The sequence below is a fragment of the Fukomys damarensis genome, unplaced genomic scaffold (genome assembly GCF_012274545.1).
Source record: "Fukomys damarensis isolate Sample0158 unplaced genomic scaffold, DMR_v1.0_HiC HiC_scaffold_30, whole genome shotgun sequence".
NCBI lineage: Eukaryota > Metazoa > Chordata > Mammalia > Rodentia > Bathyergidae > Fukomys > Fukomys damarensis.
Window position 1 is genome coordinate 37962806 of NW_022900942.1, and position 114848 is coordinate 38077653.

The window sequence follows — 114848 nt, forward strand, 5'->3', positions numbered from 1 at the left end:
GAAGGCTGGGGATTTAGCTCAGCAGTTCCGCCACTTACCTTGCAAGCACAAGAACCTGAGTTCAATCCTTGGTACCAATAAATAAATAAATAAATAAACAAACAAACAAACAAATAAATAAAATAAATAAAGTGAGTTGGGAAGTGTTACTTAGTCTATTTCAGCAAGAATTTGAGAAGAATTGGTATTATTTTTTCTTTTAGTGTGTGATGGAATTCAGAATTGAACACATCTGTGCACAGAATTTTCTTTGTGGGTAGTTTTTGAATTACTGATTCAGTCTTTTCATTTGTTATTGGTCTACTCAGATTGTCCTTTTTTTTCCCCCTTGAGCAAGTTTTGGTAGCTATCCTTTAACTTTCCACCTACTTATGTTTTTAAGTCTAAAGTGTGTCTCTTATTGATAGAAGAGTTAGATCTATTATCCATTCTGCCAATCTCTGTATAATAAAAAGTCTGATTTCTTTTTTGATGTTTGTCTACTGACACCTTTCAAACTACATCATTCGTCTCTTATTTTCTGCCTTTTTTCTAGGCAAGCTGATGAGAAGCTGGATCCCCTGTCCCTTCGAGGTGGTGGAAAGTTCAAATCACACAAGCCCTTACCTATTCATTTCAATCTTACCACCTAATTATAATAAAATCTAGACCTCTCTACTGCTTCAAGCTATATTTGGTCCTTCATGAGGGCCTGTCAAGCTCTCTCAAGAACTGCACATTATGTGAATAATACATGTTATGTTTTCCTTTGGTTGCTGGTGTCTGGCTTTATCAGCCTTGTTGTCTGAGCAGATTTGGGGAGGGGAAGATCTGTGTCATCTCTGTGGGACCAGTATGCATAACTGTGTGCACAGGGGAATTTGAAGGTGCCCTAACTGATGCCAGCATCTATCTCTGCCTTTATGGTGACTCTGGGGACACAGGGCAGTGGCTGCAGGAACAATACTGACCTGTTTGAAAAGAACAGTGTAAGTTATCACAGTATGCTACCCCCAGAATGCCCTTTCCTTGATCTGAAAAGTAGTGCTAAAGACTGGTATTGGAACCTGGTGTTGAATAACCTCTTTCTGGATAAGAAAAGTATGGGTCTGTCTTTTGATTGAAGTATGAAGCCCATTTATTTTTACTGCTACATTTTAATATAATTACCTATATGTTAGAACTTACAACTGCATCTTGCTGTTTTCTATATGTCTTACATCTTTTTTTGTCTCTTAATTCCCATAATACTGCTGTTAGTATTAAATAGATATTTTATAGAATACTATTTTTCTTTTTGTGGTTTCTTCTATTATGCATTCTTTGAGTTGTTTTTTTAGTGGTTGCCCAGGAAATTACAGAGAACATTTTAAGTCCCAACAATGAAGTTTAGATTAATATCAACTTAATTTCAGTAGCATACACAAACTGCTCCATTATTGGTTTGTTCTTTTTCTGCTTTGTACTATTGTCATATAAATTATATCTGTACACATTATAAACTTACCAGTGCAGTTTTATATTTATTATTTTATGCAGTTGTCTTTTGTGTAAAATATGAGAAGAAAGCAGTTACAAACAAAAAAATAAATATAAATTCTGTTTAATCATATTATATTTTCTGCTGATCTTTATTCCTATAGGTGGATTCTAATTACTATCTAATATCTAAAGTAAAGATCTCCTAGTAATATTTCCTGGAAGGCTGATAATTTGTCATGAATTCTTGAAGTGTTTGTTTGTCTGGGACTGTCCTAACTTATTCTCTATTCTTAAAGGTAATTTTCATGGATTATAAATCTTGATTAACGGTTTTTCTCTCAGAACATTGAATATAACATCCCACTGCCCTCTGGCTTCCATAGTTTCCAGTGATAAGTCAGCTATTACTTTTATTGGGGATCCCTTGTATGTGACGAACATGTTAAACTTTTCTGTTGCTCCTTAAGAATTTTTCTTTGTTTTTCACTCTCAATAGTTTGACTCTTATGTGTTTAAGTATAGATCTTTTCAAACTTATTCTGCTTGGAGTTCAGTGAGCATATTGGATGTGCATATTAACGTTTTATATCAGATCTGGGGAATTTTTGACCATTTTCTTCAAATAATCTTTCAGTTCTTTTCTACCTCTTCACTATAGCAAATCTCACTTGATTTCATGCTTTAAATACATTCCCTATACCTATGATAACTAAAGTCTTATCACCAGGACCTTGCAGACCATGCTGTCAGCTTGATCTCTGTTTGTGAAAATCTGATAGGAATCTCTAACTTGTAATAAGTGGAACAGAGCCATTGATTTCCAAGTCTTTATTCCCTATACCTATGATAACTAAAGTCTTATCACCAGGACCTTGCAGACCATGCTGTCAGCTTGATCTCTGTGAAAATCTGATAGGAATCTCTAACTTGTAATAAGTGGAACAGAGGAGCCATTGATTTCCAAGTCTTTTTTTTTCAGAGATATATTTACTATTTATTTTAACTTAACTTTTTAACTCTTAGAATTTAAAAGAAGCATACCTATGATAACTAAAGTCTTATCACCAGGACCTTGCAGACCATGCTGTCAGCTTGATCTCTGTGAAAATCTGATAGGAATCTCTAACTTGTAATAAGTGGAACAGAGGAGCCATTGATTTCCAAGTCTTTTTTTTTCAGAGATATATTTACTATTTATTTTAACTTAACTTTTTAACTCTTAGAATTTAAAAGAAGCATAACAAAACTGCAGCTGTGATAATTTAGGGTTGTGCTCCTCTTCTCCTAGTGTAGCCTGTGGTCACCTGTGTTCAAATCCTCTCTGGAGTATTCTTGAAAATATTTTGCAGTGTGATTTGGTAGTCATGAATTTCTTAATTGCTGTTTTTGATGGAAACAACTTTCCTCCATCAATTTTGAAAGACGATTTTGCGGGATATATTAGTCTAGGCTGAAAGTTATTTCCTCTCAGAGTGTGAAACACTTCACTCTTTGATTTCCTGGCTTTTAAGGCTTGTGTTGAGAAGCCCACTGTAATTTTAATGAGTTTATCTTTGTGAGTGATTTGTTGCTTTTTTTTCTAACAACTTTTAAGATCTTGTCTTTTTGTTAGACTTCTGGTATTTTAATTATGTTGTAGAGAAGTTCTTTTTTCTGATCATAACTGTTTGGAGTTCTCTGTGCCTCACTAAGCTCTATGTTAAATTTTTTCCCTATATTTGGAAAATTTTCTGCTATTATCTCTGCAAATGGGGTTTTCATGCCACTTGTGCTCTCATCTTATTTTTCTCTAATTCTAGTTACTCTTAGGTTAGTCTTCTTTGAGTCATCAAGCAGCTGTTGAATACATTTTTATGTTTTCTTATTTTTAAGGTATCACTTGAATGAACCCTATCTTCTAGTTCTGACACTCTATCTTTACATTAGTCTCTTCTTCTGGCCATACTTTCAATAGCTGTTTTTTTTTTTTTCCTCATTGGTACTTTTTGGTGGACATTAATTCTTTACTAAATGGTCATTCATGTTTTATATTGTCTTGTTTAGCTCAGCTAGCTGCATGTTACTGTCATTTCTAAGTGTGTTAGCTGCTTTCCTCTTGTTGCTGAGACAAAATACCCGGCATCAAGGGTTAGAGGGGAAGAGGTTCACTTGGCTTTCAGTTTGTAGAGGTTTCAGTCCATAATCTACCAGCTCTGAGGCTGGGATGAGAAACAGGCATGGCAGAACAGAAACAACATGATGCACATTGATTTCCATTTCAAACACATCTTTTCCCCCACCTCCGGCTCCCCTACTCCTACAGGTAATTCTATGCACCTATTACCAATGCTTAAGATTAGGAGTTTATTTAATCTCTGTCTTTCCCTCAATTGCCCATCTAAGATCATTACCAGGAACTGCCTCCAAAACATATTGCTATTAAATTTTCTCCATCATCACTGCACCTGCAGTCCTAAGCAACATCTTTTCTTTTCTAGGTTATTGTATTTACTCTGTTTACTGACTTCTCTGATTCCACTCCTTCTTCCTTTATAGTCAATTCTCCATATAGAAGTTAGAGTTCTCCTTACAATTTATTTATTTATATTTTTAATTTTTTTTTTTGCAGTACTGGGGATTGAACTCAGGACCTTGCCCTTGCGAGGCAGGCACAGTGTCATTGAGCTAAATACCAGGCCCTGCTCCTTACAGTTTAAAAGATAACTCAGAGCATATTGCTTCCTATTTAAGGCTTTCTAATGGCTTCCTGCCTTACAAAAAGAAGTCACACTTCTTACCTTGATCTGTCACACCTCATGTGCCTGTTCTCTGTCTGTTGTCAGGTAGTTCCTTTTTAAAAGGGCTCACCAATTAAAAGTATTCCAGATCCTTCTGGCCTCAAACAAAGAGTTGGATGAGACAACCCAAAAACAGTGCCAAAAGTTTATTTGAAAACAGAGGGATGAAGGCATAAGAGAAAAATTAGCTCTGTAGAGCAAACTTGGGCCAAACAAAAGAAAAGATAAAAGCAAAACTAAAAGTGTCCTCTGTGTGGCTCCTCATAGTGTCTGGTCTCCTTTATGCTGTCCACATTTTGTGGCTCCCTGAGAGAAGTTCTACATTTGGAGTCCTGAGAATCATCTGGCACTGCCCTGGGATTTTGTGGTAGACAAGTCCTGCCCATTTCCCCAGCCAGCCTTGCCACGCCCTACCCCTTTCATCAAGTCCACCTTGGGCCTTATCTCAAACTCCACCCCCTGCCCCCCCAGCCATATTAGTGTTCTCTGCTCTGGGGACATATACTGGTCATCCTTACAATGAGATCTTCACACATACCAAAACCATCTCTCAGGACTTCCCCTGTGGGTGGCTCCTATCATTAACTTTGTAGCTCAAGCATTTTCAACTTGCAGCCATCTGTTTGGCACATCTAACTTACCTTCATCTCTTTGCTTCATTCCTCTCCAATCTGAGACATTACTCCATTATATTATCTTTTTGTACAGATATAACTTGGAAATTTTTCTGGTTATGATTTGGTTATAATTGTTAGACTTGCAAAATTTATAATTGTATAATTATTTATAATTGCATACATTATAATTGTATAATTTATTTGTAACTTTACTGTTACCTGTTCATTTACTCTCAACCCTAACATAATCTCTGTGGAAGCAAGGGCATGTCTTGGTCACTGCTGAATTCCTACATCTGTAATGTGCACAACACCCCCTTAGCCTTCTTGAGCAGATGTGGGGCAAAATAAGGAGTGAGCGATTAAATAAATAAATTTTACTTTCCAGATAATTTTAGTTAAGGAAGGCTGTGGTTTATGAGATGCAGTTTTATCCCCATGACACATTTTCAACACAGAAAGAAGCCATTGTCTTTTCCACAGTGGCTACAAAAGTATCTCTCTCAAGTTCACAAATAATTCAGTTGTGTGTATGGTGGGGGTGGCATTTTGTATCTGGAAATTGAGAGTTGGGAAGTTTGAAGTTTAAAGGTTTCCCAGGAGATTTTGATGATTCACTAGGACGGGGAACCCCTGATTTGCCTAGGCCAGAGATGATGAACATTTTAGTGACCGAGGGCCCAAACTGCAACCCCAAACCCACTTATTTATCACAAAGTACCAACACTGCAATTAAACCTGAATATATGTTGCTTGGCTGCTGGGGCCATGCTGGGATGACCTGGCTCGTGCCCACTGCAGCATGCCCAGGGCCAAAGGTTCACCATCACAGGCTTAGGTCCAGCCTCTTAGACATGAACCATCTCTTGAATGGCTCATTGCAGTGAGACTTGGATAGCTGGGGGTTAGGAAACAAAGTAAGCCGAGGTAAGAGGTTGGAGAGAGGAGGAGATGGGGTTTAGAAATGAGACCAGTGGATTGTCAGCCAATGGGATTTCTTTCACCTGCCAGTGGCCAGGTACCGAGTGACTGTGTGCACAGGGGAACATGAAGGTGCGGAAACTGATGCCAACGTCTATCTCTGCCTTTATGGTGATGTGGGGGACACAGGGGAGCGGCTGCTCTACAACTGCAGGAATAACACTGACCTGTTTGAGAAGGGCAATGTAAGTTGCAACAATGTGCGACTCCCCAAACTCCCCTTCCTTGGTTTTTTCTTTTCCTTGCTCTTACGAAGTATAGCTGATGGCTGGTAACGGAGCCTTAGTCAGGGAATAACCTCTTTCTGAGTGAGGGGAGTAAGGGTTTGGGGCAGGAACTACTGGAAGGGCTTGTTTATTTGGTCTCTGAGCATTTCATCCACTCTGGCAAACCAATATGCGTAGTACCTACCACAGCTCCTAGAACCATGCAGCTAAGAGTGGGAGCCATCCTAAGGGGTCACAGTCCCCTCCCAACTCCAAGTTTTGAGAAGAGGGGAAGCTTACGGCAGGTGGAGGGAGAAGATTGCTGGCATTTTAAATACACACAGGAGCACTAGGGCTGGAAGAAAGCTGGGCACCTGCGACCGTCATGGAAACCCTGTGTTCTCTGCTAGACATGACCACTCGGTGCCTCTTGTTGCTGTCCTTTTTGAGAGCGAAAATAAGAAAGACATTAAACCCAGAGGTGGGAGGACAAAGTTCTGTTGCTACCCTCACGGCACATACGTGTTCCCTTCTCTTACCCCAACTATAAATGGATTTCCTGAGGAGAACCTGTGGAAGAATGGCCAGGCTCTGGGGCAAACCAGTCTTGGGACAATCACTCCATTCCCTTGTGCCTAGTTTTCCTCATGTCTAAAATGGAGGAAAGGACACCTGCCGATAGCTGGCCAGTGTGGGAATTCGAGGTGGCTGATGTACAGCTCAGAGTACACAGTAGAAGGTCACTGTGCCTGTGGGTAAAACTCAAGGGAGCTCCCAGATGAGAGAGATTTGCAGATGTCTTTGCTCTGTCTCTTTCCTCTACCACCCATTCCTTGGTGAGGGCAGGTTTGATCCCAGAATGTCAATAGAGGCCTCTCTCTGAGGCCAGTCTAAGCTGCCCTGGTTCTTAGATCATGGGCATTTGAAAGTTGTAGGGTAAAGATCATCCGAGTAGGATGCTGTTGTAGGGGCCAGTGCATGTGGGGAGAGGAGGTGAGGCTGCCTTTACCCCACATGTCTTTGTATATTTCTTCTCCTTCCTTCCCACCCACGTGCCCATCCACCTTTGTATCCACCCTTTCCCACTCTTCCTGCTATATCCTCCGATATCTCTGCCCATCATTCCCACCTCTAGTGCTCCCACTCATGGAAGCTGCCAATCACACTCATGTGGACTTGAAATTCTCCAGCCCCTACTGCATTTTTGCTATCTCAATGGTAGGCAAAACTGAAGATTTAGCAAGACCTCCAGGTTCCCCCAACCAATTCTAATGGTTCCTCTCTTCAGAAGGGGACCAGTGTTCCTCTATATAGCAAGGCAGTAGAGAAGTTAGCCAAGAAGTTATTTCATGTAAGTAGTTAGTGACAACAGTTTGACATGTTCTTACTCCCACGAGAAGCTGCCTTTTAAACAGGTCATAGATAATGGCAGCATTTAACCAAAACATACAAATAGCAATTGTTGGGAACCCAATATCGAATGACATTCCAGCAGGAGAAATTGGGAACAGATTAAGATCTGTTCCCTATTGGTGGCCCTGTCCCACCTGTGAAAGACCAGTAGCTCAGACCTTTCTGTTTTCCTAGTGTATGTCTTCCCTTGGTCTTGGGTTCTGGGGTAGCTGCCACCAGCTGGCCTTGTTGTCTTTCCTTCCCTAAAGGCAGATGAGTTCACCATTGAGTGTGTCACCTTGCGGAAGGTGCGACGGGTGAGGATCAGACACGATGGCAAAGGCTCAGGCAGTGGCTGGTACCTGGACCGGGTGCTAGTGAGAGAGGAGGGACAGCCAGAGAGTGACAACGTGGAGTTCCCGTGTCTCAGGTACATGAGTTCCACTTACTTTCACTTCCTCCAGCTTAGATCCTAGTCCCCAAGTTTGAGGAAAATCCATTCATTCCTACTTGCAGGACCAGTGAGCAAAATAGTGGCTTAAGGCTGTACTTGGTGCAAGAAAAAGTTGTCTTTGCTGGCGGCACCCAGACCTGAGCCACAAATTCCCTCTCGGTCCCCTAGGTGTATTTGTAGTTTCCTCTATTTAAGTACTAAAATGTTGACATTTCCTCAGATAAAATTTGATAATTTCAAAAACAAGAGCCATCTCAGAGGATGATACATGCTGAATTAAACTTTGGATTAAAGGTGTTTTATTTTAGTGACGTTCTAATACATCTTTTTGAAGTATCTTACTTTGTTTGCATTTCTCTTCCCCAGCTTGTGGGTGAGGTAAAGTTTCTTTTCTATGAGGCATTTAGATTTGTTACTCAGCCAGCCTGGCCTTCCACTGACTTCTAGAAGTCCCTGACAGAGGCATTTTAAGACCAGGAGGATTTTCAGTGTCTTTGGGCCGTCAAAGTGGCTCTTACCCTTACCTTGGCAGTGCCCAGGAAATGGACACAATGACTGACTGGGATCTGAGTTGTTACTTAACTCCCCTATGGACAAAGCAGACTTTCTCTGCCAGGATCAGAAAGCATTTCGGCTATGGCAGGTTGTGTGTGTGTGTGTGTGTGTGTGTGTGTGTATGTGTGTGTACACTCTTGTTCACCCAGGGAAAGAGTAATGAAGTCACCAGCAGACTGACTTATCCATTTAGCAACATCTCACTGTGAAACCAGGCTAGAGCATTTGAAGCTTTTTTTGGGCAATATCTATTAATACCCTGCAAGTATTTAGGTGGAAATGAACTGACAAGACATGGTTTCCTCTTACTGCTGGATAGGGGCTGGGGCTGGGTGAGTGGAGAGAAAAGAAGGGAAAGCAGGATTTCTGGTGGCTGAGGGCCTGCAGCCCTTCAATTCTCCACCCCCAATTCATGGCTGTGGCTACATCCCAGTCTCCTCCTCCACAGGCTCTGTGACTTGGAGGTGCCAAGGTGACCTCAGCAGGGTGGCTTTCAGGGACTCTAGCTAGCAGTCTTCTGTTCCCAAATCCCCTGTCATGGATGCTCAGGATTCCACCATGTGTCTTCATGTCTCAGAGTCTCAACATTTCTCTGGTGTTTTGGGTTCATAGCACCAAAACCCACAGAAGGGCCACAGATGAGTGGTTGGCTAGCATGTTAATGTTAGCTAATAGCCACTGACAGCAAGGTCTATGGGAATGTAAGACCATGGGGCGAGGTGGGCCATGATGCCTCCTTGGGCCCTGGGAAAGAAGAGTATGTGAGCCCAGAGGCCTGAGCTGCAAGTCAGGAGGGTCAGGGAGAAAGTAGCACTTTGGATTCCTTCATGGCTGGGTGACCTGGGGGATTGCCTCCCTCCTAGCAATATAGTATGGATGGCTGCAAAGGCAAGCACTAAGACATCAAGCAGAGAGATTCTCTGATCGACAGGTAAATGTCTTTATTTCTGCCACACCTGGAGAACACTGAAACTGTTTGCTGTGCTGCCATTTGTCCCAATCATAAGCCAGCCCGAGTATGGGGCTTAGATATGTGTGCTGGCATGATGGTCTCATTTCTCAGACTGGGCCCTTACACTCAGTGGAAAAGGCGCTTTTCAGGTTGTGAGTACACTGTTTTTCCCCTGGGAAAGACCAGCAGAGAGCCAAGCTGCAGCTCACAGCAACATATCGATATGTCACAGCTAACAAACCCAGCTGTGCAGGATACAAAGCCAGCTTATTCAAGATGAATCTTACTCGTCTTTGAGGACTTAGGTCCAGGCCTCTTCACTGAGAGCCCTTCTTCTTTTCCTAAGTCTCTTGAGCACTTACTCTGGTCCAGCCCTATCCCTGTCTTGGTCTTCAGTGCATCACTCAGACTATCCTGTCTTCTTAGCTAGACTGTAGGCTCCAGGTGTCCTGGGCTGTGTCTTATTTGTCTCAGTATCTTCTCTGCCTTCCCCTGGCCAGAGCCCTTGGCTGCCACCATGCACAGGGAAGCTTTTTGGAAAAGAAGTTAGTGGTTTCTGATAATACTGTGGCTTTTTACTGTGATCACAAAGGCCCTACATCCTGTGGCCTGTACCCATCGCAGCCTTATCTACCAATACCTTGCCCCTCCCTCATTGCATTCAACCTCGCTCCTGGATTTCTTCCCTCTGGAATGCTCCTCCCCTCTCTCTTGGTGATTCCTTGTCATCCTTCCAGCCTCAGCCACCTCTCATCTGCTCCAGGAAGTCCTTCCCCAAGCTGGGCTGGAGTGCTTTGCTTGCAGCTCTCATAGTCCTATTTTCCTTTGCTGAAGTCAAAACTGTGGGCACCCGCCAACTCTTATTAATGGTGTGAGAGTTTGGAGTGTGCTGCCCCACTCAGACACTTAACATCCTCCTGTTTGCTCACCAGGTGGCTGGACAAGGATAAGGATGATGGGCAGCTGGTCCGAGAGCTTCTGCCCAGTGACAGCAATGCTACACTGAAGAGTGAGTCATCCTGACAACCGGGTGGTGGGACACCTTGGTGGGACGGGTGCCTTCCTTTCCCTAAATTGAAGCAAGCCCTTTGAGAGAACATGTGCTCTTCACTTCGTTTCATGAAGAGGACACTGGGAGGTACAGATGGGAGGCCCTCAGGGAGGGTCTGGATATTTCTTTTGTATCCTGCGTGGCCAAGGGTGAGACCCTGAATGCATATGGTCAACAGCCTAACAAAAACGATAGCTTCAGCTAATGGTACCAAGCATAGGTGGGACCTACATTCCCTTGTGAGAAGAAACACATTTTGCAGGGACTGTAAAATGAGAAAACTTTAAAAATTTCCAATAGTATTCCAGAGGCCTTATAGTTTTACTCTACTAGTAATATTTCTTCAAGTCCATTGACCATTATTGAGCTTTAGACAAAATTTAATAGAAATTTGTCTCCAGAATCCCAACAACATCAACACCTCATGTTTACAATTTCTATCTCAGTTAAGCCCTGTAATAGGCTAGAAGTGAGCCAAACTAACATTGTACATTCATCTGATGGGGACACTGAGGTCTGGAGGAGCTAGATATTTTCATCTGACCTTTCTGAAGGTCAGATCCCAGAGTCACACTTGTGTTCAGTGTCTGGGCTCAGAATGAGCAAAGTCAAGAGCTGGGAAGGGCCTCAGGAAAGGAAGTGACCCATGCCTATGGTCAGGGACACCCCACCTATGCACCTCATTCCTGCAGTGCTGGAACCATGACCCAGGATGTCTCTGTATTATGTCACTGCTCTTCACACGCTGCCCACGCCTGACTTGCCAAGTGAACGGAGCTTCGAGGCCTTCCTTCGCCAGACAGAGCTTTTGAAAGGATTGAGATGGAAGCTGGTATAAGAAAGAGGTTTCTAGTTCCTGCTCCATCTTTTAGCAATGAGGACAGAGCCGTTTTCACAAGTGCCCTCAGATATCCCTGGTGGAGCTGATCTGACACAGGTGTGGGTTGTTTGCAGGGCTGGCCCCAGGAAAAGTGTACTCAGCTCACTTTCTCCAAATTTTCCGCAGACAGAAGACCCTAAAGTAGCAGTGAGTGGCAGGCCTTGAAATTAGCATCATTTGCCCCTCAATGCTTCCTCTTTTTTCCCCAAGACATGCCCTGGAACAAATATGGAGGACTTTGCATCTTGGCTTATGTTATCTCTGGCTTGCCTTTTCCTTGGGTGTTTTTATCTTGGCATACAGGTAATGCAGATTTTCTGAAGTAATAAAATAGAGTGGCATCCACATAGTGGCCAGTTAAGAGCAGAGGGCTTTAGACCCATGTCAGGGTTTCACTTCTGACTGGTGACTCCTTAACTGTCACCATATTGTGCCAAACATACCACCTTCTGAGTCTCAAATTCCTTTCTTGTAAGATCAAAATCTTTGGCAGTAACACTCTACATGGTGTGCTAAACACAGCCTGTACAGACTGATGAGCCCTTTTCCTTAGTTTCCTTATCCATCAGAGGAAAACCTGGATGGGTAATTGCTACAGGCCCTTTCTTTCTTTTTTTTTTTTTTCTCATTGAGTTCATTGGTACATTCTAGGTATACAGTACAGTTACATTCATCACTAGGATCTTGTACCGCTACATCACAGGTTTTGGTTCTCATTTTTCCCCTTGTCCCTGCCCTCCCTTCACCCCCTCCTCCCCTCCCCATTTACAAAGACTTTATTTCAATTTTTTCATTTTCTCATGTTTTTTTTTTCTTTATGCAGCAGGTCCTTTCAGTCTCTGAAATATTGGCATTCTTGCCTGTAGCTTGCGATTTGCTTTCCCATTCCAGGCACGTTCTCTACATACATCTATATATGTGACCCGGAGCAGGCAGGGCACCTGTTAGAATTCTGGCTTGAGTGAGAGGACCTCAGAAAGTTAAGGGGATACCCTCCCCCAAGTCATGGGACCTGGGTTCCTGACTTCAGCCTCTGTCTCCCCGGGCTGCAGACTGCCCTCCTGCTCCAGGCACCTGCTCCTTGCCTCTAGCCCTGCACTAACTCCTTCCTCTCCTTCTGCCTTGGACTGTTCAGATTTCCGCTATCACATCAGTGTGAAGACCGGGGATGTTTCTGGGGCCAGCACGGATTCTCGGGTCTACATTAAGCTCTATGGGGATAAATCTGACACCATCAAGCAAATTCTTCTCGTCTCTGACAACAACCTCAAGGACTATTTTGAACGTGGCCGGGTGGATGAGTTCACCCTTGAGACCTTGAACATTGGAACTGTGAGTGTCCTTCCCATAGTCATCTGAAATGATCTTATGCATTCATCTACATGCATCCACATATGTGTCCACATACATATCGACATGCACACATTCAAGTAGTCATGGGTGAGCCCCTTTTGAAGGGAAAAAATGCCTACTTGGGGGCCATTAGTGGAGATAACATGAACAGTGCTAAGCTCCCAGAACCACTTTGAGGATGGGACGTATATAAGGCAGGCCACCGAACCACTGAGCTAAATCCCTGGCCCTGGGATGTATATTTTTTAATAGCTTTATCCCCAAATTTGTACTTACATGACCAGTGTACCTGGGTCATAGACACTGAAGAAAGGGGTAACAGGTACAAGAAAGACTAAAAAGTGGGACTAGAAATACTCCCCTACTCCATACCTGAGTGTGTATCAGAATTATGTTCTGTACACATACGGGGCATCCTCCAACAATGCTGCTTTAGGGTATGGGACCCAGGTGTCTGTGTCTTCCAAAGCCCCAGGTGGCCCTGCTGTAAATGGTCCGCGCACTTCTTCACAGATAAAGCTGGCTATCAGAGTGGTGAGACCGACTTTGATCAATAGTATATTTCTGTGACAGGGAAAAGAGGCCCCCACAAACTGAACTCAACTTTGACTTACACAGATTTCCATGTATGTCAAAGGGAGAATAAGGGGCAGGATCAGGGTAAAATAGGGCCTCAGTAGATCCAGGAAAGTAGGAAAGTCACAGGAAATGGTAAGGGGTAGTCAGGGCCCTGGGAAACCTATCTGGTTTGCTAACTTGTACTTCTCAGTTAGGTTCCTTCTCTTCCAGAGCCTGGAGACAGGGGCCATGCTCTGGTGTTGGCTGGAACCAATACTGTATTATTTTGACACCCTGGAATTTTCTCATACAGGCACTGAGAGGAGGTTAGGATCATCTTAGGGGTGTGGCCTTGAGCTGTTAGAATTATGCTGGTTCTTTGTTTAAGTCTTTATGACCAAGGCTGAAGCTTAGTCAAGCAAGCTGTCCAGAGCCTGGCTAGGGCTTGGTCAAGGTGAGACTCTTGACTTCAACGGGGAAGCATAGGTATAAACCCAGGACTTGAGCTCTGAGACATCTTCAGAAATGTCTGTTCTGGGATGAGGGTGTTCCATGGTGGGAACTGAGGAGGTCGGAATCCCCTGTCTACAACCTCGCCTCCCCTCTCTGGAGCCCCATTCTATTTCAGGTGCTTTGTGCCCTGGAATTCTCTCCTCCCACCAAAACGGGCAACAGTCTTGTGTTAGTCACTTATCCCTTGGGGCTAATGAACTTCAATCCAGATTTTCCTTGATGAAATGTGTTTACATTTTAAGCTGAATCAATAATTGCAGAGTAAAAATGCTGTTCCCTTTGCTGAAGAATTGAAGACATCTGAGGGGAGGCTTTGGCAGTGGGAGAGAGGATAGGTTGGACTTGTACTGCGAAAATCCCCTCAACCGGCAGCATGGGAAACAGATCACACTGGGAACACTGACTGACAACTGCCTGCTCTGGGGTACAACACTGCCATTTACTTGTCAGACACATTATTTACTCTTATTTGTGTCAGACAATAGGGGATCCTAGTGGGATTAATAACATTGATTATGTTAATAAAACTTGCAAGCATGTAGTAAGTGCTCAGTCTACACTACTGAACAGTTCTTCTAATTTAGGTGGCATGTGTCGTGGAGCCAAATGACAGTCCCTGCCTTAGGGAACTTCCAGTCATATCAGACGGAGATGCTTGCCCTGTCTTTACTGTTTCAGCCTATCTCTCTTTGAGACTTTCATAGTCTCAGCACCACAGAAAAACGAGGAAACTCTCTTATGTCTCTTGGCATGCATGCAAAGGGCTCTTAGTTTCCATCCAAAGCTTTTGGGGGATAGCGCTCTATGCACTTGTCTGTGATGATCCCTCGGCTGGCTGATGATCGGGCCTGGAACTCAGCCTTTCCTGTGAGTCTTCCTCTTCTGAAGAACTGGAAGCCCTAGTTTCAGGGAGCTATTTGCTCCAGTGCTTAGAGAGGTGGGGGATGAGGTTTGGAAGTTTCTGAGCACTGCTTCTTGGGCACTTTCATTGGAATTCCCTTCCAGATCAACCGGCTGGTGATCGGGCATGACAGCACGGGCCTGCATGCAAGCTGGTTCCTGGGCAGTGTCCAGATTCGAGTGCCCCGCCAGGGCAAACAGTACACCTTCCCCGCAAACCGCTGGCTGGACAAGAACCAGGCTGATGGGCGCCTGGAGGTGGAGCTGTACCCCAGCAAAGTCGTGGAGATCCAGAAATGTATGGAGGAGGCTGGGTAGAAAAGTGTACAAATGGAGCTGGGGGTGATGGAGTAGGGGTGGGGACTACGGGGCAAATGGGCCTTTCTCCAAGTGGTCTGGGGAGGGGGGCCTGTGGGCCTTCAAGTGCTTCTTGTACCATAGTTCTAGGAGGCAATTAGAGCTCATTTTACAGATGGGAAGACTGTCTGGAACTTTTTTTCTGGAATAAAGGCAGAAAATGATATTATTAGGAAATGCATAATTTGAACCTGTGGAGAAGATTTTGAGGTATAGTCCCTGTCTTGGGATGGAAAGACTGTGGAAAGATATAAATGGGCCTTTCTCCAAGTGGTCTGGGGAGGGGGGCCTGTGGGCCTTCAAGTGCTTCTTGTACCATAGTTCTAGGAGGCAATTAGAGCTCATTTTACAGATGGGAAGACTGTCTGGAACTTTTTTTCTGGAATAAAGGCAGAAAATGATATTATTAGGAAATGCATAATTTGAACCTGTGGAGAAGATTTTGAGGTATAGTCCCTGTCTTGGGATGGAAAGACTGGCTGGAAAGATAAAACTTTTCATTCATTTATTCAATAAACATCTATGTTGATGTCCCTGTGCCCTGTGCTCTGGGCTATGTGAGCAAGAGAGACAAAACCCTTCTGTGGTTGCAGCGAGAAGTCTGATGCCAGTCTGCTATCTGACTCTGATTTTTCACCTCTCTAAGTCCACTCTAATCTCATCTTTATTTCAGACACTCTGAAATTGTCAGTGTCTTTTGTGATTTTACTTCTATCCATTGTTCTGGAAACTCACAGAATCCTCAGTCTTGAAATATTTTTGCTTTTTTAGTTTTCATGCTGTGTGTCCAACAATTTCCAACTCTATTTCTTCTGTTGTTTGTAGTACTGAACTCTTGTTTGGATATTAAATTTTCTCTGACTTTTTACTTTTCTTCTGTCATTTGTCTTTTTTGTCCTTGAGGAATTTCCTTTCTGCTTTTAGAAAATGTCCTTGACTTTATCCTTGCTGTTGAAAATTTTATTTCAGGCTGCCATATTTTGATTCCCAGCAACTTAGTATCATTTGCTAAATGCTCATGAATCTCCTTCCTCATTTTGTATGATGGTGATAGTCTGTGGTGTTAAGAACTGAGGGAGGAAACCAAGTCAGAGCTCCTCACAGTGAGGATTGTCCACTCACTCTCCCAGCTGCTTTTAGCGGAATCTAGTATCTCTAGTTCAGCCTCTTCAGGCTCTCAGCCAGTCCTCTTCAGCTCCCAAGTCTTCCATTGCCATGGTAAGAAAGATAATCTTATTGAAAATAACACTCTTTACTTGACAAGAAATCATGATGTTGTCAAATAACATTATTGAGAGGGCCAGTCCTATCACAGTCATATTGACAGGCAAGTGTCTCCTGGGAGACACATTGCAGTCCATTAGGATATGCCCTCTACTGGTGTGTGTCTATAACTCACTTCTACCCTCCAACACCTTGATAAGTAGTATTAGTTCAAACAGGCGAGAGGATGAGAAAGAGGGAGCCAAACTCACCCTTTTATAATTGCACCAATCCCACTCTCATGACCTAATCAAATCTTAAACGCTCCAGCTTCTACAACAGCAGTTAAATTTCAAAATGAGTTTTGGAGGGGACAAATATTTAAACCACAGCAGATAGATAGAAAACAGGGAATGTCAGGTGTTATACTGAGTCCTCCTTATTCCTAGCTAAGGACACGTGGATGGCCAGATTGATGGTGCAGGTTTGCCATATCCATTACCTGAACAGTTCCTCTAAGTTTCCCTTGTCTATCTGTAAGGTGTTGGGGAGAAGATTATATAAAAGGATGATCAAGAAGCACCAGGCATGTGGAAGAGGCTCTGACAATGTTTGTTTCATTACTGTCATTGTTGTTACTATTACTAAATGTTCTATTTCTCCCACATGTGCCCACCCAGTGGTCCACTATGAGGTTGAGATTTGGACAGGGGATGTGGGTGGTGCAGGCACCACTGCCAGAGTCTACGTGCAGATCTATGGTGAGGAAGGCAAGACTGAAGTGCTCTTCCTCTCCAGCCGCTCAAAAGTGTTTGATCGGGCATCCAAGGATGTGTTCCAGGTGTGTGGGCGTAAGACAGCAGGGTGGCAGCAGAGGGCCCAGAGGACACCGAGATAGTTCCCTGGGTGTTATTTACTCACCATGGGAGAATGGACTGCCCCTCGAGCCAAATGAGGACTAGCTGGACAAGGATTCTCTTGGCTTCCCAAGGGTTCCTGGGCACAGCTAGCCTGGATGTAGAGCTTTTAACTGGGATTGAACACCAGGTTTTATTGGCCAATTTCTACCTTGTAAACTTGGAGAGTAATACCCTCTCACTGTACCTGAGTTTTGGCTTGAAATGAGGGGATTGGGCTACATCGGGGATTCTCAATCTTGACCTCATGTTCAAGCCATCTGCAAACTTTAAGAAAAGGTACAGCTTAGCTCACACCTAGACCAGTTAAATCAGAGTCTCTGGAGGTGGGACACACTTTCTGGCATATCTTTCATTTAAAGTTTACCAATGATACTAACATGTTGCCAATTCTGAGATTTCTGGAGTAGGTGATTTTCATTTAACCCATGATTTCATAAGAGCTGAGGTCCCTTCACCTGCTCCCCAGTTTGTGACTCCAAAGCCAGGGTCATACTTTACAGGCAGAACCTGGGAGATGGTGGAGTTTCATGCTGTGTTCTGAGTATCCCAGGCCTCTTCCTTTACTCTTGTAAAACTCTTTATCAAAGGAAAAAAGATGTGCATGTGAGTGTGTTGTTGGCATTATAGACAATGTAAAGGGAGTGGCCTTTGAATAACACTTGAATATTTTATGTTGGACCTATAGCACGTGTGTGTGTAAGCACATGTGTGTGTGACTGCAGAAATGTGTGTGCAAGGAGCATGTTCATGCTGGGTGCTCTATGTTTAGAAGGCACATTGGCCTTCAGCAAACAGTCCTCATCCCATTGCCAGAAGAGATGGTCTTGGTTTACCTGGGACCAGGCCAGGCTCACAGGTGTCTGAATGTGGAGGTGCCTCATTGAGTCCCTCATACACTGCTGAGAAGGCTAAGGCCTGTGTATTTGACTTTCTGAGCTTCAGTTAAAAACCTAACTTTGTAATACGTGCACAGCTGGCTTCACCATCCCTATAATGATCAAAAGAGCCAATGTCAGGGAATGTTATGGAGATGTGACCCAGCAGTGCACCTTTCACAGGTCAGCTCACTGGGTGTGGTGGATGCAGGCTCAGCTAGGCAAACAGATGCAAAGATGCTGCATGACAAGTAAGCCTCTTTGAGGAAGGTTGTCATGACCCAGGAGTACCATGACCCAGGAAACATGAAGAGGGGAGCTAATGTGCTGAAGAATTGACTTACCAAGCCCAGTGCCCATACCTGAAGTAGCTGAAGATACATTCTTCTTTTTCTGGGCTCAGGGCTCTATCTTGACTGGGAATTGTCTCACAAAAGTGGTTGATCACACTGTGGATTCATTGGGGTCAGGAGACCTGTATTCTCATCTAGGTCTGGATCTGAATTATGGGACACTGAGCAACTATGGAACAGTCTTAGGCTCCAGTTTCCCTGGAACTCAGTGGGGATAACTGGTGAGACCAGGTTTTAAGAAGGGTTAAATACATGAACAGCAGCTCATCAGCATCAGGGAGCTTAAGAGGAGTTCCACTAGCAAGGACCTCATGAGAGCCTGACCCCGGAGGTTTGCAAGGACCAGATCTCATCTGAGTGCAGGTACTTCCTGACACTGTGGCATTCAGGACAGCCCAACAATGCAATCTGAGGCTGACGACCCATCCACACTGCCCTCTGGCCAGTAGAGAGAGACACACACAAAATGGGGTTTGTCTTAAGAAACTCACAGCTCAGGAGGACAAAGAGGACATCCAGGCTAGACCAGGACCAGAGGCAAATTCTGGGACCCTACTGAACAGTTAGGGAGGAGACAAGCAGACAAACAGGCTAAGTGCTTTGGAAGGGCCTGGGGCTTCTAAGGTCATAGGTAAGATTTTTTTTTTTAAGAGCACTTTTTTTTTGGCTTGTTACAAAGGTCACATATGTTTAACACTGAAAAAATTTGGAGAACACAGAAAAGTACAAAGTTTTAAAATAAAAGTTAATAATAAAGTAGAGGACTGAATGAATAGCTTTGTTGAGAGGTAAGGTGGGAAAAAAGACATGGAACTAGGAATCCTAGGAATGAGTGCTCTGTGTAGGAGGGCCTGTGTGTGTCTGTGTGTGTGTGTGTGTGTGTGTGTGTGTGTGTGTCTGTGTGTCTGTGTGTCTGTTTGCACGCACGCACACCTGCATGCACATAGGCTCATGCACACATGATCAAAAGGAAGACCAAAATAGGGAGACCAGCGTGACCACCACAGCAGTTAGAAGGAAATAAGTTTGGGGTCCAGGCCAGGCTGAGGAGCAAGGCTGAGTGTGGTTGGAGAGAGGGGGGTTGTTTCTAAGGGCAAAGGCTTCAGTCTGTCTGGGCTGCAGCCAAGCACCAGGCCCTGGGCCTGGCTCTGCTAGGGAGGCAGGGAGGACACCAGGGGCAATCTCAACCACTTCCCTGCTTTGCTCAGCTGGAGGCAGCGGATGTAGGTGAAATCTACAAGATCCGTCTGGGGCACACAGGTGAGGGCTTTGGGCCCAGCTGGTTTGTGGACATGGTGTGGCTGCGGCACTTGGTGTGGCGGGAAGAGGACCTGACACCAGAGGAAGAGGCTCGGAGGAAGAAGGAAAAGGACAAGCTTCGGCAGCTGCTTAAGAAGGAGCGGCTGAAGGCCAAGCTGCAAAGGAAGAAGAAGAAGAAGAAGAAGGGCAGCGATGAGGAGGATGCCAGTGAGGAAGAAGAGTCCTCTTCAGAGGAGTCCTCGTCTGAAGAGGAGGAAGAGGAAGAGACTGAGGAGGAGCAGGAAGAGGAGGAGTCTGGGCCAGGGATGCAGGAGGTGATTGAGCAATACAAGTTTGAAGTCCATCGCTGGCTGGCCAGAGGCAAGGAGGACAGTGAGCTTGTCGTGGAGCTGGTGCCAGCAGGCCGGCCTGGTCCTGAGTGTAAGCCTTAGGGGCCACATGTCCGCTAAAGGACCAGGGAGGGGGTTAGGGTAACTCCATTTCCTTCACATGAAGGCTACGTAGGTGGGCACCATGGTGCTTCCCAAATAGCTCTCCTGATTGGCATCTGAAAAGCCACCACGGACAGTCCTGTTTGGGGTTAAGCATTGCCCTCATCCCAGGGATCTCAGGAGGAATCAGAGACAATGAGAGGAGCTCTGATACACTGGATATAACAAAATGGAGTTGGGGGGGCATAAGGTTGGAGGGTTGCTGAGGCCAAATGTTGCTGTTGGTCTCATGGTCAAGGGAAGTCTTGGGTTGACAAGTTCAGGCCAGTTTAGTGGTGTAGATATATGGTAGATCCTTCCTACTCTGAGGATCTGCATGAATCTGTGAGGCTGGGCTTCAGCCCAACTCATAGTCCTGTGTTCTCAATTCTGCATCTTTCTTTGCCTCTAGCCAATACATATGAGGTCCAGGTGATCACAGGGAACGTGCCCAAGGCTGGCACTGATGCCAACGTCTATCTAACGATCTACGGTGAGGAGTATGGAGACACAGGAGAGCGGCCCCTGAAGAAGTCGGACAAGTCCAACAAGTTTGAGCAGGGGCAGGTAGAGTGAGGGCTCTCTGGACTCTGGGTCTGGAGGGTGGATTCAGATATGGAGCATGGTGCCCCCTGATGACAGCTCCACCTAGTATGGTGTCTGCTGTCTTTCTAGAAGGGTGTTTCCTTCAGTCCAACTAGGTTTGATGGCAGTGCCTCTTCTGTAAGTACTAATGCTTTGGGGCAGGGCAAGAAAAGCATTGACAGGGTTCCAGTGCTTGGAGCCCATAGGCTAGCTGATCCTTGCGAACAACTAGAGAGTAGTATCCAGCATCAGGTTCTCAGGTGCTGAGCAGGCTCACTGTTTAACATGGTGCCATGGGGAAGACTAGATGGGCAATGCATGATGACAGTAAAGGATATTTGCAGAAGATGGGACTGCAGAAGCAAAGATATGGAGGTGAAAATGTGGAGGACCATTTTCAGGACAACCCTGAGCAGTGGCTGGTGCCTCACAGTGGATAAATTTGGATAAGACCAATATTGCATGGATGTGGTACAAGCTGAGAAGCCTGAACTACATCCTGAGGCAATATGAAATAAACACATGTACCTCACTCCACAGGCATAGGGAAGAGCATGAGAAATAAAGCTGCCACCTTTCTCCTTTAAGATTTTGCATATACTGAAGCCAGGTTCTCTTTTCAGCCTAGGGGAGGAAAAGCAATAAACCAAATCCATTAAAATACTTTAGGGAGATTACTTGTTTTGTTCTCCCCACTCAAATTTTCTTTCAGCACTCTTTGTCATGACTTGAGGATCTGGGTTTATGTTTGCATTTCGTTTCTCTCCATGAAAAACAAGAGCCACTTTATTCCTGGGTTGGGACAATATTGTTGTAAAGGGCAAAACTGCTACACTTGGTGAAATTTAAATATGGACTGTATATAGGTAATAGTAGTCACATGCTGCATAACAACAATTCAGACAACAAATGGCATATATTGTAGTAATCCCATAAGATTATGCCATCTAGTGACATTGTAGCCATCTTGGTTTGTAACTAGACTGTATGATGTTTGTATAATGACAGACATCACCTAGCAACATATTTCTCAGAACATATCTCTGTCATTATGTGATAAATGCCTGTGTTGTGTTGACGTTGACTGTGCTGTGTTGGAGTTCAGGATGTTAACTTTCCTGACTTTGATCATTGCTTTGTGAGTAGATGAGTGTCCTTGTTCTTTGCAATTCAGTGCTGAAATATTTAGGGGTGAAACATCATGGTAACTGCACTAATTTTCAGTTGATTTGGAAAAAATGAAGGGAGAGGGGAGGGGAGTAGAAAAGTGAGGAGAGGGAGGAGAGAAAAGAAAGCAGCATAGCAAATATTGAGCATAAGTGCAAAAATGTATGAAGGTATGGAAACTTTGTATTATTTGTACACACTATTTCTGCAAGTTTCCTGAAGATCTGAATTTTTTTCTAAGTAAAAAGTCAAAAAATGTATAGCCAAGAAAACTCCATTAATTTCTGGGGTCCCAGTGTAGTCCGCTTCCTCCAGTGCAAATGGCAGCTCACATGCATGTGTGTGGTTCACACCCACCTTCCTACCTACATGGGCAGCAAGTCCAAGTCTTCTGTTTTTATCAATCACTTTGAATTTGCACAGGACTGCCTCATAGTAAGTGCTTAATAAAACCTTGTGGTAGAAGGAGTTGATGTACAAGTCCACATACAAGCCCAAGGTCTCAGTGCACCCTATACCCAACATACACACACACACACACACACGCACACACACAAAACACAATGGCAGACCATCTTCTGCCTCTCTCTCCCTCTACCTTCCTCAAACCAGTGAGGGTGAGAAGATCCCTTGGCAGGGATAGGTTGAAAAAAACAATAGCACAGAACAAACATCAGACCAATGAACTACATTGTCCATATTCCCTTCCACTCCTGGTTCTTTTGGTTCTTATTGTCCACCTCCGGGTGCTCAAGCCCTTGGAAGATGAAGCTGATGGCAGGGGAAGGAAGGGTTGGTCTTCGCGCTCTGAGTGCTGCTCTCCTCCTTCCTAGACAGACACCTTCACCATCTACGCCATTAACCTGGGGGCTCTGACCAAGATACGGATTCGCCATGACAACACAGGCAACAGACCAGGCTGGTTCCTGGACAGAATAGACATCACTGATGTGAACAATGAGACCACGTGAGTGAGGCTGGGTGGGGAAAGAAGGTGCTTGCTTACCTGCCACTAAGATTTTCCTAGAGAGAGAACCGAGTGTGGGTGAAGCAAGGCCCGAAGGCAAAGGGTAGGTTGGCTGTGACAGGATGGGTTTGGTTCATGTGGTAGGCTGAGTGGGTTTCTGTTTTGTTTTGTAGTGTTTGTTTGTTTGCTTGTTTTTGGTACCAGAGATCAAATTCAGGACCTTGCACTTGCCAGGCAGGGGTGGTGCTGCTGAGCAACATCCCTGGCCCCATGTAGTTTTCAATGTAGAAGTCTTTTACTTTCTTCATTAGATTAATTCTTAGGTATTTCATTTGGTGAGGATGCTATTGTGAAGGGTGCCGTTTCCCTAATTTCCTCTCAGTGAGTTTGTTATTTGGGTACAGAAAAGCTATTGATTTTTTTTGTTGACTTTGTATCTAGCTTCACTACTAAATTTGGTTATTAAATCTAGAAGTCTTTTAGTTTGAGCAACATCCCTGGCCCCATGTAGTTTTCAATGTAGAAGTCTTTTACTTTCTTCATTAGATTGATTCTTAGGTATATCATTTGGTGAGGATGCTATTGTGAAAGGTGCGGTTTCCCTAATTTCCTCTCAGTGAGTTTGTTATTTGGGTACAGAAAAGCTATTGATTTTTTTGTTGACTTTGTATCTAGCTGCACTACTAAATTTGGTTATTAAATCTAGAAGTCTTTTAGCGAAATGTTTGGTGTCTTCTCTGTAGAGTGTCATGTCATCACAAATAATTATCTTCTGGATATCTATGGGAGCGGTTGTGATTTCACCTTTTTTCATTCCTAATTCTATGGATTTGAATCTTTTCTTTTTTTTTTGTCATGTCATCACAAATAATTATCTTCTGGATATCTATGGGAGCGGTTGTGATTTCACCTTTCTTCATTCCTAATTCTATGGATTTGAATCTTTTCTTTTTTTTTAAATAAAATTGGCTAAAGTTTTGTCAATTTCATTTAATCTTTCAAAGAACCATTCCCTAGTGGTATAGTGGTTAGGATTCAGTGCTCTCAGAAAGAATCAACTCTTTGATTCATTGATTCTTTGTAATTTTTTTCAGTCTCCAAATTAATTTCTGCTCTGATTTTTACAATTTTCTCCCTCATATGAGCCTTGGGGTTGACTTGGTCTTCTTTTTCTAGAAGTTTGAGGTTCAACGTTAGGTTGTTTATTTGAGCCCACTCTATTTTCTAGATATGGGTTTCATCCCTACAAATTTCCCTGGTAGGATGGCTTTTGTTATGTCCCATAAATTCTAGCTTGTTGTTTTCTACAATTCATTTAATTGTAGAAACTATCTGATTTCTTCTTTAATTTAATCTTTAGCCTATTGTTTATTCAGGAGGGTGTTATTTAATTTCCGTGTGTTTATGAAATTATTATGGTATCTTTTGCCATTGATATCCGATATCATTTCACTGTAGTCTGATAATATTCATGGGATAATTTCAATTCCTTTGCATTTACTTAAAGCATGTTCTATGAGCTGCATGTGGTCTATTTTGGAGAATGTCCCATGTACAGCTGAGAAAAATGTTGTGGGGTGGAACACTCTGTAGACATCTACTAAGTCCATTTGTTCAAAAGTTTGGTTCAGTTCTAATATTTCATTGTTGATTTTTTTGTCTAGTTGATCTGTCTATTTGTAACTGCAATATTGAGGTCCCCCATTAAAACTGTATTAATGCTCATTTGATTTTTCATATCCATTAGTATTTGTTTTATATAGTTGGGGCGCTGCTATTTGGTGTGTGTATCCTTTACAAGGAAGCAGTGACCTTCTTTGTCTCTCTTCATCAGTCTGGGCTTGAAATACAGTTTGTCTGTAAATAGAATAACTGAGCTTTTTTCCAAGTACCCATCACATGAGATATTGTTTTTTATCCTTTAACGTTCAGTCTATGAATTTCTTTTTTAATTAAATGTTTTTCTTGTATGCAGCATATTGTTGGATCTCGCTTCCTGATTCATTCTGCTGGTCTGTTTCTTTCTTTCTTTCTTTGCTTTTTGCTTTTTTTTTTTTTGGACCTCGGCTCCTTGTGCTTTCGAGGCAGGTGGCAGAACCACTGAGCTAAATCCCAGGCCCTTGCTCTGTTTCTTTTGATTGTTGAATTGAGACCATTAACATTGATGGTTATAACTGATATATATTGATTTATCCCTGTCATGTTATTTTCCTGTTGTTGGCTGCCTTCTTTCCTCTTCTGTTTAATTTCTTGCCTTGCCTGGTGGATTCATTCTGTTCGGGTTCATGGAATTGTAATCCTTGTTATTTCTTTCTAGAATATCCTTCAGAACACTTTGGAGGCTGGTTTGGTGGTCATGAATTTCTTCAGGTATTCTTTTTCATGGAAGTATCTTATTTCTCCATAAATTTGATACTTTTGTGGGGTACCTCAGTTTGGGTTGGAGGTTGTTTTCCTTTAGGGCATGAAATATTTCATTCCTCGCTCCCCTTGACTTGAGGGTTTGTAAGTCTTCTGTGATTCCGATGGGATTTCCTTTATAAGTGATTAACTTCTTTTCTCTAACAGCTCCATCATTTTCCTGAGCTCCTCTATTTTTTATCTGTGTCTGCTCTAGAGTCACTAAGCACGTCTTTCATTCTGGTAGCCATCTCTGTAATTATCTGAGAAATTATTTCTGCTTTGATTTTTTTCTAGAGCTTCATTAATTTGCTTTGTTACTTCCTCTGTTATCATTTCAGAGAATCCAGGTGGGTGGCTTCTGGATTGTTTCACTTCATTGCCCCCTGGGTTTGCCTTTGGTGAGCTGAAAGTTGGGGGGATACATCTTATAAAAGTTGGGGGGTACATCTTTGTAAATTGCTTATGGTGAGTAGCTATATTGCCAGTATTCAAAACCCTTAGGAAATGACTACTTCTCAGAGGTATCTTCCAGGTGCAGCTGACTTTTAGGTTTTGAGTTTGCTGCAAGATCCAATCTCTTCAATTTATTGGGGGTAAGAAGTTTCTTCCTACTTTGCTTAGCTACTGGGGTTTTTGGCACTGAGTTATAGTTTTTTTTTTCTAAGACCCTGAGGCAATCACAGTCTTGGCATACCAAGAAGAACAACTGATTAGAACAATTATGTCACCTTAGCTAATGTAGTACAACCAGCAATAACAATAGCTTCAAACACAGCCTAGAAAATGACAAATTGTGGTAACTATTAATTTGCCTTTAACCATATGCACTATATTTGTGGTTATGTAAGAAAATCCAAAATGAACCAGAAAATTGTATGCAATAAGTAAACCCTTAACACCATGATTTTACTCTTAGGGGAGAAGATTTAAAAGGGGTCAGGCAGGAAAAAAAGAAATAGAAGAAGAGGAAGAAATTAGAAGAAGGCTGAGGGTCAGAGGAAGATCGTACAAATTTTGTAAAACTGGTGAAGAAGATAGGAAAGAGAAAGAAAGAAATAAAAAACAAGAACAGAGAGCAGGGGGTGTAGCTCAGTTGTGCCATGCCTGCTTGGCAAGCACAAGGTCCTGAGTCTGATTCCTTGTACAAAAACAAACAAACAGCAACAACAACAAAAACAAGAACAGAACAGAACAACAACAAAAAACTAGAAACCATGTTCAAACAATCAAGAAAACAAAACAAAACAAGAACAAAAATCAGAAAATAGGAAAAAATAAAGAAAAAAGCAAAGGAAAAAGAAAAAAGAAGTCCAATTCAAGGTGCGTCTCTGCTGTCATTGGTAGACAACATGGGCAGATAGAGTCTGGAGCCAAACTGATTAACCCCAGCATATCAGCTGTAGCTTTACAGTGGGTAGTGGATAATCTCAGCCAGCCTATACCTTTAGTTCCACTGAAGTTCTGGCTGGTTTCTGGCTCTGAGGCTTGAACTAGATTTGTTGATGCTGCAACAGTTCCTGTGCCTCCTGCTTGCTTGAACTCTGCTCTCTGACCTCCTGCTGACATGAACTTGGCACACTCACCAAAATACCAGGAGTCATTAGATGGAGTCAGCCTATAAACCATTCTGAGTTCTGAGCTCAGTTGGCCCCTCTCCAAGATGGCTACCAACCAATCAGTTTCTCCTGGGTGACATTTGAACCCCAATACCTCATCAGCCATTTCAGTCTGCTGTATCCACTGCTCCATTACACTGGTACATTTCTCCATGGAGGCCTCTGGGATCACCAGTGGTCACCATGCGTCTGGCATTCCCATGCAGTGAGTCCGGGCTCTGGGAGAAAGTGCCACTTGCTATCTCTCTCCTCTTCACTGAAGTCTCTCTCTTTGCTCTCCCCATGGACTTCAGTTCTCACTTTAGATCCTTTCTAAAGTTCTCACTTTAGATCCGCAGGACCCACTTTTTTTCTTCTTCCCTTCCTCATGCCACTATATTCTAGGGTCAGAACACCAGATCTTGGAAAGTCTCTTCTTCTACTGCTCAACACTCCAGCGTCTTCCTGGAAGTCTCAAAATTTTAATGGCTGCCTGCAGATTCAGGTATGGAAGAATGCAAAAAAGCTATTTGCACGCTGGCGATCTGGACAATCCAGTCAAAGGTAAAAGACCTGGAGTTCCCTGAAAACTTCTATTGGAAGCCAAAGGAGTGATGTTGGAAGGCTGAAAAATCTAAGCTAAGAGGCTGAAGAGTCTATGTTGAAAGACTAAAGGATATGTGCTAGAAGTCTAGGTCAGATGTCCCAAGGCAATGGCAAAGCCTGGAGCTGCTCCAAAGAAACTGAAGTCAAGTATTTCCAGCTTTGCTGACCATTTGGTCTTGACAGCAATCTTTCTGCTAACTGAGAACAAAAGCAGCACAGATGATATCTAAGTGGGTGGGTGCGGCTGTGTCTCAATAGAACTTGATGCTGAAATTTGAATTTCTTATAATTTTCACATTGTAAAATATTAGCCTTTTTTAGCCTTTTCCCCTCTAACCATAAAGTTGAAACCCATGCTCAGATTGGGGGATGTACATGAGTAAATAGTGGACCAAACTTGGCCCTGCTAGAGACATAGCCACCACCTGAGCTAGGAAACAGGTGTTAGGTCCTTCCTAGGTAAAGGAGTCCTGCCCCAGGGAGGTAAAGCCCCAACCTCAGAGCTAGTGGACCTGAACTGCAGACTATCAGTGTGGCTTTGCTGTGTTTCCTGCCATTAAGCTACACTGCCTCTTGGGTGAGGGGGATCCAGGTACAACGAGGTAAAAGAAGGCCCCTCCATATGTAATGGTGCTGGGGGACAGCAGAAGAAAGTATATAAGCTCCTGAGTGCATGTTGGGACTTCTGGGAGCCTGCCAGTACCTGAAATTTAGTGGATATTTAGTCAATAAATAAATATTTGTTAAGTAAAATCACTTCTTGCCCTGAAGGCTGCTGTCCCTTGGAGCACACAGGCTCCTTCCTTTCTGTGTAGGACAGGGATGGTGGGACTCACCCCACCTCCCACCTCATCTTGTCCCACCATCCCAAGGGGACACAATTCCAGCTCACAGATGACCCAGTATCATGACCATGATGTCATGGTAGTGGCATGTAAGAGCCACAGAATAACCCCATAGCTGGGAACTGGATCCTTAACCTAGGGTCTCTTCTCTGCCAGAAACTTCTAGGTCACCAGGGACAAGTAGCTTCATAATTATGACTGTCATTTCCTCTTCTGTTAATTGGGCTCAGTGATGCTGGCCCAGCTTACTTTTTCAAGATATTCTGGCTAGGTACCTGTAATCCTAGCACTCTGGAAGGGTGAGGAAGGAGGATTACAAATTCAAGCCCAGCCAAGCCAATTTAGCAACTTATTGAGATCCTATCTCAAAATTAAAAAATAGAAAGAACTGGGGATGTAGTTCAGTGAGAAGGCTCTAAGTTAAATCCCCAGTAACATACATACACATATGCACACATGCACATGCACAGGCACCCATACAGAGTTTTGAAAATCTAATGTGTTTAAACTTGGAAAAGATAAAGTGCTGCTAAACCATAGTCTTGAAACAAACTGTGAACATCCTGGCTTCCCCTAATGGTTCTGAAAGGGTTATTCTGTTCATTGATTTGACATTTCTGCTCCAGCTCAACAATTTAAAAATTATTATAGCTTTGTAATCTAGTTTAATATCTGTCAGTATTTGTCTTCTTTCATTATTCGTTAACAATTTTACCCTTTTCAAATCAAATCTGGCTGGAAGTTTGATTGCTCTACCACTAAATATGTGAGTGGAGAATGACATATTTAGAATATTAAGTGCCACCTCCATGTACATTTTCCCACTTATCCAACTGTTCTTTTATGACTCTCAGTAATGCTTTACATTTTCTGTGCACAGTTGCTACACTTTCTTGTTAAGTTTATGCCCAGATATAATTATTTTCACTCCTGTGAATGAAATCTTTCTTTGGGCCATGTCTTTTCCTCCTTCCTTCCTGCCTCTGCCTTCTACCCCTTCTCTCTCCACCTTTACTCTCTCCTACCTTCTACTCTCCCTTCTGCATCTCCTCCTCTTCTTTCCAATTCTTTCCTGTGTCACTAGTTTACACATCTCTAACAAGAAGGCCTCTCCAATGAAGGACTCATGATGAGTCAGCTTCAACAACCTTCACCCCAAGATTAAGTCGGAGCACAGCCCACTTTGGGAGATGGATATGAAATTACAGACATTCCAAAGAAACAGAATCACAGTAGTGAGTCTTTCTCTCAGGGAGACACCGCCTTTCCTGAAAGTACCCAAGGCCTCTCCAGGCTGTCCCAGCCTTTGTAGCTCAGGAAATTTAGCAACACTGCCCTGGACCAAGTCACCAGCCTGCATGTACCCTGCACATCCTTGATCCCTCCCTGCACCTCACAGTCCTCCCCCAACCTATCGCAGAGCAGGTTGGTTCTTGCCTCAGGAGAACATGAACTGAACCACATCTCCACCCTCCATCTTCCTTCCAAATCCTCCTGAATGCTCCCTCTGCTTCCCTCAGACTCTCCTGTTGTCTACAGCAGCACAATGACCAGGATCATGTCACATCTCTGGTCCAACTCCTGAAGAGGCTCCCAGTCACCCCCAGGAAGAGCCAGTGCCTTTCCAATGGCCTCTCTGACCTGGAATCATCCTCTCTTGTCTCTTCTTCCTGGTCCCTGCCCATTCACCTTCTTTATCTCCTGCTGTTCCTTGAACCCAACAGACATGGTCCCACTAGTAGGCCTTAGCATTTGCTGTCCCTTCTCCCTGGCACTCTTTTCTCCAGGGACTCACTTTTGTGCTTTTTCAGATGGATCTCTGCACATGTCACCTTCTCAGTGAGGCCTACCATGCTTCCCTCTACTTTTTATCACTTTTCATCTGACCTACAGTAAACTGGTGCACTGAGTCCTTACTCCCCTCCCTACAATAGAATGTATAAGCAGCGACTTCCTCTCTATCGTCACTGCTGTGTCCTCCTTGGGGCCTAGGAGAAAACCTGGCAGAGTAGATGCAGACCCAAAGTGTTTGAGTTCCAGATGCTTATTCTTGGCATTGCCAACATCATCAGCTCATTTATACTATATCGTCCTGCCTTTAGCTTATACACAAAGGTGAGAAATTGTATTATGAAACTATTTACATTTCACAACACCCAGCTTTGTAACCTCATTCAACTCTCACTTAAAAATGAGATTTTTTTTAAATGGTCTCCAGCTTTGGTTTTGACATCTGATTGAAAGCTTTTGCTTCTCAGGTCCCTGTTCTTTCATTATCTGCAACACAGTGGGACTCTAGTCCAAAACACCTGAACATATCTCTTTTTCTTTGTTCCTTAGCTCTCCTACCTGCTCCCTCCCTGGACCCAGAGAACTGTCTGAGGGGACTTACTCCTGTGGAAGGGTGGGACAGGAAAAGATCAGTGGGCCCAGACTCCTCCTGCCTCCAAGTGTGCTGGTTGGCCCTGGGGGAAGGAGACTAAACATCCAGCTCCCAGCCCTGGCCCAGCTGTGGCTCAGTCTAGGGAGCAAGTCCAGGATGAAATCTGCTGGCTTGGGCTGCAGCTGTGAGTGTGCTATGGGCCTTCAATGCCCTGCTGCGGATGTCTAGGAGATTACAAGGCTCAGGCCCCTCGGAAGCCAGGCTTGGCTTCTCTGTATACATTCATGCATGGAGCATGTGAGAGGCCATTCTGTCTTTCTGACTTTGTTCTCTCTCTCCCTGGGTAACCTGTGGGTTTCTTTCTTTGTGTATCCCTCTCCCTCTATCCTTGTTCTTACTGACTTCCTACTCTCATTGTCTCTGCCTTTGCTGTAATCCTTTCTCTCCTGTTAAGAGTTTGTGGTTTAGAACCATAGCCTATTATTTCTAAGTTATTGTATTGAGTTGAATAAAATGTTAACTTTCCCATTCATATATTTAAAGACTGAGAAGTGGAACAGTATGCATTTTAACATTTTATATAAAAACACTGCTTTAATTGCCATTTAACTTGTATCACCCCAGTTTGAGATCCTCCTGTCCTTCAAATCATTGTCTATCAGCATACAATTACCCCTTCCCTACCATCCAAGCTCAAGAACTGACTCTGCTCCTCTGAAATGGTGACATTTGGAGGTGCTGAGGCCCACAGGAGAACAATGGGGTCCAGGAAGAGGCAAGGCCCTCGGAATCCAAGCACCCCCACACTTGGACTAGTCCCTGAATAGACCTTATACATCAGTGCAAAGGGAGGAAAAGGGCACAAGCAGGGTGCAGTGGCCCCATCTTAGACATGGGCCTGCATTCTCAGGTGCTCTGAGCTGTTCTGGAGGCAAAGCTGAGAGGAAAGAAAAGAAAGAAAAATAATGACAATAGCATTAGCAAATTCTTACTGACAACCTGCCTTTGGGACACAAGTATGCCCCCAAACTAAGTAGGATGTATACAAAAACATGATTCATTGCATATCTAAAACCCAAAGATAACTGGTAGTCCTGTCATGTCACGGGCTAATTCTGGTAACCCTGGCATAAAGAGAGGGTAAAGGGATTTGTTCAAAGTCACACAACAATTAATTGAAGAGCAGAATTTAGACTAAGACAGCCCGACTGAAGGGCCAAATTCTTTGTTGTCCCCTCGATTGCATCTCTTGTCCTGGCCCCATCTTCCTTCTGTCCAGACCTTCCATCACACTGGCCATGCCTCTCCACGGAGATGTCAAACTGGACCTCCCTTCCCTAGATGGCCCAAATGTCCCCGGATCAGCTCCTTAGCCATGCTCTTTGTGCCTTTCAAAAGCACAATTGATTCTCTCCATCAAAATCCACTAACTCAGCACAAATGTCTGGGGCACCTGCTACATACAACTCTGCTAAAGTAGCTGTGGCTTATAGATTGGTTCCAGAAAGTGGGAATAATTACCATGACTTCCTCTCCTTCTAGATCCTCTCACCAAAATGACCCTGACTGAGGGTCTACTATTCTTTAGGAATGTACACAGCCACCTCCAATGAGGCATCTGGAAACAATGTCTCTATGTTTATTCTCTACCCCTGGCAAGCAACTGATTGAGTAATCCCTAGGCTGGTAAGAAAGGAGGATGATGCAGTGGAGTGCTGTTTGGGTTCTGTGAAGTGCCCCTCGTTTCTGTCCTGTGATGGCTCCTGCATTTCCAAAACTCTCCTTCTCTACCTCACAGGTATTACTTCCCATGCCAACGCTGGCTGGCAGTAGAAGAGGATGATGGCCAGCTGTCCAGGGAGCTGTTGCCAGTGGACGAGTCCTATATATTTCCCAGTGAGGATGAAGAGGGTGGGGGACATGGTGACAGTAACCCTCTTGACAAGCTGGCCCTGGAGCAAAAAGGTGTCTATAACTAAAGCATATTTTCTCCCCAGCAGTCCTCCCCTCCACTCTACGTCTCCATCTTCCTTTTTTCCCTCTGGACTCGGGTATCTCCTCTTATAGTCTCTCTCCTCCATGGCAAGAATGTGCAAGTCATTCTTCTACATGGCAGCATGTTCCCGTGTGTCTAGAATAAGGCTTAGGGAGCTACGGCAGCCAGTTCTGAACACCTTTTGTCTCTAGACTCCTGATTCAAGAGTCCTATGATGCTTATGCGCATTCTCTGCAAGTTGCACCCCTAAAGCTCCTATCCTAAGGAGTCAGAGCAGGGCTTCTGACTGTGAGCCTCTGACTCTCACAGTCACCCCACTTACTCTCTCACTGTTTTATCACCTCTACTGATGGACAGCTTCCTATGTGAGCCAGGGTCAAAGGACACCATATACACTCTCTGGAAGTTTCCAGATTAAAGAAACTGCAGAAAAATCTATGCTTCCAGTAAAGCAATCCATGCAAATGGCCAATGTGAACACAGAAATGTACGTATTACTGACCACAGAGATTCCAGTGTAGAAAGAGCAGAGGAAGAACAGAAGAGATAGATCCAGAGTGAGTGAACAGAGGAAACCCTTCCAGAAGATGTTCCCTCCCCGTTCCTCCCCTCATGGGATTCTGGAGCAATCTACAGCTCCCTTCTCCATCTCCTCCTGGCAGATAAATTGACCACGTTCTCAGTGACCATAAAGACTGGGGACAAGAAGAATGCAGGCACGGATGCCAATGTCTTCATCACACTCTTTGGAGCACAAGATGACACTGGTAAGAAAGTGATGCACGGCCAAGGTTCACCTACTTTCCTCCTAAGGGAACAGGCACGTTGAGGCGAAGTGTTTAAAGATATCTTGATCAAGCTTCCATCACCTGGAAGACTGCAGACACTTAGCCACACCAGAGAAAAGCAGCTTCTTTTGTTCTGAAAGTTCCTCTCACCTCTGTACCCACTTTCTCCTCCTGTCCTGATGAAAGAGCTAGCCCTTGCCCTAACTTCATCCCCATAACAACCTGGTAAAGGATGGCTTCTCAAATCACCAATGACATTCAGCGCATGGGCCCCCATGATCCTCCAGGAGGAGATGTTCAGGAACTCTTAGGATTGTTCTTGAGCCTCTGCATAGGAACTCAGAGAAGGTGGCATTTAGTGATGGGGTCACACCCACTGATGTCCCATCCAGGCATTCTATCTGAGTGTAAAGGAGTCAGTCCTTCAAGTAGGCAGCACACATTAGCTCAAAACCCTGCAGGTCCAGAGCCCTGCACAACTGAAGAATGAATGGACCTAACGATCCCTGGCCTGGAGTGGTTACATTCTAATACTATGGTGTGCTAGTAGAGAGTACAGCTCCAGAGCTTGACTGGTTCACATTTCCACTCCACCATTTCTTGTGTGACCTTGGGCAACTTGCTTAACCTTTCTGTGCTTTAGTTTTCCTCATTTGTAAAGTAGATATAAAACTCTTATGTGCCTCACAGATTTAGAGCTTTAACTAAATTGAACATGTAAAATATAATATTTGGTCAAAGAGCACTCAATAAACATTAATCATTATTTATAGTTTATATAAAGTAAAGGCTATATAATGAAATAATTAGGCTATAACACCTAAATAGAACTGTATTATGATGGTTCCTGAACCATAGTCAGATGAGATCAGGTGTATTCACGGTAATATGGCCATGGATCCTGAACATAGTCTGTGTTTGTCTCCGGCTTTCTATGTGTTGGACACATTCTCAAGCACTCAACAATCAACTTTGTAAGTTTTCTCAACAGCTCTACAAGGAAGGCACCAAAACTGCCTCTTCTTGACATTTGAGGAAGCTGATCTCAAAGATATTAAGTAAGTGGCCCAAGTCCATTCAGACAGTAAGAGGCAGAATCAGGTAGTCAGGTAGGCAAAGTCTGTCTTGTCTCTCTGTACTCTTACGCCAGTCTTCAATCTTACACCAGTCTGTAAATGTCAGGAGACTTTCTACATGAGTTCGCACCAAAGGTGGAAGCTGGAGGGCTAAGAAGACAGTGTTCAGAGGGGCAGGAAGGAGCCGTAGTGTTTTCTGAAGCCACCTCAGATTTCAGACTACACACAGCAGTTCCAGTATGGATTCCATATGTGAAATGGCTGGTAGGATGCACTTAAAGCATCTCTGCTTTTGGCATCCAGATAAGAATGTCCTGCGAATTCCAACGTGTCCCATCCCCACAGGGGCCCTGTTTGCTCAGTGAACATGAGGAGGGAGGGTGGCTCTGTCCCCTGCTCCCTTCCCTGGTGGAGAGCTGTGAGGGGCACGAAGGGGAGCACATACTCACCTACAGTCTTCCCACCTTCTTCTGGGTGGTCTTGAATAAAGCCTCTCTTTAGGTATGAAAAGAAAATAAAAATGCATACACTATTATAAACCTCAATAAAAGGACACACACACAAAAGCTCAATGTGCAGAGGTGCTCAGTGGGTGATAACTCCATAGTCTAAATTTGATTTGAAAAGGGGTATGTTAAACTAGTTTAAAAAGGTCTCAGGGCCAGGTAGTCATGTTGGTACCATCTGGTTGACAGGAATAACCCTCATGAAGTCCTCCAAGACAAACAGTGACAAATTTGAGAGGGACAGCATTGAAATCTTCACGGTAGAGACACTGGACCTGGGGGACCTGTGGAAAGTCAGGATCGGCCATGACAACACAGGTTACTTCCCCACTCCTACCTTTTTTGGGTGGGGCTATAACCATAAGGACCATGAACAGATCTTTGGGGCCTCTGGGAAAGAAGTTTGGGATTGGATGCCCTCTGCCTTCCTTAACAACATAGTTTCTCAGTCCCTCTTGTCTGGCTGTACACACAGATTCTGGTGTAATTGTCTGAGTATTGGTGATTTTTAAAGTCAGTAATTTTAATGTGCAGCCAAATTTGAAAATCCCTGACTCAGTGGCTCTATAACTTGACTGTGCATCAGAATAACCTGGAGGTGGGTGGGATATAAAAACAGATTTCTGGGACCCACCCCTAGAGACTTCGATGCAATAGGTCTGGGTGCCTAAGAATATACATATCTCCCAGTTCCCTGGGTCATACAGAAGCCAATGATCGAGGGATCCCACTTTGAGAACCACTGATCTAGCCAGCCCTTCATGGAACCCACCCTCACTGCAGCCAGACAGAAGATGGACCCATATCTGTCCTCTCCAAATGAAGTAGGACTCTTTTTCTTAGTCCTAAAACCATCTCTGCTAAGCCTAAGAAAGGACTGTCAGGACTGCAGGGAAAGGGTTCCGTGTTTGGCTTCCATTTTTTTCTTTCAACTTAAGTTCTACTTTTGCAGGGAGGATCCTCCCTCCCCCATTCATTTACCCCCTTTATCCACCACAAACAGTGTGTCATCACTGCCATCGGATGGAATAATAGTCTTTTGGACACCAGCTGTCTTTGGTGTCCTGTTTGGAATCCTTGCACCCTGGACAGCACCCTCACTTCTCTCCCCCCAGACTCCCCATTCCTTCCTTCATTGCCTCCCTGTGTTCCCTAATTGTTGCTGATTTCACTGGCAAAGCCTGGACAGCAACACACCTCTGGCTGTGTGCTCATTTCAACAGGAATACTCTTGGTAATGCTGTCAGCAGAAGGGTGACACATGAATGATGGAGCTCTAAACGTTAGCCATCAAGTAGGAGTCCTTGAAGTTTCCCACAAGAAACCATCTCTGAACAAGTCTGTGATGGGTTCTGTGTCTCCTCTCTCTCTCCAGGCAAGGGACCAGGCTGGTTCGTAGACTGGGTAGAGGTGGATGCCCCATCTCTTGGAAAGTGCATGACATTTCCTTGTGGCCGCTGGCTGGCCAAGAATGAAGACGATGGGACCATCGTCAGGGATCTCTTCCACGCGGAGCTTCAGACAAGGCGGTACACACCATGTAGGAACCTCGCATGACAAGCCCGGTCCTCCTCCGGAATTTTATCACCTGCCACCCCAGTTCCTTATCCAGAGTTAACTCTAGTCAGGGCCCACTCATCCCCTCACAAAAGTTTCTGAGCTGGGGGTGGCAGGTGTGGAAGGGAGCTGTGGGCATAGCCCTGAAGCCAGGGAAAGAAAATATAGGATTTATTCCATACTCCACCTTAACCTAACTAGTGACAGCGTGTAGACACCTACCTCTCTAGGGTTCAGCTTCCTCATTTACAAAAGAGAGATAATAATGCAGTGTGTTGCAACATCCAACAAGAATGATCTAGCTGGGCGTGATGGTGCACACTTGTAATCCTAGCACTCTGGGGGGCTAAGGCAGGAGGACTGCAAGTTCAAGCTCAACCTGGGCAACTTAGTCTCAACCCTTTCTCAAAACAAAAAACTTTGAAAAGGGCTAAGGATGTAGCTCAGTGTGAAAACCTTGGATTCAGTCTCCAGTACAGTATAAAAAGAAAAAGGTCTAACTGAGGAATCATGATCAGCTGCGTGACCAATCTTTACTCCAGGCATAAATGTGTCAAAGAAATCCCACTCAGATTTTCTGCTGATGGGTGAGGGGAAAACTCAAAAAGATGGTAACTGTAATTGCTTTTACTGGATAAAGGAAAGGAGGAAGGTAAATAATTTGGTGAATTGTGGACACTTGTCCATCACTGTTGCCATTCAAGCATGTGTATTAAATATGTAAATGCATTTTAGGAAATGTGAATCAAACTTAAATCAACCAAAGTGTAAAACTGGTCTGAATTTGCTGAAATATGAACCCAGCAAATATGTTTTTCTAGCTAAATTATGAGCAGTATTAAAAGATCTCTCCTGAGTAGCTCATATACAAACAGCATACATCAGTGATACATTTCCCCCTAAAACAGTTAAAGGAGACATGAGCAGATCATCAAAATATTTTCTGGTCCAAAGCCTGAACTAAAGTGATAGTTCCCTGGGTGAAGTCCCTGCCCCCAGGAGCCACCTCCAGCTCAGGATGGACTCTGGATGGACAAGTGCACACAGGGTTGGTGGTGGGATTGGGTGGCATACTGGAAGGCAGGAATAAGCACCTGTCTCCCTTTGTGCCCTAAAACAGGCCTTACTCTGTACCCCACAAAAAAGTTTAAATTTGTATGGCCTGACTTTGAATCTGCAGTTATCCCTCAGTATCCCTGGGGAATGGTTCCAGGACCCCCGTAAGTACAAAATCTTCAGGTGCTCAAATTCCTTCTATGAAACAGCATAACAAAAGCTATACACATCTTCCTATATACTTTAAATGATCTCTAGGTGGTTATAATGCCTAATACAATATGCATGCTGTATAAATTGTTGCTATACTGTTTAGGAAATGATAACAAAAAGGTCTATACATGATTAATAGGACATAATTTTTGGAATATTTTTGAGACGTGGCTGATTGAATCCGAGAAGATAGAGGGCTGTGTTCAAGTCTAGCCTGATATTAAAGCTAACCTTTTGGCCCTTGTCTTAGACTATTATTTGCCAGAAACAAAAAGGAAGGAAGGAGGAAGGAAAGAAGGAAGAGAAGGAGGGAGGGAAAGAGGGAAAGAAATTGTTCAAGAAAGACTTGATTTTCAGGCTGAAGATCTGAGACGTAGTCTAAACTCTCTCAAGAGAGCAGGAGGGAGGTGGGAGCAGAGAGATTCTGCTGCTCAGAAACTAATTCTGGAGAAAGTCTCAAGGGGCTCAAAGCCAGGGAGTTGTAAGAAACCAGGGAGCTTTGGCCCCAGGAATGGCAGGAAACAGTGCCCAGCTGCCCCAGAGAGAAAACATCTAGAAGCTAGATGTGGCTGCTGGTCCAGGCTGTTGGTCAAGCTGCCTAATAACATGGAACCAGGGAGAACAGACCAGGAGGAGCTGTGCATTGACTGAGCCCTGCTGCAGGCACACAGGAAATAGCTGTGTACCAGGAGGAGGCTTCCTGGATGGTCTGAACATATAGGCCCAGGAGGAGGTGCGACACTGCAGAACACTCTGAATGTCACAACAGTGCCACATCAGAGCTGGTAGGGACCTTCAGCTTCCACATACAGTCTGAAAGCCCATGTCAGGTGAAGGAGGTATTTCAGAGCAAATGGTTGAGGGGAGGAGAAAGCCCGAGGGGGAAACACACCCCCTATGCCACCCAGAGCAGCTCCTTAGCTTTGAAAAGTTGTTTGTTTTTTTCCTGAACATCCCTGACAAATCTATTTGTAAGAATCCTGCAGTCAAGCAAACTGGAACAATGATGTAAGTAAGCCTCTTCGCCTTACAGGTAAAGGCCCAAGGACACACAGCTACCAATGGCAAAGGCAGAACTAGAAACCAGGAGCCAACTCCTGGCCCAGACCTGCAGCAATGAGGGCACAAGGGTGGGCTGTTTCTATTCAGAAATATGCAGGGCTTCTGATGCTGGTGGTGTCAGGAAAGCCAAAATTCTGTTGCCAGCTTGTTCCTCAGGCCTCCCAGCCTCAGCCCAGGGAGAAACCTATTAGGCCTCAGAGGGAGGAATGGCATGCTGCAGAGACAGTGCCTCTGTTATCGCTTGAGGGCCCGGCAAGGCTGAGACTTCTATTTCTCAGCTACCCATGAGTGGGGGCCCTTACTGGGGGACTGTGGTCACCTCCATGGGCTACCCTCCCTGTGGCTTGTGGGTGGGCAGAAGCACTTTCTTCCAAATTCCCTTGGAAATAGACTAATAGGTTCTGTTTTCAGCTCACATTCCACTAAATGATGTTGACAAGTTACTTCTCCCTGTGTCTTTGTTTTCTCATATAATAAAGTGTGTGTAAGAATGTCTACATTGTGAGGGTGAAAAAAGATAAAGACCACAGAATGCTGAGTATAGAATCTGACACAGAGTAAGTGTTCAGTGAGTGAAAGGTATTATGATTACAAGTATTAGCACTGCAGTGCTACAGCAAAGTACCCTGACGATAGACAGGGTGGTGTCCAGATAGAAGGTAGCCCCTAAAGTGAACCCTTTCAAGGGTCACAGGATAGGGTAGACTTTCCATTGAACTATTTCTCTGAAGCTTCATTGCCTTCTTTGCTCCTCCCTCTCCTTCCTCCCAGGAAAAGTATACACATTCATATATATATGCAAAAAAAAAAACACACACAAAAATTTACCCTCACCCTGTGTGAGGTTCATTGATACTTTCCATTCAATTCTGTTCAATTCCATGTATATTTTTTCCCATTAAGTTTATTGGCACATTTAAAGCAAGCAATACAGTTACATTTATCATTGGGATCTTTTACCTTTACATGATATGTCTTGGTTCTTGTTTTTCCCCATACCTCTGCCCTCCCTTCACCCCATTCACCCTTCCCTATTTAAAAAGACATTGTTTCCTTTTTTTCATTTTTTCACAATTTTCTTTTCCCTCCTCTTCCGACTTCCCCTTTAACCATTTCTTCCTATTTCACACTCTTAATTATACTATTTGAAACTTATTTACACTTTTCGTTTTTCACACCAGAGAAACTATCCGGTATATACTCAAATGTATCCTGTTTATCTCACTTGAGTATGGCCTCAGTGTGCATCCATTTAGCTATAAATATTTCTAGTTTCTCGTTCTTTATGGCTGAGTAGTACTCCATTTTATAGAAAAACTGCATCTTCTTTATCCAGTCTCCAGTTGATGGGCATTTGGGTTGTTTCCAAGTTTTAGCTATTACAAATTGTGCCACTATAAACATGGGTTTCCATGTTGTTTTCAACACAGTGGCTTTGTGGTGTAGTTTCAAGTTGGGAATTGTGATACCCTCTGCCATGTCTCTGTTGTTTAGAAAGGTTTTTGCTATTCTAGGTCTCTTCTGTTTCCAAATGAATTTTTGGATTGTTTTCTCACGTTCTTTGAAATATACTGTTGGGATTTCAATAGGGATTGCATTTAATCTATATAGAAGTTTTGGAAGTATGTCCATTTTCACTACAGAGCAAGGGATGTCTTTACGTCTTCTTATATACTCTCTATCTCTTTTTTCAGAGTGCTGCAATTTTCAATGTAGAGGCCTTTTGTCTCCTTCCTTAGATTGATTCCTAGATATTTCACTTTTTTGGATGTTTTTTGTGAAAGGAATTGTTTCCCTAATTTCTCTCTCAGTGAGTTTGTTATTTGTGTACAAGAAGGCTATTGCTTTTTGAGTGCTGACTTTGTATCCCGCTACTCTACTGAATCTGTCAATTAAATCTAGCAGTCTTTTGGCAGAGTTTTTTGGATCTTGTTTGAACAGTATCATATCATCAGGAAACAGTGACAGTTTAAGTTCTTCCTTTCCTATCTTTATGCCTTTTATTTCTTTCTCTTGTCTAATTGCTGTGGCTAGTGTTTCTATACTAACAGGAGTGGTGACAGTGGACATCCTTGTCTTGTTCTTGATTTTAGCATGAAGGTTTTTAGTTTTTGACCATTTAGAATGATATTGGCTGTTGGTTTTTCATAGATAGCCTTTATCAGGTTGAGATAAAGACCATCTATTCCAATTTTCTGTAGGGTTTTTATCATAAATATGCATTGAATTTTATCAAATGCTTTTCATGCATCTATTGAAATGATCATATGGTTTTTGTCCTTAATTCTATTAATATAATGTATTACATTTATTTATTTACATATGTTGAACCATCCTTGCATCCCTGGGATAAATACGACTTGGTCGGGGTGTATGATCTTCTTGATGATCTTCTGTATTCTCTTTGCCAGCATCATATTGAGGATTTTTGCATCTATATTCATTAGGGAGATTGGACTGTAGTTCTCTTCTTTGGTTGGGTCTTTCCCTGGCATTGGAATCAAAATACTACTTGCTTCCAGGAATGAATTTGGGAATATTTCTTCCCTTTCAATTTCACTGAAGAGTTTAAAAAGTAATGGCAATAGTTCTTCTCTAAATGTCTTGTAGAATTCAGCAGGGAAGCCATCAGGACCTGGGCTTTTCTTTCTTAGTAATGTTTTAATTGCATTTTCAATTTCACTGAATGTAATTGGGTTGTTTAGACTTTTTGTATCTTTGTTCAGCTTTGGAAGTTCATATGTGTCTAGGAATCTGTCCATTTCTTCTGTATTTTCCATTTGATTAGAGTATAGGTTTTCAAAGTAGTTATTGTTGATCCTCTGGATTTCTAGTGGGTCTATTGTGACTTCACCTTTTTCATTCCTAATTGCATGAATTTGAGCCTTTTCTTTCCTTTTTTTTTTTTTTTTTGACCAGGTTGGCTAATTTTTTATTGATTTTATTTATTCTTTCAAAAAACAACTCTGATTCATTGATTTTTTTGTATCGTTCTTTTAGTCTCCATTGCATTAGTTTCTGCTCTGACCTTCATAATTTCCTCCCTTGTATGAGCTTTCAGTTTGTCTTGCTCTTCTTTTTCTACGAGCTTAAGGTTAAATATTAGGTTGCTTATTTGAGCTCTCACTGTTTTCCTAGTATGGACATTTACTGATATGAATTTCACTCCTAGAACTGCTTTTGTTGTGTCTCATAAATTCCTGCATTTGTATTGGCATTATCATTTAATTGTAAAACTGTCTAATTTCTTTTTTAATTTCCTCTGTGACTCAATGGTTTTTTGGCAGGGTGTTACTTAATTTCCATGTGTTTGTGAAGTTCTTGTGGTTTCTTAGGCTATTGATCTCCAGTTTAATTGCACTATGGTCAGGTAATATACAGGTGATAACTTCAATTCCTTTGCATTTACTTAAACATGAGTTAGCATGTGGTCTATTTTGGAGAATGACCTTTGTGTAGTTGAAAAGAATGTATATTCTGATTTTGTGGGGTGAAACACTCCATAGACATCTACTAAGTCCATTTGTTCTAAGACTTGGTTCAGTTCTGCTATTTTGTTGTTGATTTTTTGTATAGATAATCTGTCTATTTGTGTCAGTAGAATATTGAGGTCCCCCACTACAATTGTATTAGTGCTTATTTCATTTTTCATATCCATTAATATTTGTTTTGTATAGATGGTGGCATTAGTAATTGGTGCATATATATTTATGATTGTCTTTTCTTCCTCTTGAATGGTTCCCTTTTCAAGGATGTAGTGGCCTTCTTTGTCTCTCTTAATTAGTTTTGGTTTGAAATCTATTCTGTCTGCAAATAAGATAGCTATCCCTGCTTTTTTCTGGGCTCCTGTGATGTGCAGAACTGTTTTCCATCCTTTTACTCTGTCTATGAATTTCTTTGTGGATTAAGTGGGTTTCTTGTATACAACATATTGTTGGATTTTGCTTCTTAATCCATTCTGCCAGTCTATTTCTTTTGATTGGTGAACTGAGGCCATTAACATTGATAGTTATAACTTTTATGTGTTGGCTTTTCATTGTCATATTATTTTCCTGTTGTTGGTTCTTTTATTTTTCCCCTCTTACCCTTTAATTTCTTGCCTTGCCTGGTGTATTTGCTCTGGTGGCCCTTATGGAGTTGTGGTCTTCATTTTCTTTTTCCAGGATATTGTTTAGAAGTGTTTGGAGTGCCAGTTTGGTGTTCATGAAATTTCTCAGGTGTTCTTTTTCACAGAAGTATCTCATTTCCCCATCCATTTTGAAAGGTAGTTTTGCAGGATGCATCAGTCTAGGTTGGAGGGTTTTTTTAAAGACTTGAAATACCTCACTCCATGCTCTTCTTGACTTGAGGATTTGTGTTGAAAAATCTGCTGTAATTCTGATGGGCTTTCCTTTGCATGTGATTTGTTTGTTTTCTCTTATTGCTTGTAGTATTTTGTTCTTCTGTCAGGTTTCTGGGATCTTGATTATTATATGTCTAGATGTAGATTTTGTTTGATCATGGCTAGTTGGAGTCCTATATGCCTCACTTATCTGTATGTCAAATTCTTCCCCCCTGTTTGGGAAGTTTTCTGTCATTAATTCTGTGAACAGTTTTTTTTTTATGTCATTTGTACTTTCTCCTGCTACTTCATGCATTTCTATCAGTCTTATGTTATTCTTCTTTGCACCATCTAAGAGTTCTTGGATTGATTTCTTATAGTTCCTTACTGTTTTTAAGAGATCTCTCTTTTCATGGTCACTGACGGCAATCCTATCTTCTATATCTGAAATTCTATAATCACATTCGTTCATCCTGCTGCAAATGCTTTCTATAGAGTTTTTAATCTCCTGGATATCTGAATCTGTTTCATAAATTCCATTTCTTTCCTATGTTGGGCATTCAAGGTTTCATTTATTTCCTATGCTGGGCATTCATGGTTTCCATCATGGTCCTAAGCTCATCTATTTTTTAATCTGTTTCTGTTCTAGAGTCTCTAATCATGTCTTTCATTCTTCTCACTATCTCTGTGGTTATCTGGGAAATTATTTCTGTTTTGAATTTTTCTAAAGCCTCATATATCTGTTTTTTCACTTCCTGTGCTGTATCGGTCCGGGGTGTCCAGATGGTTGACTGTCAGACTTTTCCACCTCATTTCCCCCACAGTTTACCTTTAGTGTTTTGTGTCTTGTTTAAATGCCTTTTCATTTCTATTTTTGTCATTGATACTGTCCTAGGTTTAATTCCTGGGTTAATACTTTGATCTTCCAGATACAGCTGGTCTTTAGGTTTTGAGTCTCTACTGTCTCTGAGGCAAACTCATTTTCATTATATCAGAGAGGACAACTGAATAGATCAATCACAATACCTTAGCTCAAGTGATACAATGAGCAACATAATAGCATCAAGCACAGCTTAGAAGATGACAGTTTCTAGTAGTTATTAATCTATCACCTGTAACTGTATGAATTAAATCAAAATCTGAGGACCAGCCCAAAATATGCTTATAGTGAATAAACTTTTCAATATAGCATCATTACCCTTCAGGATGGAGATTGAGAAGGAGTTGGGGAGGGAGGTATATATAGCTGGAATAGAGAAAGGTTAGGAGTGAGGTGAGAGGACACAGGAAGATCACACAAACTCTAGGGTGCTGTTGAAGAGAAGATGAGAAGACAGAACAAAATATACCCAAGAACAGGGCCAGGGATTTAGCTCAGTGTTTCCGTTACCTGCCTTGCAAGCACAAGGACTGGAGTTAGATCCCTGGTACACATACACACACACACAAAAAAAAAAAAGTATACAAAATATACCCAAGAACAGAACAAACTAACAGAAATAGGGAGGCTAGAGACTGTAATCATTTTCATTTTTCTTTCTTTCTTTTTTTTTTTTGCTTGCTTTTTTTTATGTAATCACTTTCTTTTAAAGCTAATGGCAATTGAGAGAAGGAAAAAGAGAAGAAAGGGAGAAGAAATAAAATAAATTCGAATTAGGATAGGAACGGGAAGAAAAAGGGAGTGTAATGGAACTCCAGATATAGAACATCTGTGACAACTCACTGAACTCATCTCACAACCTACTAGTGAATTTCAGCTGGTAGTTGGCAACAGGTTGTTTTAGACAACTGGTTTCAAACTTGAGTGTATAAAGTATGAGTTTGACCCACCCTGGGGAATGGTTTGCAACTGCATAGCTCCTTAAGAATTCCTGAAGGGAAGGGTCCCCAGCTCATATTTGTGGGAACATGATGGTCCCTCTGTGTGCAGTGCTAACAGCACCAATGAGTCAGGACTCTTGAGGATTCTTCAGGACTGACAGTCCTGGGGTGGGGGTGCTGGGTAATCTCTGCTGCATCCCTCACCTCCTATCCCCTCCACTCAAGGAGTATCTTTAAAATGAGGGAACTTGAATGAAGGGCCACACATAGAATGGATGAACCGGGGAAGGCAAACCAAGCCTGAAGCAAGTGAGAGACTGGCATCAGGGGATGGAGAGAGAGGAGAAAGGATTCCTACCACTGCATATCTGACTAGTGAGCTTCCCCTGAAACCTAATGCTCTGGTTACCTGGTGTCCATCTAAGCATCATGCTGAGAGCACTTTACAGACAATGGAATCTAAGGTTTATGAGTAACTTGCATGGGTAACAATGATAATCAAGTTAGGGCCAGGTCAAGCCTGAGTTTGCCAAATTCCATAGCCTGTGCCTTTGGCCAGTCTATGGCACTAACCCTGTGCTATGTGAGGCTTGAACATCCTTGTCTGAGAGGTTGGGGGTTCTCAGTGGGTGGTGAGCATGATAGGACTTCCTCTGAGGTTGCTCAGAAGGTTCAAGTCCATGGGAAGCAGCTTACTAGAGGAAAAGTCTGGGTAGATTGTGCTGGTAAAGAAGTTAACCTCACCTGCGTTTGTCTTCTGTTTTCTCACTCCCTCTGACCTTGACTTCTGGCTGCCCCCGCTCAGTTGTCCCTTACGAGATCACCCTCTACACCAGCGATGTCTTTGCTGCTGGAACAGATGCCAACATCTTCATTGTCATCTATGGCTGTGATGCCGTCTGCACTCGGGAGAAGTTCCTATGCACCAACAAGAGAGAACAGAAGCTATTCTTTGAGAGAAAGTCTGCCTCCCGCTTCATTGTGGAGGTACCTTGCCCAGATGGCTGCCCTGGATGGAAGAGTCAGAAAGGAAAGAGAGCAGTCCTGCCTTGAGGGCAAGACTGACTGTCCCTTCATCCCTGATGGGCCACTGTTAGTGGAAGCTGGGCAACTTATCCATCCTCTATAGGCCTCAGTACCAACACTCAACCAGAAGGATGGTAAAGCTCACCTGTCTCTTCAGAATTGGTGTCAAGATCAAAGGCAATGACAAGTGAGAGTACTTGGTCAAATGGAAGACATAAATGTCCATGGGGCCTCTGCAGTGCTTGCACCACCAGACACATACCCATAGGTGGAGTGAGGCTAGCTGGTTCAGGTGTGCTGGGGCAGTTGGGAATTTCATCACCAGTGATCATGTGATGCTTAGCTTTCAAGTTATGGGGAAACTACATGATATAGAAGGATGTTCTATATGTTCCAAGTCTAGGAAATGGAGGTGTAAAAATCAGCTTTTTTGTGTGTCACTGTGACAAAATGTCCAGGAAAGCAAACTTAGAGGAAGAAAGGTTTATTTTGGCTTATGGTTTCAGAAATTTCAGCTGGCTCCATTCTTACTGGGTCTGTGCTAAGGCATAAACATCATGGTAGAAAAGTGGTAGAGGAAAGCTGCTCACCTCATGGCAGCCAGGAAGGGAAGGTAGAGAGAAAGGAAGAAAGAGAATATGAGAGCTGACCCAGAGAAAAATAGGTGGGGTCTAGATGTAGCTTTCAAGGCCACACCCCCATGATTCAGTCTCTTGAACTAGGTGCCATCTCCTATTTCCATTACCTCCAGGTAATGCCTTCAAGTTATGATCTCATCAATGGGTTAATCCACTAGATCCAATAACTTCCCTGGGGGCATATTGAACATTGGCCACACAAGGGGCTTTATTGTTTGATGTGAGTGTAGGTCCCAGAACCTTGAAATCATATACTCCTCCTCCATTCAGTGCATATGGTGCTGTATGGTCCCTGTTGTATGCTAGAGGGAATGGGAGACACAAGAGGAGGAGATAGCCCAGAGCCTGCCTGGCAAGGAAGTTGCAGTATATAGTTGGAGACCCAGACTTCCACACAGAGCTAGTGAAAGTCTGGTGATCATCATCATCATCATTGACCCTATGAAACAGAAGACACTAACCTAATGCATTTATCTATATCAGTTCAGTGAATGACTCCATACTGTAACCATCCCTGTGTAAGGAGGAGCAAACTAAGGCCTAGCAAGTTGAGTGGCCTGAAGCCACATGGCTAGGACATATGGAAGCAGGACCTAAACCTACAGAATTGGCTCTGGAACACATGCTCTTAGCCACTGCTGCAGACTAGCAGGTCGACTGAGATTATTGTAGGTGTTTGGAAAAGGAAAAGTCTCCTTGGGTTGGTAGCTTTGAGTTCACCATGAAAGTGGGCATAAACAGAACAAAGAGGAAAGGCATTTTGGGTGAGGGGAACAGCATGTCCTGTAGCCAAGAGGTGGAAATAAGCTCAGCATGCAGCTTGAGGTTTGGCCAGAGGTGCAGGAGGAGCATGATGTGACTTGCAGTGAGGATAGGAATGAAGCAGGACTGGGAAAAAAGACAGGAGCCTCCGGAGCTGGGACTGTTGGGAAATAAGGATCTATGGAGACATACCCCTTGTTTTCTGGTAAGCAACAAAATCTAGTGCATGTCTTAATCTTGGCCCATCACTGTCCCTTGGACCCCTGCTCCTTCCCCACATTCTGTTGGAGCAGTTAACACTGTGGGAAAGCCTTTTGCCTTTGTCATATCTTTTATGGAGAATTCAAGGCTGATTCATTTATCCATGAAGCTGGCATCTCCTCAGCTGAGATGTTGTGGTACATGAGTTATTGAGTCTGACACCATCAGTGACTGAGGCTGCAGTTACACCTTGGCAGGACCTCCTGGAACTTTTATTAATGAAGTCCCTTCTCATAGAGAGCTATAATTTGCCAGTAATTAGTTGGTTATTTTTTTCTTTTTTCTTTTCCAATATACCTGTGTCTTGAGGGAAACAAAGGAGAGACTCAATCTTCTGGCCTCTCTCTCTCTTCCTGAATGTATTCCTCTTTACTTCTCTCCTCTGATAAATCTTCAAGTGAAATCTAAAGCCTGAGTTGTGATTCCATAACCTTGAGTTCTGACTCTAGCTCAGCTACTAATCCATCAGCAAGTCACAACCTTTCCCTGAGCCACATCCTAAGATAGAGTTGACTTGGAAAAGGACAAAAAGGGCTAAGGGTCCATGATTCCTTCTCATGGACCAGCCTTGTTCTAAGCACTTGACATGGATCAATCTCCAAGAGAGTGTCTATGTAATCCTCCTACTTTACAGATGAGCAAACAGAACCCAGAAAGTTCAAAGTATCAAGTAGCAGAGCTGGGATCTACCCTCAGCAGTTAGCCACAGAGCCTGCCAAGCTTAGTGCTTTCACCTCCCAGGAGAATACTAGATACCTTTTGATGTTGCTGTTCTCTGAGTCAGTCTCCAAGGCCTGTCAACCACAATGAAAGGGCTGCAGCTGAGACAGCAACCCTGGTACTTGCAACTGAGTGGCTGGACTTTAATAGGGCATAGATGTGGCATTGGAGCCACAGGCCCACATACCTTAACATCAATATGATGGGCCAGGGCAGGAGGAAAGGAGGCCTGTGGACAGAAAGGGAAGCAGATGACTGTTCACTTTCTGGGCCGGCCAGGCAGCTGGATCTTCAGTGGAACTCTTGTGGATAAAGGTCTTTACCTATGGCATCTGTGCCTCTCAGATGGGAAAGACCAAGGCTTGTTGAAACTGGTACTTAACATTAGCCTAAAGACACTGATCTTTGTTGAATAATTTGGATCCCTCAGAGGCTTGCAAGACTTCCAGAGGCCCTTGTGGCCAGGGAGTGCTGCTACTCTGAAGGAAGTAGGTGTTGGTGGTGGACAATGTAGCATCCTTGTCAATCCACAGAGTTTGTAGCAGAGTGACACTCTGTGGGGCACTTAGAAGTGAGTGACAAAAAAGAACCATGTCTGTGGTCTTAGACCTAGACATGACCTCAAGAAGTTGTCCCACACACCGCCCTGTCTTTGACTAAGACACCATTCTCAATATTTTATAGATGAAGAGATTTAAGTCCTGGTAGCTTGTCTAAAATCATATAGCATTAGGGCAAGAATGGGAAGAGTGAGTGAAGGGCAAGGGAGAGAGACTTCCCAAGCATTGCTGATAGGAAGGGGGAGGGGCAGAGAGAGAGGAAGCCAGAGGCTAGAGGCAGCTCCTGTTCATTCAGAGGTTGCTTGTGTCTATGATATGAAGCCTTTGCATTTGGTGAATGACTCAATCAATCACTCAGACACCATTCTTTCTTGGCAAGCTCTTTATTCACACCAGAGTTGATGGTGCCATTCTGTGACATCTGAGACCTTGATGGAACGGGCTGTGTGACCACTTCTTCAGAGAGGCTGCCAGTAAACTCAAGTCTGTAGATACCCGCCCCTAGCCTTCAATTGACACTTGTGATACAAATTTCATAAACTAGCTATGGTCCAGTGCATCCTGGTATCATTGTATCTGCTTGCCCTTCTTTTCCCTTTGCCCTTCTTCCTCATCTATTTCTTATTCTGTTATTGACTCAGATCTTCTTACAGATAAATCTGGGTGTGATAAAGTGTCATTTCCAAGGAGAAGGTGACACATGATAATGTAGAGAGGCCAATGATGCTTCTGGGGGTTGCTTGAGTGGAGGCTGATGAGGTATTGGAGGGAATCTTGGCACAGAGGGCCTCTTGCCAGGTGAGCAGATAGGCTTGTCTTGTGTCTGACCATCTCACTGCCTCTTTAACAAGTCTGCAAGTGTCAGGGGATCCATCTATTCTGACTAAGCCCCTCACCCTATCCCTGTCAGCTCCAGGAAGCAGAGAAAAGATCAGACTCTTGATGCCTTAGCTCAAGGGCTCACCATAGCACACACATGTCAGCTTTTCTACATGCCACTGTGGGTAAGGTTCTCCATCATCTTATGAGGGGGAGGAGTCTGGCTGACTTTGTTATCCCCACCTTGAAGATTTTAAGGCTCTCATTCTTCCAACCTTTCAGCCCATACTTGTTGAGTACTTATATCACAGGCACCAGTCTAGGCTTTGAGGACACCTTGGTGAGGAACATGGTGTCTGTTCTTGAGGCTCTCTGTAGTGGAGGAGAAAGTGGGTGGATACAGTGTTGGAGAAGACCATAGGTGTCATATAAACAAATGTAAATTTGGCTCTGTGGGAAGTGCTCAAAGGGGGAACAACCCCATGATAGAAGATCCACTGGGAAGAGATCTGACTTTTTTGGAGAAGTACAAGGAAATGAGAAGACATGATCCACAATCTGTGACCTGAGTTATGTGATTGGGCAAGTACTGGATTAGATAAAAAGAGGAAAGAAGAGGGATCAACAGAACATGAGCAAAGGTCTAGTATATCAAGAGAATGTCAAATTTTAGGGACTAGAATATGTGGAAACCCAGACAAGGGATGGCAGAAACAGAGAGGCTGTTAGGGGTTCAGAGGGATTGAGTGAGGTCAGCCTGGCAAGACAGGAGCAAGGGCAAAATCAGAACTCCTCTTCTGATACCCGATTTATTCCCAAACTGCAACAGCAAGTGATGGAAGATGGGGGTGAGTTCCACCCTGAAAAGGAGACCACCTCCTAGAGAAGGGTGTAGAACTGAATGCTTGCATAGAAACTGACTCTAAGTGGGGAGCAGGAAAGTGAGGTGTGAGCATGGAAAGTGCAGAGAAGAGGGGAAGCCTGGTGGGATAGTGCAGATGTATTCAGAGAAAGTGACCCCTAGAATTCAAAGGGACTCGAAGGAGATGCTCTAGGATTCAGAGTGTGAAGAAGGCCTCTCTGCTAACATCTGATATCTTTTCTCTTTTCCAAAGTTAGAAGATGTGGGAGAAATCATTGAAAAAATTCGGATTGGCCATGACAATACAGGCATAAATCCTGGGTGGCACTGCTCTCATGTGGATATCCGCAGGCTCCTTCCAGATAAAGATGTGAGTTTCTCACTGATCTATTCTGCTGTTCTTTTTGCCTATTCTAGGCAGAGTCCTTTGCTGGCTGCTTCAGCATTATTAAATTGAGATAAAATCTTCTGAGAATACCCAGGTCACTCCAGCATAGGAACTAGCTCAGGTCCAAAATGGAATCTTCTACAACCTGATTTATTAGTCAAGGAGGACAGACTGGGCACCCACATCTCTCTTCTCCATCACCAAGGCCATATTATTAGTGAGTGACCACCTTTTCCTTCCTGCTACTCAAGGCCAACTCATAGAAGAAAATCTACCCTGAATGACTGGGGAAACCTTTAGCAACCTCAAAATTCTAAATTTTGAAAAATGCTCAGTCACAACTGTGTATCCATAAATGACTTAGGAGCAATTTAACAGTACAGAGCCCCCTTCCTCATTCACTGGTTATGAGTTCCTGAAGTGGGGCTCAGATATCTATATTTAAGGGAACTTGGGAATCCCAGCCTTGAAGAGCCAACTCCTAGTATAGTTGTGAAAGCCTTTAAGTAAGATTGGGCCTGCTAAAATTGGGGCAGAAATTCTCCCTTGAAGTTTTTGCACTATCCGTGGAAGCCCGTGACCCTAAACTTGTTCCTCATGAGGATTAGCACACTGATGAACACTGAAGTTGGCAGTTTCTGTATCAAAGTTTAATGTTCCTTTCTCCCACCCCCACCCCAGGGTACAGAGACCTTGACTTTCCCATGTGATCGATGGCTTGCCACCTCTGAGGATGACAAGAAGACCATTCGAGAACTGGTCCCTTATGACATCTTCACTGAGAAATACATGAAAGATGGATCCTTACGGCAAGTCTACAAAGAAGTGGAGGAGCCTCTAGACAGTAAGTGTGGGAGGTCACTGTCATTTCCATAAGCAACTCCAGGACCATGGTCCTTGAGGAGCACCTGACCCATGCTAAGCTGAGCCTTCTTACTCAAGAGGAGGATCTGTGGTCATCTCTGTCCTGTTGAGATTGCAACAAGGTTTGCAAAGGTTACATAGCTGCCCAAGGTCTAACAGCTAGTACATAGCTTAGCTAGTCTTCAAAATCTGCCTGTTTCACTCCAAAAGTTGTGCTCATATCCCTTCTTAGTCTTCCATTGTGATAATGTATCTCTAATAGAAACTATCCTGTGCCTACTGATTTTCTCCCTGCTCTGCTTATTTGGCTTGGTGTGTGACTTGATCTCTGCTCTTACTGGATTTGGCTGCTTCAATTAAGTATGAATTAAGAAACATCCTTGAGCTAGAGTGGAGCTCAATGGTAAATCTCTGTGCTCCCTTCCCAGCACCACAAAAAAGCAAAAGGAGGAAAGAAAGGGAAGAAGTGAGTGAGGGTGGGAGGAGCAGAAAGGAAGAGGGACAGGGAGAGGGAGAGGGAGAAAAGAGAGATATCTCTTGGGTTGACATGTAACTGAAGCCATGGTGTATTTGGGTGCTGCTGCAGTGTGAAGGTCATGGGCTTCTTTTCTGCATGAATCAGTCACCTTTGTCCTTTCTTCGGGGGTGTGATTTTTCTCTGAAAGATCTACATTGACCTGACCACTCACTTCTGCTGCCTCCTCCTTTGCTTTTGGCAACATCATCATATTCTGATACTCTTCCCACCTCTCCAAGTAGCCCATTGTGTGCAAGTTTCCTTTCTTGGACCAGGGTTATTCTTCAAGGCTCATTCCCCAGCCTTCTCTCTCTAACATGAAGTGTGTGTGTGTGTGTGTGTGTGTGTGTACCACATGGACAAAGTCACACCTCTATTTTGATGAGTGATTACATTGTCCATGTCAAACCCTATATTATTCACCTGCCATGCAACTCTAAATAAGCTTCAGCTTTTACAAGTCAATTTCAATTACAAAAGCCAGGCATTCTAGCCACTCCAACAGGCTATCTAAATAGACCAGAGGAGCTCCAAGAGTTTAGAAATCCAGCTTGAATTAGTGGCTCTGCCTTCTTGGAAAAATTGGATTAAACCCAAGTTTCCAGTAAGACCCAAGATTCCCACATGGACTTAGGGGAGCAGGTCTTCCAGCCTGCTAAACTGATAAGACAGACAAAAGACAAACACTGTTTCCTTTTTTACCACTGGAAATAAAACAGCTGTAGTTCCTACCCTACTTTAATCTGGGCTGCCAATCAGTTAGAAAGAGCAGCAAATTTATCTTGGTAGTGACTGGACCTCTCCTCATCCTTACCTTATCTCCATGTTTTCTGTGCTATTAAATCAGGGAGATGATTCTTTTTCCTACATGGACCCCAGAGGATGCCTTGGAAAGCTGTCCCAGAGGCACACTTGGGCTGCTCTGTGTGAATCACATGCCGCACAACCTACTCTGAGCTTGGTGGTGTTTTTAAGGAAACATCCTTCCACAGAGGAACTGTGTTGCTTGGGTGGGACTGGGAGAGGGAAGGATCCAGAAATAGCTGGATCCTGCTTAATCACATTGCTCAGCACCCAGAGGCTGAATCAGTCTTCCTAATCTCCAGAGGGCTGGTGAAAACAGTGGGGGCATAGGCAGGCCATTTAGTCACAGCCCCTGGGGACACAGCATCCCACTTGGGGACACAGACTCCTAGGAAAGGTATCTAAACTGGCCCACCCACCTGTGATGATTCCACGTGTGGAGCAAGCCTGAATACAGCCAGGAAGAGCGGGTGGGGAGCAAGGAAGGAGGATGGCTGACTGTTGTGTCTGAGCTGTGACAAGATTTCTAATGTTACTTCAGGTCGGTGTGAGCCTGGCAGACTCCAGTAATATTGACTCTTTTAAGCAACAAAGATGTCATATGATAATGTACCACATGAAATTCTGCTGGATTCTGCACTGAGCTAACAGGGAAGGGGTGGAGGTAGGCAAGAGTAGCCCCTGGTCCCTGCCCCTGTCAGGAGACACACCTCTGCACCAAGGAGATTTGGAGAGTAAGGGCTGGAGAGCAGGCTGTGGGGACAAGGAGGTAGGTTGGGAGGTTTGGAAAGGAGGCGAGGGTGCAGAAGGGGTAGAGTTCTGTTTGGACTTATGGATTTGTGGGCCTGAGGTCTAGTCCAGGTGGACATGACCACAAGGTGACAGAAGGCAGGGTCATCTGAAGCCAAGGAGGGACCTGGGTTGGAGACACGGGCTCCAGAACTCAAGGAAGACAATGCCAGGCAGTGCCGGATGAGAGCAAAGCGATGAAGATGGAACAGGCATTACTTGGTGTTCCTGGAGTATAGAAGATGAAGAATCCATGAAGCTGTTCAAGAAAGAATGTCCAGAGAGCCAGAAGGAGGGTATGATGCTGTGAAATCCAAGCAAAAAGAAAGGAACAACAGGAACCGTGCCATGGTGTGTGTCCATAACTGCGGGTGCCAGTGAGAAGGCCACACAGCACCCTGCTTTCTGAAACTGAGGAGGCTGTGAGTGTGCTGGCAAGGGCTCATGAGAAAACCCAGCTCTGCCACTGTAGGAAGAGGAGCCCCTTTCCTAGGCTCTGTAAACATCCTAAGGCTGATGGGATTGGCCTAGCACTTAGTCCAGGCTCCAGTCCTCCCCGTGCTGTCCTGCCACGAAGTGCCACCGTGGCTGCCAACACTCGGTGACATTTCCCTGGGTGGCAGGAAACAGCACTGCATGGAGCTTTGCTTTTTCAAAGGAGCCTCTTTTCTGATCCTAAGGCCTTCTTCAAGCTTTAAATTATCCACCTACGCCTGGCAGCCATCTCCCTACTGGGTCTCTGTGCAGGTGAGGACCCTGGCTTCCTAGGATGAGGGAAATGAATCTTCTTCCCTGTTTGACCACTTCTACCCTTCCCTTCAGAGCTTTAGCTTCCCTCCCATTATTGCCATACCCTTGGCAATAATCCAGCTAAGTCTCCCTCATCCTTGGCCTGAAATTCCAAATCTTTTAGAATGGAGAAAAATGGGGAGGGGACAAAGCACTCCTGAAAGTCATAAAAATGCATGAGATTTGTTCTTCCTGCTGGGTTGGAGGCTGAGAAAGGAGCTCTTCTTTAAGAAGCAGCAAAACAGACACTAGATACTACTAGTGTCTGTTTTCCTTAAGAACACTTCACAATTGTTACCTTGATATGTATTGTGTCCTTGCCAGGAGTCATGGGAACAAAGGAGAGGGTGGCTGTCTCTGTGGCTTTGGGGAGAGGAATTTGGAAGGAGCACTGGCAGCAGGCAAGGGACACTAGGGAGCTGAACAATAACTGAAATTAAAGAAAGATACTGAGGAACAACCAGTTTTTTTATTGTATTTTTTCCATAATCCAGTTAGAAGGATCTGACATTGATACCTGTGAAGTTGAAGTCATCTCCTTGTTGGTGCATCATAGCAGGTAGATTTGGCGCCTTCAATGTGCACACATTTGAGGAAGTTTCCTGAATCTTTCTCCCTAAACACTGTAAGACACTGTGTGGATGGATGGTTTGAGAGGTGATGGGCATCTCTACCACCTACCACCTATGGTGAGTCTACACAGAGTGTAGGCAAGCATGTATCACTGAGCAGATGACAGGAAGGCCCTGCCTCTTCCAAGTCCTTACAGATCTCCACAGTTCCTCCAAACCCAGTCCCAGACTTAAATTGCTGTCATCCTTTCTTCTCTTTGCTTGTCTCTCCAACTTCCTGTACAGTCGTGCTGTACTCGGTGCAGATCTTCACAGGGAATGTTCCTGGGGCAGGCACAGATGCCAAGGTCTACATCACCATCTACGGGGACCTCGGGGACACCGGGGAGCGGTACCTTGGCAAGTCTGAGAACCGCACCAACAAGTTCGAGAGAGGAACGGTAGGAAATGCACTGAGTTTACTCCATTTACCTTCCCTCCCTCACTCTAGTTATCTGGCCCCTGCCTCTCCTTGGTCCTGGGATGTTCAGGAACTTTTCAAGGTGTCATGCATCCTCACTGGGCTTCTCACCTTGCCCTTATGCTACAAGCACAACTTTTCCCCCCTTCCCAGCTGATGCACCCACCTAGGGCCCCACAGATGGGTTGGGGACCAAGGAGGGCCTGACTCCAGGTTGTTGGCAAATGGGAGTGGCTCATCCTCACCAGCAAATCTGGTTCTTCATGGTGGTGTTTGGCAGGGCATGGGGGTCCCTGCATGTGGAGGTGAAGGCTATGGAGTGGCTGGGGCTGTGCTCTACCTGGGGGTTCAGAAGTCCGATGCTGCCACCTGCTCCTTGTCTAATTCAACTTTTTTGGCCTCAGTTTTCTTATTTGTAGAATGAGAAGTCAAATATGAATTGGCTAAACTGTGATGTGCAGAGCCCTCGGCAGCGCCAACACCCTTGGGATAATGGGGACAATAGGAGAGCAGGGTGACAGAGAGGCTCCCCATGACCACCCAGGTAGAACCACTTTGACCTGGCCTATCTGTTGGGGTGCCACATGGAACCTCTATTAAGCAAAGGCATGAGTAGCTATTTAAAAAAAGAAAGCTTGAAAATCACATAACTAGAAAGTATCTAAGGTCCTTCCAGCTCTGAGATGAAGCAATTTTACAAAAAGGAAGAAGTCTGTCCAGAGGACCCCAAAGGTGGGCATTGCCACACTTCCCTTCCCACCAATTCAACCTCCTTCTCCCTACCACAGACCTTTTTCCCATATCTTTTCCCCCTTACCCTTCCACTTGATCCACAGTCTCTCTTTTCTCTCCCCTTTCGTCTAAATCTGACTGCAACCCCCACAGCCAGGCATTCTCCAAGGAGATCAGATTCAGGGACTTGGCTCCTGTTATAAGCTGTGACCTCACTTATGCCCATATTTCTGCGGGGACTTCATGTCAATCAATGGGTATTTACCAAGGATGTCCTTAAGCCTGACTCTCAGCCAGGCATGAGCCTCAGTGTAGAGGCACCTAATACTGATGGGGGGGGTAATTAGCTCTAGGACAAGAAAAATGGTGTCATCTACATGGATCTGTGGGGGCTGATGACCTCATGAGGCAGGCTTCGTGGAAGGAGCCCAGTCTGGAAGACAAATCCCAGAGCTCGCCTTCATCTGTTCTGCGATCCAGATAGAAGCCTTTTACCTTTAACTTCAGTTTTCTACTTTTGAAGAGGGAATAGTAATGTGATTGCTAATTAGACCTTTAGACTGAAAAACGGGATGTGATATAACAGCACTTCATAACAGGGAAAAATGATTTAAAAGTCACCCCACACCCCTCAGAGATGAATTGTTCTCTGTCCATGAGGAGCAGCTAGGAGAACCATCTATTCTTTTCTTTCCACTTAAGCCAAAGAGATCAAGTAGGTTTGTATGATCTCCCTGATTCTTCTAGGGACATGGTTATTCAGGTGCCCAGACAGCGGAGCCAAATCACTTGAGTTCAGGTTCCGGTCTAACATTCACTAGCTGTATGATCTTGGGCAAGTCACTTTACATCTCTATGCCTCACTTTCCTCAACCATAAAATAGAGTTAATTTTGAGTCAACTGAAGTAAAACATGTGAGCAATCAAAACCATGCCTGGCACACAGTTATCTCATTTGTCCCCTGCCTGCACTGATGTCTGGTAAATGTATTGGTAAAATAGCAATGTGCAGTAGACAGCTCTTAGACAGATTTTTGTTAATGGCTATATTTAAGGACCCTGGAAAAAAAGGTACTCAATAAATATGTGTTGAGGGAATAAATGAATGAGATGTCATCTATTCTTCTCTGTGTTCAGATTCAGCCTCCCCCCATAATTGTTCCATCACAAGATTTTTGCTCATTTTTTCCATCACTCTCTTCCTTTCATCTGGTTTTAATCCTCCATCAGGAGAGCTGGAGATACCTCTGGCTCAGGTACTGACCATTTTTATGACTTCAGGTTCACTTCCGAGCATCCCAAAGTTTCATTTCTCTACTCACTTGCTCTGGAATCCAAGAGTCATCCTTGACACCCTATTCCCTATCAGCACACCCTCCCCATCTACATCCAATTGCCTGTGCAGGAGATTCTCTCCTCTCAACATCTTAGATCAAGTTAGCCTCTAACAGTCATCCCTTTCTCCTCTGCCTTTGCTTAGTAAAATGGCTCGGTCTCCCTGCTCCAGGCCTCAACAGCCAATCCATCCTCCAGCTGCCTCATTAACCCATCCAAAACAGATAGAGGGCCCCTCACTTCAGTCCTTCAGGGTTCCCATGGTCACAGACCCCACCTGAGAGCTGCACAGGATTTGCAGATAAGCCCATGATCCCCCACTGCTCAGCCTGCCTGCAATGTCCCCTAAAGATCACTGGGCCCAGTTTCCAGAATGTCCATGCTTTCTCCTGTCTCTGCACCTTTCCAAGTTTCTCTGCTTGCTTATTCATGCGCCTAAAGAAAGTAGATGATGTGCTTTCACTTTTTTACATGAAAGGCATCATAGTATTAAATTTCTTCCACTTGCCTTTAGCATTCAGTGGGATCCCTTGGAAATTTTTCAATAAAGGGATATTCAAATGTAGATGGGGCTGGCTCTTCTTTACATGCCTCCATTCCATGGAAAAGCCTATTCCCAGGTTATTTAGCTGTTCCAGAAGTGGTAGACCCCAAGTAGCTTCAAGTATCCCACTGTAAAAGTTATCATGCAATAAATAAACATCCCTGGGCCCACATGAAAGTCTGACAGATACGAAGAAGTAAATTTCTGAATGTGCCATTTTTATTCTGATGAACTCAGTCAATTGCCATTGCCTGAAATTAACAAGACTGTGTGTCAAGAGCCCCTCCTCTGTCACTGCCATGGCCCTCAGGTCCCCACACAGCTTATCATACACAGTTCATCTTTCAACCTCCTACAGGCTCATCCCTAGAGAAATTTGGATGAAGGCAGCTTTCTCCACAATGTTGCATGCATGAAGGGACTGTAAAATGGGGCCATTGTGGAAGTGAGGTCATGAATTCAGTCATCAAGCAATTGTCTTAGGAATTTGGTCCTGGAAGACACCCAGGCAAGGAATATCCGTTCAACCCAGTAGTGGTGGAGGATGGAAGGTCCTGGACCGATGGGGTTGGAGTGGGTTGAAGTGAGTGCTAGCTCACCAAAGGCTCCACATTGGTCTTTGCAGGCTGACACCTTCATAATCGAGGCTGCTGACCTGGGTGTCATTTACAAGATCAAGCTCCGCCATGACAACACCAAGTGGTGTGCAGACTGGTATGTGGAGAAGGTGGAGATCTGGAACGACACCAACGAGGATGAGTTCCTATTCCTCTGTGGTCGCTGGCTGTCCCTGAAGAAAGAGGATGGGCGGTTGGAGAGGCTCTTCTATGAAAAGGTACAGAGAGAGTTCAGCCATGGCTTATCATCATCTTTATAGGGGAATCAATGGGGAAAAAAAGTACTGGAAATTTAAAGCCACAGTCATGCTTTTCTGGACAGGAGTACACTGGAGACCGCAGTAGCAACTGCAGCAGCCCTGCTGACTTCTGGGAGATTGCTCTGAGTTCCAAGATGGTCGACATGGACATTGACACAGTGACAGGACCCATGGTGGACTATGTTCAAGAAGGTCCGGGTAAGCTGAGCAGAGGCTCTTTAAAGGAAGAGCTGGCATGTGGAAATGCTTTTAAGCTATTTTTGGACAGCCTATCTATCTTATCATCATTGAAGACTTAGGTCTACTACTTTGTGTTATACCAAGTCCTCATATGTGTTGCCTATTTTCATCCCCACATCAGCCCTGTGAGGTGAGAGGTTAGAGAGAGAGCCCCCATTATTAGATAGAAAAGCAAAGGCTGAAGATGTTAGAGTGATGATGTCTTTAATCCCCTGATTTTCTACCAGGAAGGTATCACTGCAAACCCTGCCCTTGGTTCAATTTATTCTTTCTTCATAAAATGATATTATAATTCTCTGGCAAGTGCATTTCACCAGGCAGATTTCTGAGATAAGGCAGTTCTATATTTGTCTATTGAACATTTCAATGCCCTGCCTTCTATTCACTTATCTTAAGCATAACAGTGTGACAACCATGATATTCCTCCCCAGGAGACCATGTGGTGGATTGTGAGGTCAGACAGAGAGCCAATCTATTTGCACTTTACTTTGTCACTCTGTGAATAAATGACAGGACCCATAAAAAGTGCTTGTCCTTAAGTGAGCACTGTGATCAGTTGTAGAAAGGCCAATAGTGTTCTCTTTATAAAGACAGAAAAAGGCCATGAGTAGGTACACAAAATGCTGCATATAATTCCATCCAGGAAGGGGTAGTTTGGGATCTTTCCAAAGAGATGCACACTGCATAAGAGAAAGCCACTATGCCAGGGCAGTATCTTCCAGCCTGTGGAGGAAGATAAACCAAGAAAAGAGTTTCCAACTTGTATCAGCTAATAACTGCAAATTACAGAGGGCTGGAGTCTAGTGGCCAAGACAAAATTTAGAATTGTTCTTTTCTCTTACATAAAAGTTCAAAGATAGACTATCTGTGACTAATGTAGCAGCTCCAGTGAAGTCAGGGACCTACATTCCTTCCACTTAGTCACTCTAACAACCTTACAAATAAATAGCTTCCATCCTAAATGCACAGTATTCCGAGATGACTGCTGGAGCTCCAGCTATCATGTTCACATCTCAAGCAGAGTGGATGGAAAGTGAGGGGCAAAGGAGTGCTCCTTCTAGGAGAGCCAGGCCCTTTCAAAAAGATTTCTCAGAAACCCACTCAACAGTATCTACTTACTTATTATAACCATCCCTAGCTATGAGAAGCATGAACACTGAGTGGATAACTAAAAATCTGTGCCACACTACCTGAGCATCCTTTTACTCTATCTAGTCTGGTTCAGTTTGGAAATGGATATGTTCTAGACTTTCATCATGTTACATATATGATACACTTTTGTTATTCTTCCTTTAATTCCTACTCTCTCTGAGACCTTGATCTTGCTTTTTCTCTGAGGTCTCATTTTGGCTGGCAATAGTAAGATTGTCAGGCAGATAACTTCTGAACTTGAGTAGGGGGGTGTTGCTGTTACCCTTCCTCGCCAGGTAGTGCTAGGTTCAAGTAAGATCACTGGTCAGAGGGCTTTTGGAAGCTTGAAACTTCACACAAGTGACAAAGACATCCTCTTGGGTCTTCACATCAGGAGTGACCAGCTCCCTTGCTCCTGGAGAGTAGAAAACATAGTGCACTTGGCAGTCTGGGAAGTCTCATCACATGTGGTCTCCAAGCAGGGGGCTGAGGTCAGTGCCCTCCAGAGGTCATTTCCAAGCCCACCATCCCACATGGCAACACCCTTGTCTAGCTGGCCCCTGTGATTTCTTGCAGTTATTCCCTACTATGTATCTGTCACCACTGGGAAGCACAAAGATGCAGCCACCGACAGCCGGGCCTATGTCATACTGATTGGAGAGGAGGATGAAAGCACCAACCGCATCTGGCTGGACTACCCCCAGGGGAAGAGAGGGTTTGCCTGCAGCTCTGTGGAGGAGTTCTATGTTGGAGGCTTGGACGTGGGTGTCATCAAGAAAATAGAGGTACTGGTCCTTGGGACTCTGCAATGGTGACTGCTTACAGAGAATGAAGGAACTGGCCACTACCTGGGGTGGGAATTGGAGGGCAAGCAAAGCAATGACCTGGGTCCCCTCATAGCAGGCAGTACAGGAAGATCTCCAGGCCTCCACCATCAATGATCTGGGTGAGCTTGGTGAACCTGTCCCACTGCATCCCCATTTTCTGCCCACCCAATGGGGACACCCTATGTATTGGCTTGCTTTTGCTGTGTAACAGATGCCTACCAACTTTGTTCAATCAAAGCAATGTAAGTGTATGATTGTTCGTGGGTCAGGAGTCCAGATGTAACTTAGCTATGTCCACTTCTCAAGGCCTTACTGGGATGAAAACTGACTGCATCTGTGCTATGACCTCTTCTGATGCTTGAGGCCTCTCCCAATCCCACTGGTCATTGACCAAATCCATTTTCTAGGGGCTGTAGGACAGAGGCCTTCAGTTCCCAGAGGCTGCCTGTCATTCTCCACCATGTAGCCGTCCATCTCCAAAACTTACTGGTGTGTTTGTTCAAGGCTGATAAGAGATGATTTCTTCAGCTCCAAACTTCTCAGGCTTCTTCCACCTCTGACTTCCAGACCCTCATTTAAAGGACTCAGCTGATAAGCTTATTCCTACTTCAAACCATCTTCTAATTACTCCCCCAAATTGGTCTCAGGACTTTAATTTGGTCTACGAAACCTCCTCTCCTCCTTGGGAGGGCCTTCATCCAGTGAGTGCCCAGCACATTGGAAGAAATACTGAGGATGGGGATCGGGTACAGGACAGGCAACACTGAGCAGGGAAGACTTTCTTCCCAGTCATGCCCAGATCCTCATGGACATGGTGTGTCTCCTGCCAGCTGGGCCACGATGGGGCTTCCCCTGAGAGCTGCTGGCTGGTGGAGGAGCTGAGTCTGGCAGTGCCCACCCAGGGCACCAAGTACACACTGCGCTGCAACTGCTGGCTCGCCAAGGACCGAGGCGACGGGGTCACCTCCCGAGTCTTTGACCTCCTGGATGCCATGGTGGTGAACATCGGGGTGAAGGTATGGGGGAAGTGGGTATACATTTCAAGTGGGGCCGCAGCTAGGACATGGGAGGGAGGGAGGCAGGAGACTCATCGAGAGGCCGCTGACAGAAGCAAGAGCCTGGAATGCTGGCTATGCTCACTTTCTTAGGAGGCAGGTGACTCTACTTCCTTTTGGTCTGCTGCTGTGTGATCTTGGGAAAGTCACTTGTCCTCTCTGGGCCTTCCTCTTCTCATACCATATGGAAATAGTACTTCCCTTCATGGCCTGTCCTGTCTCAGATCTTGGGGAGAACTAATAAGCATGAATCATCCATGGAAAGCTTCAGAAAGTGACAAAACTCCACACAGTCACTCAAGGTCATTGTCTTCCTAGGGTGCTCCACCCACACCATAGCATGGGAATAGGGACAGATAGCACTTTGGATAGTCTCAGCCCCCCTCTGAGTTCTCATAGTGAGGTGAGTGTTTCTACACAGACTCTTTCTGTGTAAGGAAGACAGGAATTCTGAGCAACATGCTCCTCATCTATCTGGCTGAACGCCCTGGGACAGGTTGTGTGCATTCACGGGTGAGGGCCAGGCAGGAAGCAGGATGACTGAAGGCCAAGGGCACACAGGTAGTTGGTGTCCAGGGGCTTCTCTTTCTCTCTCATAAGTCGTGGGATCAACAGATGGCCTGGCTCAATCCAGACCAGTGGGCTCTGTTCCTCAAAGACCAGACCCACCTGTAACAGGAGGGCCGTGTTGTTCTGGACACTAAATTCCTCTTGGGTGGAATGTGGGCGCTGCCCCCACCCTCATCCCACAGGAGAGTGGGCTGAATTTGTGGCACGGACAGCCTCCCCGTCCCAGACATCTCCATCTGTGGTCGGACAGTGGTGTGGGTGAGCACCTCACTCATCGCAGCCCTCTGACCCATTTCCGGCCTGTGTGCCACCCCAGCACACAACACACCCCACTGAGGGCAGTGGCATCTCCTCCCAGCACTGTAGGCCCGAAATCCACCCCACACTCCTGCTATTCCCTGAACAAAGGAAGGCAGGTGTGTCACTTTGGACTGGCCTTGTCCCCACGTCACCTGATAGCAGGCTGAAATTACAGGAGCCCTGCTTCTGTCTCTTTCTGGGAACACACCAACTATATAAAAAGGATTGGGGACAGGATTCAGCTCACTGCTGTCTACTTCACAAGCACAAGGTCCCAAGTTCGATCTCCAGTACCTAATAATAATAATAATAATAATAATAATAATAATAATAATAAAAATTTTAAAAATAAAAAGGGATGTGCTTGTGTAAAGGAGAGGAGAACATGGAAAACATAGGGCTGGGGGTCAGCCCTCAGGGACCAGTCACCACCCGGCCACCAAGGCACCTATTTTATTACTTTATTCTTTATGCCTGTCTGGATAAGAGCAAAAAGAGTCAGGCTCAGTCTACATTCCCAGGATCTCCTCCTGCCCATCACAAGTGCCGTTGGTGGGTGGTCCAAGAGGTTTTCTGGTGGGAGCTGGCCTGTGGACCCACCCTGCACAGGGCACTTCTGATCTTGAGGTATCACAGTGGAGACTCCAGATGCTGCTAGGAAGGCAGCCACCCACCATACCCAGTGGCAGGGGCATAGCCACTGTGATAACTACCTGAGTTCTGGGATCCAGGCTTCCTGGGTAGTGGGAACCAGACATACCTGCCCAGCCATGATAGGACATGGCAGCCAGTGGAGCGAAGGAAGACCCGTGATGTTCCAAAGAGATAGAATGGTCTTCCTCCTTTCCTGAACTTGTAGACTTAATTGCTAGTCTGTGATCACCTAATAAAAGGAGCACAGTAAAAATCCAGGAACAGGGAACATTCCAGGGTGTGATCTAGGTGATGTCACTTGTCACAAGGCTTCCCTCAGAGGAAGATCAAGGCATGGCCTCAGGGAAGGAACCCAGGGAGGGCAGTTCTCCCTTACCCTCCAGTGGAGACAGACAAAGGGAGTTCACTTTTTTTGAGCGAATCTTATGCAAAAGAACAAAATCCCAATCTAAAGTTTAAAATTAGGTAAACAGACAATGGTCTCCTTAAATGTTACCCTCAGTGGCCCTCCTCATTCACAGACCTCAGTGAGTGATCTGGCTGTGGCAGGAAGTGGGGACACCAAACCACTGCTGTTCCTCGAGGCCTTGCACATAGCAGACTGAGCACCAGGCACCAACATAAAACTATCTGAAGATCTCTCAGCTCTGCCAGGGCTGTGCCCCTGTTTCCCTCAGGGATGCAGAGGTTGGAGAGAGGGACATCTGCCCAGGGTCAAAGGCTAGTAAGTAGGTAGCAGATCTCGGATTCATGTGGAGCTTTGGGTGACTCAACACCACAGTCCTGCCACCCTGCGCTGGTAGTGTGAAGCAACTGTCAGAATCAGTTAACATTCACTCAGCCATGTTCCCACTGCGCAGAGACCTCTGCCGGAACTGGACTCACCTCTAGCACTGGACTTGGCACAGGTTGGCCTCATAAGGGACAGGCTTGCCTTTTGCTCTCCAGCCATGTGCACTGGCTGAGAGGGCTCTTTTCAGAGCCAGGGTGGGGTTGGAAAGTTCACCTTCTTTCTCCAGGGAGATGGAGATGTGCTGAGTGGCTTGAAGGGGGAGGCTTAAGCCCAAGGCCATGCCCTTCTCATGGCAGGTGCTTTATGAAATGACAGTGTGGACAGGTGACGTGGTTGGCGGGGGCACTGACTCCAACATCTTTATGACTCTCTATGGCATCAACGGGAGCACAGAAGAGATGCAGCTGGACAAAAAGAAGGCCAGGTACCCAGAGGAAGCCCTGCCCATACCCTCCCATAGCCAACCCTCTGGCCGCTGCCCCATCCTTCCTTCAGCCGTACAGGCTCTGTCACACCTGTGGGGCCTTCCCACCACCACTCATCCCACCTGGACACTGTTCTCTTTCAAGAGCCAGCCCAAACCCACCTCCTCCAGGAGGCTCTCCACCACAGTCTATAATGATTCCTTTCTTCCTTTTGGCTTTTACCCAGTCATATAAAGATGCTCATTGTAAGGTCTGCAGATTAGTTGGTGGTGTGGCATTGTTGTTAATTTCTTGGTTTGTTTCGCAGTGCTATAGGAATGTGATATGCTGACATTAGGGGAAGCTGGGCGAAGAATACACGAAAGTCTTCTATTTTTGCAACTTTGGGTGTAAAATGACTGCAAAATAAAAAGCAATCAAATTTCAAACCAATAAAGACTAATTGAACATCTAGTATAGGCCAGGCACTGGCTCGGATGGTGGAGAGGGAGTAGGGCCAGGAAAGGCAAGGGTCCTGGACCCACATGACTCACCAACTAAGGAAAGCTACACACCTTGTCCTTCCCCACCCCAGGAGGGTCGTTGTTGTCGCTCCCCTTCCATAGGTGAGAAACTGAGGCATAGCAAGGGGAAGTCTTGATACACCAGGCCCATAACCAGTAAGCACCTTGATGGTCTCCAGTCCTAAGCTTTAGATTCTCTTAAACTGTGGTTAGAAATGATAGTAAGGTGGACCTCCTACAATACTCACTGTCTGTGCCTTTCATTGGACCCCCAGTGTAGACAGTCCAGGATTTGTGTTGTTTTTCCAAGTGCAACCATCATAGCTCCGACATCCTCGGCCACTGCCATCTTAACACCAGTGGGGAGAGACTCAAGATTCAAACCCAGGATTTTAAAAACCCATCCACAGACACTTTCCGTAGAACCACAGGTGCTCTCCCTCTGACCAGACAGCAGGATCTAAACTGGCTTCTTTCCAAGCTTTTCATCCCTTGTGCTCTGCCCTCCCAGTGCACATTCACTGGGTACTTCCTGGTCTTCCCTAGGAGGTGGTGCTGAGCACAGTGAGACTGGAGGTGAGGATGACAGGGATGGTGAGGGTGATGATGGTGATGAGGCAGCGACATCAGAGAGGATCCTGAAGCTCTTGGGGACCACGCAGGGGACAGATCAGTCCATGAGAGCATGATCTTTGTCCTTCCTCCACAGATCGTCCTGGGGTCTGGTGGGAATAGTTTTATCTATTTTTGGCACTTCTACCCTCCTGCTATGTACCTCCTATTTCCTCCCAGGGTTCTTCCGCAGAGTAACCAGCAGTGGTGATGACCCCATAATGGCTGACATTTACTAAAATTGCAGAAGTGGCCATGTTGTTAGTGCCTCTTACTTTAACTCTCAACAGCCCCTCCAGTCTTCACAGTTATCATCTCCACTTTACAATAAGGTGCCAGAGACACCAGGAGATGAAATAACTCGCCCAAGGTGACTCAGCTAGTGAATGAGAGAATTGGGATTTGAACTCAGGAAGTTGGGGGAATAAATGGTGATCCAATGAGAACAGAGCTGTTTATTTAGAGCTTGGTGTAGCAAGGAGTCAGTCACCATCACCAGGCCTGTCAGGGGCTCAAAAGAAGGTGCTTTAGGCTGAAGCATCCTTTGTGATATGGAGAGGCTGGGGGTGCACAGGGAAGAATCAAGTCTTCCTGTGAGTGCATTAGCAGGAACAGCATAAGGAGGCCAACAGACACTGACTAGGTCCTAATCATCCTGAGCCAACTGCCATAGAGGCCATAACTGGGGTGTGGGGGGCTCTATTACCATGCATGCTCTGGCTGCTGAGCCTCTGTGTATCAGCCCCTTATAGCCTTCACCTCTCTACTCCAGGTCGAATCTCCACCCAAGCCCAAATTCCTGGGTCTTCTGGCTGACTGTCTCACACTTGCCTTCCACTTTATTTTATAGATGCCCAAGGTGTTAAATGCTGGTGGGACAGATATACATCTCCTCTCTGGTAGTGTCTAAGTTCCAAAAAACATTGCTTGGAAATGCTGCTCATCATTATAAACACAGCCATAGTATAAATGCTTCCAGTCACTCTTGTTCTTTAAAGGATTTTTTCTGAATGCAAGTTTATTTTATAAGAAGAGCTAGCATTTGTCAGTCACCCTGGTCTTCAAGCCCAGAACCTTCACCTTAGGCATGCTTGGCTTTATTGCATTTCTGTGTGTCCAGATGGTACACCTCTATCTTGGGGTCCTTATTATGGGTGTCTGCACCTTGCCTGGGGGGCTTGGAAAGAAAGGCCCACTGGGCAAGTGTCACAGACATAGCTTGTTCCTATGCAAGGCAATATTTTCCCCAAGAAAGGCTGCAGGACCAGTACAGAGCACAGGCATGGCACGCTGGCCGCTGCGGTACCACTGTGGTCGGATGCTGTACCCAGAGGCTGGAGCTCAACACCAGCCATGGCAGTTCACTCAGCCCTGCTCCCCAGCTGAATGCATAAGGGCATCCAAATAAGTTATCAAGGAAAGCAGGCCTCTGTTCCACTGTCTGAGACCAGGAGTAGTTGGCTCTCACTTTGCAGCACTTGCAGTCTCAGCCCCCCTCTGGCTGTAGCCCTTTTTTAAAAAGATGCCTTCTATCCAAGGGAGCATAATAATTCCTATTTGAACTGCCTCTTCGGGGCCACCTGCACTGCCCCAGGGATTTATCAGCAGTAGCATCTGGAATCAGTCAGCAGTCAAGTAATCAGTCACCATTGAAGGTCGCTTGTACAGGTGGGACCGTGGGAAGAGCAGGAAGGAATAATGACAGAGCATTTCTGTGATGATGAAGTCATTCTGCAGAAAAATAATAATAGCAACAAATGCAACATTACCTTTGATTTGCTACTATTTTACAGTTGTCAGTAGCATTACCTAAACTAGGGCTGCTGTGTTCAGTCATGCAGATTGCACATAGAAAAATGTGAATGATACCTTCTGGAGTTGTGCAGTGTACAGCGTGCCCCACCATTCATGGTGGCCCTGTCACTCACAGTCTCATTTAAAGCTTTTCAAGTATGAAATTCTTTTTTGCCTCTGGAGTTGATTTTATATTCTTCTGGTCTCCACGATAGTTTTGTGGAATTGCAGGATTAGTGTCGGTCTCCTCAGACTACAGATGAGGAAGCCTACTTCCAGAAAGGATTGCAACTGTTCAAGGTGACTGTCAGAATGAGATTAGATCCCAGAACTGTCAGCTCTTGGTTCAGGACCGTCTCTACCAGTCAAACCCACTGAACCCAATCGTTTGGGAACACATTTGAGTGCAAAAGCCAAGCTGTTGGGGAGTTGCTGGGAGCATCGTGGGGCTGAGTAAAGGCCACAGCGTCCCTCCTTACCCCACATCTGGCTCTGGCTGTGGCCGGCTTCCCTTCTCTGTGCTCCTGCTCCCTCCCGGTCCCCAGATTCGAGCGGGAGCAGAATGATACCTTCATCATGGAGATACTGGACATCGCTCCATTCACCAAGATGCGGATTCGCATCGACGGCCTGGGCAGCCGGCCCGAGTGGTTCCTGGAGAGGGTGAGTGTCCAGACCCCACCTGCAACTCCTCCCTACTTTGCTGGATTATCACTGGCCTTCATTAGAGTACCAGCGCCTCTGAGGAGGGCTATTCCATGAGCCTCACTGTGATCCAGCTCACCCTTGGCATGACTTCATCAGAGAATGGAGTTTATTAATTTGTGTCCAGAAAGAGTGGAATCAGCTCCTGGAGCCCAGGACTTGAGCTGTCAACATAAGCTGGACATCTTGAAGTAGAGGAGACCTGTGGTGGGCCTCCTCTGGGACATGAGTTAGGGAGGCAGAGAAAGGAGCAGTGAGAACTGAGACATAGTGACGTTGTCACAGTGGGTGGGAAGACAGGTGGGCTTGAGGGCCCTGCACTCCCACAGGTCAGTGGCTTCCTCTTTCCATCTCTTCCCTCTGCCCCAGGAGGAGCCTGTGGACCAGCAGCCCAGCTAAGATCCCGGCCTGTGGACCCTCAGTGCCGGAGTACCAAGACCTCCGCTACAGCACCCTGGGGGTTCTCAGGCCCATCTCCACCCACCCTTCTCCTGTACATGTGTTCCACAAACTCAGTTTCCCCCAAGGGAAGCAGGCCACTGCACCTTCTTGGGACCTACCTTTTACAGTTTGCTGGCCTCCCTCAGCTTCATGGGGACTTAGGCTCCAGGCTGCCCAGAAAGGTTCACTAACTCTCACTGCCCTGGAGCAGAGATGAGGGTCCTCAAAGCCTGCACCAAGCAATGTGCTTTGATGAGAACTAACATGATACAGGGGTCCACTGTGCTTTCTATGTGTGGCCCAAATCTGGAGGCCATGACCACCAAGAGGAACCTGGCCTGCAGCCCCCCCAGTCACAGCAAAGACAAAGACTAATGACAAAGATGGAAGTCCTGCAAACACAGCCTCAATGTCACTCTATCCCTGCGTTCCACAACCTGTGTGGAGCTGGTGTTAGGCTGCCTTCCTTAGACATTTGTGTCTTGGGCCTGCCATGACAAAGGACCACAGGCTGGGGACTCAGGATAGCAGGCCTTTATTGTCTCGTAGTTCTGGAGGCTGGAAATCCAAGATCAGTGAGTCCCCTCCCTTAGGAGGTATGAGAAAGGATCTGCTTCAGCCCATGGTACCTGGGCAGTGGCAGACTGGCCCCAGCTTTCCCAGGGTACTCTCTAGAGTCCATGTTTGCTCTCCTGCAGGGCATAGAAACATGGGAAGTGTTGAATTAGGGCCCATTCTACCAATCTCATCTGGAGTGATTATACCTGTCACAACCATTTTCTAAATGAGGTCACATTCTGGAAGTCTTAGGACTCTGGCAGGACACATTTGGGAGGATGGGGGACACAATATCACCCATAACATGAAGTCTTCCACTCGCCTGCCTGGGTCAGTCTCTCATACCTCATCCAGTAAAGGCCATCTGTCCTGGGTCCCCTTAGGCTCTTCCGCTCCTGTTCAGACATTAACAGATTTCTCTTGCACTGACAATATGGTGCCATACTAAGGACAATCTGGCAATATTGTCAGTTCACTGCTCCCTGGGGTTTGTGGCTGACAGTGGCTTGGTTATTCTGTTTTTCTGTCACTTGCTCACAGACATTTCCATCTTTCAGAGGCATTTTCACTTCCTATTTCCTTCCAATGGAGGAGTCACTGAGGAGCTGTTAGACACTGAAGTCTGGTCACAGAGCTCCCCTTGGGTCTGGGACTTGGATCGCTGGGGTTCAGGAGGGGCTGCACTCAGTAGGGCAGGTAGGAAAAGGAAGCACATTCCTGCACGGGTCCCCATTCCCCCCCAGATACTGCTGAAGAACATGAGCACCGGAGATCTGACCATGTTCTACTATGGAGACTGGCTGTCACAGAGGAAGGGCAAGAAGACACTGGTGTGCGAGATGTGTGCCGTCATTGATGAGGAGGAGATGATGGAGTGGACATCCTACACTGTCACAGTGAAGACCAGCGATGTCCTGGGTGGGTCCCTTCCCACATCCCACCACCCTTGTCCTCCACCCTCATATTTTGGCTCAGTACCTGGTCTCCAGCTAAGGTATTTCTTCTTAAATGGCCATCTGAGAGCTAGTCAGTCCACAGTGTGCCATGCTTTTCCTGGACGGAGTATATCTCCTCCCAGGGACCAATTGGGCTCCTTCCCTAACCCCCAGAGACATGAGGGAGAATGTTTTTTGGGGATTCTTATCTGCCCTTTTAGAAAGGCCAAAGAGCCCCTGTGTTCTGGCTGCAGCCTCAACCAGGATATACATTTGGGGAATCCTTAGGGGGGCTGGGCAATCATCTACTGTGTGCCAGCTCTGGTTTGGCATCTGAGGATAGAGATGTGACTATCATGGAGCCTTTCAGGTCTGACTTTTGGGTGTGAGAAATTCAGTGCTGAGCAGCCTGGCCCTGACAGGTGCCAGCCCAGAGTCCTGCCAGAGGGAGCCCAGAGCAGAACAGGAGTGAGGCTCACAGGGACTTCCCAGAGGTGATGCCAAAGCCAAGTCCAGAAAGACAAACAGAAGCCACTTGGGCAGATGGAAATCTCAAAGGAAAGGCTTCCAGACAAATACAGGAGGAAAAACTAAAAAGTCAGTATCAAAGACAGGAGCTCAGAGGAAACCCACTTTCGTGTAGCCACTAAGGCCATGGTAGCTTATGCTTTTAACAGAATCATTTGTCCAAAGAAATAAAGGTCTCATGATGGACTCTCCAGCATAACCAATGGGTCAGTCAATCTGCTAAATTTTGTTTTCATCTTCTCTCTTTCCCCTTTCTCCTCATAATAGCACCTTAATTCCTTTTGTTAAAAGTCCAATTCCAAAATGAGAACCAAGACTTGGTTCCATGTGAAGGTACAGGATCCCGGTAATGAATGTAACTGTATTGTATACCTAGATTATACCAATAAACTCAATAAAAAGAAAAAAAAAGCCCAAGTCCACACTCTTTCATGCCCCTCTATCCTTCACAGTGTGCTCTTAGAAAGTAACCACTAAATTCACACAAACATCAGGCATGTGTCAGACAAGCCTCACAGGACCTCCTATTTCAAAGATATTTGCATTTATTTATTTAGTGGTATTGCGGGGTTGAACCCAGGACATTTACACTGAGTTACATCCTCAGCCCTGTTTTTCAAAATTTTGAGACTGGGTCTTCCAAAGTCACTAAGCAACCAAGGTTGGACTCACACTCACTGTCCTCCTGCCTCCTCATCCTGGGATTTCAGGGATGCACCTCCACACTGGGCTAACATTTGCTTTATAACTGGACACTAGACATACTTCCTTTTGGCTTAATCAAATGATCTGAAACTCTAGTGACGAATGTCAGCCAAGTGGACTTGGGGGAGTACACACCATTATGCTTTTTCCTGAACCCAGCTCCTGCGGGAGAAAGCCTGTAAAGCCAGGCAGCATGGCATACCTCTTAAATTTGGGAGCTTTCTCCCAGAAATAAATGCATTTTTGTGCTAAAACATTCACAGTTTTATGGCTGCAGTTAGGCCAAATAGCATTTGGAAGGCACAAAGAGAAGGGTATCGTGGAACTCTAAACCATGAATCCCTGGATATTCGCCCATGCTTTGTGACCTCTCTTCTGGCCTGTCAACTCTGCATTCTGCACATCTGTCCCAGGGCTCCTCTAAGGACCAGAAGCAGGGCCAGAGCAAGGGGCCTAGGTGTCTGAGACTGGCACTAAGAGCCTTCTCTTGTGCACCCCAGGAGCAGGCACCGATGCCAACGTGTTCATCATCATCTTTGGGGAGAACGGGGACAGCGGGACCTTGGCCCTGAAGCAGTCAGCCAACTGGAATAAGTTTGAGCGGAACAACACAGACACGTTCAATTTCTCTGACATGCTGAGCCTAGGCCATCTCTGCAAGCTGAGGATCTGGCATGACAACAAAGGTACCTCCTGCTTGGGGCCAGGGTGCGAGAGGGCAGCCCTTGCCCTCCAGGCCCTCCTTGCCTCCTAGGCAGCATGGTGACTCTACCACTCCAGGGACAGGCAGCTCAGAGCAGTGCATTGCCATTATTCTAACCGTGCTACCAGTTAGAGCTAACATTTCTGGGCAGATCACAGGGATAATGCTTAGCTCTTCCTGCTTTCTCCTGGATGACTCTTGGCTCTTCATTTTTTGTGATATCATAGCATAAATTCTACTTAGTTCAGGCATAAAAATTAAGGATAAGGGGCTGATCTGGGGTAGAGCAGTTACCTAGTGTGCATGAAAGTCTGGGTTCAATCCCCTGCACCGCAAAAAGGAAGGGGCAGGGAGGAAGGGAGGAAGGAAGGAAAAAGTAAAAAGAACTATCTTTCCAAATTTACTTCCCATGGATTTTCTATAAAGAATTATACTTGTTTGTTTATAATAGTAAGCCTGAAAATGGCTAAATTTATAAAGTATGAAACAGGATAGAGAACAAGTGAGAAATTCATTTTTTAACTTTAAAGTACCTAAGGAATACTTTGTCATATCTGTAACTGTGATGATATCCATGTTCTCAACATTTCTTTGATTAGCACTTCATTGTCTTCAGCCCTCCTATTTTCTTTGGCTTTCAACCTGTAAGTTCTATTTGATGCCAGAGAGTTGAATGGTTCATTATATACCAAAATTCACTTTCGTAGGGCAGACTGCTTTCCTAACCGCTCTCTCCTATCTTGTGCTGAAGTGGCCTTTGCCCTTAGATCCATTCAAGGTCTTCTCTAATCTGTATTCCATGTCCCCCTCCAGCCTCCAGAGCTGTCCTGATGCTGTGTTGCAGGTGGGCCCATCCCTCAGGGTAGCTGATGCAACCAACTCCATTTGGCAAGCACTTTTCTAAAGAGGTTGCACTGTTTTGCTTTAACATGGTAAAGCAGTTAAAATGTTTCCTCTAACACTGAGTATACTCAGATAAGACACATGAAATAGCCATTCTTCAAAGCAATAAAATAATGAATACTTGCACAGCTTTCCAGTTTTCAAATTACCTGTGCATCCATCCAGTCTTCCACATACCAAAAGTGCCCTGGTGCCCCATGGTACTCTGTCAAGGTTGTAAACATTTGGTTTGCAAAAACACTTTGCGTTTGGGGTTTTTTGGGGTGTTTTTTACGGGGGGTACCAGGGATTGAACTCGGGTCCTTGCTCTTGCAAGGCAGGCCACCGAACCGCTGAGCTAAATCCCTGGCCCAACACTTTGTGTTTTAACAAAGCACAACATCACATTATTACATTGTTATTCTTCTTCTACAACCAAAGAATATGGAGGCCTGGGGCGGTTGGAATGTCTCGGGGTCACACAGGAAGAAAGGGCACAGCCAGTGCTAGCTGAAGGTCTTCTAGAGCCTGTGCTGTACACAGCCCATCCTGGCAGTCACAGCTGGCACACAGTCACTGGCCACCATGCCAGAGGCTCAGACAGGAAGATGAGAGACAGCTTCTCTGTTTTCTGTGCTCCCCAGTAAGTTTATTGTCAGAGTGCATGTAGAGTGGGGGGTGGTCATATCCAGAAAAGGTGCCTTCGAAAGGGACTCCTCTTCCTCACCTGTGCATTCAAATGGCATCTTGAGTCTATGCAAAGAACTATACCTGCAAAAATTTTCAATTATCCTTCATGAAGAAGAAAACAACACCAAGACCCCTGAGCTTCTCCCATTGTTCACCATGATTGTCTCAGGACCAGTAGTAGGGTGGCTGGTGGTTGAAAGTCTGACTGAATAATAATCATCATATTCATCATATTCATGATGATTCTCATGCCCCAGGCACAGTGGGGAACAGAATGGGGACTCAACAATTATTAGCTCCCCAGGCCAGAGAGAACTAAAAAAATACCACATCTTTTAATTGTCCTTCCATAGCCTCTGCCTTAGAAGCAACAGAACAAAAGGAACTACAATGCTGAGAAGGAAGAAATAGTATTCCCAGGCAGTTTAAGGTATTCCATCAGGATCAACCACAGAGGACACAGGCTTCCCAGCCACCACCCAGTCAGGCCGCACAAGTATGTAAGGTAGAATTTCATGTAGTCTAGATAATCTCCTTTATCCAAGAAGGAAGACCATGCCAGGGTGATTTACAAATGATTGCTTCATTTGAGGTGGATGAAGGTGGCAGGGATGGCCAGGAAGACTAAGGACATCCATGGTAAAAAGTATACTTTCCAAAACATCATTTAACAGTCTTTGGACTCCGTGGAACTGTCCAGGGTTCTGACTCCTCCTCTGGTTTCTGTTGACCCTGGGACTTTACAGCCTGGTCCTGGGTTCCTGCGATGGAGACTGACTATTCTCAACCTGGCCTACTATAGACACCTAAATGCTTGGCAAAATGATCCAGCTTACCATGTATTCCACCCTCAGTTAACACATAAATGGCAGAGGAATGCTGATTTACGATTAGAACTCATCTTCATGAGTCCTGCCTGCAAAGACCTCTGTCTCCAGCTTCCCCCATCCTGAGTCCCTCATAACCAAGCCTTTTGCTCCTCAGCTCCTCTTCTGGGGCCACCACACCTTAATGTTTTCCCTCACCTTCCGTCTCAGGCTATTTCTTATGAATATCCTTCCAGAATCCTCAGAGGCATGCCTGCCTCCATGCCATCCTTTCCTCCCCATCTAGGAAAGTAGATTCTCATGTGCTTACGAAGAAGTTTAAAGGTCATGCAGTAGCATTTCAGCAGTCAGGGATAATATTTGTTTCCAGTGATGTCTAAGTTTCTTCCTGTCTTGTTATTTTCCTCCTCCCTAATATGACTTCTCCTTGGAAAACATTAACAGTTCAGGGCCTTTTCGACTGCAGCCCAAACAGTCCCCAGTGTTCATATTGACATTGCTTAATAAGTCAAGTTCAGTTGGTTGCAGTTGTTCACAGTAGTCATGCAGTATAAAGAGGCTATGAATACTGAATTAGTAAATACTGAACCATTGCTCCTAGAGGAGATACAGTGTTGGGTTCCTGTGAACCTCTGGTTAAAATAACTGCAGTACATAATCTTTTTTATGCTTGTGTCTATTTAAAGGCATCTTATTTGATATACATTGTTTATTTGTTAACATTGAGCTTAGAACCCACAGCACTATAACTCATACCTTAAGGAAACTTGCCTAACATGTATTTTCTCTGAAAACTACAGCCCAGACTTCTTGCATTTAGAAGCACTAAGCAGCTCTTCAGCTTGGGGCTAAATATTATGTTTGGAGGCCATTTTTAAACAAAGAACTCACCATCAGAAAGCACAAAAAAATGTGAAATCTTGGTGCTAACCAGACAAGAAAAAAGTACACACTTACAGGGTAAGAGCTGAACCAAGAAGACAATGTTGCCTCATTGGCTTCAGCTGAGAACATGTGTACCAGGTGACTCATATTTTTAACCATTCTGCATGTATTCAGGAATAACCAGATGAAAATTAATTTGAGGGTGGCAAACAAATTTTAGCAAATAGGAAAATCCACAAGTTGATAGCATACAGAGGATCAACCCTAGGTACTGAGATTTTACCATCAGGCATTGTATCCAGTTCTGGGGACAGAACAGTAAGCAGCAGGGAAGTTTCTTGTCATTTTAAGACAAACTTGTAGCAGAAAAGTACATTTATTAAACAAAGTAACTAATTTAAATAATTATGAGCCTCTAAAGTGGAGGTCCCAGGGTGCTAGACTGAGGACTCAAAGAAAGCCTCTCTGAGGAAATGATCTCTAAACTGAGACTTGAGGAATAAACATGAGATATTCAGTGAAATGTGGTGACTGCTAAAAGTGAAGGAGCGCCTTTGAGGTGGAGTGAATAGCAAATATAAAAGCCCTGAAACAGAAAAAATCTTGATAAATGCCAGAAAGCCAAGAAAAATCCAGAATGACTACAAAATAAGGAATGGAGTTGGACGCTAAGATATAGACAGGGACAGGCTGTGCATGGCATGGAAAGTTACTTCAAAGATTGGCTCTTTACCCTGACTACACTGAAAAACAACCAAAGAATCTAAAAACAGGAATCACTCAGGGAAGATCATTGTATAAACTATGGGGAATATGATAGAGAAAAAAAATGAACTTATAGCTGACGATGCTTAAAAGGTTGGTGGGAGAGGACGATGTTTTGCAATATGATGATAGGAATGAGAATTTTTTAAATGTAGGGAAATTTGAATAATATTTAAGGCAGAGGAGAGGATGCTGGTGGGCTTTCTTCACCTTAATAAGTTTAATTTGAAGGCCTCAGAGATATCCAAGTGTTTTCCAGCAACAGTGAGGGGACAGGACCTCAGGAGGAAAACTAGTTGGGAGATACTGACCTGAGATGTTAATCTAAGGGTTATTAGTGCAGACACATATTGAAGCAACAAAATAAGAGTGAATCAGAGTCCATGGAAAAGTGTGACTTAAGGAAAACAACAGTGATCCAGAGCAGATTCCCAAGAATTCCAGCATTTAAGGTCAAATAATGAAAGGGAAGAAAGAGGGGAGTAGAATGATCTCTATATAGTATACTTCCAAACTGAAATGTATTTGGGGAAGAACTCATGTGTAGACTGTAATGCAAGGATTGTTCACTGGTCAGGAAATCCCAAAATGTGGTATATTGTTGCCCAACTCCAAAGTTTCCTGGAAATAAATTTAGTAGACAAAACATTAAGCCACATTTGTTTTCAGATAGTGAAGCAATTCAAAATATTTAAAATATTGATTTCCTCCTAGAACTTCCTAGAGTTCTTTGATGAGAAATTTTGTGACATAGCTAACCATTCAAGTCACTGTCATAGACAGGATGGGGAGATGAATGACCTCTCATCATTCATGTGTTAGTGCTTATCAGATAAAGATGCTCTTTACTTCCTCCTAGGTGAACGCGCACTTGCGCGCGCACGCACACACACACACACACACACACACACACACACACACCCAATGTCAGAGATCTTGCTCACCTAGCCTCACCCTCTCTGCTCCTCTCTGTCCTTCCTGTAATGTACAATTGCTTTCTGATTCCTAATATTCCAACCCTTCCAGAGAATGGTGAGGTACATTCAAGCTTGAGCAATAGGGACTCTCTAAGATTAACTATTTCCCTTCAAAAGGTTTTCTTCTATTATCTTCTCTTTAATAGTTGCATTAACTTTGAAGCTAGTCCTTGTTTAAATTTCACCCTGCATGAAATCACACCTTTTAGCCAATAATGGTTACTCATCAATAGATACCGAAGAGATAAATGTACTCCTGAAATGCTCTTTTTATGCTAAATTCTTGTGTATCCTTAAAAAACTAGATTACCTATTGCCTTCTTCAGGAAGCTCCCTGATTAGCCCAAATGAGGTTAGATGTTTCCTACTTCATGCTCCTAAACTTTTCTGCTCATACCTCTCGTTGTAGCACTTACAGTGCTGAATTGTCATTGTCTTGCCACTTACAACTGGAAGACTTTGAGTGTGTCAAGAGTAGAGACTTATTTGACATGTGTAGTTCCAGCACCTTCTGTATAATGTCTTTAATAATAATGTGAGTGAACTAATAAATTGATGCCAAACATCAGCTCTTAGCAGCTTCTGTATCATAAATGAACAACTTCAGAATTTCCTGGACTTTTCTAGAATTTCTTGGAGATCCCTTTCTAGTTGTTTAAGTGGTCTCCAGATGTAGCACATCATATCTGATGGTCTTAGTTAATTCTCCAGCAGTCGGAAAAGAGTCCCCCACAACCCTAAACTCTTGCCTACTCAGAACCTCAGACTGTGATCATATTTGGAAATAGGGTCTTGGCAGATAGAATTAAAGACATTGAAATGAAATTAATTGTCCTAGATTTAGAGTGGATCCTAAACTCAAAGATAACTTGTGTCTTTTTAAGAATATGAGAGAACATGCAGGGGTGGAGAAAGGAGATCATGGAGAAGGAGTCAGGGATTAGAGGGGGAGACAGCAGTTACCAGCTAAGGAAACCCAAGGATTGCTGCCGCTGTCACAGTTAGGAAGAGAATTCTTCTCTGAAGCTTCCCTTCTGACATCTTGATCTCAGACTTCTAGTCTCCAGAACTATAAGATCTTTTGTCTTAAATTGCCAAGTATGTGTAAAATATTACATCAGGAAAGAACTTTCTGGAGAATACTATAGATTTGCTTAGGGTCCCAATTTAGTCATGTCTCTGCAGAAAAGGATCCATCTCAGGATTCACTGATGGGTGAAAAGATATTTAAAGCCACTTTACCAAGGTAACACGCACAAAATCAGAATGCAGTCCTGTCAGAAACTCTAGTGTCGGTGAGGGTTAGTACAGCAGCTTAAAGCACAATGAGGCTGGTGGCCCAGAGTCATAACACTTAATGCCGTGTCAATTAATGACCTGCTTGGCAAACACGCTGCTCCCAACTCTCACAGCTGGGGTCTCCCTAGCCCCAAAATGATTTGGGTGGTAAGTCGGACACAGAAACAAACTTATTTTAATCATGAAAAAAGGAAAAGCCTAGATTCATTTGGCATCATAGACTAGCTTCTGATCCCAATTTAATTCCAGCCACCAGAACTTCTGTCTTGTGACCTGGCTCCCACCATACTTGCTGCCATTGTATCTCCCTACCTATGGGTAGAAAACCCTGTTAAGTATTCCCTCTCTTACTGAACATTCTGCTCATTGCACTGCCTTACTCAAACCCCCTCCTAGAACAGTTAACATATGTGTAGCTACCCTCTCTCTCCTTCACTATCAGTTCAACAGGTACCGTTGTCTTGTGCATTGTTCTTCCCCTGATGACTATTATGTTGCCTGTGTTATAAAAGGAATTTAATATATCTTAGTAGAATTTAATTGTACTCCTGTTTCAGGCTCTCATATTCTTTCCTGTCTTTTCATGCCTTAGTCATAGGGAACTCCGTTTTCTCCAGAATCAGTGTCCTCCTAAGTGTTGGTGCTTTCAAAAATGGAGTCCTGGCCACAAATCCAGACTTGTGACTTAGTCTTCCAATGCCAGCTGCACTTTCTCCATGACACTATCTAGACTGTCTCAGTTTCTGGATACAGTTTCCTGTTATACTAAAACCAGACAGCCAATTAGCCAGCCCCTTCTACCTCATCATAGTCAAAACCATGAAAGAAGAGGGAGGATGTGTGGCATCATGGACAGCTCTAAACAGCTCCAACTGGGCAGCTATTATCATCATGTAGGTGCCAGGCTGCCCTAAAAGATGAAGAGCTCACCCCAAGCCCACCGCAGATAGTCAAAGATTATCTAATAACCTTGGCCCCATAACAACTCTTGGATTTGAAGAAATCCTGAGTCATTAATGTGACCTACTTCGCTTCCTGAAGAGAAACAGGCCTCTTTCTCTCCGGTCAGATTTTAGGTCTGAAAGCAAGATGCCATTGGTAAGTCTTGAGACTCAACAGAGAAAGGAAGATTTCTGTATCCTCATGGAGCCCACATGGCAAAGATGGTGGGGTAAGAAGGGGAACATAAAAGTCTTGGCACTTCCTCTTTGTAGTGAGTTTTTCTTCCGGGGATGAAGGTTTAAATGTTAATACAAGCCAAGACCACTATACACGTCTTTAAGCTCTCTGTGTACCACAGTCTTTTCATATTTAGTTTAAGACATTTTCAGCTACATTATGCTTCCCTTGCATAGAAATTTATAAAGACAAATATAGTTTGAGAGTCTTCCACAAAAAAGCTGGTAAGTCCTGAGCAAATACAATATAAAGAAGGTTACCAATGTTCAGCTCAAGCACAGCAATCTTCTCTTTCCCTGAATCTTTCTATTTTTTATCGTTGTTTAACAAATAGTTCTCTTTTTCAAAAGTTTAAACATGCACAAAAATAAAGGAAATTGTATAATGAACTTCTCTGTACCCATCACCCAAGTTCAACAATGATCATGATTTGTCATATCAGCTTTAACACATTTTTCTTTTTCTTTCTTGACGTCTTTTTGTGTGCTACAAAATACAAAATTAAATCCTAAACTTGTGTAAATTTCATTCCAAACATTATATATACATATGTATGTATGTGTATATATATATATATTTTTTTTTGAGGCAGGGTCTTGTTAGGTTGCTCAGGCTAGGCTCAAATTTATAATCCTCTTGCTTCAATTTCCCAGAGTACTAGGGTTACAGGCATGTGCTACCATCCCTGGCTATATTTCTCTCTTTAAAATGGATATATTCAGGCAAGGGATTTAGCTCAGTGGTTTTACCACCTATCTTGCAAGCATAAGGGCCTGAGTTTGATCCCCGGTACCAGAAAGAAAGAAAGAGAGAGAGAGAAAGATTCTTACAAAATTAAGCTGCCATTGTCACACGTAACAATGATTTCTTTTCATCATTAAATTTCCAGTTCATAAAATTTTCCAAAATAAATAATATGTAAATTTCCTCAAACTATTTGAAGTACAAGATATATGTGCATTTCCTCCACAGTATATACTGAAGAAATACAGTATGGTAATGTAATATGAAGGAGGCAGAAATCTCACTCTCATTGATGCTAACATCACATAGCACACAGAGAAGCTGCCAGCCTAGTTGCTCCATTGTAAATTTTCTTTGTAACTGTATCTAATGGCTTCATCCAGTGATGATCAATTAGAGTTACAAATGTGATTTCACAATTCTGTTATTTCTTGTCCACTTATTAGCTGGAATTTTTCTTTAAAAAATATCACCCCTAAGGCTATTTGATTACCATGAAATATAATTCATAGAGGAAAATCAAGATAAATGATTAATTCTCCCCCTTAATTTCAATTACCTACATAGTTTTAACAATAGTGAACAAATTATAAACAGAGTGTTTATTTTCTAATTCATCTTCTTCTTGTTTCCTCTAGTTAAATTAAAGCTCTGACATGATGAAGCTTTTTTAAACCATGAAGGGAATTGATATATTTCTGTTTGAATAATGCAAATTCATAGAAATATAAAGGACCCCAGAGATCACCTATTTTAGCCCCTACATAGAACAAGTGAAGAAACTGAGGCATGAGGATATTATATTGTGTTTAGTTCGGTGGATATATCAAAACTAGAACCCAGATCTGCCAGTTCTAGTGTCTCATCCAGATGATGATGCACCCATGAAAGTGTTTTTGGAAAGATAATAGCTACATTCTTTTATTCTTCCATAGGTAGGGCATTGTGATGACTATTTCACTTCAAACCAAGAAGAAATGTGAGTTATCCCGATGTATTGTTTGCTTGCCACAGGTTGTTTTAAAGAAAGGAGTTGCTTGGTGAAGTGAATCTTTCTATTGAAGAATTCTTGATAATTTGCACTGGAATAAAGAACTGACAGTTCTCTTTTGAAAGTAAAAATAATATGTCAATTCTATGTCTATAGAATCCTAAGTCCTTAATCCTGTACTATAATTAAGAGGTATCAGACATGGTTCCTACTCTCTAAAATGTAACTGGAAAAGTCAGGCATCCATTTAAAAATAGTCATAAAAGAATTAGGACACAGTTCTGGTCATAATAGCAAGGATTTCCCAAGATTGCCATGTTCGTGGCCAAGAGATTGGGTGGGCAAAGAATACTGTGGGCCTCACAGAGGAGAGAGAGCCAGGTTGTCCCGAGGATAGGCAGGCATTTGGGGCTGGGCAATAGCTTGGAACCATAATGAGGAGGGAGGAAATGCCAGAGAAATGCCTGATAAATCCATCTCACTGGTATGAGAAATTTATTTTTAAAAGGCCCTAAATACAGAGCACTTTATTCCATCAGATGTGGAAAGCCACTGAGGATCCATGGGCAGCAGGTGGCATACAGAAGTCCCAAGGAACCCAGCTCACTGCCTTACTTCCAGCTCAGGGTCTATCATCTCCTACCTGGGAAGATTGGGGCCCCACCCTGGTTCATGGTTTCTAACCCTTTTTGTGAAAGTAAACTTCAGAATGTTTGGTATAAAATAATTCTACTTGCACAGGCCATTTCTCCTGGATCAGTTTATAAACCCTTCCCCTCCACCCTAAATTTCTACCTCTAGTGCCATTTTTCCCTGTCCTTCCCTATTCAATCCTACTGCAAATCCATGCAGTCAATAAACATTTATTGGATAATATGCCAAGCACCATCCAAAGCACTGGACAGATCTAGCAAGCCTCCTGCTCATAGGACTTACAACCTAGCAGAAAGAAACAGACAACACAATATACGAGGAAATAAAAAACAAAATTATTTCAGATTGTCAAGTAGGTATACAGTGATTGATAGCAAGTAATTGAGCATGAGTAAACTCCTGAAAATAGGGCCATTAATGAGGGCTTCCCCAAAGACAGGACACTTGATCTGACACCTCGGTAATGAGACAGTGTTGGTGTTCAGAGCCTGGGGAACATTGCTCCAGACAGACAGAACAGTAAATGCGAAGTTCCCCAGTTGAGACAGGGCCTCATGCATCAAGGCATAAGAAGAAGTTCAGTGTAGGTGGAACAGAGTCAGTGAAGTTGTGACTGGTCTGGAATGAAATAAGAGGAGCGGAAAGGGATTATATCATGTCAATCCTTGTAGTTGTTGGGGAGCCATTTGTATTTGATTTTGAGAGTGACAGGAAACCACTGGAGGGTTTTATATGGAGAAGTGACAAAATCTGAATAATGATTTTAAAAGACCACTATAATACACACAGAAGAATATTGATTATAATGTGTGTGGGAGGAGCAAAGGTCTGGAGAATAACTAGTTAGCCATCAACAAGGTCAAGGCAAACAATTCGTTATATGTGCATGTACAATGGAACACCAGGTAGCTGTGATAAAAGACAGGCAGAGATCTGTATTCTGATATGGGTTGTGTGTGAGGGAAAAGGCAAGGTGCTAGACCGTGTGAGGGAGGGGTAGAGTGAAACTCTTAAAGAGAAGACTTTACATAAAAATGGGTCCTAAGACTTAGTCTCAGATGCTTTCCTAATTGCCCTTCAAGGGTCAAGCTAGTGCTGGCCACACAGTCAGCCATACTGTACCTGTGTCTCTTTCTGTATTCCTGATGTCTTCACCAGCAAAAATCAGCCACAGGGCATTGGTCCACCAGAGCTGTTTATACCTGCATGCTTGACAGATATTTAGCAGGACAGACTTGTGGTAAGGGCCCTATCAGTCACACCCAAAACAGGGTCAGTGCATCAGCACTAAGCATTAGCAGTAAGCACAAAGCTGAGTATGAAGCTTCTTTCACATAAAAGGAAGTGGGGTTAGCCTGATACTTACCATGGAAGGAATTTCTTTGCTGAATTTTCTAACTTGAAAAGAGAATTGGTATAGAGTGGAACAACGCACACATGGGGTGAGGGATAGAGAATGAGGGATAAAAATCCTCTTCCACTGGGACATCTTCCTGTAGGGTCAACACCAGTAGGGCCAATAGAGTGTCCTCTTTTGTTCTGCCTTCCTCTTTAACTGACTGTTTCTATGTTCCACCCTTGAAACCTTTGAGCAAAAGGCTTCAGTCAGTCTCATCTGCCTCATTTCCAGATGGGATGCACTGAAGCTTACTAAGTACATTCATCGGTTTCAGAATACTCTCAGGAAACATCTCAGAGGCACCCAATTTGCACACTTACAGATGGGACTGGCACAATGTATGTAAAAAAGTAAAAGATATGATGAGTTAAGAAAACAAGTTTGTTGGTTAAATAACTCATCACTGTTTTACTCCACAGAAGTGTTTTCAAGTTTAACTTAACTGTTTTCCACTTTGGTGAAGATGTATGCTTACAAAAAAATAAGAAGCGCTTTTGAAATCCCTCTTAAAATCTGAATGGATGCCAACATGTATCCTCTGCCTGTGAATCTTAACATCTGCCCCCAGGAGTCTGAGTGACTGGAAATATTTGTCCATCTTTGTGTGTCTGTGTTTATAAGACCCCTGAGACCAGAAGCAGGATTATCGACAGTTGTTGATTTTCAACAGTGTCTGGTCTAGAGAATGCTTTTTGGTGGGGACAGTGTGGCTACCCCCACAGATCTAGGTGACATGAAAGGATGACGGATGGGAATAGAACATATGTGGAATTATCTTGCTGATAAATGAACAGTAAATGTCATTGCTGCGATCTGCCAGAGCCCTGTGATTTGCCTCTAATGCGGCCCTTTGGTGAGCAGAGTTCTTTAGGACTTTGAAGCACTGGTGTAATGTCATGCAGCTGTTCCACCAAATGAGTATTGGTTCATTTCTGCTTGCTAGGCCATGGTGGGCAACTTCTTGAGGGAAGCCCTGGTGATTAGAAGAGCAACAGCTTTGTGTTCATGATCAGGCCAAGACTTACCAAATTTAGCAACATATCCTAAAGAAATAGCAGCTTCTGAATCCTTTTGTGACTGAACAGCTCAGACACAGACCCCAAAGTCATAACGTGGTCATTCATTCATCATTCAGTGAGTGAATACTTACCTGAGTTGTACTGCTAGGCATTAAAGAAACAGAAACCAGTATGACTCAGTTCCTGCACTCCGTACCTCTGGTCTCAGAGAGGAGATCCAGGGACACGATGATAACGAAGTCCAGTGTGAGGATGCCTTAGTAAACACCCCAGTGTCGCTTAGTGGTCAGGGTGTGGCTGAGGCACATATGTAGGGCAGTATACATGAATCATGAAGGAAGATATCTGGTGCAGTCTTGGGGTTGCTAGAGGACATTCAAGAAAACTTCCTGGAGGAGTTGATACCTGAATTGATTTCAGAAGGGTAATGGACATGTACTTGGCGAATGAATACTGGCACCAGGAAATAACAGACAACATTTTACAGCTTTAGAAACCCCAACAAGGGCTATATGCTAGGTCAGAGACCTTCACTGTATATCTGATGAATGCTACAAGGCTTCTCCTTGGTAAGATGTCCATATATAATTATAGCAGAATTTCTCATTGCTCTTACATCCCTCGCACAAATTCTCTAGGCACTTATGAACCCCGAGTTAAAGGTTTTGTCAAGAGAATTATATTCTCCAAGCTGGAGGAGTCCTCAGAGACCACCTAAATGGACCAATCCTTCATCAAGTAAACAAAGGCCTAGAAAAGCCAGAGAACTTGTCTGAGGAGGTACAGACCATAGTTTATGCAAAGGGAGGCCCAGAAAAGGGGGGGGGTATCTAAAGCCCCCAGGTCTCATGATATCTTTCCTACAGGGATATTTCCTGGCTGGCACCTGAGCTATGTCGATGTAAAGGACAACTCCCGAGACGAGACCTTCCGCTTCCAGTGTGACCGCTGGCTGTCCAAAAGTGAGGGTGACAGGCAGACAGTTCGTGACATTGCGTGTGCCAACAATGAGATCCGAGAAGAGCTGGAGGAGACCAGTAAGTAGAGACTGTGTGGGCCCAGCTGCCCTGTGATTCCTGGGCTGAGGGTGGGCTGAGGAGGAGGTGGAAAACAGTGTGGCACTGAGAAGACACAGCACAGCTGGAGGGACGTCAGAAGCTCCATGAGGGAGGTACTATGGGGAGGATGCCGTAGTAAACAGCCCAGTATTGCTTAGTGAGTCTGAAACTGTGAAAATACTGATGCCAACTCATGGCCCTGAATAACAGGAACTAATTGGGTAGTAGGAAACACTGGGGACAAGCTCACCCTGACCTGCAGGCTGTGCTGGGCTGTGCAGTTCAGTGTGAAGTCCTCCCTGGTTTATTTTTATTACGTGAACTAAATTCAACTGATGCCTGTGGCAATAGCTGCTGAATCCAGCCTTCCTAGAAACAGAACATAAGAGAAGCAAGCACCTCCATTGATCATTTTCTTTGTCTCTTCTCCATGGGGATATTTAAAGGAAGAGTAATTGATCTTTAAGGTGGATAGCCATCAAGGTCTAGGGAAGTGTGTTCTTAATACACATTCCAGAATGTGGGACTGGCCAACTGGAAGAAGGCTCGCCAAAGGCAGAATCAATGCAAAGAGGGCATTTTTTTTCCAACCTGAATCACTGAAGTGACATTGGGTGAACTGAGAGGTTAGCCCCCCAAATCTCAGTGTCTCAGCACATCAGAATTTCTTCCTCACTCCTAATACATAGTCCAGTATGAGTGTTTAATGGGAGGTCTTCCACAGTGCTATTTAGAGACCAAAGCTCTTTCCATCTAAGTATCTGCTATTTCCAACATGTAGCTTCCACATTTCTTGCAGAAAGGATGAGATCCTGGTGAAGGCCCTCCCCTGCCATCCTAACACAGTACTCATATTCTGTTGATGAGTACTAGTCACGTGGCTCTGCCAGCTACAAAAGCACTTGGGAGCTGTGGTCCCTGGCTGTCAGTCTCTTGTGCAGAACCACCTTGTACCACAGAGGGGAAATGTGCATGGTTGGTGAAAGCAACTCCCTGTCTCTGCAGATCATCCAAACTGCCCAATGATGAAAGTAGCTGTCTCGAGAGGTTAGCATGCCCCGAGTCCCTAGGGCCATTCAAATCAATGCTGACCACACATTTGTCAAATTTTCTGTAGGAGAATTCCTGCCCTAAATCAGAGGGAGGGCCCCCAGCTCTGTCATTGTACTTCCTAAGGAGTCACTGGATACTCAGTTTTGTTGTGAATGTGTTCAGTGCTGTACACTACTTTGTGACCTCTAGTGTGTTTGTACTGGCCTTCACACATGTGTTAGCCTCTGTATTACCTAAAATCCCCCACAGTTCCAGAACAGTCTCGCTTATGTGTGTTGCCTTCTGCAGTGCTGTTAGATTTGGGGCTTAATAAATGCTCAGTGAGTTGATGCCCAGTGAACAGAAGAAGACGTGGTCCTTTTCCTTAGAGCCTCACAATGCAGTGAGAGGGACAATCTTACACCCCTCATACAACAGCCAGGATGAGCAATAGAGGCTCCTCAGACCATTGGTGTTACAGGGGGGAAAGATTTGCAAGGCTTGGAGCAAAATTGCTGAGTCACCTTCTCAGATTTCCAAACAGCCAAATAGCTGCTGCGACCCTTGGGATTTTGATTGGCAGGGAGGTTGCAGAGGGAAGTGTTAGTTCTAGAAGGATGTGTGGATTTAATAGATGGGAGGGCAGGAGCATCAATCAGAAGAGGGCCTGGATGGGTGTGTCATTGCCTCAAGCCTGCAGGGGGCAGCACAGCACATTCCCGGCTGCCCTTGGGGACAAGCAGCCGCACCTGCATTCTCTAGAGGCTTACCCTGGGGAGGGTCACCGCCTCAGCTTGTGCCAAACATCCCAAACCACGGCCACTTTTATTTAATTAACCATGTGACAAATCCTTATTAAACACCCAGAAGCCACGCCCTATTCTAATTTCGGAGAACAAGTGTGAATAAAACAAAGACCCTACCATTGAGGCACTTGTCATTTTCACTGACCCCATGCTTTTAGGTTCCTAAGCATCTTCTGTCTGTTTTCTCCCAGCAACCTGTACTCCAAGTTGAGACTCAGAACTTCCATATTTTTATCAAGCCAGTGATGACATGAGAAAGAGGGAAAGGTGAAAAACACACTGATTAAATCTTCCTCAGTAACGACCTTTGATATAACTAGCAACCTTTGCTTCTGACCTACCTACGTGTCCTCACTTACAAGCCCCACTCTTAGAATCATCAGAAAACCATTTGCTGGAGTGCATGTGCCCCCACCTGCATCGTCTCACGCATCTCCTACTTGAGTTCATTGTGACCAGCAGGCGTTTCCTAGTGCTTCCTGCTTCCCCTCCTAGATGCTGACAAATCATTTCCCTCGCAAAACTAAGGGTCCACCTAGAAGTTACCAAGGTCTGTTTGCAGAGCGTACCTTAACTTCCACTGGGAAAACCGAATGGCAGCGGGACAGCCCTGTCACTGTGCTGACTTCAGTCCTCGGACTAAAGGGCCCTTTCCTGCTGCAGGATTGTGTGGATCTCTTTCTCTCTCCTTGGCTACCTGCCTCTTTGCCTGGTGCGTTCTGTTTCAGAGAACGTAGATTCTGCTTGAGAGAAGTCACAAGGGCAAAGGGGTCGCTGAAGGGTCAGTACTAACATGGGCTGCACCAGACACTGAGCTGCAGGCTTAGCATCCCTCCCCTCTATTGTCCTAGTCCTGTCTCTGAGACAAAAGAAGGACATAGGCTGATTTCTATGGATCCAGAATCCCAAACTCTCAAGGATTCATAGTCTTCACCAAGAACTATAAGTAAGGGTCTACTCCACACAAGTATTTGTTTTGTTCTCCTTTGTATAAGCTCCATTCCTGGCCTGGCCCCAGGGGAGAGGTGCTTATTACCACATCACACCACCTCGGAATCTCTGCTCGTATTCTTCCCTCTGCCTGACACATACTCCCATCTTCTGCTAACTGTAATCTTGGCTCTTCTTCAAGGCCGTGCTCACGTGCCCCCACCTTCCTGAGGCTTCCTGTGATTAGCCCAGACATTCATTCCTTCACTTAAGAAATATTTGAGGCCTAAGACATGACAGGGGCTGTTCTGGGCACTTGGGAATCTATCAGTGAGCAAAAGGATGACTCCAGCCTTCATGGAGTTTACATTCAAGTATCAGCAATAAACAAAAATGTAACAAAACAGTACGTAATAAGTAATATTCTTTATTAATACTCAATGAAATGATGAACAAAAACAACGTAGAATGTCACAAGTTGATAAGCACAAGAGCACATAAGAGATAAGGCAGACCAGGGGGGATCAGATTGCAATTTCAACCATGGTGGTCAGGGAAGACCTCTCTGAGAAGTTGGCACCAGGTAAGGAGGAGAGGATAGAGTGAGCCAAGCCACTGGGGAAGCCTGTGATGCAGAAGGAAGGAGCACGGTGATCTAAGGCAGAAGTGAAGAGGGAGGCAAGAGTCTGGAGAGGATGAGAGAAAGTACTAGTTGATGAAATGCGAGAAGTCAGGGGAGCCAGTTTCCTCGAACTCCATAGCGATTCACCCTTTGTTGCTAGGTTATCATGCTGTGTTTTAGGGTAAGTCAGTGTTTACACCTGGGACTACAGAGTGAGTTCCAGTGTCACCAGAGTAGGGTCCTTTCCTTGCACTGGGTACCTGTGGACAAGGGCTAGATGAATGAGTGTCTGTGTAGACGTGCTGAGCGGAGCAGCAGGGCAGGGAGGTTGCTATGAGGCATACAGGATGTGGCTGCGTGCTGGAGTGAATTCAAGGGTCTCCTGGGATCCTTTACCTTCCGTGACTTTACCCAGTGCTTCCCGAGGCTAAGCCCCACCTCTCCATTTCTCCCTTCTCTTCTCAGCGTATGATCTCCAGGTTGCATCTTTGGTGATTTGACCACTTCCAAGAGCCAGGCCCTGGTACCGCTCAAGAACTCGTCCCCACTTACTGCTTCATTCCCAGCAGCTCCCAAATTCACCAGCAAAAAAGATTGCTACTATAAATAAAATAGGAAGGGTCCCTCTAGCTCCAGAACTGTGCAGTTCTACTCATAGCTCCTGATTGTAGCCACTCTGATCTGCCTCTCCATTCCCTGGTCATGGCCCAGAGTCAGACAAAAGGCCCTGAGAGAGTGGCTGTTGTGCTCACAGAGGTGGGCAGCTGCTTCGCCCATGCTGACCCTCTCCTTCTTTCTCTTTTACAGCCTACGAGATTGTCATAGAAACAGGCAACGGGGGCGAAACCAGGGAAAACGTCTGGCTCATCCTGGAGGGCAGAAAGAACCGATCCAAAGAGTTTCTCGTGGAAAATTCTTCCAGACAGCGAGCCTTTAGAAAGTAGGAAGAGGGGTGCCCATAAGGGATGGGTATGGGGTGGGTAAGAAAGGGACTCCAAGTGTCTCCCTCCTCGGGGGAGCCATAGGGCTACAAATGGTCCTAATCAGCAAGTATTTATTGAGCACCTACTGTCCGTCTGTGCCAGTCCTGTGCTACCCACTGTAAACACCTCCTTCCACCACAGGCACCCTCAAACCCACTTCATCTGCTACTTCTAGAACTGCTTGTTTAGTTTCCACTTCCCCCTCAACTCCACTCTTCCTTTGTCTCAGTCCATTTAGGCTCTATAACAGAATGCCTCTATTAAGTAGCTTAAAAGCAATAGTGACTCTTCTCACAGTTCTGGAGGCTGGAAGACAGAGGTACCAGCAGAGTGGAAGTCCAGTGGGGACCCACCTCCGAGTTCACAGAGCCACCCTCACTGGGTTCTCATATGACAGAGGGATGAGGGAGCGCTCGGGTTGCTTTTTTAGGGACACTGATCCAATTGGTGAGGGCCCCACCCTCCTCACCTGATTGTTTTCCAAGGCTCTCACTCAAATGCCATCACTGTGGTGATTAGGTTTCAACAGATGAATTTTGAAGGAACATAGGCATTCGGTTTACAGTAACATTTTATTCAAATTTCCTTTCCACCAGGACAAAGTCTGAGTTCCTTACACGTACACTTTCAGACCGCCAGATTGTCCACATGCCCACCTCCTCAACATCATTTCTCCCACTCAACCCAAATTCTGCCCAAGCCAGCTGTGCCTCCACACCCCACTATTCCCATCTATGCCTTTGATAATACAGGTCCACATCAGAGGACACTTCCTTTTTCCCCTGCCTTCTTCTTCTGGTCCCGCCACCATCCTCAGCTCTATACCCGTTGTGTCATCCTCCTCCCTACTCCATCCTGCTTAACAATAGCTCATTGGAGCTGGAACCAGGCAACTGGTTCAACTTTTTCATTTTGAGTATCTTGTTCCAAAATTAGGCTGCATCCCTCAAGGAATGCAGGACTGACATCAGGCCTTGCCCACCATCCTACCTTGGAATGCAGTAAGCACTCAATAAATACTTACATTCTTCAGTGGGCATGGACAGTTCATTGTACACATCTTTGTCTATTGCAGAGGGACTATAGACACATTTGAGTTTGACAGCATCTACTTAGGGGACATTGCCACTATCTGTGTGGGACACCTGGCCAGGGAGGACCAGTTCATCCCCAAGAGAGAGCTGGTCTGGCACGTCAAGACCATCACCATCACCGAGATGAAGTACAATAATGTGTAAGTATGGTGTGGGGCAGAGATGGAGGCTGAAGAGGCCGGAGGCCTATAAGACAACAGGAAAAGAGGCAGCTGCCCTGTTCTGTAGCTATTTGCACTATGAATCTACTGCCAGAGGAAGGAGATTAGACTAGGTGACCTTATGTATGTCCAGCCTTTGAATCCAGGGAGGCTACCATGGAAGAATGCTGAGAAAATCACATGGTGCCAGACAGCAGAGCTTCACCCTGCCTTCCCCTTCCCTCCCTCTGTAATGGCACAGAAATACAGCTTTAAGGCCTGCTGCTCAGGTGGTCACAGTGAGAGCCTCTCGGTAGATAACGAGAGACCAGAGACAAGAGGAGCCACCTAAAGGCACAGCATGGATCCCCATGAGAGACTCTGTATTTCTCCCATCAGGGCCTTCTGGAGACTTGAACATTTCTGGAGGATTGGGAGACTTAGTTACCCAGGCAACCTAAGCACAGCTGGCAAGTTGTCTAATTAAAACCATTTGATAACCATGCTGGAAGCCACAAAGGGCCCAGAGGCGCTGGGAGGTCAGGAAGACTCAGGGAAACAACCAGCAAGGATGGGGAGAGAAAGCCAAGGCCAAGGCTTGCCTGGGAGGAGTGAGCAATTTCTGAGGGTGCAGCCCACAAGGCCAGCCTGCCTCTGCTTGCTGGGGCGTCCTGCCCAGGACCACTTCTGACTCCTTTCCCACCATGTCCCCTCCCAGGGCTGGCCCTACCCATTCACACACTGGAACCTCTCCTAACCCCTGCACCTAGGTACAGACCTCAGGTTTCAGGCCAGTTCCTTCTCTTAGGCTCTGACCTCAAAAGCTCAAGTATCTCAAATCAATGGCTGCCCATGCTCAACCTGTGACCTGCAGGCTTCCTGCATTTGGCTCTTCTCCTGGACCAAGCTAACCCCTCTGGAACTGGACAGGAAAAGGCTCTGATCTTTGCCCTTCTGTCTGAGTCATGTTAGGCTGCCATTGTAAAACAACATAGACTGAAAAGCTTAAACAATACACAGTGACAGAGGCTGGAAGTCCAAGGTTAGTGTGCCAGCATGGTGAGTCTCTGGTGAGGGCACTCTCAGGATTACAGAGAGACAGCTTCGCATGTTTCCACATCACAGACAGCAAGCTTTGGTGCCTCTTCTTCCCTCTTAGAGTGCTAATCCCATCATGAGGGTCTTCCCCTCATGACCTTATTTAACCCTAATTATATCTGAAAGGGTCTCTCTCTAAATATCACATTGGGAGTTGGGGGTTCAACATATGAATGTGAAGGGGGATATAGTTCAGTCCCCATAGCAACTTCTCTCCTGGCCTGCAGCATTTATTGCTCTTTTAAGGAAAACGCAGCCTGCATACTGTAAGTCCTATAGGAGATGCTGGTTATGCCTGTAGGGTTGAGAGCTGAGAGACCAGCCCCAAGAGTCAATGGCTCACCCAGAGAGTTAGAGCACATCAGAGGCCCTTGGCCTGCCGGTGTCACCTCCTTACCAAGGGGAGCATGGCTAGTGATGCTGCACCTTTAAAACCCCAGAATAAGCAAATAAAATAGCAACATAAGATAGTCATCACTCAAAGTACCTTTAAACCCACTATACAGATAAATATACAGATATAGGTAGAGACAGAGAGATATCGTAGCATCTTCTGGTGCCTTCAGCCTTGGGAAGAGGGGGGAAGTGAAGCCCAGCCCTGATCTCCCTGGGTCAAGTTGTGAGATTTTTGTATCCAGTAGAAAGAAGCAGCCTCTCCCAAGTGCAGTATCTTTTCCTGCCTGTTGTCTATCTGTAGCTGAGGCTGGAGCTGGGGGAAGAGATGTCTGTGGGGAGGGGTTTTTCCTGAAGTGAAGCAGGAGTCCAGGTCCCTGGATGCTGAAGTTGTCATCAGATAGCTGTGCAACCTCAAGCAATTGACTGTCACCTCTTTGGACCTCATTCTGCTTGTTGCCCCTTTGAGTCTGGCCAGAGGGGAAAGACAGCCAGAATGCCAACTTGGGGTGTTCTCAGAAGTCTCAGCCCACCCTTGCCTGCACAGGTCTTCAGTCTGTGGTTCCTGAGAATGAGAATCTCTCTCCAGAAATATCACCTTCATCCAGCTGAGCAACTTTGATGGTAGATTTAATCATTGCAGCTATTTATGTGGCAGTGTTCTAGGGCCCACTTCGCGTCTACATTATAAATACCTCCCAGTACAGTGCATGTGTCACAGTTCTTTCCCAGCTATCACCATATCCATGTTTGAACTTCCGTGAATTACAGATGAATTTAATCACAATTTCTTGTAAGCACAATAGCCTCAAATTTCTGTCTTCTAAGCTTTCCCCGTTCTGACCCTCATTTTGCAGTGTTCGTTTTATCTTTCTCTCCAGTTCTCATTCGTCACTATTGTATTCAGCATTTTGGTGGAAGAGCACATAGAGAGGCTTTTATTTATTTATTATTTATTTATTTGGTACCAGGGATCAAACTTTGGTACCTTGTGCTTGCGAGGCAGGTGGCAGAACCACTGAGCTAAATCCCCAGCCCTTTTTATTTATTTTTAAAACCAAAAACATCTTTCTGGTTTTATCCCAATAGCATATCTAATTTGTAATCCTTATAAAAGTTCTAGTCATACAGAAAAGTAGGTAAAAAAAAGTAAAATTTCCCTAAGGCCCTACCTACCAGAGTTGGCCACCGTGAGCATTGACTTCTTTTTCTCTGGAATTTTTTTAATATTTCACATATACAATGTTCACAGAAGTGTGATTACATTATATATGTTTTTTAATTGACCATTTCTTTTTATTCTTCTTTTGCTTTTGCCTTTAGTCTTACTGGCTAACCTACCCTCATCCCCAACTAGACCCACAACTCCACCAAAACCTTGAGTCTCACATTTTTGCAATCTAATTATGTCTATTAGAAAACATTTCCTTATATCCACACCGGGGAATATTCTTTTAACCATTCAAAATGCTGAATAAAATATGTACCAGATGACTTGGAGCAATTCCCAGGAAGTATTGTTGAGTGAGGAAAGCAGGATACAGGAAAACTTGTCTTATATGATGCTGTTTAGTAGAGAGAATACTGACATCCCCATATGTCCATGTGCATGTGGGTCCAGAAAGGATTGGATGGAACGGAAGGGACTTTGGCAATCTGCACCCTCAACTATCACACAGGTTATCTGAGGTAAAGGTGGGGTGCCAAAGTAGAAAGGAGAAGAAAGAAGGAGACAGAGCTAAGCAAAAAAGAAAAGAAAAAGTGCATTTGAAGAAATGCGTACATGATCACATGACTTATGCATTTACATAAAGCTATGTATATTGGTGGGCACATGCATAAAGAAATACATTTTTAAAATTTGTATAACAAAGAATGCAAGCTATTACCCTCCAAGAAAGTCTGGTATGTGATAAAAGTCCAAATGCATCAAATGGGCAAGAGAGCTCTCAAAACAGACTAAGGATTTCCTGTGAAGCACCTTCAAATGCCTTGATCTTCAGAGGCAGACAGACTCCTGGGTCTGGGTCATCCCAAGAGGTGACTTTTCTCCTGTAAGTCTTAGTTTCTGCTTCCATGAAATGGGAGGAAGATGGCAGGGCCGTTGTGGGAGTTCAGGAGGTCCAAGAATGCAAAGCCCCAGCCTTTGGTGAGAAACCAAAAATTTTTTGCTGTTTTTTTCAACTAGGGCTGGGTGTGTAGCTCAGTAGTAGAGCGTGTGCTTAAGTATAGGTGAGGCCCAGGTTCAACCCCTTCACCAAAGGAGAAAATAAATCATCTAAAATAGAATTTGATTTTTCAGTTTGGCACACCTTTGCATTGCTACACTGCTGAAGTCATTAGCCAGTAGTAGGACTGCTTATTTTCTTTCTTGCTTTGTTTTTGTTTAACTTTATTTTTTCTCTCTGTACATATTTGTCATACATATTGATCACATTCATCAGACGGAATTTGTACCTGTACATAATATATCTTGATTCCCATTCCCCTGCCCTTCTTTCAATACTTCTTCTCCTCCCCATTTACAAAAGCTTTGTCTCCATTTTGTCCTTCTAGCCTTTTTTGTCCTTTTCTCTTCCTTCCCTTTCCCCTTCCCCCTCCCTTGTTCCCCTTCCCATTTGAATATTTTCTATTTCCCAGTATCTATCCTCCATTATGCTCCTTAATTACCCTTTGGGTTTCTCACATAAGAGAAACGATGCAATATTTAAACTTGTGTGTCCAATTTATTTCACTTAAGATTATGGCATTAAGGTAAGATTGCTATTTTCAAAGCTGCTCATATATTAGCAGCTTGATGTGGGAAGAAAACTTAGCAATTGTTCCTTGTAAACCTAGGAAGCATGAAGTGGGGAGACAGTTAGGGTGCCCTGAGTATTCTCCAGGTAGACGATGATGATGACTGGGACCAGAGCAGGGTAGGCAATGAGATCCTGGGTGGTTTTTCACATGGACCAATTCTGGTCCATGTTGAAGATGGGGGTCAACAGGCTTTCCTTACAGATTGGATATAATGTGTGAATGACAAGAGTAGAGAAATGAAGGAACAGGAGGGATGAGTTGTCACTCCACTGTAAATTTTAAGATCCACCCTAGATTCACATTTTAAGGCCAATAGTTCCAGCTTCAATATACTGGGCTAGAATCCTGGGAAAGAAGCACTTATGGATGACCAGGCTCTGTGGAGGATGTGACCCCGGTTGACGTCTCCTGAGAGCACCCTTCTCTCTCACCCTCTGCCAGGTACTTCTTTAACTGCGACTGCCTCATCCCCCTCAAGAGGAAGAGGAAGTACTTCAAAGTGTTTGAGGTTACCAAGACAACAGAGAGCTTCACCAGCAAGATCCAGAGCCTGGTGCCCGTCAAGTATGAGGTCATTGTGACGACGGGCTATGAGCCAGGGGCGGGCACCGATGCCAATGTCTTTGTGACCATCTTTGGGACCAATGGGGACACAGGCAAGCGGGAGTTGAAGCAGAAAACGTGCAACCTCTTTGAGCGAGGCAGCACTGATCGCTTCTTCCTGGAAACACTGGAGCTAGGTGAGCTGCGCAAAGTGCGGCTGGAACATGATGGCAGTGGCTATTACTCAGGCTGGCTGGTGGACAAGGTAGAGGTCACCAACACCAGCACTGGGGTGGCCACTATCTTCAGCTGTGGCAGGTGGCTGGACAAGTCCAGGGGGGATGGGCTTACCTGGAGAGACCTCTTCCCTTCTGTGTGAGAGGCAGGGGCTTGACCACACCTTCCTGCCTGCACCTTGGTGTTCAGCATCCCATTCCTGAGACTTCCACGGGAAAGGATCAGGGGTCAGAAGTCTGCGGAGAACCTCATGACCCTTCAGGGGCAAGCAACTACTTGTGTGAGAGATTATCTGTGGTGTTCTGCTCCCAATTGATTGAACATACAGGAATCATAACCAGCATGTGTCATAATCTGTGATTGCTCAAAAATATCTTGTTGCATTTCCTTTTCCTATGATAGCAGTGATGACCAGGTTGGGATTTGCTGCAGGGTGTGGATGGAAAATTGGGGCTTCACCCAGGGGAGAGTAGTGGGGAAGGAGAGGCCATCAAAATCATATATTTTAAGCAAAACCTAATTAACACTTTTTTCCCAAAAAGCTGGGCTAATTAAATTATTATCAACCACACCCCACAAAGAACTCATCACAGCATCTGCTCACTAAGAAATGTATGCTTTTCCCTTGAGTCAATAAATCTAGTGGCAAATGGAGAAAAATATCAGAAGGGTTTGGGGAGATTTATGAGCCTATTGGAAGCAGGCAATTTTTTCTGCCACTGTACAGAGAACACTTGGTCAAGGAGATGCTGGTTAGCCCAGTCCATCGTAACACAGTTGGGACAAGCACAAGGTGATGGGGGTGGCACCTGGAGCAGCTCAGTCACTACTAGCGTGAGCTGGGAGGACCAGTTAACCCATGATGCCTGTGGCTCTCTGAGGGCAGATTGAGCTGAGAGCACAGGGGATCAGGGACAAAACACACATGGTCTCTGTCCTCATGAAGGACATTACTTTGATGGACTGATAGCAGGAGAAACACATACTTGTTCCTGAACGAGGATGCACACACACACACACACACACACACACACACACACACATACACATAAATACACAGAGGGACACATGTGCACACATATTCTCCCTGGTCAACAGTCACAGACTCAGGCAAAATTCAGGCAGAGTTCAGTCCCTGACTTCTGATTTCCTGCAGGTAGCAGGGCAATAGGAATGAGAGCAATGTGGGAAGTCTCCCCCAGAAAAGCACTGATTCCAGCTTCTGCAGCCCTGCTGTGTCAGCTGGGCACTCTACCCCAGACCGGTCTACACTCTGTGAGGCTTTGTGACTCTGGGGGCAAACCCAGGCAGCTGCAATGCAGAGGCTCTTCCTATCTGGGCCTGCATCCCAGCTCTCCTTTTAGTAGCCCTGAGACCTTGGGCTCATTGCTAAAGGTGATGGCCTCAATACTCCTCTGCATGCCAGTAGGTAACAGAAAGTCTAAGAAACACTTGAAGTCACAAAATCTGTTTCCAATCTATAATTCAATGACCAGTGCAAATAAAAAGACCAAAACATCTAACAAAAATGAGCCTCCTCCCAACCTACAGCTCAGCCCTGCTGGGAAGGAGGGCTGGGAGTGTGAGTGTGGGTGTAAGTGGGAAGAGTGTGTATATGTATGTGCAAGTGTGTGAACATGTGTGCATAGATGAGTGTCAATGACCCTCACCTCTTTCCCCCTACATTGTCCTACTCCTCTGCCCCCTGCCTGCCTCCCAGTTTCTGACTCCCCTAGAGCAGGCTCAGAGGTGGAGTATGAGAAAGCTTCTGGTTCTGTATGCCATTTGTGGTTGTGATACCAGACAGGATCTTTTGGTCCAAGAACAATGGAAATGAGATGATGCCAAATACCAGGAGCACACGATATTTTGCACAGGTGAAGCTTTATGGTGGTGGGGAGTTTTGCTAAATGGGGCTTCAGCCGAAGGGAGTCCGCTTTGAAGACAAGTGACCAAATTGCTCATTGAACAGAAAGAATAGCTGAAGTCCAGCAGTTTCCATTGGCCTGTGGAAACAGCCTAAAAGATACTTCTTGTGACCACTGGGTGGTCATGGGCAACATGTCCTAGGAATTTCTGGGTTAGTCTTGTAGTTGCTACCATCATCCTGTGTGAATATTCTGGCCTTGTGGTTTGGTCTGGGCCTTATGAGAGGACTGAAGAAGCACAAGCATAAGGGTAAAAAAACTAGATTAGAACAAGAAAAGAAAATACATACCAACTCCAACAGGCAATGGGCCAAATTATCCTTGTAGTTTGTTTGTTGTTGTTCTTGTTGCAGTACCAGGGATTGAACTCAGGACCTTTCGCTTGCCAGGCAGGTACAGCACCATTGAGCTAAATCTCTGGCCCTATCACTACAGTTTCGACAAAACATTTTTTAAAGAATCAACATGTGTAGGTACAAAATGCATAACACTTAACCCAAGAGCTAGGAGAGCAGAAGGGACAGACATAAATGTAGGCAGAGATGCCATCTTAGTCACTTGCCATATCTCTGTAGGTTCATGTGAAGATTCCGTATTTTCAGCAGAAGTGGCCTTCCAGGTCCCCAAAAGAAGTCTAGGCAACTATTATCATAACCCAAACATCAGAGGTGTTGTCTACAGCAAAATTAGTTGGAAACTGACAATGTATTACATAGCTTTATTGCTCCCAAAATTAATGATTTTTAAATTAAATACAAGAAAATGAAGCTAGAGATCTTATTTAGGATTTTTTTTTTCCTCAGTAACAACTCCCTCATCTTGTGCAAACATTCTGGTTTTGTGCTTTTATTGGGATCTCATAGTGGGTCTGTTGAAAATGTGCTAACAAGGCTAATAGTTAACTGCATCCAGGGTTGATTTTGTTGCCCCAGCCTTTCATCCTACCATAATGGTCCCTAACAGTTTCACTTGGTGTCTTGCTTTCTAAACCTGGTGCACATTTGGACTTTGGGTCATGAGCACTTCTGTGGGTTTGGGCCTTCACGCTAACTTCTTGGTTAAGATCTAGGACATTGCACAAGAGTCCAAGGCATCCTTTGCTCTGATAAACTTTGGACATTTGGGGCTCTCATCCCTTTGCCTTCAGCTGCCAGGCTACCTCTCACCTCTATGCTTTCTCCAGATGCACCGAGCCACTTTGCCCTCAGCCCAGGTGGACACATGCCTTCTCCAGACAGCCCTGCTGAGGCCCCCGTCACGACCCTTGGCTGAAAGGGACCCTGACAGCTTTCTTCCCTCATACCCACTGCTTCCACCCCTCGTTGTAACCAGCAGGAAGGTGCTCAGCTCGGAATCCAAACCAATTTCCTGCCACATCCTTTTGGCAAACCTGCACAGTGGTCTTACTGCAGAATATGGCATCTGTAGTCTATTGATTTAACCAGAAGTGGTGCAGAAAGAGCCTCAAATCCTACGCCTGCTACCAGTGTAGTAAATGCTGGCCTTGTGTTTCTCAGCAGGGTACTGTGTACTCTTAGTCAATTTTCTTGCCACCCCTGTCCTGCTCTGATTGCTCCGCTGTCTTCAGAAAGTTTGTCAGGCTCTTGTGGAACTATTACTGCAAAAGCTTCATTAAAAAATTGCATTTCTCTAGTTCACTGGGGTGCTTTATTATCCGTGGGGTTCCTCCCATCTACTCCCCTACGTGAGTCTCCGGGTTCCCTGCAACTTGGGCCACTTCTATCTTGGACAAGTTATCCACAGCTCTAAGCCCACTATTCTATGCTCCAGCCATGCCACACACACACTCCTCAGCTGGGACTGTACCCTCTGCTTGAACCCTCCACCCCTCCATTTCACTAGGACCTATGCATTACATTCTTTATGTTTCAGCTCAAGTTCTCTACTCACTGCCAGGAAGTTTCCCTTATCAACCCCACTAAGACAAAATTAGGAACTGCGCCCTGTGCCCACATCTAGGAGAGGTGTATTGGGATTGTATGCCTCTCCAACAGGACCTTTAAGAAGGGCTATGTCTGATTCATCTTTGTAACTCCAGCACTTACCACAAGGCCCAGTATATAGTACATGCATTGAAACATGTGTCCTGGAGGATGGACGGATGGATGGATGGATGGAGGATGAATGGAGGGGAGGGTGGATGGGTTGCAGGTTGGATGGGTGGGAGTGTGGCTAGGTGGACAGATGGGAGGGTGGTTGGACAGATGGATGAGTAGATGGGGGGGTGTTAGACAGATGAGTCTATTTCAGGATTTGTAATACCTTCTCTGATGAGACTTATCATAGCTCAAGATCTTGGGGTAACCCAATCTCATCATCTCTGCTTAAAATACTTTTAAGAACAAACCCTTTTTTGATACCTGAACTATTTCCCAAGATCTCTTTCCTGGCCAGCCAGGATCATTTCTCCAGAGGCCTATTGCCAAACTTCTAGCAGCCTATCTCTCCTTTGATGGAATTCCTAAGTTCATGAACCCCCAGATTTCAAACTCTCCTTGAGTCATGCATATTATATATTGGTGATAATTCTCCCGAGCTCATCCCTGGAGAGAAGATTGTTCAGGGTTCCTTAGGACGTGTCTATACATTCTCATGGGCTGGGGGAGGGTAACACCAGGTGTCCTGGTCCAACATAGAGCCATGCACTAGACGTCAGTCCTGATCATTCATCTATTCAATAAATATTTGTTGAGCATCTATCTATAATATGCCAGACAATGCTGGGCATACAGAAGCAAGAAAAAAGATAAAAATCCTGGCCTCATGGAACTTAGGAACTGTAGGAAACAAATGTAAATAAATAAACTTTATGGTAGGTTTGACAGAAATGCACAATCAAGAAAATAACATTGGGAAAAGAGGTAGATGGGACTGGAGAGGTAGTTGCAACTGTAAGTCAGGTGACAGAAAGTTGACATTGATTTAATGAACCTCTAAAGGATGGGAGATGACACTGTGTCAACATCTGAGAGGATCGCACTCCAGGCAAAGGAACAGCAAAGGTAACCCGGGAATGTCAGAGGAAAATCAAGAAGGTTAGGGTGGTAGAAACAGCATGAGCTAGAGAGAGCCAGTAGGAGATAAATTGAGAGAAGTTATAAGTCTCATAAGACCTCCCTTGAAAGTTCCTGCCTTGTGCTCTGAAAGACATGGAAGCCATTGGAGGATGTGGGCAGAGAGTGGCATCATCTAACTTCTTAGCTGGACCACTCAGGCTGCTGCATTGAGAACAGAAAAGAGGGCAGCATCTGGGAAATAGATAAGTGATTATTGCAGTGGTCTAGGCAATAGGTGAGGGTGGATCAGAACAGGGTGTGGTAGTGAAAGTAGTTGAAAGTGATCAAATTCTGGCTCTATTTTGAAGGCAGAATCACAGGATTTGCTGAGGGGTTGAATGTGAGATGTGAGATCAAAAAACGAGCTAGTGGTATTGTTAAAAATGTTTTAGCTATGCACTTGGAAGAATAGAGGTGTCATTTCTTGAAGTGGAGAAGACTATGGAGGAAACATGAGTTTGGGGTTCACTGGCTTTTGTTTTGTAGGTGAAAAGAAAGCAGGAGCTTCCAGTGAGTTGTCTCTTAGACATCTGGGTAGAGAAGTAGGCAGGCAGTTGAATACAAGCTCCATGTTTATGGGAGTGATGGAGCATCTAGGATGACATACTCAGATGAGGGAATTATCCCCATTTCCTCCTCTTCCCTGAGCATCCTTGGACACCCGTGGTATAATGCCAAGGCCCAAGGACCATGACTCAGAGTTGTAGGGGAGCAGCATGAGACAAGAGTTGAGGGTTCTGGAGTATGGGTTCAGATCTCACCTTTTTTTCCTAGCTTGTGACCCTGAGCAAGTCACAGACCTGCCTCATTCCTCCTTGTCCCTGAAACCTAAAGATAACCTCAGTACCACAGGGTTGTTATAAAGGTAAGTGAGGCGGTTCGTGTAAGCAGCTTGACATGGTGTCTGGCATCCAGGAAGGGATTAAGATGTGTTAACTGTAACTGTCCTCAGTCCTAACCCTGCCACTTGCTCAATTAGTGACTAGATATTCTCCCAGTCTTCTCCTTCTCTGTCCCGCTATGGCTCTTACAAGGACAAGTGCCTACAGCTGAGCCTTTCACCTCTTGGAGTCTTTGGGAAGCACCCCAGCCCTGTGGAGGAAGAGGCTGCCAGGCAGTTGCCAAGACAACTTCAGCCTCAGGAATAAGCAAGTGAATCTGGGCGGGCAGGGGTAAATTACAGAAGCAGACAATGACTTTGGCATCTTCTCTGCTTTCTTTTCCCTGGTACCCTCGCTTCATCACCACACTTTGTCTTTTCCCCAGTCCAAGGAGCCAACTCTTTCTAGTAACTGATGAGGCTGAAAGTGTCCCTTAGGATATCATGAAAATGCCCTTAATCACACAGCTCTGAGGAAAAGAAATATGACAGCTTGGTTCAAGCTGCAGGATCAATGGAAAACTAGGCGGCCAGCATATGTGGATGAAAGATTCTGGGCTTTCCTTCAAATCCCCAGTTCCCTCAGAGCCCCAGTTTGGCACCCCCAGAACTAAATGCTTTGACCCCGTGCCCTGGCCTCCTGCAGAATTGCTCACTCTGTCCTAAAGCCATAGCCTCAATCTAGTTCCAGCCAGTGTGGAAAATGGTGTCGTGAGACTGTAGCAAGTGTTGCTGGTCTCGGTCTGCTGCCCTCACTAGGGACTATGCTAAAATGTCTTTGAGGGACGCTGGACAAGCTCCCTGTGTCTAAGAAGCAGTTGGGAACTACGTGTTGGGCTGTCAGGACACAAGTGAACTTTCATCTCAACAGCAGTGTGCAGCCCCTCATTCCCCTCTTCCCTGAGCTTAGGCCCCTACCCAGCATCTCCCATGAAGCTCTCCAGAATTGACACACCCTCTTCTGCAGTACAGGGTGCAGTGTGTGGTTGGTCACCCAGCTAAAGGGGGGAAAGCCAGAAGTCTAACTGCTTGCTGGCCTTGGCCAACCCCACTGTTCACAGCTCCTTGCCTCTCCTTTGAAGATTTTTGGTGCTTCCTATTCTCAGGAAGCTGTCTTCATGTTGGCTCCATGAGCCCTGAGGGGGTCAGTTTTTTCTCTCCACTAATTGCTTTCATCTCCTTCCGCCCTCTTTCATCTTGCAGTGTTTTGTTGACAGCTCTTATCTCCCAGGCCCAGTGGATTTAAGTGTTTCTTATTCTTTTGTGGTCCTTTAAATGAAGCTGCCAGAACAAATGAATTTAATCTTCAAATTTAAATGACATTATCTCCAACATTTATTTTCTACATTCTGGTTTTAGATAAATAAATACATCAATATAAATATGGATGAAGCATCACCCAAGCCTAAAATTTCAAAATCCAAAATGCTCCAAAATCTGAAACTTTTTGAGCACTGATACTATTTACAAGTGATACTATTTACAATACCCCACACCTGACCTCCTGTGATGGGTCATTGTCAAAAGCCAAGAGCACTACAAATATCATACAAAGCCCTGAAGGGCTGTGTGTATATGATGAAACATAAACGAATTTTGGGTTTGGACTTGAGTTCCACCCCAGAGATCTCATATATTTGCAAACATTCCAAACTCTGAAATCTGAAACACTTCTGGTCCCAAGCATTGTGGATAAGGGATACTTAGCCTGAATGTATATCATTGTGCTTAACATATTATCATATACTACCTCAAACTCTTAGAACCACAAATTCAGAAAAATGTAAATAAAAATGTGCCTCCAATATATATCTTAGAATTGGATAAGAGTTTCACAGACCAGACAGAGGCTAGTCTTCCCAGAAAGAAACCTTGCAAAGCAGAGGCACCCAGCTCTGTTGACGGAAATACACAGAACTAAGAAGGTGCAGATGGTGACCCATGCTAGTCCAGGCTTCCTGCTGTCTGGGAGAAGGAACTGAGGGCCGTAGTTCACACAGGGGCAAAGCTGGATTTGCGCAAAGCTGTCTGATGCCTTCCACAATTGCAGGGTTCCAGATGGGAGTCTGCATGCAACCGTGGAGGAGGAAGGAGGGACGGGGTATGGTGGTGGGACGGGGCATGGAGAGAGAGGCCAGGGTCTTGCAGAATTCATCATCTGTCAGATTCCATCTCCACCATCTTAGAGGATTCACCTGCTTGTTGGGGCTGAATATCCTCCTTCCCTAAGAGTGCTGGGCAAGGTTATTGCTAAGTTTATTGTTCAAGGCCGACAGTTATCTTTCCCATGCTGAGGCTGAATGTGAAGGAGAGAATGGCTTACAAATCCTCTAGGAATTGGGTAGGAAAGAGTTGATCTCACCTGGCTGCTATACCAAGACCTGGGTCCTGCCCCATCCCTGCCTTCTGTCCTGGGTAGGTAGACCAAAGGAAGCTCCAGTGTCACCCCATCTGCCACTGGTATAGGCTTTGTTTTTCAATAATTCTCTCCCCTAGGTAGGGCAGAAATCAGGACTGGAATTTAGGTCTGGCAAGGTAAAGCTCAGGGTGCAAAATTTAAGAGGTTCCCAACCTTGGGCTCAGGCAAGTCTGGGAATGAGGTCTTTCTTTAATGTTGCACCCAGGACACCTTGCTGATCTCACCACAGAAAGATTTCTTTTACCTGTAGCACCTACAGAGCTCTGTGCCCCAACAGCCCTAATCCAGAGGGTGAAGCCCATCAGCCAGCCTTGGTGACAGTGAACAGCCTTTTCTGGGGAAACCCACCTCCAGGCCCTCTCACCTCAGTGGGGCCGTGCTGCCACAGGGTCCTGAGTCATTGCTGGCTGCTCTGTGACAGGCAGGCGGGCTGGAATGTCACCTCTCCTCTGGACAAGCCCCTCCTTTGCCCTCAGGGTGAAGGAAACAAGGAAAAGATGGTCTCTTTCTCTGCAGCACTTCCTTCCTTTCCTGCAATCTTGGCAAAAGCCACCAACACCACCTCCCTCCAACCCCTTGGGTATTGACGGCTCACACTGTTGGAAAGTGTTTCCTTATAAGGACAGCTGGTTGAGTGACAAGCTCCATCTTTCCTCACCTGATTTAGAAACAAGTCTGTATTAAAGACTATTTGGAGAGAACCATAATTGTATTGCTTTTGAGTAACTTCTAACAAAGTACTTCCAAATAAATATCCTTGGGGGTCCACTTTAAAGAAAAGGTAAGACTCCATTGCAATTAATACAAGCTATTTACATACAAACTGTTGCACAAAGCCTAAAAAACACTTTTACTTTCAAGAACGTTTTCTTTAAGAAAAAAAGTTCTGACCTTACTTTCTCAAATCTTAGCCTGAACAAATCTTTTTATCTCTTATCTTTGATAAGAGTTAACACAGCTTGATCCAGATCTATCCATTCTGAATTCATAATATGTGAGGTCCAAATGGAAGAGTTCAGAAAGTATTCTGGGCACCCCACTTTCTGAAGACCCTATCCTGAACAGACACCCCCCATTCCTCTCAGCCTCTAGCAGGGCACCAAGATTAGCCCTGTGCAAAAGTCCATCCTCTACCCCAGTACTCTGAGCAAGGGCAAGACCAGGGGGCTTCAGAGACAGAGGGAGGATCACAGCCTGGGATAAAGGGAGTGTGTAGACCTGGAGGAAAAGAGGTTTGGGACTGACAGGCCTGGAAAAACAATGACTCCTTAGAAGGAAAGAGCATTTTCACCTCACATTCCATGGTTCAGACAGGACCTGCTGGTGGGAAGGAAGGTGGAGGTGGTCTGCTCAGGACCTGGGGAGAAGGTGGTTCTGTGCTTCCAGGATCCTGACCTTAGGATTTTCTTCTCGAGTTTCCAAAGATGTTACCAAATGATGACTCCACAAGTCTTGGTTTTAAGGCCTTAGCTACTACCCCTTTGCTGGACCAACAATCACTCATGAGTGGCTGACCACACAGGGAGTGGCCAGAAGACATGGATAGGACCTGGAAATACTCTGGCAGCAGGAGGAAGAGGAGGAGAAAGAAGAGGAAGAGGAAGGAGGGGGGGAGAAGAGGAAGGGGAAGGGGGTGGAAGATTAAAGAGGCAAGGATTTTTTTAAAAAGACAACTTCTTCGCCAGGGCCAGGGACTTAGCTCATGGTGCAGCCACCTGTCTCACAAGTACAAGGACCCGAGTTTGATCCCCAGTACCAAAAAAAAAAAGAAAAAAAAATGCATCATTATTGCCAAAATTTGTAGTGTTTGCTATATTTCAGGCATGAGTTAAGTGTTTACACATGAAATCCTCATACAATACAATCTATTCAGGCAGATACTATTCATTATTCTTACTTTATAAAGAAACTGAAGCACAGAGAGTTTAAGTAACTTGCCCGAAGTCACACAGCTCCCTGGTGGCACAGGCTGGGAGAGGGAGATATGGAGAAGGTGCTAGGTCAGAAGGCGTTTGGTGTTGGGTGAAGACATGCTAGTTGTAGAATAGAGCAAGCGACTGAGGCCCACGGGGAACAGCTCAGAAAGATGCTGAGAGTGGGCCCTGGAGCACTAGGGAGGGAAAGAGAGAGAAGGCAAGGCAGGGCTGCACATGGGCTGCTGTAGAGAGAAAAGGCAAGACTGGGAGGTACTCAGGAGGCCTAGGATGAGGCTCCTTTCCTCCTTGGTCTGAGGGCTCACTAGGTGACCCAGTCATGGGGCCTGGGCAGACAATAAACATGGATATTTTCTAAGAAATTTCTCCTTCCAGGTGGCAGCATCGGAAGGTGGAGAGTGGACAGAGACTAGAAAGGATGTATATATTTTCTCCTATGCTAATCAAGTGTGAAATCCAAGGAAAGAAACTACTCCCCAGTCAAAGGGGCCCAGGCCCTTCTTCCCAGGGCCACCTCCATTGTACTGGATACAGAGGAAACGGACAAAGAGATACTGGAGGAAGGCAGGGCAGAGAGACCTGTGAATTGCAGAGCTGGACCTCCCATTCATGTGATGCTGATGGTGACAGGACCAGAACCAAGAACCTGGTTCTTGGATCAAAGAAACTGGGTAGAAACACATGGAAAACTATAGGCAGTATTGTGGTTCACCTTGAAGCTGGATAGAAGGAATACAGAAAGAAACAAGGAAAACCTTTAAAAGTGTCCTTTTAAGAAAAAATACAGCTTCATAACACAAATGTTACCCAAGGTTGCAATGTCCTTTCGCCTTCCAGGAAAATCAATCTGGGGGTGGGGAGTTCCCAAGAACTTTAAAGACACAATAAAGCCTGGGCAGGTGTTCACCTATAAATTGCTGTCCCTCTTTCTTCATGAAAGCTCACCATTAAGTAGCATATTGCCTCTTAAACCTCTTTATACCTCTCACTACCTTGAATTTTTTTTTTTTTTTTTCTGAGACAGAAGTCAGCAAACCTACAACCTACCCCATGGGTAGAATGAGTCAAGTTCTCTGTCTTCACTTTGGAGAACTTCCTTGGACCACTGGATGACAACTCAGTGCAATACAAACTAGAAGTTTAAATGGCTCATTAACATAAGCTAATGATGGACTCTAATAATAGTGTATCTATATTGGCTCATCAGTTATAACACATATATCCCATGAATGCAAGATGTTAATAGGACAAGGTGGGGTGGTAAAGAGAAGGTAAGTAGAAATTCTCTGCACTTTATGCTCATTTTTCCATTTACCTAAAACTGTTCTAGAAAATAATATCTATTGCTTTAAAAAAAAAAAGTTCATTGATATGGGTTCTTTCTGCAGTCATTTTTCTTTCTGAAAGTCATTTTTTAGTTTATTGGGCCCAATATTAGCTCAGAGTATGTGAATTTGCTTGCTAGAAAGGACAGAAATCCATACCAATCTAGTCCCTTCTCTCCTACAGAGGAAACAAGAAGCCCTCTAATCCAAACATAAAAAGTTAAACTGAAAAGTTTATGAAAAATTATAACTTTCTCCTGGAAGATTCATAGCTAAAGTTTAGAACACAGGTCAATTAAATGATTGATCCATATACATAGGACCAATTCTTCGAGAGACAAAGATAAAAGAAATTGTGTCGGTCAGCTGTCACTGTGATAAAATACCTGAGATAATTACCTTATAAAGAGGAAAGGCTTATTTTGGCTCACAGTTTGGAAGTTTCAGTCCACGGCTGGTTGGCCTGTTTGTCTGGGGCCCTGTGTTGGAATGGCGGCAGGGAGTCAGAGAGAGAGGAAGGACCTAGTCCCAACATTCCCTTCTCAGGCGCACCCTTAATGATCTCACTTCCTGCAACTAGGCTCCACCTCCTAAGAGTCTGCCGCCTCCCAACAGTCTTCCACACACAGGCTTTTGGGAGGCATTCCAGACCCGAACTACAGCAGAAATAGACGAGACAAGAAGGAGGAGAATGAGCGAGTAGAGAAGCGGAATGCGTGAGGAAGAGAAGGAAGCAAGAAAAGTAGGGAAATTATGAAAAAGAAATTGGCGACTTGGTGGGATATGGGTAAATGAAGTTACTTCAAATTTTGTACAAAGACAAAAGTTTGTCCCCCAGACACGCCCTGCATATGCATAGAAATAAAACACCCAGTGCTAGTAAGATGTAGTTAGCAATGCAGTTCATTTTATTAGTTATAAATAAAGTACAAAAAATCCACCAAAAGTGAATCTAAGCATTTACACAATTCCTAACGTCTCCGCTTTTTCATTGATGCACTATTGCTTTAATATTCATAATAAATATTCTTCTAGCTTTCTGCTATAAAATAGTCTATGTAGCAAAATGTTGCACAGCACAACAGAACAGAACAGCAGGAGGGTTACAAAAAAGGACGATCAACACTGAGGATAATCCTTTCACTTACCAGGGGCAACCAAAGTACCCCCTTGAGGGCCTGGTGCAGCAGGCTTCATAGCTGAGCAATGAGCCACTTCCACGGCGGGGGGTGGGGGGGATGGGAATGGGAGAGAGGACAGTGGGGGAGCAGGCTCAAGGGTGGAGCAGAGCAGCATAAAGCGTGCCCATCCGGGAGCCCTGCGGCAGTGTCTGCCAGGCCTGGCAGTGTGGGGGTTGTGCTCACACCAGCATGGCGGGTGGTTCCAAGGATAGCAAGGCTCCAGGGTGGAGGCAGAAGGGGAAGCTAGGCAGCAGTAGGCGGGAAGCTCCGGGAAGGGCCCCATCCATCATCAGGCTGGAGCAGAGATGGGGTTTAGGGACCATATCCAGCCCAGCCACTCAGGGAAGCTACTCAGGCAGTGCGGTGACTCCAGGTCTCCACTCTTCCCAGATGCCAGGGCTGTCCATCTCCACAGAGACTTGTTTGGAGGGTGGAGCTCCCCACCAGGCAAAGGTAGTGATGTCAAAAGCTAAGAAGAAGGGATAAGCTAGACAGGAAAGGAAGGAAAAGAGGACAGAGGCAAGGAACATACTGGGGCCCAGCCCATTCAAAGGCCCCTCTTGGGAGTCTGCACCTTTTTGTTTTGGCTTAAAAGTACCTGGGCTAAGCCCTGTGCCAGCCACTGATGCCACTGCTTTCCCAAGACTCCTTCCCATCACTCCTCTATAGGGCAGTGAGACTAAGGCTCCCCTACCCTCCATAACAACTTCTTCTGCCCACAGATCCCTAGAGCAGAGGGAGAGAGGAGAGACCAAGAGGCAAACTATGTGCCCCAACCTGTGGTCAGTGGGCTATGCCCAAACCACAAAGTTTCCTAGAGATGACAGGATGTGAGTGCCAATCCCAAACACCATAGTCTGGGGCTTCCTAGCCCATTCCATACCTAACAAGGCATGGACTCCAGCTCGCTCTCTGAATGACCACCCAAGCCCTGTGAAAAGCCATGGCCCACATCCAGGCATGTGTCCACCTAACTGACTCCCCTGTCGCCTGAAAGAAGCTACCTATAAAAGGACAAAAACCCTTGTGGATGTCTGCTCTGAGCAACCCCTCTAGATAAATCTTCAGTCCATCCCCTCACCCTATATTTTTCTTTCCTCTCCTTTCTTCTATCCTTCTTTCGTCTCTTCTGAGAGAGTGAGATAGGTCCAGCACGGTGGTCCCCTAGGCCTGTGTCATACTCTGAATGAATCTGAGGGGCCCTGGAGAGTCCCTTTCTCCTCCTTCTCCCAGCAAGAAAGACTCACATACCGAGACCAAGGACTCACAATCGCAGGGAAGTTTGCAGTGGTGCTGGTCTGAACAACCCAGCCCTAACCCAGGGCTCATTCTAATAAAGCAGGCTTTGTGGCTTGCAAACACCCCTTCAGGCAATGTCTGAAGGGCTCCAATTCTGGAACCTTTGAGAGTTTGGACTCCGGGTGGAGACAGTGACCTCCAGTGTCCTGACCTTTCCTCAGGGTGTGGAGGCTGGGAGGGCTGAGGTTGTAGGAAGGATGGGTGAGGGAAGAAGAAAAAGCAGGTTAGTGGGGGTGTAGGGTTGAGAGGAGGGAGCACTGAGGGTAGCAAGTGAAAGGATTAACCCAGTCTGCTGACGAGTGCAAATTATATTTATATATGTGCTAAATACAGTCACTATATTGGAGTTTTTCACTAGATCACAGCATACAGAATCAAAGGTTTGCATTTCGTATGGAATGTATCCAAAGAGGCCAGCACCACAGTAGGACAGCTTGCAATCACACACCCTGATAGTTTGGACGAAATAAAGTTCGCAGAATTTTATTAAAATTTTTTTTTTTGTATTCGTAGTTGTTTGTCATCGTACCAATGCATGCAAAGCATTCCACTCCCAGAAACAACGCCAAAATGAGGTAATAGGAGTAATAAAAAAAATTAGTATCCTTTCTAAATAAATAAATTATAATTAAAAATGCAAAACAACTATAAAAATAATTAAATAAGAACCCACGATATCTACAAGTTAGTCATAAATTATGATTGTTAAATATAAGGCATTTAAACTCACAAAACCCTGTAAACTAGCAACGTGCCATGTTTTTTGTTTTTTGTGTTTTTTTTTTTTCATTTTTGTTTTTCTATCAGCTGAAATCGCTCTAGCATTTGCTCTACGCGCACGCAGGAGATGAAACACGAGGGAACCTGACAGACGTTGCTACAGCCCCACATGGGGAGTGTTCATCCCACTGGCAGGCAGGGGGCTTGGGGAATTTCTTCAGAAAAAAAAAAAGTCTGGTGCTTTTTTCTTCACCATTGAAAAAACTGTGCTTGTTCGTTAGGCGTAAAGAGTTAAGAATACTTGCACGGAGGCGGGAAACCTTTGCAGAAGAGGAGCTTGAGTCCTGCCACAAGTGGTGAGCAAGGATAACAGGTGGCCAGGGTCCACCGGGTGGAGGAGCCTGCGGCCCCTGCCCGCCTCTGCCTGTGCCCAGCCAGGCTTGTGGCATTGGGTTGATTGATTGGCATCTTCGGCCGACCTGCTGCGGTTGTGGCTGCGGTTAGGAGGCCCAACTTGAACCCTGGGGCTGCTCTCTCCCCAGAAGGCACTCATGCGTCTCAGTCAGGAAAGAGTCTGAGTCCCTTGAGTTGAGCAGGAGGATTATAGGTGTGTCCCTCCTGGAGGTGGTGAATATGAGATGCTGAAGCCAGACCCTACCTCTTCTCCACTCTCCTGGGCTCCCTGACTCATCGAGGACTTTGAGGGAGCAGAAGCCCACACCCTGCTCCACTCTTCTCACCCGATCAGCTGCCCTGCTAAGGAAATGGGAGTTGGGAGGGTTCCGGAGTGCCATCCCCCCACATCCCTACCTACAGGGTACAAGAACCCCAGAGAGATGAGGAGGGGAGGGGACTTCAGGAATTACCCCCTCCCCAGCCCAGTCCCTAACACTATCCTGGGGTACTCAGACAGCCTGCAAAGAATGAGAAGGAGGAGGGGTCAGGTCCCACCCTCACTCAGCACATGTGCCCTCAGCCTCTGAAACATGTTCGTGCCCACAGAAGTCCTTTTCAACTGCCTGGTTGGCACACAGCTCTACGACTAGAAAGAAGATGTGTGGATGTTAGGATCATAGAATGTGAGTGTTGGGAGCAAGCATCCAATCCCACCTCTGCGTCACAGCTAGGAAAACTTAAGCCCAGGGAGGTTAGGGGAAGGTGGTTCTAGCATCACACAGTTTGTCAGTGAAGAGCCAGAACTAGAATCCAAGATACCAGCTCTCCTTCTATCCTGGCTCCTCACTGAGCCCCTTCTCCTGCTATCCTTTCAGGACAGCCTCAAGATAAGGAACAGAAGGCTGATCTGAGAGACGAGTGACCTGCTCAGACCATCCTGGCTACCTTCAGGCTAAAGCCATCTTCGGATGAATTCTTGGTTTTGACCCAGCCATTGGAGTAGAAGGAAGAGAATTTCCAACTTCCTGTGGCTATCAGTAAGCAGCTTCCTTTTCATCCTGACTCAGATGTCCTTTTCCCACTAGTGGTACGTCCAGCATTTGCCCTGCAGACATTATTGGCATTATGTGATGAAATGCTCACCACTGCTAATGCTGAATGTTAGACTATTTGCCACTTTTGCACTATTAGGTGTGTGTGCTTTCCCCTCCTCCACTGTGCTCTTGGCTCTCAATTTCCCAGCACCTGCACTGCTAGGCACGCAACAGAGATTTTATGTGACACCAAAAGATTGGCACTGGGAGACACCTTCATCTGGATATGGTTCTGGAGTAACCCCCATTGGCAACTGTGTCCCCCTCTCTGCCCACAGGTGTCCAGAGCAGCCATCCCCCAAGACGGTGTCAGCTGTGTCACCAGGCTTTAACTCGAGCCAAAACTGACCTCCCTGTCAATTTCACCCATTGGTCCTGGTTTTACCCTGGCAGCAGCAATAGACTCAAATTTCCTTATGTGCATGGGACTTCTTCACTTATGTGATAAGGGTCCTGTCCCTAGTCTTACAGATACGAGAGCACTGAGACTGGCTAAGGGTCCAGGGGACGGGAGACTTTAAGAGCAGTGCAAACAAGGGGAAAAGAGGAGGACAAGGGACAAGTGAAGGTGATAGAATTCCAGCTGACCTAAAAGAAGGGAATTGGTTTGGGTTGGAATTTGGAGGATTTTGCTGTCTTCAGTCTTCTGTGCTCCTGTCTCTCTGCTCCCTTTAGGGTCAAAAAATTGTGGGGCGGTGCAGAAAGATACACTGTATCATGTTACTTGGAGCTTCCAGATCTAATCTTGCAAAGCACCCCGTCCCTAAGACCCAAGAGGCTCCCAGAGAGAACAGGGAGCACAGAGCGTGCTAGACAGAGAGAGTTCAGCCTCACTGCATCTAGGCGAGGCAGAGGGAGTGGGGATGTGCTGTTGTTTCTCCCCACTGGAAGGAGAAGGAAACTGAGGCACAGAGAAAGAAAGGGACTTGCCTGAAGTTATCAGAGTCACAGAAGGAACCCAGAGGCCAGGGACATGGGTCTGGGAGATGTAGCTCAGTGTTAAGAGCGCCCTGGGGTTTATTTCTCAGTACTGGCAAAGAGAGTAGCAAAGACAGGGAAGGGAAGGGGAGAGGAGGGGAGGGGAGGGGAGGGGAGCAGGGCCAGCCAACATAGTCTTGGAGCCAGGACCATCTCTGAGGAACTGATTTGATCAGTCTTGAGGCATCCAGAGGAGGTTCAAGGTCCTCCTCAAGGTCTATGGAGCTAGACTTTAGTCCTGAGTGCTGGCTGAAAGCACTCTGGACAAGGTCAAGTGTCCATCACCTATGCTGCCTTATCTGGATCATCTGGCTAATTTTTTGCATAGGGAGACAGTGGCTACATTGCCTCTTTGTGACAGGACAAGAGCCAGCCTAAAGAAAGGGGCTGGAGGGAGCAGGGGCCTCCTGGCTCCCAGGAACACAGGGTCAGCTGGAGCTGAAGGCCGAGTGCTCCCTGGTTCCTTGTGGAACCGGAGGGACAGCAATGAGCCAGAGGACTGGGAAGTCCTACTTCCCGAAAAATTCCCTCACCTGCTGACAACACGTTCTTGAGCCCCTCAGAAGCCCCCCACTAAAACCCCATCTGCTCTTTCCCAGTCCTCCCCTTCTGAGAAGCCCCTTCCACACTCCGTGCACTGTAAACATGAGAAAAACAAAAGCCAAGGAAAAAAACGAAAATGACAACAAAACAAGAACACACCCACAACCAACCCACGCCTTGCAACCAGGGCGA

The 114848-nt window shown here is 44.9% G+C and overlaps 2 protein-coding genes and 1 long non-coding RNA gene across 3 annotated transcripts in view; 2 read left to right on the plus strand and 1 right to left on the minus strand.

Annotated features, from left to right (window-relative positions):
* LOC117283757 (lipoxygenase homology domain-containing protein 1-like) overlaps window positions 1-12504 on the plus strand; it is a 21620-nt gene extending 9116 nt beyond the window's left edge. Inside the window, exons 5-6 of the mRNA XM_033757481.1 lie at window positions 10328-10404; window positions 12462-12504. Of these exons, the coding sequence (XP_033613372.1) occupies window positions 10328-10401 (74 nt within the window). The 3' untranslated portion in view covers window positions 10402-10404; window positions 12462-12504. The remainder of the gene's footprint in view (window positions 1-10327; window positions 10405-12461) is intronic.
* A 7399-nt stretch (window positions 12505-19903) lies between these two features.
* On the plus strand, window positions 19904-97328 carry LOC104860462 (lipoxygenase homology domain-containing protein 1). The gene is made up of 23 exons (XM_033757480.1): window positions 19904-19932; window positions 20501-20655; window positions 22674-22807; window positions 32438-32604; window positions 33298-33402; window positions 35195-35323; window positions 36381-36545; window positions 45841-46022; window positions 50937-51053; window positions 51753-51915; window positions 55692-55846; window positions 59103-59312; window positions 59399-59552; window positions 61302-61510; window positions 62383-62568; window positions 65221-65348; window positions 68804-68921; window positions 70706-70880; window positions 72631-72816; window positions 86011-86181; window positions 90400-90532; window positions 91651-91809; window positions 96544-97328. The coding sequence occupies exons 6-23, from the start codon at window positions 35206-35208 to the stop codon at window positions 97022-97024; spliced, it is 3210 nt and encodes a 1069-aa protein (XP_033613371.1). The 5' UTR covers window positions 19904-19932; window positions 20501-20655; window positions 22674-22807; window positions 32438-32604; window positions 33298-33402; window positions 35195-35205; the 3' UTR covers window positions 97025-97328.
* A 696-nt stretch (window positions 97329-98024) lies between these two features.
* LOC104860463 lies at window positions 98025-108987 on the minus strand. The gene is made up of 3 exons (XR_779700.3): window positions 108845-108987; window positions 105551-105657; window positions 98025-99038 (listed from the first exon to the last, which is right to left on the minus strand). It is a non-coding gene; the product is annotated as an uncharacterized LOC104860463 (long non-coding RNA).
* Window positions 108988-114848: the final 5861 nt, after the last annotated feature.

Coding starts and splice junctions, on each gene's coding strand:
- LOC104860462 (XM_033757480.1), top strand. CDS start 35,206: ATGAAGTCCTCCAAGACAAACAGTGACAAATTTGAGAGGGACAGCATT. Junction 61,511..62,382: donor GTGTCATCAAGAAAATAGAG/GTACTGGTCCTT, acceptor GTCTCCTGCCAG/CTGGGCCACGATGGGGCTTC. Junction 91,810..96,543: donor GAGATGAAGTACAATAATGT/GTAAGTATGGTG, acceptor ACCCTCTGCCAG/GTACTTCTTTAACTGCGACT.